The sequence below is a fragment of the Narcine bancroftii genome, chromosome 13 (assembly GCF_036971445.1).
Source record: "Narcine bancroftii isolate sNarBan1 chromosome 13, sNarBan1.hap1, whole genome shotgun sequence".
Classification (NCBI taxonomy): domain Eukaryota; kingdom Metazoa; phylum Chordata; class Chondrichthyes; order Torpediniformes; family Narcinidae; genus Narcine; species Narcine bancroftii.
The window spans coordinates 11,196,113-11,320,072 of record NC_091481.1 but is presented as its reverse complement, the minus strand read 5'-3'; the positions used below and the strand labels follow the sequence as shown (position 1 = coordinate 11,320,072).

The 123,960-nt window shown below is 40.3% G+C and overlaps 5 protein-coding genes and 1 long non-coding RNA gene across 17 annotated transcripts in view; 5 read left to right on the top strand and 1 right to left on the bottom strand.

The window, feature by feature from the left end:
• Positions 1–11,697: 11,697 nt before the first annotated feature.
• On the top strand, positions 11,698–21,945 carry gtf3c6 (general transcription factor IIIC, polypeptide 6, alpha). Its single transcript, XM_069907427.1, has 6 exons — positions 11,698–11,804; positions 13,916–13,996; positions 15,827–15,890; positions 16,507–16,551; positions 18,786–18,896; positions 20,301–21,945. The coding sequence occupies exons 1-6, from the start codon at positions 11,763–11,765 to the stop codon at positions 20,591–20,593; spliced, it is 636 nt and encodes a 211-aa protein (XP_069763528.1). The 5' UTR covers positions 11,698–11,762; the 3' UTR covers positions 20,594–21,945.
• An 8,453-nt stretch (positions 21,946–30,398) lies between these two features.
• On the bottom strand, positions 30,399–64,837 carry LOC138748657 (peroxisomal succinyl-coenzyme A thioesterase-like). 5 transcript variants are annotated; one of them, XM_069909207.1, is made up of 13 exons: positions 64,713–64,837; positions 63,008–63,124; positions 57,497–57,599; positions 51,899–52,105; positions 50,553–50,652; positions 46,331–46,521; positions 43,786–43,961; positions 43,265–43,384; positions 42,613–42,692; positions 42,268–42,361; positions 39,296–39,376; positions 39,069–39,210; positions 30,399–34,005 (listed from the first exon to the last, which is right to left on the bottom strand). In XM_069909207.1, exons 3-13 carry the CDS (start codon positions 57,585–57,587, stop codon positions 33,875–33,877), a joined length of 1,413 nt encoding a protein of 470 aa, XP_069765308.1. In that variant the 5' UTR covers positions 57,588–57,599; positions 63,008–63,124; positions 64,713–64,837; the 3' UTR covers positions 30,399–33,874. The 5 variants fall into 5 exon arrangements, with proteins under 5 accessions (XP_069765308.1, XP_069765309.1, XP_069765307.1 ...); XM_069909208.1 differs by having other exon boundaries at positions 63,008–63,035; XM_069909206.1 differs by lacking the exon at positions 63,008–63,124.
• LOC138748658 (uncharacterized) lies at positions 45,367–55,662 on the top strand. 2 transcript variants are annotated; one of them, XR_011348208.1, is made up of 4 exons: positions 45,367–45,537; positions 46,626–50,409; positions 52,659–52,758; positions 55,163–55,662. It is a non-coding gene; the product is annotated as an uncharacterized lncRNA (long non-coding RNA). The 2 variants fall into 2 exon arrangements; XR_011348209.1 differs by lacking the exon at positions 52,659–52,758.
• Positions 64,838–64,925: 88 nt separating the features above from the next.
• LOC138748818 (tyrosine-protein phosphatase non-receptor type substrate 1-like) lies at positions 64,926–96,309 on the top strand. Of its 3 annotated transcripts, XM_069909612.1 has the most exons (9): positions 64,926–64,981; positions 67,012–67,089; positions 77,102–77,229; positions 78,169–78,528; positions 80,855–81,169; positions 83,918–84,016; positions 84,681–84,745; positions 92,721–92,855; positions 94,122–96,309. In XM_069909612.1, exons 3-8 carry the CDS (start codon positions 77,181–77,183, stop codon positions 92,826–92,828), a joined length of 996 nt encoding a protein of 331 aa, XP_069765713.1. In that variant the 5' UTR covers positions 64,926–64,981; positions 67,012–67,089; positions 77,102–77,180; the 3' UTR covers positions 92,829–92,855; positions 94,122–96,309. The 3 variants fall into 3 exon arrangements, with proteins under 3 accessions (XP_069765713.1, XP_069765712.1, XP_069765714.1); XM_069909611.1 differs by having other exon boundaries at positions 92,721–96,303; XM_069909613.1 differs by lacking the exon at positions 94,122–96,309 and having other exon boundaries at positions 83,918–83,955; positions 92,721–92,736.
• Positions 96,310–99,832: 3,523 nt separating this feature from the next.
• LOC138748814 (NACHT, LRR and PYD domains-containing protein 1 homolog) lies at positions 99,833–118,525 on the top strand. Of its 3 annotated transcripts, XM_069909598.1 has the most exons (11): positions 99,833–99,903; positions 100,513–100,626; positions 101,014–101,131; positions 101,433–101,497; positions 103,261–103,608; positions 104,746–104,880; positions 105,652–105,681; positions 111,753–113,466; positions 114,475–114,561; positions 114,658–114,825; positions 116,275–118,525. In XM_069909598.1, the coding sequence occupies exons 3-11, from the start codon at positions 101,115–101,117 to the stop codon at positions 116,645–116,647; spliced, it is 2,937 nt and encodes a 978-aa protein (XP_069765699.1). In that variant the 5' UTR covers positions 99,833–99,903; positions 100,513–100,626; positions 101,014–101,114; the 3' UTR covers positions 116,648–118,525. The 3 variants fall into 3 exon arrangements, with proteins under 3 accessions (XP_069765699.1, XP_069765698.1, XP_069765700.1); XM_069909597.1 differs by lacking the exon at positions 99,833–99,903 and having other exon boundaries at positions 100,210–100,626; XM_069909599.1 differs by lacking the exons at positions 99,833–99,903; positions 101,433–101,497 and having other exon boundaries at positions 100,210–100,626.
• A 3,996-nt stretch (positions 118,526–122,521) lies between these two features.
• Positions 122,522–123,960, top strand: part of LOC138748821 (legumain-like) — a 14,458-nt gene continuing 13,019 nt past the window's right edge. For 2 of the 3 annotated variants that reach the window (XM_069909620.1, XM_069909619.1), the window contains exon 1: positions 122,522–122,629. Coding sequence is in view for 1 of the 3 variants with exons in the window: in XM_069909621.1 (XP_069765722.1) it covers positions 122,576–122,629 (54 nt within the window). In the remaining 2 variants the exon portion in view is untranslated. The remainder of the gene's footprint in view (positions 122,630–123,960) is intronic. The other variant, XM_069909621.1, reaches the window with a different exon arrangement.

The following is a 123,960-nucleotide window of genomic DNA, read 5'->3' as shown; positions in this document are numbered from 1 at the left end:
CCGATGAACTAATAACTCATTCAGTCAGACATCTGAGGTTAAAAACTGTTCCAACAAATTGCCAGGCCCTATGCCAACTTGGCATTGAATTCTGCATCTTAATTCCTAAATGCACTGAACTTTGCATTTCTCAAAAGTTGCTAAAGTCAATGATTCCAAAAGGTTTGTTGACACATTGGTTTACTTTCACATCCTAGAATTTATCTGGTTCTTTCTCCCAGGCTAAAGGCCGAGAATAATTTGGAAAAGTCATTGGTTGAATTGTCAACTATTGGCTGGATTTTAAGGGACAAATGAACTAACGGCCATATCCACTGATCTCAAGCAAGTGGCCCACAGAGACCATCCTATCTCTGTGGTTTGGTTTTACTCTACTAATATTGGTTTTCGTAGGACATCAATTAGAAAATGATCCCTGGTGTTCATAGTGGTCATCAAGAAGACTGAGAACAGTTTCACCAAAGAATGCCCATATAGTCAGTGAACCAGGATGTTAGAAGCACAATTTTAATTAAATATCCTAAAGAGCACAAAGTAAAGATTTCAAGGAAAAACTGAAATTTCACAAAGTGTTCAAATCATTATTTTAAAATATGTTAATAACATGTTAATTACAGTCAGAATGCCACTTTCCAGCAAAGTGTGTCTTTTTCAGAGACCAAGAATAATTCCCAAATACCTGAGGTTCTCTTGTCACTGAAGAAAATAATGAAAATCGTCCGAAAATAATCCACACTGCAAAGGAGCAAGGAATTACTAACAGCAGATTCCTGCCTACAGTAGTATGTGCATAGGTTGGAAATTGTTGCTGGGTTTCCTTTAATAATGAGCATGGAAAACTTCACATAATTTTAATCCAAAATTCCAAGGATTTGGGTCAGATCTCTTTCTTTGAATCTCATTCAACCTTAAATTATAAGTTAGGGGAAAGTGATCAGGCTGGTGTAATTGTTTTTAGTTCCAAGTAAGAGAATAAAGAATTTACAATGTTCTGACCTGATATCTGTGCCATAACACTAAAGTAATGTTATAGTTTCCATTTCTTGTCTCCATTTCTTGTCTTGTTACACTCCAAACACTGCTTCTCCCAGAAGCAGATCTTAGAGTTTGCTTCATAATCCTAATAGGTTAAATGAACCACTGTGTCATCATCGAAAACAAGGAATGTCAATGAGGCAGATTAAAAATAAATGTATTTATTAATATATATTTGTTAGATTGTTGTTCATTTTATCAAGATTGGATATAACCTACTATGGACTTTGAGCCAAAATTTCACAATTATGTTTTACTTGGAGTAATCCCTAAAACGGGACCAGACCTGATTTCAAATGACCTCATCAATCTTAGTCAATTTTTGAAATTTTCTGATCCAAATTGCCACTGTTTACTCGACATTGGAAAGTGTAAAGAATCTAAAATTCTTCAATTTCTTTCTATCCTGCTCTCTATGTGCGATAGAAATTGAAACTCAATCTGTACTAGTCTTCCCCCTCATTATCTTTTCTACAGGGCAATGCCTTTCGCTTGCTGGGAATTATTTTGAACATCCAAATGTGATGAAAAGTTGCTGTAGAAAATACACATTCTGTTTCTCCACTGTGACTTCTGTCACTCAATTAAGCTATAGTTCTCCAACTCCCAACATTTTCCACTTAATCCTATATCCCACTTTCTCCAAGTCAAACATAGGTCCTATCTATGCCTGCCTTTTTGTTGGCTATGAGGAGCAATCCATGGTACAAACTTTGGCTATGTGGAGCAATCCATGATACAAACTTTGGCTATGTGGAGTAATCCATGGTAAAAGCCTACACAAATAAAGTTCCTCAACTCTTTCTCCACTACATTGATGCTGCTTCATTCACCCATAATGAACTCGTCAACTTTATCCACTTTGCTGTGAACTTTCCCCCAATTTCAAAGCCTCAGCGACTCGAGTTCAAATCTGGCACTGTCTGTAAGGAGTTTGCATGTTCTGGGTGTTCCGGTTTCCTCCCACATTCCTTGTATGTTAATTTGGGTGAAATTGGGCAGAACAGGTTTAAGTGGCTGGAATTGGCTTCTACCATGCTGTAAATAAACGTAAAAATTTAAATTAAAAAATTCACAGTCCATCTCTGGCAACAACCTCTTCTTTCTCAATCTCCATTTCTCCATCTCAGGAGTCAAACTCTCTCCAGACATCTTCTACAAACCTACCAACTCTCACAACTGCCTCTACTACACGTCATCACAGCCTGTCCCTGTAAGGATTCTATTCCTCTAACTCCATCACATCTGCTCCAAGGATGAGGTCTTCCATTCAAGAACATCTGAGAGGTCCTCCTAATTAAAAAATGTAACTTCTCTATTGTGATCAAATCATCCCTTACCTGCCTCTCCTCTATTTCCCCACGTGGCATGGTTGATGTAGTGGTTAGCGCAACGCCTTTACAATGCTGGGGTTCGAGTCCTGCGCTGTCGGTAGAGTTTGCCCGTTCTCCTTATGTCTGTATGGGTTTTTTCAGGGGCTTCGGTTTCCTCCCAGTGCTCAAAATGCACCAAGGGGTGTAGGCTAATGGGGTGTAATTTGGACAGCATGGACTCGTGTGCTGAATTGGCCTGTTAACATGCTGTATGTCTAAATTTAATTTAAATCTACCCTGGCCCCCTCCGCTCCTAGACACTACAAGGACAGGATTCCTCTTGTCCTCACCTACCACCCCACCAGCCTCCACACCCAACATAATATACTCCACAATTTCCGTCCCCTACAACGTGATCTCACCTCCAGACATATCCCCTTTCTGCTTTCCACAGACTGCTGCCTCAGTCACTCCCTCATCCACATCCCTTCCCACTAATTCCCCCCCACCTCCCTTGGTACCTACCCCTGTGACCACAGGACCTGCTACACTTACTCCCACACCTCCTCCCTGACCACTATTCCAGGCTTCAAATAGTCCTTCAAAGTGAAGCAACATTTCATTTGTGCATCTGCAGGGGTCATCCACTGCATCCAGTACTCCCACTGTGGCCTCTACATCGCAAAGACTGGGCACAGACCTTTGCACTGTCTGCTGCAATAACTGGTTCCTCCCAGTGGCTAGCCCTTTCAATTCCACACCCCATTCCCATAGTGACATGAGTGTCCATGGCCTCATACACTTCTAAACTGAAGCCACATGCAAATATTCCATCTGGGCACTCTCCAACCAGATGGTGTGAATATCAACTACTTCGGCTTCTGCTAAGCTCCTCTTCCTCAGTCTCTCTTTCCTAACCCTCTATTGTTCGGGTTCTTGTGGGTCCCACAGTTTAAGAAGCAATCAAAGTTGAGGTACCAAGTACACATTTATTTCAGGGATACAAATGGGACAACAGGGTCAATATGTTAGGCAAATCTCTACACACATACAAACAATAGCAAGGGAACATAGGAACATAGGAAGTAGGAACAGGAGTAGGCCAAAAATGGGCCATCGAGCCTGCTCCGCCATTCAATACGATCATGGCTGATCTAATTTATCACCTAACTCCACCTACCTGCCTTCTCCCCATATCCCCTAATTCCACTATCATGTAAAAATTTATCTAACCAAATTTAAAATATGTTTAATGAGGCAGCCTCAACCACTTCCCTGGTTAGAGAATTCCAAACATTCACTACTCTCTGGGAAAAACTATTTTCCTTATCTCTGTCCTAAATCTACTCCCCCGAATCTTGAGACTGTGTCCTCTCGTTTTAGTTTCCCCAGCATTTTCGTGGGTAAATATACACTTCGGATAATGAGGGAGGAACCAACAGAGACTGGGGGAAATTACATGAACATACACATTCAACAATCAGGATCAAGTTGATACTATGTGACCCCACCCCTTGACCGGTACAGACATGGTTCTTGCTGCCTGACCTCAAGATTCACTCCAACCCAGTGTGAGAAGTACTACTTACATGCCATGAGAAGTCCAAAGAACCAGATCAAAGAGACACATGGTCCTTTATAGTTCTGCAGGCAGTACTGGGGGGCTAATCACTCAGGGCAGTCTGGGCCCCATTGGCTGCTATGGCCAATGGCTCAAAGTAAAGTGCAGAGGCTTAGCAGGAGTCAGCTGAGGTGATTCAGCTGGGCCAATTGGGTGAAGGTCAGGGCTGAGTCTGGGTGGGCTGCCTAAACTGCAGCACCTGGTGATTTAGGTGGGTCAATATGCAAGAGTCACCTTGATGGCTTGGGGTGAGTCTTTGACCTTGATTGGCAGGTAGTATGTTCTGTGAACAGGAGTGGAACAGCGCCACCAGGTGGTGAATGCTGCCTCTCCATTACAATCTACCCCTTTGGAAGACACTGCATGCCGATAACATATGATAACTAAGTGATAACTAAGTCTAATGGGGTAATGACGAGATGTGTATAATTTGACAAGCACAACAAATGGCCACCAATTAGCGGTGGAATGATTGACAGGGTCAGGGGCTGCAGTAGTTATGAGGTGTCCCACGAGTGCGCTGGTCAACCTCGTGTTCTCAATTAAACCTTGGTCGGTGGCCCTTCATAGATGCCATTGATCAGTGCCCACTCCCTGATGACTCGGGTGCCCTCACCTACTGTGCCCCAATGTGGTCTCCCATGGAGGTTCCATTCCAGTCGGGTGGGAAACCAGGTCTGTATGGCTGTGACCATGTGTTCCACAGGGATGACTCACTGCGGATCTCCTCCTGTGGTTCTTGCAGAATGTTATTAATGTCCTGAGACTTGGAGATGTTCCCCAGGGCAGTGGCCTTCTGATGGGAGAGGGCAGTATTAGAGCCCCCCTCATCCCACAGTCTGAGGAACCAAGCAGCAAGGTGCTCACCTGGCTGCTGGCGGTGTCGGTCCACCAGCTGGGTGAGCTCCTTAGGGAAGAAATCCCATGTCTCGGTGGTCTCTCTGGGTCCCCTGGTGCCCGCCCTGGCTGCCCCCTCCTCATTGACCCCTCTCCTCCGCGGAGGACCTAGGACCACATGGAGATGGGTTGGGCTTGTGAGGGCTCAGCAGTGGGGGGAATGGGACAGTTGTGGCGGGACCCTGGCTCCCCGGGCATCCTGTCCTCATCACTCCCTTCCAGATGTCCCCATCCTCCAGCCAAGCGTCTGGCGACTCACCCCATCAGACCAAGGCTCTAATTTTAATTGGGTCAGGCTGCCAGCCAGACCGATGGGCTGCCTGAACCTGCTGGAGCTGCACTAGTTGGCAAGCGACCTCGGTGCCTCTGGTCTCCAGGTTGTTCGGTCTGCCTTGGGCTGCAGGTCCATCACAGGGCTTCTGTTTCCCTGTCCTTTTGGTCAGAGACGGTTTGCAGCTTTTCCACCAGCTGATTGGTGATCCCTACCTGGCATCTCAGCAGTGACGCCAGCAGCCAGTAGGCATCCCTCTGACTGCCCCTTGCCTTGGGAAACCCCAATTCTTTAAGGAGGGCTACCACGTGGTGGCCCATTCACTTGCCATGAGGGTCTAGCTGCTCGGACCAATCCATGGGCTTACCAAAGTCGGCCAGCATGCTGGCCAGACTTCCAAATCCCTCACTATTGTCGGCCCATCTGGGAATTCTTTCCTTGGGGCCAATACTGTCTTTCCCCTGTTCCAAAACATCCCTCTGATCTATGATTGGCCAAAACCCTTGAGATCCTGTTCGCAGCGCCAAATGTTGTTCGGGTTCGTGTGGGTCCCACAGGTTAAGAACTAGACCAAGGTCAAGGAACAAAGCACACGTTTATTTCATGGCTGCAAACGGGACAACAGGGTCAATATGCTAGGTGAACCTCATCACTCACACACACACAATGTGCAAGGGGTAAATATACACTTTGCATAATGAGGGAGGAACCAACAGAGGACTGGGGGAAATTACATGGACATGCACATTCAACAGTCAGGATCAAGGTGATACTACGTGACCCCACTCCTTGACTGGTACAGACACGATTCTTGCTGCCTGACCTCAAGACTCACCCTAACATAGTGTGAGAGGTGCTGCTTCTGAGCCACGAGGAATCCAAAGAGCATATGGTCCTTTATAGTTCTGCAGGCAGTACTGGAAGGGGGGGGGGCAATCACTCGGGGCAGTCTGGGCCCCATTGGCTGCTGTGGCCAATGGCTCGAAGCCAAGTGCAGAGGCTCATCAGCAGGAGTCAGCTGAGGTGATTCACCTGGGCCAATTGGGTGAAAGTCAGTGAGGGCTGAGTCTGGGTGGGCTGCCTAAACTGCAGCACCTGGTGATTTAGGTGGGTCAATATGCAAGAGTCACCTTGATGGCTTGGGGTGAGTTTTTCACCTTGATTGGAAGATAGTGTGTTCTCTGAACAGTTACGCCACCAGGTGGTTGACACTGCCTGTCCATTACTCCCTCTATCCTTTTCTCCAGCTCCCCACCATTTCCCTCTTCACTCAGAGAGCTACCCCTCCTCCGCCATTACTACTTAGCATTTTTCTCTTCTGCCCTCCCATTCTTATCCACCTTTCTCCTCTGGCCTGCTAACCTGTCCTCCTCCCCTTGCGCCTACCCTCCTCTTCCTACCTTTTTATTCAAACATCTGCATACTTTATTTTCATACCTTGACAAAGGGCTCCAGTCCGAAACTTTGGTTATATCCCTTTGCTTCCTATAGAGACCATGTGACCTGTTGAGATTGTGAAACACAAAATCTACAGAATCTGAGATTGTAGTAAAATCACACCAAAATGCTGGAGAAACTCAGACGGTCTTGCGCCGTCCATATTACCCATGTTTTGGGCCTGAGCCTTTCTTCAAGGGTTAAGCAAAAGCAGGTAGGCATCTTAATGAAAGTCTAGATTACGGGAGGGGAAGGACTAAAAGTTAAAAGGTGTTAATTGGATATGAGAAGAGGAAAGGTGAGAATTGATTTTGGCAGAAATAATAGTATAAGGGCTAGTCAGCATGGATTCCTTAAGGGTAAGTCATGCTTGACTAACCTTCTGGAATTTTTCGAGGATGTGACAAAGAGGGTGGACTTGGGAGAGCCTGTGGATGTGGTGTATTTGGACTTCCAGAAGGCCTTTGATAAGGTACCGCATGGGAGACTAGTGGGCAAGATCAGGGAGCATGGTATTGGAGGTAAGGTGCTGACATGGATAGGAAATTGGTTAAGAAATAGGAAACAAAGGGTTGGGGTAAGCGGGTCTTTTTCAGGATGGCAGGATGTGATGAGTGGAGTGCCGCAGGGATCGGTATTGGGTCCTCAGTTGTTTGTAATTTATGTAAATGATTTGGATGAGGGGATTATTAATAACTTGAGCAAATTTGCAGATGATACGAAACTGGGTGGCGGTGTGGGGTGTGAGGAGGATGTCAGGAAAATGCAGAGGGACTTGGACAGGTTGGGGGAATGGGCTGCTGAATGGAAGATGACGTTCAATGTAAGCAAATGTGAGGTTATCCATTTTGGGGGCAATAATAGGAAAGCTGAGTATTATTTAAATGGAGACAAGCTAGGGAGTGGGGAAGAGCAAATGGATCTGGGAGTACTTGTTCACCGGTCACTGAAGACTAGCATGCAGGTTCAGAAAGCTGTGAAGAAGGCTAATAGCATGTTGGCTTTCATAAAGAGGGGATTGGAGTATAGGAACAGAGACGCCCTTCTGCAGTTGTACAGGGCCCTGGTGAGACCCCACCTGGAGTATTGCGTCCAGTTCTGTTCTCCAATTTTGAGGAAGGACATACTAGCTATAGAGGGTGTGCAGCGCAGATTTACAAGGTTAGTTCCAGGGATGGCGGGGTTGACATATGCTGAAAGGCTAGAAAAACTGGACTTGTATCCGATGGAGTTTAGAAGGATGAGGGGGGACATGATTGAGGTATACAAAATTATCAGGGGGATAGACAGAGTGAAGTCGGATTACTTGTTCCCAATGATGGGGGAGACGAGGACTAGAGGGCATAGTTTAAGAATACAGGGTAGGCCCTTTAGGACAGAGATGAGAAAACATTTTTTTACCCAGAGAAGTGTGAATCTGTGGAATGCTCTGGTAGAGGCAGATTCACTGATTATGTTCAAAAGAAAGTTAGATAAAACTCTAGTGGGCAAAGGAGTTAAGGGTTATGGGGATAAGGCTGGAAAGGGGTACTGATGGTAGTGATCAGCCATGATCTGTAAAATGGCGGTGCTGGCTCGACGGGCCGAAGGGCCTACTCCAGCTCCTATTGTCTATTGGCTCTGTGAATGGAGACAAAGGGAAAAGGAATGTGAGAGAGAGAGAACTAGAGGGAAGGAGACAGGGTTCTCCAACACATTTGTGTATTGCACCACAATTACAGCATCTGCAGACTTTCCTGCTTAATTCATGTCCTACATTCATCTCATTTTATTCTCCACACACTCATCAACTCAGCACCACCACTGCCCCTCAGATTCTATGAATCACCTCAAAACTCATATCAATTTACAGTGGCAAGCTAAAAAATGCTGCAAATATTGATCAGACCTGACAGCATCTCAGGGGGAGAGAAAAAGTTGATGTTTTAAGTTGATAGCTTTTCATCAGAACATTTTAATAAAAACAATGAAACATTAACGGTTTCTCTCTGCACAGATGTTGACTGACATACAGAATAATGGTATCAATTTCATTTAATCGATTTTACACCAAATGACTATGCTTCAGTTTCTGAAGAACTGAACACTGATTTCTAACTCAGTGCTGCCCACAGCTGAGCCATCGCTGACATTGAAGGTAAAACACATTTACTGTAGATGCCATTGTATAGGACAACACTGTAGAGGATGACCCAGGAATTTCCACCTAAAATGTTTCTTTGAGCGATACCCTTTGTATAAGATGACCCCAAATCTGTCACTTACTGCTGACCAGTGGATACTGTTAAAAGCAAGTCACAATACTTTAATAACAAATTATCATTTAAAAGTTTAATCCACCGTTGGCTCCTGTAACAAGCCGTTTAAAGTGTTTACAGAGCCAGCTGACAGCAGATGGACCAGGAGGATGGTGGTGATGTTGAGATTTCATCAAGGTAAGAATTTTACATGCTTTGTGTCGGATGATCTCTGATTTTTAAGGTGAAATTTTTAAGTTTGGATGATGCTCTCATTGTTCATACTGTATAACCATTAGGGAAGGACTGTCAGAAACACCTACTGTGCATCAATAATCAAAGACTTTCCAGCAAAATGAGCATGGGGTCATTATCAAATACAAAGGCAGCAAAACATTTTGCAGATTAATCTCCAGAAATTAGCCTTATTTTCATCACAGAAATACTGACAAGTGGAGATGAGAGACTTTTAAACCAATGGATAAAATATTTTGACTACATTCTGAATGGAATTAAAATTAATAATGTTGAAACATTAATGAGTCATGCAATATTGTGGAAAGAGAAAAAATACAATGTTTCCAGTCTGAGATCTGGCATCAAAACTGTCGTCTTTTCAGACACTGCCCAATATGCTGAATTCTCTCACAATTTTCAGTTTTTATTTCAGATTCCTGCATCTGCATTTTTTATTGTTTAATATTCTAATGGACACTTGCAGATGTGATTGTATATTGTAAAGGGTCAGAACAGCTGATATCTCAGCAGTATCTATCCTTCTTCCAATTGGAACATTGGCATGGGGTGGAAGGGGTCCTCACTGATTTTGGGTGTCCTCTTCAGACAACGATCCCGATTCCGGTAGATCACGTCAATGGTGGGGAGGGTAGGGTGCGGGAAGGGAGTCTCCAGTGATGCTCTCTGCCACTCTTATGATCTTATGGATTGACCTCCAATCCATTTCTCTGTAGCAACCATACCACACTGTGATACAATGGAGCAATTGGTCATTGCATTCTGGAACAGATTACCTCAGCGTCCCTGATAGCCAATCTTGCTGCAGCTCTTCAAAAGAGAGCAGGTAAAATTCTCAGGAGGTATAAAAAATGCAGACATTGGACATCTGACATTGCAATTCATTCAGACTATCTATCAGTTTGTTGCCTTACCTTTGAAAGGAAAGTCCCTCACCAACTGAGCTTCTTGGAATCATATGGTGATACATTGTTGTGTGATGACTTGGATTCCTTGTTTGACTTCCCTGTTTTGTTGTATTTGTTTAGACACTAGGTACATGATACCACCTCTGATCCACAGATTCAGATTTATTGTTAAAGTACAAACCTGAGATTTATTTTCCTGTGGATGGCCACAACAGCAACCCGCCCCCCCACCCCCTCTCCCCCCCCACCCCCTCTCCCCCCCCACCCCCTCTCCCCCCCCACCCCCTCTCCCCCCCCCACCCCCTCTCCCACTTATTGGAAGTGCAAATAAACTGTACACATCATACTCATGTCAGCAAATAAAGAAATGTAAACAAACTTTTTGTACAATAGAGAGAAAAAAATCAATAAAGTACAAAAGTAAGAGTCCTTACATGTGTACCTGACTGAGTTTGCTGTTCAGGAGTCTGATGGTGAAGGGGTAACAGCTGTTCCTGAACCTGGTGGTGCGAGTCTTGTAGTACCTGTACCTCTTTCCTGAAGGTAGCAGCAAGAATAGAGCATGTGCCGGGTGGTGTGGATCCTTAATGATTGCTACTGCTCTCTGATGGCAGCGTTCCCCGTAGATGTTCTCAACGGTGGGGAGGGTTTTGCTTGTGATGTTCTGGGCTGAGTCCACTACCTTTTGCAGGGCTTTATGCTCAGGAGTATTGGTGTCCCCATACCAGACTATGATGGACCTGGTCAGAACACTTTCCACCACACATTTTTAGAAATTTGCCAGGGTTGCCGATGTCATTCCAAACCTCCACGAACTCCTGAGGAAATAAAGGTGCTAACGTGCTTTCGTCATGATGCTATTAGTGTGTTGGTTCCAGGAAAAATCCTGTGAGATAGTAACTTCCAAGAACTTAAATTTGCTCACCCTCTTCAGCTCTGATCCCTCATACACATCTAGTTTTTTTCTTCCTGGAGTCAACAATTAACTCCTTAGTCTTGGTGCCACTGGTTGTTGTTGGTGCACCATTCGGCCAAGTTTTCATTCTCCCTCCTGTACACTGACTTATCGCCCTTATTTATACAACTCACTACCGTAGTATCATCAGCGGATTTGTAGATGGTGTTGATGTTGCACCGAGCCACACACTCATCGGTGTACAGCGAGTAGAGCAGAGGGCTAAGTGCTTTGGTACTGGTGGAGATTGTGGAGACGCTCTCACCAGTTTGTGGCCTCAGGTGAGGAAATCCAGGATCCAATGACACAGTGGGCTGTTGAATTCCCAGCTCTTGGAGTTTGCTGATCAATTTTAAGGGGATGATGGGTGTGGAAAGATCCACAAAAGGAAGTGGCCAATGAGGTCAAGAATGAAGTTCCACCAAAAAACTGCTGGACAAGTCATCCTCCAAGTTTGCTGAATGAAGATTAATTTAATGAGAAATAGAATACGGTGAGAGGCCCTTCTTGCTCACGAGCCTGTGCCGGTCAAATGCCCCAAACGCATACATTTTGGGTCTATTTTTCTTATATTTCATAACATTCCTCCTGAAGGAAATTGACCAGGCAAATCATGGGTACGTTGGAAAGTAATTTTCGGGGAATCAGATGGCTCGGTGTCCAATGCAATGTTTAACCACACAGCTGAAGGAAAGGATGGGCATTTGATCAGTCATCTGGAGCAGCTCGGGGTTCGATTGCAGGGCCTGGAGGTGCCGTTTGACGTTTGATTTACGTGACTGGGAGAGAGGAGGTCGGCGTTTGATTGGTGGCGCTGGAGGGATGGCGGCAAGATGGCGGCACAGCGGCCGGACGACGCGGACTGGGACGAGGAGGTGAGGCGTGTGCGGACGCTTGGACGTTAACGGGCGAATTGGTCGCGAGCGGCGGTCCCGGCCCGAGGGCAGGGATTGAGAGGGGGGGGGGGGGGTTGCTGTTATGGCCACTAGATGAGCAAAAAAAGAGTCTCTTCAGAAACATGGAGTGTCCGTAGATTTGCCTTCAGTTGTTCTGCAGCCTCTCAGACTCCAGTTCAAACCCTCAGCTCAACCCAAGCTCCAGATCCAAGCCTCTGACATGATCAGGAAGCCTTCAGTGCCCAAAACCTTTCTTGCCCTCAGCAGCACCCTCTTGATGCTGAGCCTCTCACTCGTCTGATACTGTGGTCACCGTCCTGTAGGGTCATTTTCTCTGCTTCTCAACGGAGGTTGTTCACCGTTTCTGGTTCCTAACATCAGTGTTAGTAGTGAGCATTTGGACCGTGTGGGCTAGTGCTGTGTCTCCACTGCACTCCAAGGTCTGCACCAGTGGCAGTGCTGCTAGTACAGCATTTCTGGCAGCACGGCCTTTTTTTTTGAGTTGTGCATCTTAATTGCAAGAAGTAACAAAAGGAGTCAGAAGGTGAGGTCTGAATCCTACTTCAAAGGCTTGAATGTGCTGCATTGGGCCATGTCTCAGTTACTTTTTGGAGCTATATGCATAGTAGAAAAAAAACTGCTGATGTCAGAAAACTGAAATAAAAACAGAAATGCTGGAAATACGCAAAAGGTCAAGCAGTAAATGTAGAGAAAAACACAGTTAATATTTAATGGAATTGATTACTTCCAATGTTTTCTGTCTGGTTAGCACATTACAGCGTTATCACAGGACCAGCGACCCAGGTTCGAGTCCGTTGTTGTTTGTAGGAGTTTTTATGTGCTCCCTGTGTCTTCATGGGTTTCCTACCACCTTTCAAATCATATGGGGGTTTTGGGGTATTTGGGGAGTGTAATGGAGAGGCAGCATCCACCACCTGGTGGCGGTGCTGCACTCCTGTTGGGAGGACACACTACCTGCCAATCAAGGTCAAAGACTCACCCCAAGCCATTAAGGTGACATTTACAATTGGCCGACCTAAAACACCAGGTGCTGCAGTCCAGGCAGCCCACTCGGACTCAGCCCTGACCTTCACCCAATTGGCCCAGCTGAATCACCTCAGCTGACCCCTGCACTTGGCTTCGATCCATTGGCCGCAGCAGCCATCAGGGCCCAGACTGCCCCAAGTGCTTGGCTCCCCAGTCGTGCCTGCAGAACTATAGGACCATGTGCCCATTTGTTCTGGCTCTTTGGACTCCTCATGGCATGTCTCACACTGGGTTGGAGTGAATCTTGAGGTCAGGCAGCAAGAACCAAGTCTGTACCAGTCAAGGGGTGGGGTCACATAGTATCACCTTGATCCTGATTGTTGAATGTGTATGTTCATGTAATTTCCCCCAGTCTCTGTTGGTTCCTCCCTCATTATCCGAAGTGTATATTTACTCACGAAAATGCTGGGGAAACTAAAACGAGAGGACACAGTCTCAAGATTCGGGGGAGTAGATTTAGGACAGAGATGAGGAAAAATAGTTTTTCCCAGAGAGTAGTGAATGTTTGGAATTCTCTAACCAGGGAAGTGGTTGAGGCTGCCTCATTAAACATATTTTAAATTTGGTTAGATAAATTTTTACATGATAGTGGAATTAGGGGATATGGGGAGAAGGCAGGTAGGTGGAGTTAGGTCATAAATTAGATCAGCCATGATCGTATTGAATGGCTAGGTAGCAAGAGCCGCGTCCGTCCCGGTCAAGGGGTGGGGGCATCACCTTGATCTTGATCGTTGAATGTGCATGTTCATGTAATTTCTTCCAGTCTCTGTTGGTTTCTCCCTCGTTATCCGAAGTGTGTGTGTAGTGGTTTGCCTAACACATCGACCCTGTTGTCCAGTTTCCATCCCTGAAATAAACTGCTTTGTACCTCAACTTTGGCCTGTTTCTTAACCTGTGGAATCCACACAAACCTGAACAGGGGGCATGGACTCATGGACCAGAAGGGCCTGTTATAATGCTGGATGTCTAAATTTTGAAATTTAAATTTATTGATGCTATTCTTCCAGTGTAAATGGCTGACTATTCTTTTCTGATATTCACAGGAACAATTAGTTGTAGTGGAGCTCTCCGGAATTATCGACCCAGATTTCCTGTTGAAGTGTAAGAATGAATGCAAAATTGTGGTAAGTGGATGATAAGGGCTGGTAATTTAAAAGCCTTGCTGGATGGGATTGTTTGCTGTTTAGCATTCCAGAAATTCCCAATCTGACCAAACTAGAGTTTCTGGTTCAGTTAGATGTTGAGCTCAACCCCAGATCATAAGATAAAGGAACAATACCTTTACTAATGAGATACCTATCCATTTCCTGTTTAAATACTCCCAGTGATCTGGCCTGCACTGTTTTGCATGGCAGTGAGTTCCACAGATCCACAGTTCTTCCTCCTCTCTGTTTTCATTTTTAAGACTATGACCCCTTGTCCTTGATTCACCCATCAAGGGAAACATCTTATCCGCATTCACTCTGTAAAAATTCAAAATGTCTCTATGAGATTCCCCCCCTCATTCTCCTATACTCCATCGAATACAACCCAAGAGCTACCAAACACTCCCCATATGCCAGGCCCTGCATTCCAGGAATCATCCGAGTAAATCTCCTCTGCACCCACTCCATCATCTTTTCTGAGAGGGGTCGGTGCCACGGGAAGGGAGAGAGGAGAGTGGTCGCTGCTGTGGGAGATAGAGAGGGGGGAGCCACAATCAGCGGGAGTGAGGTCACTGCAACGGTGGAGGGGGGGAGAGAGAGGGGTCACTGCTGCGGGGTTGTGGGGGATGCAAACTGTCGTTGCTGCAAACGCCACTCCGGTTGTGACAGCTCAACATTCGTGGCAGCGGGGCGTTGTTTGAGTGGGGGCACAATTGACGGGGTGGGTGTTGATTGATGGTGGGGTTCGCGAGTGATGGAGAAGGGTGACTGGGGAGGGTTTGTGATTGACAGTGAGTGGGACTGAGAAGAGTGAGATGACTGTCGGCCAGTAGTGAGTGATGCGTCACTTTCTGCGTCATTCCCCTCAAATCACAATTTAATGGGTCGATTCCCCCTGCAGCTTAAAAGGTGCTGGAAGCACCTTTGCCCCAGAAATCATACCTGGGTCCCAATAGGGCTCCCCAGGTGCTGCAGCTTAAAAGTGCCTACTGTTTGTCACTGACTGCACCAGGAACAGGAAAGAAGTCCAAGTGCAAATGCAGAAAACAAATTTTCAAAGACACGTTGCACTTCATTGGTTTTGTGTGCTTGAAACATGCCGTCAATCAGTTGGATGTAGTTTGGTGCTCTGTAGTTGCCAAGAAAATTCTCAACATCGTTAAATGCCTTCCAAGGATGCCCAGGCCTAAGACAACATTTGCATAGCACTTGCACTGAGTGCATGCCCATTGCTTGGACTGACCAAAACAGCTAGCTTTGTGGGCAATTTACTAGTAGACATAATATGACAGGAAATCACAAAATTAGGTTATATCTTCAAAAAAAGGCATGTGATAGGACATTTTAAGGTGATTTTTGTGATCAGGAGCCCAAAATTCATAAAATGCACCCAAAAAATGTCATGAAGCAAAATCTTTGTTGTCTATTGTTTTCTGCTTCTCAATGTACTGATCCATTGTTGAAGAGGTTGGCTCATTATATTTGTACTTGCAATGAAAGGAAATCTTCAGGGTCTGCGGGCAATAGTTCAATCTATACAATATCTATATATATTTGGTCCAGTGCTCCCAAAGCTCTAGGTTTTAAGATTTTCTCGTCATGTCTGCGTGTATTATGAACTAAATGATTATGATGCTTTCACTGGCTGATTGGGTCACTGCTGTTATGCCACCATGAGAGACAAGAAAGTTAACTGTAGAGTTTACCCTTTGAGTTTCTCGCGGACTATTAAGCAAACTCGAGTTTTATATTTGCTTACAGGGTTTGCTTGACCAATTTCTCATTCACTTCAACCTTTTCTCTCCCTAGGGTATAGATACTCAGCAACCTATCATGCAGGTGGACAGATGCGTGTTTGCAGGAGAGTATGAAGGCCAGTGTTTCATTATTTTGTCTTAATTGGTACCCTGTGAGAGGATATCTTCCATCATTTGGTGGTGTGAATGTTTATGGTGTTTGGGTTGGTTTCAGCTCGTGAAAACCAGAAAGGTCCCGAGTTTGGTCCTCAACAGTAGGTGGGTTGGAACATTGGGGTTGCCAATCCTACAGAAATGTGAGAATTGCTTCACAATTGGGTGCAGCAGTCAAGTGAAGGAAGAAGAATTATAAATACTGCTTTGTTAACACTTGTGAAGAGTTGAAGAATGGTCATTTTTTGCTGTCATTCAACTTTTTTGGGAGAGGTAAAATTCAAATGCATGGATTCCCATGAAATTGCTTTTATCTTTTATTATACTTTAGGGTAAATCATCAACAGGGTCTGCTTACCAGTAATTTAAATTTTGTACTGGAACAATGGATTATTGTAGAAACCGTGCACCAAGAAATAAAAGGACGAAGCGGCCGGCGACGACGCCAGACCCGTCAAGACGTACGGGCCGGGCCCGGCGACGAGGAAGCGGGGGCCGACGGAAAAAAAAAGAAATAAAAGGGTGGGGTTGACAGTGGCAAGTGCCAGCCACTAATTTTTGCTCTGTATTCGATTGCAGATGTTTTGGGAACATGTGTGATATTTGAGGAGACTTCTGATCCAGGTGTGTGGCTTTAAAAACATAACAACTGTGCTTAAAATTACCTGTGTTCAAGATCCACTCTGTGGTGGTCACATCAATGAGTAAAGCTGGTTTTAGGTGGGTGTAAGATTGCAGCATAAAACTATGGTTTTTCAAGTTCATTGATACAGGAAATAGAAATTTTACTTTGTAATAAATGGTACTGCTCTGTGCACTGAGGTATCAGGACACCACAAGTGAGGAAGAATATTCATTCTGTTTTTAACATCTGCAAGACCAGCCTCAGAGACAATGTTCAGGGAGTTCAAACCATGATCAATGTCACTTGCAAGGAGTTTATTGGACAACATACAGAAAGTGTGAGCTAATCAAACGACATTAGAATTAAATGTTTATACAGAGTATGTTGCCTTTCCCAGAAAAGGCAGACTTTATTAAGTTTCCTAATTGCCTTGGAGAAGACCTTGGGGCCTTTTGATGAGGAAGTGTGCAAGAAGCTTTATAGAATATTCTATGGGTATAATTAGCATTAGGATAACACCTTTTGATTCTCTAAGACCTAACCTTTTAGTATATTTCAAAAAATGGAGTATTTTTTGCCCACTTAACTTGTCTAGTGAATGATTCCAAATAAGATTTTTGGTCTTGTACAAAATTTGAAGGCTTATTTATGTTGAAAGGCAAAAGATCCAAGAAAAAAAAATGGGTAAATTTAATTGTTCATGCAAAACAGTGCAGGCCAGATCACTGGGAGTATTTAAACAGGAAATGGATAGGTGCTCTTTGGCTTGGCTTCGCGGACGAAGATTTATGGAGGGGGGTAAAAAGTCCACGTCAGCTGCAGGCTCGTTTGTGGCTGACAAGTCCGATGCGGGACAGGCAGACACGATTGCAGCGGTTGCAAGGGAAAATTGGTTGGTTGGGGTTGGGTTTTTCCTCCTTTGCCTTTTGTCAGTGAGGTGGGCTCTGCGGTCTTCTTCAAAGGAGGTTGCTGCCCGCCAAACTGTGAGGCGCCAAGATGCACGGTTTGAGGCGTTATCAGCCCACTGGCGGTGGTCAATGTGGCAGGCACCAAGAGATTTCTTTAGGCAGTCCTTGTACCTTTTCTTTGGTGCACCTCTGTCACGGTGGCCGGTGGAGAGCTCGCCATATAACACGATCTTGGGAAGGCGATGGTCCTCCATTCTGGAGACGTGACCCATCCAGCGCAGCTGGATCTTCAGCAGCGTGGACTCGATGCTGTCGACCTCTGCCATCTCGAGTACTTCAACGTTAGGGGTGTAAGCGCTCCAATGGATGTTGAGGATGGAGCGGAGACAACGCTGGTGGAAGCGTTCTAGGAGCCGTAGGTGGTGCCGGTAGAGGACCCATGATTCGGAGCCGAACAGGAGTGTGGGTATGACAACGGCTCTGTATACGCTTATCTTTGTGAGGTTTTTCAGTTGGTTGTTTTTCCAGACTCTTTTGTGTAGTCTTCCAAAGGCACTATTTGCCTTGGCGAGTCTGTTGTCTATCTCATTGCAACTGTTTTAAACTGCCAAAATGTTTGGCCTGGAAGTCAGCCTGAAGAAAACTGAGGTCCTCCATCAGCCAGCTCCCCACCATGACTACCAGCCCCCCCACATCTCCATCGGGCACACAAAACGGTCAACCAGTTTACCTATCTCGGCTGCACCATTTCATCAGATGCAAGGATCGACAATGAGATAGAAATGGATAGGTATCTCATTAGTAAAGGTATTGTTCCTTTATCTTATGATCTGGGGTTGAGCTCAACATCTAACTGAACCAGAAACTCTAGTTTGGTCAGATTTGGAATTTCTGGAATGCTAAACAGCAAACAATCCCATCCAGCAAGGTTTTTAAATTACCAGCCCTTATCATCCACTTACCACAATTTTGCATTCATTCTTACACTTCAACAGGAAATCTGGGTCGATAATTCCGGAGAGCTCCACTACAGCTAATTGTTCCTGTGAATATCAGAAAAGAATAGTCAGCCATTTACACTGGAAGAATAGCATCAATAAATTTAAATTTCAAAATTTAAAATTTGTTTTCTGCATTTGCACTTGGACTTCTTTGTACAAGTAACCCAACAGATGACTGATACCTTGTTATTAATGTTAAAAGATGTGGCAGATCACAGATTTCTGTTGTACTCAACCAGAAGAAGGAGCAGTATCAAGGAGATTGAGTCTCTGGTTGAGAGTTGGTAGCATGACAAGTTGTAATATCTCATGATTGTTTGGCAGATCCAGAGGTAGAGGATAAACTGTTGCTCAAGTACAAATGTCACACAGCAAAGAAGTTGCTGATGAAGCGAACCTTCTTGAATGAGAAGAAGGAAGGAGAAGAGAGCACAGGTTTGATGAATTTGTGTTTTTTTTATGCCCCTCCTTTGCAAGCCACAGCAAATAGTTTTGCAAATGAAATACATCTCTTGATAGTAATCTCTGCCTTTTCTGCAAGCATTCTATTTGAACCACAATTTTACTTCTTGCTAATGTGTTTTATCCTTCCCCATTCTCTCCATTCTATCAATCTGATGAATGGTCCTGACATCGCTCTTGCACCAAACTTTGCTTAGCTAGAGCTAAGGGTCCAGGGCTGAAATCAAAAGTGATGCATGAACTGGAATAGTATATTTCCCAAGAGTCCTGCATCGTTTAAATTTTTTCTTGTGTTTTAACTTGTATTCTACAACTTGGTTTTTCTCCTGTCCTTGTTTGATGTATTCCAAACATGGAATTGCTGGATTAGTATCGACCAGTGCACTGTGGCAGGGCCTATTGCAGATTTTACCATGTAGTTTCACTGTGGCCTTGCCCTGACTTATTACAAGTCTTCAAGTGCCTCTTGTTCCTCCAATTCTGGCCTCTTGCGCATTTTCATTCATCTGCCTGGGTCTTAAGCTTGCCCACCAGTCTTGATTTTCCCATGTGTTTTTGTGCTAGATCTTAGCAATTGCTCCTTCTGCCATTTGCCTTTTACCATGATAATCAGATCTGCTCATATTTATTGTCATGTAATAAAAAATGTCACAAAATTGCCTTTAGTCTGCCATAAGGAAGACAAAGATTCACCATTGGCATGGACTGGGACCCCAGTCAGAAAAAGAAGCAAAAGAGTATCCTCAGAGTCGCTGAGTGCCCGTGCATCCATCTCCAGCACTCCTCTGCAGCCGCTCAAGACTCCAGTTCAACCCAAGCCCAGATCCAAACCTCCAACATGATGAGGAAGCCTCCAGGGCCCTTTGGGAGCCCTATTGAATCCCAGGTCCGACACCTAATCTCCATGAGCCAGTCTCTAGCAGGCTGCAGCCTGGTGCGAGTCCCTTAATCTCGACGCCAACAGCTCACCCACCCATGTGTGTCCCTCAACTGCAGCACCCCTCACTGGTCTGCCACCATGGTCACTGTCCCTGTCTCCCCTGCTTCTCCCTCTCAACGGAGCATGTTCTGTCCACTTACTTGGTGCCCTGTGCAAAATCACTGATAACCACCCCCCACCCCTGGCCGCTGCTGATCAAAGACTCCATCCACACCTCACAGTTGCAGAATTTCAAATAAAAAACATCAACTCCTCCAATAGGCTGTTCAGATGCAAAAGCAGTGCAGTGTCTATGACTGGAAGTGAGGAATCTGGAGTTCTATTTTGGATGGTTTGATTTGGATAAGTTGAGTTTTCCTATTTCTATCTTTACCAGCTTGTATTTTGCAATTGGGTCAGAATGTTTAATAACAATTTGTTTTGGTATTTTTATCCAGGAAGGATAGAGTACTTGAAGATCAAGGAAAATGATTTCACGCGTCGAGCTGGTTTGATGTGCAGTTTTGCTCCACCCTGCAGCAGCACAGTTGACGCTGGGGACAGAGTGAGGTCTGAAGAAGATCTTGATTTGATGACAGTGCAGGAATCAGAGCCTAATATTAGCTCGGGCTCAGAGGATGAGGCTAGTGACCTGGAGAATGGAGATTCAAGCCAAGAAATGAATAGAATCATGGATGAAAATCCTGTTGAAAGGCATGCTATGACATCTGATGGAACTTGGGAAATCTGATCTCTGAGGGACTTGAAAAAAAGTGAGCAACTGCATTGTTGACTGAAATTCCACCGAGGGTACTGCTGATATCTGCTCTTCCTAGTACCCTGTCCAGTTGCAATACTGAAGGTTTTGAACATCAATGCGATTAAAAAGGCATTTTTTACATTTAAATTGAGACATTGCAGGAAAGTAGCAGGACCTTCTGGCCCACAAGCCCTTGCCTACCCAATTAACCTATAACCCCTGTATGTTTTGGGAAGAAATCGGAAACCCACAGACGGGAGAATATAAAAATTCTTCACAGACTGTATCGGATTCAAACCCTGTTGCTGGTACTGTAACTGCATCACATTACGTTAACTGCGATGTTGACCATGCTTCCCTCTTGTTGAATGCTATATTTTATTGCTAGAATTGAGTTTTTGGAGTTAACAGCAGCTTTTGTTTTCTGAACGATTCCAACAAAAGTGGTGCAAAATCCTGAGACCCATTTTCCTTCTTGGGAAAAGTGGTATGCATTAGACACTTCCTATTCCCAACATTTTTCTGTGGATCAGAGCCTTTGCTCATTTTCTGCTACCATTCACTAGTGTTGAAACAATGCTATAAATTAAGAGAGCAGGGCTAATTTTATTTCAAAATGTTGGGATGAGGGAAGACTAATTTGTTTTTCTGCAGCAAATTTTGTGGAATTTTTATATTCTTGATGGGCAGGAATTTTATCCAGTCCAGCATCTGGCTCTGGCTGAATATTGGGACTTGATTTCTTGGCAGCATTCCTGCAAAACAATTGAAGATTCTGCCACTGACAGTAAAGATATTAGTTTGAGAACTGAGGATATAATGAGACCAATGTGAGGTGGTGTTAAATGTTGAAATAAAGGCCAATCTCTGTGGAGAGAGGAAACGAATCACTTACAAACTTCAATTTCTTGCAGTCCCATTTGATATGAGACACCATTCAGACTCCCACAAATAGGTTAACAATAACATTTTTGACACCCGATTATTAGGAGGGTTGAGCACCTGGTTCCATCATTCAGTCCAGAATGTGCAGGCTAGCTGCTCAACCAGAGCTGAGGATCTGGAGTATAACTGCAATTGGTCTGAACTATGGGATGAGTGTGCAGCTGTGGTTGGAGGCCAGAGAACCAGAAACATGGGCAGGTTTGCAGCAGAAGCCTATATGCTTGTTCAAGTAATGTGACTTTAATTTTTAAATTATATGTTATTTTTCCAGTGGAATACATTTATTCATTTCTATGTACCATGGCTGTATTCTCAGGCTCTCTTCTGATTTCCAAGTTAACATTATACATTTTTTTGCTACAGCTAAGGCTATCATAATAAATCTTTTTTGCGTTTCATCCAGTTTGAGGCCTAATTCTTGACTACTTATATTACTTTGAAGAAAGATCTCTGGATTTTTTGGTATGTTTTTTGTGATTTTATTTAATACTTGATTTAGATCTTTCCAAAACATTTTCACTTTCTCACATGCCCAAATTGCATGTACTGTTGTTCCCATTTCATTCTTACAGCAAAAACATCTATCTGATAATGTTGGATCCCATTTTTTTTTAACTTTTGGGGCGTTATATATAACCTATGTAACCAATTATACTGTATCATGCGTAACCTTGTGTTTATTGTATTCTTAGTTCCAGAACATAACTTTTCCCATGTTTCATTTTTTATCTTTACGTTTAAATCCTTTTCCCACTTTTGTTTGGGTTTATAGCTTATTTCATCATTTTCCTTCTCTTGCAGCTTGATGTACATGTTTGTTATAAACCTTTTAATTATCATTGTGACTGTAATCACATATTCAAAGCTGCTTCCTTCTGGTAATCTCAGTCTGTTTCCCAATTTATCTTTTAAGTAAGCTTTCAGTTGATGGCATGCAAACATTGTACCATGAGTTATTCCATATTTGTACTTCAATTGTTCAAATGTTAATAAATTATTTCCCAAAAAACAATTTTCTATTCTTTTAATTCCTTTTCTCTCCCATTCTCTAAAGGAAAGGTTATCTATTGTAAAAGGGATTAGCTGATTTTGCATCAATAATAATTTTGGTATTTGGTCATTTGTTTTTTTCCTTTCTAAGTGAATCTTCTTCCATATATTGAGTAAATGATGCAATACTGGTGAGCTTCCCAGCTTTTCATCCCATTTATAAAGTATATGTTCCGGTACCTTCTCCCTATTTTATCTAGCTCTATCTTACTCCAATCTGGTTTTTCCCTTGTCTGATAAAAATCTGATAAATATCTTAATTGTGCTGCTCTATAATAATTTTTAAAGTTTGCTAACTGCAAACCACCTTGGTTGAACCTCTCTATTAATTTATCTAATGTTATTCTCGGTTTCCCCCCCTTTCCATAAAAAATTCCTTATTATTCTCTTTATTCGTTAAAGTACTTCTCTGTTAAGGGAATTGGTAACGAATGAAATAAGTATTATATTCTAGGGAAGACATTCATTTTAATGCAGTTTACCCTCCCTATCAAAGTTAGTGGTAATTCTTTCCAATGTTCTAAGTCTTCCTGCAATTTCTTTATTAGTGGCTGATAATTTAATTTGTACAAGTGGCTTAATTATTATCTAACCTAATACCTAAGTATCGGATTGCTTGTCCTTGCCATTTAAATGGTGATTCTTATTTAAATTCTGTATAATCCGCATTACTCATTGGCATCACTTCACTTTTATTGGCGTTGATCTTGTACCCCGATATTTCTCCATATTCCTTCAATTTCTTATGTAATTCTGTTAGTTATACTATGATGTCATCTGCAAATAAGCTGATTTTATACTCCTCCTTCATTTTTATCCCTTTTATTTTATTTTCTGTTCCTATCAGTTCTGCCAATGGTTCTATTGTACAGCGAACAGTGAGGGGGATAATGGACATCCCTGCCTAGTTGTTGTACTTAATTTAAATTGGTTCAATACATATCCATTTACTGTTACCTTTGCCAATGGTCCATTATATAATGCTTTCATCCAATTAATATATTTTTCTGGTAGATTGAACCTCTAATACTTTGAATAAATAATTCCATTCTACCCTGTCAAAGGCTTTTTCTGCGTCTAGAGCAAAACCCACTGTTGGTTTCTTATTTCCTTGAACTGCATGAATTAGATTAAGAAGTTCACAGCCATTGTCGGCTGTTCGTCTTTTCTTAATAAATCCAGTGTGATCTGTTTTACTATTTTAGGTCACAATCACCCAATCTGTTTGCTAATAATTTTGCTATTATCTTATAGTCTGAGTTAAGCAGAGATATTGGTCTATATGATGCTGGTGTTAGTGGATCCTTCCCCGTCTTTGGTATTACTGTAATTATTGCTGTCTTAGTTTTGTGTTTCTTCTATCTGGTTCATTACTTCCAGGAGAGGAGGAATTTATAACTCTTTTAATGTTTTATAGAATTCTATTGGGAATCCATCCTCTCCTGGTGTTTTATTGTTCGGCAGCTTTTTTAATATATCCTGTACTTCCTCTATTTCAAATGGTTTTATCAGATTGTTTTGTCCTCTTCTTGCAATTTTGGCAGTTCAATTTCAGCTAAAATTTCCTCTATTTTATCATCTTTGCCCTCGTTCTCAGTTTGGTATAATTGTTCATAAAATTCCTTAACGTTCTCATTAATCTTCATTAGATTATATGTAATTTGTTTGTCCATTTTCCTTAATGCCAATACAGTTCTTTTAGCTTGTTCTGTTTTAAGTTACCAGGTTAATATTTTGTGTATTTTCTCCTCATTCATAATACTTTTGCTTTATTTTCATTATGTTCTTCTCCACCTTGTATGTTTGTAATGTTTCGTATTTTATTTTTGTCCGCCCATTCTTTTTAGTTATGTCATCCCTTGTTGCTAGTTCCTTTTCTGTACTTACTATCTCCCTTTCCCACTGCTCTATTTCCCGATTGTAGTCCTTTTTCATCTTAATTACATAACTTATTATCTGCCTTCTAATGAAAGCTTTCATTGCATCCCATAATATAAATTTGTCTTTCACTGATTCCGTATTTATTTCAAAATACGTTTTAATTTGGCGTTCAATAAACTTTAAATTCCTGCCTTTTAAGTCGCATGGAGTTTAATCTCCATCTATATGTTCTTGGTGGGATGTCCTTCAGTTCTACTGCTATTAACAGGGGTGAGTGATCAGATAGCAATCTAGCTTTATATTCGGTTTTCCTAACTCTCCCTTGAATATGGGCTGACAACAAAAACACATCAATCCTTGATTATGTTTTATGCCTACTCGAATAATGAGTATTCCTTCTCCCTTGGGTGCTGTCTCCTCCATATATCCATAAATTTCATTTCCTGCATTGATTTAACCATAAATTTAGTCACTTTATTCTTTTTGCTTGTCTTTTCTCCAGTTTTATCCAACATTGGATCCAAATTAAGGTTAAAATCCCCTCCCAGCAATACATTTCCTTGTGTATCTACAATTTTCAAAAAAATATATTGGATAAACTTTTGATCCTCTTCATTAGGTGCATATATATTGATCAAATTCCAAAATTTTGAATATTTCTGACACTTTATCATTACATACCTCCCTGCTAGATCTATTATTTCCTCCTCTATTTTGATTGATACATTTTTATTTATTAATATAGCTATACCTCTAGCTTTTGAATTATATGATGCTGCCACTACATGCCCTACCCAGTCCCTCCTTAATTTATTATGTTCCGCTTCAGTTAGATGCGTTTCCTGCACAAATGTTATGTCTATTTTTTCTTTTTTCAATAAATTTAATAGCCTCTTCAGTTTAATTTGGTTATCTATTCCATTAATATTTATAGTCATATAATTCAACATGGCCATCTCATACCCTGTTTACACCTTATTTTCGCTTCTTCACCATCCCCCTTTTCCCCATTTTCATCTGTTTTCCCTTTTTAAACTCAATGTATGACAACACATTTAAAACATAAACTTCAACAACTCCCACATCAAATATTCCCTTAGCCCCAAATGTCACCCCCCCCCCCCCCGAGTTGCCCCTTATCCCTTGCCGTGCAACTCCAACTCCCCTCTTCGCATTTAGATTACGAACCTGCTCGCAAGCGTCAACTGATTTCGCAGTGACGGTTATTCTCTCCCACCCAACCCGCCCCCCAGAAAAGACTTTTTTTCCACATATAACAAAGCTCACCCTCTTTTTTTCCCCCTTTCTTCCCTTCTCTAGTTCTTATACATACATTATTTTTACATCTTTAAATGTATTTTATCACCATTCTTCATTCTTGTTCCATCTCTTCATCTCTCCTCCTGTCCTGCAGGTGTTCTGCAAATTCTTGTGCTTCCTCCGGATCCAAGAACAGTCTGTTTTGCTCCCCAGGGATAAATATTTTAAGCACAGTTGAATATCTTAACATATATTTATAACCTTTTTTCCAGAGGATCAATTTTGCTGTATTAAACTCCTTCCTCCTCTTTAAGAGTTCAAAACTTATGACTGGGTCAAAAAATATTTTTTGACCCTTGTATTCCAATGGTTTTTAGTCTTCTCTAATTTTATTCCTTGACCGCTCCAGTATATTTTCTATTGTCGTATATCTCAGAAATTTTACTAAAACGGATCTTGGTTTTTGATGTGTCTGTGGTTTCGGAGCTAGTGTTCTATGTGCCTTTTCTATTTCCATTCCTTCCTGAATTTCTGTCGTTCCCAGGACCTTTGGGATCCATCTATATATTCCTTCATATCTGTGCCTCCTTCATCTTCTTTTAGGCCCACTATTTTTATGTTGTTTCGCCTTCTATAATTTTCCAACATATCAATTTTCTGAGCTAACAACTCTTGTGACTCTTAACTTTTGTCACTTTCTTCCAATTTTCTTCTTAAGTCATTTACTTCCATTTCTCATTCTTACACATTTTCTAATCTTTTCCCTATTTCTGTCATGACCAGCTCTATTCTACTCACTTTTTTCTTCTGTACTTTTCATTTTTGTTTTTATTTCACTAAATTCTAGTGTCAACCATTCTTTTAATGCTCTTCTTTGTTCTTGGAAAAAAAACTATCTATATTCTGTCCATCTGTTTTACCTATTTCTCTGTGCAGATCTTTGTCATCTTCTTCCTCTTCTTCTGTGTCTTTACCTGTGTTTCTGTCCTTGTATCTGTCTCTTCTGACTTTCCTGATGAGTTGCTTGTCTCACTTTGTCTGGCTTCTTCTTGATTGGCTTCTTGCTGTTGGTCCTCTTCTGGGCTAGTCATCTGTTGGGCCTCCTGCTGCTGTTCTTTCCTTTAACTCCCTTTCCTGTCGCTTTCCTCTTCTTCCAGCTGAGAGCCCCGGTGTCGGGCATCCCTCAGCTGGTCATGTTGTGTTTGCCCGCCTCCCGTCCGTCTTCTCCTTATTAAGCACACTGCGCACTTTTGTTTGGCTCAGTTATTTTTGCAGTCCAGCGGTTGGGGGTTCGCGACTCTGTGGGGTTGTCACAAACCTTGGAGAATGGGCTCTTCTTCACGACGGCTCCTTGTTTCTTCATGCAGGTAAGGCCTTCTCCTTTCTCTTCCGGCGTCTTTTCCCCATTTTTAACTTTTTCCTTTTTTACATTTTCTTTCTTTTCTCGACAAAGTTATCTTTTATTTGTTATGTTTTGTATTTCTTGAACTTTGTATTTTATTCACTTTATTTCTTCTTTTCTGGAGAAGGCTGTTATTCCCCTGCCGGCCACTACTCAATCATGTGACTCCTCAACATATAATGTATTTTTAGGCTTTCTAAAGTAGCTGATATCACTGAAGGTAACAATTTGAATCTTTCAGTTCAAAATGTTCAGTCTTAAATATCTCCTGTCTCCTTTCCTCCAGTTCCCCACCCATCAGAGAGCTGCCCTTCTTAGCCCTCTCCCCATCACTTCCCAGCTTCTTTCTCTTCTATCCCTTCACCTGGATGCAGTTATTACCTCTTACCTGTTAGCCTGTGCTTTTCTCTTCTTTCCTCTCTCCCCTGCTTATTCAGGTATCTACCTGTTTTCCCAGATTTCCAATTATGATTTTTACACAGCTGCTGACTAACAGGAAATTTTCACAAAACTCTTTCCCGTTCTGAAATTTTTTGGTGTAGCAGCCCTAGATATACAGTAATTTAGACTGTCTGCAGTCTAAACTGAACAATGGGCTAAATGAATAGACGACATCGATGCTGTATGTCACATGTAGGGTCTACGTCATAGTCGATGTCAACCACTGTCCAGCCTTCAAAATGATCATGATTCAGATATTTTGGTGTAAACATCCTACCTATGTGAATGGCCACTACAAAGGGCAAGTGAGAAAATTATCGATGGGAAATTATTGCTATGGCTGTATAAAAACCATAAATGATTGCATTTTACTTCCTCTGGATGCTGTGTGAACAATTTCTCCAGCACTTATGTATTGGTCTTGCATTTCAGTTCATTTAGAACAGTGGTTCTCAACTTTTTTCTTTCCACTCACATGCCACTTTAAACAATCCCTATGCCATAGGTGCTCTGTGATTAGTAAGGGATTGCTTAAGGTGGTATGTGAGTGGGAAGGGAAGGTTGAGAACCATTGCACTTGACCCAATTGTTACTGAAATATTTTGCTTGAGAAAAATTGTCATTGGCCCATTTCCTTTAAAGTTATGAAACCGTGTACATAATGAGTCAAATAGGTACGATAAAAACAGTGGTTTTCAAACTTTTTCACCCACATACCACCTTAAGCAATCCATTACTCATCAGAGCACCTATGGCATAGGTACACGCGGAAAACAGTGGTTTCCACGACGGTCGGGGTCTGGTGGCGGTGCATAGAGTCGGAGAGCGGCAGGCTCGAGTGGAGCCAGCGTGAGTTCAGGGATTGCAAACTCCAACAAGGATTCGGAGGAGGTAGACCAGGACGGCGATCACAAGGGCCGTTGAGTTGGAGACGAAGGTTGGTGGGGTGAATGCAATGCCGGTGGTCGGGTGTGCAAGGGATCCGGTCAGAAGTTGGAAGGCTGGGCTGCAACACAAAAGGAAGGAGGAGAGGGACCTGGAATCCTTAAGAGACATTTTTACAGACTGACCAAAATGGAAAATAGGTTATAGAAGGACATGGACAGAAGAGCCAGGGAAACGTCAGAAAAATTAGGATGGAGGGGGCCCTGGTGAATATAACAGGCAGGGTGACAGGTAGAGAATATATTGCCACAATGGAGCAAGAAATTAAAGGTTTCCTTAAAGAAAAATGAGGTATGGAGGAAGCTGGACTTCCTGGAGAACTTCACAAAACCCTGTAAATTAAAATAGTGGGGTTAAAATAAGACTCTGGGGGTGGGGGGGGGGGGGAAGTCTTACAGAGTTCCTAACTAAATGGATCCCCAAAGCACTAGGAAAGGAGGTGCTGAAAACCCCCATTACAATAGATAAAGCCTTTAGAGCCCTAATCCCTAAGCCATGACTTGGGCAAAGACCCCGGTCAATCCTCATAAAGTTAAAATATTTTCAAGACCGTGAAAAATATTAGGGGCGGTGGCAAAAGGGGCAATTCAAAGAGGAGCTCCCTTGGAGTACAGGGGATCAAAAGTGTTCTTTTTATCCAGGTATTAGTGCAGCTCTGCTCAAGAGGTGGAAAGACCTTCCATTGGTCAAGCGATTGGCAAAGCAGTTGTGTTCCTATATCATCCCGCTACCCTGAAGATCATGTTGCCGCAGGGGGTGGGGGGAAAGGATTGTTTTTTTTTTTAAACAGAGAAGGAAAAAGTACGTCTGTTTATAAATACCCTGCTGGCAGTAAATGGAGGACCAAGTGGGAAAACTATAAAAGGGGCAATAAGACTTTAAAAACTTGTTAAAACTGATGGACTGGGAGGACTTGAATTTTGGTGTTATATAAAGAATTGGCTTTTGGCTGTTTTTTTTAAAAAAAGGATAAATGATGTTATATTTCAGGGTCTTGGTGGGGGGTTCTGAGACTGAATGGGTGGAGGGTGAGAATGGAGTCATGGTGACCTCATGGCAGTGAGAGGAGGGAGGGTGGCTGAGATTCATGTATGATGTGTTATGTGTTCCCTTTTATTATTTGGAGGGGTATGGTTATGAGTGGGTGTGTATGTTGTGGTGTAGTGGGCAAGTGGATTTGTGGAATTTTTTTAATCCCAGGGCCTGTTGCAGCTTGGGTGGAGTGGAGCAATGGGCAGATTGAATCTGCGGTTGTCTGGCAGTGGAGATGTAGCGAATACATTTAGAGAGGGTGTCCTAGTGTGATGGCCGAAAGATTAAAGTTTGCTACTCTCAATTTTAATGGCTTAAGCATAAAAGTGAAATGTAAAGGTCTTGGCACACATTAAAAAATGGGGATAGATCTGGCCTTCCTCCAAGAGATGCATTTAACTAAGCGGGAGCATCAGAAGCGAAAAAGGGGATGTGTGGGTCAGGTCATATCCTCATTTGGCTCAAAGGCAAGAGGGGGGGGGGGGGGGGAGAATAGCAATTCTAGTGGTGAAGAGTGTTCCAGTGCAGGTGCAAAGGGTGATTACAGACAAAATGGGAAGATTTGTTATGGTGCACTGTCAGAAATATTCAGAATCCTGGACCCGAGTTGAATGTCTATGCCCCCATTATGATGAAAATTTTATACAGGACATTTCCTACGATTGGCAGAGGAAAATGAAAAAAATTCTAATGGAGGGTGACTCTATGTCTGGATAAATCCACAAAATGAATAACTAGAACCAGAGTGGCGAAAGCCACCAATGACTGCATGAGAGAACTGAATTTGATAAATGTGTAGCAGAAAAAGCATCCAAGAGAAAGAGATTAATCAAAATCAAATCAAATCAAATAGCTTTTTATTGTCATTGTACACCTCACTGACAAAAGGCAAAGGAGGAAAAACCCAACACCCAACCCCAACCAACCAATTTTCCCCTGCAACCGCGTCTGCCTGTCCCGCATCGGACTTGTCAGCCACAAATGAGCCTGCAGCTGACGTGGACATTTACCCCCTCCATAAACCTTCATCCGCGAAGCCAAGCCAAAGAAAAGAAACAAGTTATATAACCAGATACTCAAGGCAATGGGATTCCTACTCTAGAATAGACTTTTTTCTGGCTTCATCCCATATAGAGGGTAGGGTTATGGAAGATTAGTATGGGGCAAGGCTGATCTCAGACCATTTCCCCCCCCACCCTGGATTTGACTATAGAAATGCCAGATAAACAGGTCATAGCAGACAGGTGGTGTCTTAACACTGTGGTTGAAAAAGCTGGAGTTCTGTAGTTCCATAAGAGCTGAAATTGCCCTGTTTTGTGAGTCCAACTGCCCCTCTACTACAGATAAATTCCTTCTGTGGGACACTCTTAAGGCATACTTGAGGGGCCAGATAATTGGGTACACAAAGACAGTCAAGAAAAATTGAGGGAGGTGGAGGAATTGGAAAAGGACATAACCCAATTAGAGAAGGATTTTCAGAAATTACGCTTAGAGGACCACTATAGAGTTCTTACAAGAAATTGGAAGACATATAGTATGGAAAAGGCCCGTATGAGGTCGATACAAAAGTATTATGTTGGGGGAAAGAGCTCACAAGGTCCTCGCCTGGCAGTTAAGGGTAGAACAAGTCTCTAGACCAATTAATGCAATACAAATAGGGAATAGCCAGATCTCAAATAAACCAAAGGAAATTAATGCAGTGCCATAGAGACCATGATTCAAAGGCGGAGTGGAAAGAAATTCATTTCTGCAATGTATTTCCTGCTCCAGTCAGATGGGCCCAAACTGGGCCTCCATAGGTTGAGAGAAAGATGGGAGTTGGACTTGAGTATTGTAATTGATGAGGATGCTGGTCCAACTTATGCCGGGACAGCATGACCACGGTCATCAATGCAAGGTACAGGTTGGTGCAATAATTTTTTTTGCACCAACTGTATCTAACACCGCAAAAAAATAAACAGGTCAAAACCAGAAGTCTCAGACCAATGCTTCAGATGCGGCATGGCGACTGGGACGTTTGTGCACGTAACCTGGTTATGTACCAAGGTGAGGCCCTTTGGGAAGAACTAGGCCAAGTCCTAGAGAAAATCATAGGTAAACAATTTACATAGACCTAGAGTAATTCCTGTTGGGAAACATAATGGGCATAAGGCTTACAATGAAGCTGTCCAAATTTCAAATCCAATTTGCGTTAATCACATTGATAGTGACCATGAAGTACGACTCTAGTCTTTGTATCGAAAGATGGAATGTGGAAATGCAGAGTTGTGTTCCCCTGGAGAAAATAAATTGCAACCTGAGAAACAAATAGGGTACCTTTCATAGGATCTGGCAGTCATACATGCACTACACAGGGACATGGAAGTGTTTCCCCGTTCCTTGCTGTGGCTTCCTCTCCCTTGCATTGATCCTGATCAAAGAAAGTCAGGAATGAGCATTAGCCCAGAAGCTGCCCATTGAGCTGCAAAAATCCCTGTCCCTTATTTATTTTCCAGCTGTTAAAGTTTTGTTGTTGTTGTTGGTTGAAGTGTGAGTCAGTAGTTTTGTTTTATATGTGGGGGGGAGGGGGTTTGGTAGAGACATGGGCTTGTACATATAGTCTATTTATATATGTATATTTGAATGTGAATTGCCATTGTTGGCATGACACTATATATGTCTCTACAAGCTTGTGTGAAAATATAAATATTTAAAAAAGGAATTAACTACCTATTTACCTCACAATTTGGACCAAAATTGCCACTTTCTCCTGGATCCTAAAGACGATACTTTACTGAGCAGCACACTCAGGATATTCTTTTAAGTGAAGTGAAGTATTTTTCTTACATGAAGATCGTGATAGATTATAAATATTTTGGAAAGATAAATTGGGGCAGGATTTTTTTTTAGTGTAGGTCACATACAAACACTTCAAAACAGATCTCATTTGAAATACCGGAGCTCTGCTCAAGCTAGACAGGCTGGCTCCAAGAGCCTTTGCAAAAGGTTTGGAGAGTGCCCAAGAGACTTCACGAATGGATTGTTGTTTTGAAAAGCAACAGATGAAAGAACTTAGAGGAGTAGGTTTGGAGCCGCAGGCTGTCTGGGAGTGCCGCTTGCTGTTCTAAGAGGGTCATGTGGTTTTTTGCAAGCAGAGAGGGAGTCAAACAGGCTTTTCTCACAGACAGAGAGAGAGAGAGAGAGAGAGAGAGATCACTTCTGCAGTTTTACAGTCAGCAGTAACAGCTGGGACTGGAACAGGACAAGCTGGAAAACTTTTGGAAAAACCTCATTTGGAAGACAGGTTGTGAGTGCTTAGTTCAGCCTAATTAAAGCCCTTGTAGTCATGCAAGAGGAGAGGACTAGCTGGTTAATGTTTCACTTGAAATAAGAGAAACAAAAAGGAACTGAAAGAAAGAGGTCATCATCTGGAAAACCATGATGGGGAAATTTTCTTCAGCAAGACATTAAAGTGGCTGATTAAAAGGAATCATTTGTGGATGTTCTGGAACAACAAATCTCTCTCTGAAAACCGACAAGAATCTTCCTGAGCGGTAACCATTTACCTTTCAAGCACCAAAGCCTGGTAAACTTCATAAATGTTAAATTCTGTGCACAGTATAAGAATTGCCTGTAACCAATAAACTTGGAGGAATGAGAAGTGAGATTGGACTTTGAATCAAAACTTACACATTAGAATTAGAAGGGGGTTAAGTTAGGTTAGTTAATAATGGTAAGTTAAAGTGTGATTCTGTTTTCATGTTGAAAGATAATTAAAAGTAACTTGTTTAACCATTTGTTTTGGTGAATATCTATTGCTGCTTGGTTTTGAGGTCCTTTGGGCTCGTAACTAGAGTGACGCATGCTTGGAATTCAATGTCAGGGGTGGCAGTAGAGGCTGATACAATAGTGATGTCTAAAAGACTTGAGAGATTGAAGATAAATGAAAAAGCAAGGATTTTTTTTCTTCCCGTTTCCAGTGACCGAGGGGGAGTGCAACCAGAAGGAACAAATTCAGAGACTAAACCAGCCAGAATATTTTTCATGTTGATGCTGAAAAGGTGATAGAAACATTTAAAATAAATTGTCCACATAAATGAAGAAAAAGTGCTTGGCTACAGAGAAAAAGTAGGGACCAAGACAAGATGGATGGATCTACCAAACAACCGATAGCCATAATTGGCTAAATAATACCAAATTCCATGCACATCTGCTGATAATTATAATTCAGCCAGAGTACAAATTGAGCTAAAAAAGTAGTGTTAATTACTCCAGAATGTACATAAAGTTCTTTCTACGGAAGACACAGTGGTAATTATAAACAACAAATTTTTTTTTTACAGTTTGGACTGGATTGCAGGAGGGTATTCAAGTCGTAGATGTTTATCTAGAAATGCAAGAATCTTTTTCCAAGAGTCCTCCTGAGCATCTGAGTGAGGTTTAGTTGTTCCTCCCCACAATATGTTAACTGCAAGAAAAGAGAGGGCAAGAATAATTTCCATGTCTAGATTATTGCTGAGATACCAATAGTGAATTCATGCAAGCATCACAAGCTGTACAAAAATAAATAGTCACTCATGAGCAGAGAAAAACAACTTCTTAAAGATAGGACTGCAACTACTATTTCTACAAGTTCCATCTGCAAAACTGTAGCTTTCACAGGAACGTGAGGAAATCAAAGATTTGGAATGCTATCCACACTATCCTATGAAATGGTTTATTCCGTCAACATTTTTATACATTTGAATTCTGTTTAAAGAATTAAATAACAATTTCTAGCACAAATCCTCTCCATCTGTCCTCAATTAAACAAACCATTCTGATTTTCTAGCTTTTCCTAAATGTCCCATGAAGCAACTGAGAGCAGCTCAATTGGTTCTGTCAAGGTGTACGGGCATGTTTTCAGTGCAGCAAAACTGCAAGAAAGCCACTTTAAAATTAACTTTCTGAATATGAAGGGCTGAAGTGTTCTCTGCACAACTCTAATTAGGAGTACAAAGACCTAAACACCCCCCCACCGGCACCTTCCTCTGTGGCTGCAGGAGGTGCCACGCTTGTGCCTACACATTCTCCCTCACCACAGTCTGGGGCCCCAAACAGGCCTTTTAAGTGAAGTGCAACACTTCACTTGTGTATCCGCAGGATTGATTTACTGCATTCAGTGCTCCCTTTCTCTACAGCAGAGAGACTGGGTACAGACTGGGAGATCACTTTGCTGAGCACCGTCACTCTGTCTTCTAGTGGCCAACCATTTCAGTTCTGCATCACACTCCCATATTCACATGTACTATCCCGCCAAGACCACCCATAAATTGGAGGAGCAGCAGCTGATTTTCCGGTTTCTGCTAACCTGCTCTCCTTTCCTCTTCTCTTTCCCTTCAGCTCTCCACCCCCTTCCCTCTCTATTCACCAAGCCATCCCTCCTCCTCTTGCTTGCTGCTGTGCCCTCCCTTCTCCACCTACTACCTTTGCGATCACGTCTTCGCCTTACCCTTTTATTCAGATGCCTGCAGGCATTTTTCCATACCTTGATGGGTTCAAGCCCAAAATGTCAGTTATGTAATTTTATCTTTGCTATATAATGACACTGTTTGATCTGCTGAGTTTCTCCAGCCTTGTGTTTTTACTTTTTTTAAAGCCCTAATTGAGTTTATGGTTGAGGAGTCTGATGGTGATGGGGTAGCAGCTGTACCCGAACCTGGTGGTGAGAGTCTTGTTCCTGATTGTGGCAGCAAGAACATAACGCGCTGGGTGACGTTATTGTCTCATCTAAACCACAGAAGCAGATAAACTGACATGTATTGTCTGTTAATACTAATAAGAGCAGGTTTTGTCACCAAATTTCCATTTAAAAGTACATTGCACAATGGGATAAGGTTGCACAAGTAGCTGCAAAGCTAACTGGAGATGCGTAATAAATGAGGATTTGCTGGTGAAATCAATACTCATAAAAACAAACTGATAATTGCACAGGCAAAAGTCGATCATCCAAAAAGCTGGACACACATTTAGGAAATATAGTTTTAAAGGTACACAAGATGATGTTCATTTTTCTGTGCCTTTCAAGTGGTAATGGAGGGAAGTACGTCAATGTAATAAAATCTGGAAGAGCAGGGACTCCACACAAGGACATTGTTGAAAGGTTTGCAAGGGAAAATATCGCCCAAAAACTGGGATTTTAAATTAGTGGGGCTTAAAGCTTCTCTTTTTGTCCTATCATTTTTTTTAATCCCAAAATGGTGAGCAAGTCATTGGTCAGTTTAATACTGAAATGACAGATGCTATGCAACTGGCAATTCTTGGCAACAAGATCTGGTTGGAATACAAGGCAAAACTAACAGCAGACTCTCCCAATTCCAAGTCAGAATGACTAAATTTTACATTCGGTTGGTCCAAGACAAATATTTTTAAGTATAAAATAGCAAAAATTAGGGTTTGAAAGCAGGATCAGCTTAAGTGACCTGGCAGGTTATATTGAAAGATAAGTCTGTTGAGATGCAGTGACACATATTTCAAAGGTTCTTTCAAAATGAGCAGATAGAAATATTCTTGTAGAATAAAAACAATTAAGGAAAGAATCCAACATTTGTAATTAATTTACAAAGTTGAAGTTCATGTTAAACAAAGCGAAAAAGCATACAGTTAAGCAGCAGGTCAGAAAATTGCACAGAATATTTAAAAAAACAAACCCCCAACCCCCAAAAGATTAACAAGGAAGGAACATTGAGTACAGGGTAAAATTCGCAACTAATTATAAGAACCAAGAAGAACAGTTTCTACTGTTACTGAAATAAAGAGATTGCAAGGTGAGGACAGGTCAAAAACAAAGCAAGTCTGGAAATTAATAAAATAATTAAGAAGATGACAAACAAAATTTGTACGTCTAAATCTAAAATAAATGTAAATATCTGATAAAGATAATAAAAAAAGCTCCTTGCGCAGTGAGTCAGATGGAAGATTAGTTGGCTAAAAGGAAAAAGAAAGTGGGGAATTAATTAAACATTTTCTTAGTGAAGTGGAAGGAATGGCGTGCCATAAGATTGGTGCTGGGGCTTGAATTGTTTGCAATTGGACTTCGATAACTTGGTATGGAAGACATGGTTGCCAAATTTGCTGAAGATTACAAAAAGATCAAGATTGGTAAAGTGAGTGTACAAAGGCTTGGCAAAGTATAATGTAGATAAAATGTGAAATTGCCCAATTTAGGAAAAATGGAAAAAGCAAATTTCTAAATAGTGAGAGATTACAGAGCTAAAGGGGTCAGGGGGGTTCCTGTATGTTTCCCAAAAGGCTAATATGCTGGCATTGCATCTTTTTTTTCTTTGGCTTGGCTTCGCGGACGAAGATTTATGGAGGGGCAATGTCCATGTCAGCTGCAGGCTCGTGTGTATGTTATTTATTTATTTGCTTGTAGCGAGATTATGTTTTAGTTATGCAATGCATTTGTGGGAACACCTCTATACACTTATATTGTAATAGCCTCCTTATTCACACAAGAATATTAATGTGTTGGAAGGAGTTCAGAAAAGGTTGATTAGACTGTGATAGGAATAGACTACCTGATGAGAATCTTGTATTCACTGGACATGAGAAGAGTATCTGGAGAGAATTTTACTCCAGTGAGAATGTAGAACTAGGTGTTAATGTTTAAACATAAGGAGTTGTCCATTTCAGAGTGGCTCCAGGTGACTTTTTTTTCCTCCATTTAGGTGGTCTCAAGCCTTTGTTATTTTAATAAGATAACAGAGCAAAGTCTTTGAATATTTTTAAGGTAGACTTCGAGAGATCTCTTCTCTGGCTTGGCTTAGCGGACAAAGATTTATGGAGGGGTATGTCCACGTCTGCTGCAGGCTCGTTGGTGACTGACAAGTCCGATGCGGGACAGGCAGGCACGGTTTCAGCGGTTGCAAGGGAAAAGTTGGGGGTTGGGTTTTTCCTCCTTTGTCTTTTGTCAGTGAGGTGGGCTCTGCGGTCTTCTTCAAAGGATGTTGCTGCCCGCCGAACTGTGAGGCGCCAAGGTGCACGGTTGGAGGCGATATCAGCCCACTGGCGGTGGTCAATGTGGCAGGCACCAAGAGATTTCTTTAAGCAGTCCTTGTACCTCTTCTTTGGTGCACCTCTGTCTCGGTGGCCAATGGAGAGCTCGCCATAGAACACGATCTTGGGAAGACGATGGTCCTCCATTCTGGAGACGTGACCCACCCAGCAAAGTTGGGTCTTCAGCAGCGTGGATTCGATGCTTGAGGACTCTGTCAGCTCGAGTACTTCGATGTTGGTGATGAAGTCATTCCAATTAATGTTGAGGATGGAGCGGAGACAGCGCTGATGGAAACGTTCTAGGAGCCGTAGGTGATGCCGGTAGAGGACCCATGATTCGGAGCCGAACAGAAGCGTGGGTATGACAACGGCTCTGTACACGCTGATCTTTGTGTGTTTCTTCAGGTGGTTGTTTTTCCAGACTCTTTTGTGTAGTCTTCCAAAGGCTCTAATTGCCTTGGCGAGTCTGTTGTCTATCTCTTTGTCAATCCTTGCATCAGATGAAATGGTGCAGCCGAGGTAGGTAAACTGGTTGACCGTTTTGAGTTCAGTGTGCTCGATGGAGATGTGGGGGAGCTGGTGGTCATGGTGGGAAGCTGGCTGATGGAGGACCTCAGTTTTCTTCAGGCTGACTTCCAGGCCAAACATTTTGGCAGTTTCCGCAAAACAGGACGTCATGCGCTGGAGAGCTGGCTCTGAATGGGCAACTAAAGCGGCATCGTCTGCAAAGAGTAGTTCACGGAGGTTGCTCTTGTGTCTTGGTGAAAGATACTTGATAAACAAAGGGATGTAGACTCGTGGTTGCAATCAGATCACCATGATCTTACTCAATGGAAATCCCAGGCTTGAGCATGCTAATGGCCTACTCCTATCGGTTTCATTTAGAAGTTATGATGTCCAAGAATACTGTATTCCAAAATTATGGAAATTTCAGGGGGAGGCAGTAGGGGGAATCCATTTTGATATCATACATTAATTCTAACCCCATTCCAATCAATGCCTAAATTCAAAACAGTTTCACGCATTCAACTGCTTATCTAGATAATATCACCGTTAAAGTGAAATGCAAGATACTGGCATCAAATAGCACACTGTGTATGCTACTAAAGAACAGGAAAATGAATATAATGGCTTTGAAGGCAAAAGCATAAATGCACTTATAAAACATGAAAACAGGCTCTTTGATCCACCATGAACCCACTTCCTCTTAATTGTATACCATTTCTCAGAACTACTCCATCTGTGCACCAGTGGCCAATTAATTTACCGACCTTAGGATGAAGGAGGAAACCACACAGTCACAGAGAAACATGCAAACTTCACTCGGATAACACTAGAAATCAGAATTGCTGCTATTAGACAGCAGTTCTACAAACTTGGCATTATGCCATTTTAAAGGAGTAGAAAACTATTTACCAAATTTACATTAAACAACTGTAATTTAATGGGCATTATCATTAATAAAATTTCACTTCAGGTAATATAACACCTTACCAGTTTTGTTTATTGAATGAATCTTAAACTTGGTTATCCTGAAATGAGGACTATATGGAGGCTCAATCAGATGTCCAGTCTGAGGGTAGAAGATAGTTGTGAGCAAGTGATCATTTCCTGCAGTCTTCATCAACTTCTTTATCTGAGAGAAAAAAGCAACTAAGTTTACACCTACAAATACTTTCGATCCAAAATCTCACTTGCAAGTGAGCAGTATCTGCATTTACCTCAACGGCAGATTCAGCTGTCGGCCAGTTCTGATCATCTTCACCACAGATAATCATCAAAGGGGATTGGATTTTATCAATCTTTCAATTAAAGACAAAGGAATATGTTGTGAACAAATGATTTAAAGCAAAGCTGTGAAGACAGGAGTTTAAAAATGGAAACAACAGAACAGCTGATTCAGGGTCTAAATGACGTAGCCTGCTGCAACCCAAATCCAGTGCAGTAGGAGACAGCAAATCTCCTCTCCCAGATAAACTCAACCTTAAGAACATCGCTTGATGATCCTCTCCATAACCCAGGATGACATGTGGGCTTTCTTCAGGAGAAGGAATCTGGTGAAAGTATCTGGTCTGGATGGAGTACCCAGCCAAGTATTAAAAGTCTGCTGACCAACTTGACAATGTATTCATGGATATCTTCAACATCACTGTTTCAAACAGTGCATTGTCCTTGCTTTGGCAGCACATATACTAAAAACAGGCATCTATCATACAAGAAGAATGTGGTAACACCTGCCTAAATGACAATCGACCAGTGGCACTCATATCAACAGTGAAGAAGTGTTTTGAAAGGCTGGTGTTGAAGCCTCTCAGCTCCTGTCTGAGTGGCAACATGAATTCATTCCAAATTGCCTATCATAGCAACAGATCTACAGCAGATCCACACAAAGCCCTAAACATAAATCAGGATGCTCATTCTTGACTAGAGTCAGCATTTAACACCATCATCCCCTCAAAATCGATCAGCCAAAGCCAAGACCACTTGGATCCTGGATTTCCTCATTTCCAGACCACAATCAGAGAGGATTGACAGGAACATCTCCTCCACAATCTCCATTATCTTTATTGCAGATATCAGCTGCAAATAAGGTATAGTAAAACATTGATATCTCCCATCCTGTTGTTTGGAAATCTGTTATCCTGCATTCCCTTGAAACTCACTCAATTCATTATAAACCTAAACAAAAGTGGGAGCAAGATTTAAACATAAAGATAAAAAATGAAATATGCGAAAAGTTAAGCTCTGGAACTATGAAAAATATAATAAACACAAGGTTACGCATGATACAATATAATTGGTTACAGAAGTTAAATAAATGGGATCCAACAGTATCAGATAGATGTTTTCGCTGTAAAAAGGAAATGGGAACAACTGTACATGCAATTTGGGCATGTGAGAAAGTGGAAAAGTTTTGGGAAGATCTAAATCAGGTATTAAATAAAATCCAGAGATCTTTCTTCTAAGTAATATAAGTAAAGAATTAGGCCTCAAACTGGATGAAGCGCAAAAAAGATTTATTATGATAGCCTTAGCTGTAGCAAAAGAATGTATAATGTCAACTTGGAAATCAAAAGAGAGCCTGAGAATACAGCCATGGTACATAGAAATGAATAAATGTATTCCATTGGAAAAAAATAACATAGAATTTAAAAAATAAAGTCACATTATTTGAAAAAATTTGGGAACCATACATGGAACACAACAGAGGGGGCCTACCGTGGACCTCCACCCCCTAAAATGATAAGAAGACAAAATGACCTGATCCAGTGTGTAAAAGTAGATGACACAATTTTCTTGTTTATTTTCATTGTGTGATGACATTGTTTAATAGTTTAATTGTATTGTATATGTTGAACATTTAATGGGTTTGGAGAGGGGTGGGAAGGAGGGAGGGAAGGGAGGGGGGGGAAAAAAGGGGGAGAAAATGCCACAGTGTATATTTAAGAGGGAAATGTTTGTACGTATTTTGATTGATATGGTTCATAGTGGGGGAAAAAATTTTAAAAATTAAAAAAATACATGCTCTGTTGTAGAAGCAATGCTAAAAGCAATCTGCAAAGGCAATCAGCAGCTGTCCATCACAGAGACTTGCCACCACTGATAATCATTGTTTATAAGTAGTCTTATAATGGTCTAAGTGCATCCCTCATCCTTCCCTGCTATGGCCTTGACTTGCCTAATTTCATGTGACCAACTCGCAATAAGTCCACAAGCAAAATATACTTTGGCTTGCTGCACAGATACTAATCTATAGTGGAGGTATTATGGACAGTGAAGAAGATTTTCAAAGGTTGCAGAGGGATCTGGATCAGATGGAAAAATGGACTGAAAAATGGCAGATGGAATTTAATGCAGACAAGAGTGAAATGTTGAATTTTGAAAGGTCAAAGCAAGAAAGGACATACACAGTAAATGGGGGGGCACTGAGGAGTGCAGTTCAACAGAGGGATCTGGGAATACAGATACATAATTCTCTGAAAGTGGCGTCACAGGTAGATAGGATTGTAAAGGGAGCTTCTGGCATATTGGCTTTCATAAATCAAAGTGTTCCATATAGGAGTTGGCATGTTTTGGTAAAGTTGTATAAGGCATTGGTGAGGCTAAATTTGGAGTATTATGTGCAGCTTTGGTCACCTAACTACAGGAAAGATATCAATAAGATTTACTTGGATGTTGTCAGGGCTTCAGGAATTGAATTACAGGGAAAGATTAAACCAGGTTAAGACTTTATTTCCTGGAATGTAGAAGAATGAGGGATATGTGATAGAGGTATTTGAAATGAGGGGGACAGACAGAGTAAATATACAGGTAGTTAGGCTTTTTCCACTAAGGATAGGTGAAATACAAATCAGAGGACATGGGTTAAGGGGGAAAGGGGAAAAGTTTTGGGGGTACACGAGGAAGAACTTATTCACACAGAGTGATGGGAGTGTGGAACAAGCTGCCAGCTGAAGTGGTGAATGCAGGCTCAATTTTAACTTTTAAGAAGAATTTGGACAGGCGAGGATGGGAAAGGTATGGAAGGCTATGGACTAGTGCAAGACCATCGGACGAGGCAGAAAAATGGTTTGGCACAGACTAGAAGGGGCAAAGGTGCCTGTTTCTGTGATGTAATATTCGATGGTTCCACTTCTTGACAAGAATTTTTTTTTTTTTATTCCCAGTCAGTAAAATCTTTTTTTTTTTTTACCTGCACCCTGGGCATCAAATTATCTGTAAATGGCAAGGGAATGTTTCTCCATATCATAGCACCTTCTTCAGAAAATTTAATTTTGTCTGTATAACTAGGTGAAAACACAAAAATAAACATTTTATTTGGTGTTGAGATTCAAGTCCATTAACCTATAACTTGTCAATTTCACAAGAGGATAAAGCAATTGTACAAATTTGCAGAAAACAACCCAGTTTCCTTGATATTTAATATATGCTTGGTAACTCGCGTCACTCGCGTCACTCGCGCATTATAGTCTAGATCACAAGTGAAGAACAGCAAAGACATTTAAAAAGAACATTCCAAGAAATTAGATCAACTTACTCATTGTCCTTGACAAATAGTTCAGTCCCTTCCTGAAAAGGTATAATATGACTTCCACTGATGCAGATTAAGCACTTGGGCTGAAAGAAATATGCAAAATATGCAGTGCTTGAACAATCAAGATCAACACAAGAATTTGTATTATTTGTAAAGAGGATCCAAGAAGACCAGTAACAGTTTAATCAATTTCCAACAAAAAAAAACATTCATCAATAATGCTAACCAGCCACAATTCTGATATGTTTTATAATATTGAGCATTGGTTCAGAACCACAAAAATTCCTCATTTACTTGGGATCTCTTAAGATTGTCCTGTCAAATACTTAATTGTTTTGCAAAAGGCAAAACCAAATGAATAAATCTATTTTAAAAACACACAGGTTTCTTTATAACTATCTGATAGAAAATTTATACAAATTCTCATCTTTACCCCTAACACTACGTTTTTGCAGTAGCCATTTCAAAAAATACTGTATTTGAAATAATATATTTCAAAAAATATATTAAAAACCCTATAGATTATAAAAATCTAACTGAATAGATATACAACCATCCTCAATCTTGTAATAACAGTATTACTCTGTCAAGATTCCATTTGATGCCAACTTTACATTCTTCTTTCACAAGTAATTTTCAAGATTGATCAACTTACATGAATATTTGGGATCTCTGTTGCCATCAGGAGTGCGACTGTGAATCCAAGTGAAAGGCCCACAAAGGCAGTCCTGTCTTTTGCAATCTTTGGATGGTTATTCAAGACATCAAAGGCCTCCTGTGTATCATTGAACAACAATGCTGCAGTAACTTGTTATTTAATGGCCACATACATCACTGTAACTAACAAGTGCAAACATCAATTATCTTTGATTCTGGTATTTAGACAGGACATGACCTCTGACATCCTTTGCTTGTGCCTGGTTTTTTTGGCCCACTTATATTCTGATAGAATCAATTGTAGCGATGTTCTTTTCACACCACTGAGTCATCTAGTTGTGAGTACAATGAAGAGACATACTATTCCCATGCTCCCATTTTTTCCATCGAAACAGAAAAACATTCAGGTCTTCAATTTAATAATTTATGAAATCAAATATTTAGAGGAAACTGGCCAACTATCCAACTTTCAAATGAATTCATTAAGTTCAAATATGTTTTCAATGAAATATTCTTTACCTCAAAGTAAGAAAGTTTTGAATCAAAAACTTCCTCTGGTGGTGGAACATCCTTATATTCTTTATACGCCAAGGCAAGGGCTGCATATCCTCTGGATGCAAGAAGAGCCGCTCTGTATTCAACCAGACCCCCTCCACCACCCCACATGTCTAGAACTGCAGGAAATGGTCCAGGGCCTAATAAATATATCAGGAAGCACAGTTATAAAATGTAAACAACAGATTGCTAGAATACAATAAGACATTAGGCACTTATCTGAATCAAAATTACGACACATGTGGAAAGTATATCATCCATACATCATCCTCAAAAATATCAAGCTAAAGGATCTCAGATTCTATTCAACTTTCTGCAACTAGCTTCTCACTTCCCCTTTGGCAGACCCCAGTCGGTGTTGTTACGAGCCCAGAGCACCCCAAAACCCAGCAGCAATAGATAATCACCAAGACAAATGATTACTTAAACAAAAGTTGCTTTTAATTATTTTTAAACATGAAAACAGGATCAAACTTTAACCTATTACTTTTAATTTAACCCCCTTCTAATTCTAAGCACACGTGTATGTACTATGTGTGTAAGTTCAGAAAAGTTATTTGATTCACAGTCCAATCTCATGTCTCATTCCTCCAAGTTTACTGGTTGCAGGCAATTCTTATACTGTGCACAGTTAACATTTATGAAGTTAATCAGGGTTTGGTGCTTGTAAAAGGTAAATGGTTACTGCTCACGAAGGTTCTTGTCGGTTTTCAGAGAGTGATTTGTGTTCACTGGACACCCACAACTGATTCCTTGTAACCAGCCACTTCAGTGTCTTGCTGAAGAAACTTGCCCCATCAGGGTTTTCCAGATGATAACCTTTTTCTTTCAGGTCACCACAGACTTCCTTTTTTGTTTCTCTTATTTCAAGTGAAACATTTGGCAGCCAGTCCTCTCCTCTTGTGTGAGCCACAAGGGCTCTGACCAGGCTGATCCAAGCGGTCACAACCCATCTTCCAAATGGGTTTTTCCACAAGCTTGCCAGCTTGTCCTGTTCCATTCCCAGCTGCTGCTGCTGTCTGTAAAACTGCAGAACTGAATTTTCTCTCTCTCTCTCTCTCTCTCTCTCTCTCTGGGAAAAAACCTGCTTTCTCTCTCTGCTTGCAAAACAACATGGCCCTCTTAGAACAGCAAGTTCCCCTTCAGACTGTCTGTGGCTCTGACAAGCTCCTTCATCTGTTGCCTTTTTGTAAACAACAATCTATTAGTGAAGTCTCTTGGGCACTCTCCAAAGCTTTTGCAAAGGCTCTGAGACCTCGACATGTCTAGCATGAGCAGAGCTCCAGCATTTTAAAAAAGATCGGTTTTAAAGTGTTTGTATGTGACCTACACTAAAAAATCTGCCCCAATTTATCTCCCCAAAACATAGCTATAATCTGTCACAGTGTGCATCAGCAGTATCAGCTTCTCCTCACTGACCAACCACAAAGAGGCAATACAAGGCTATGTGCCTAGTCCCCTGTACACTCATGACTGCATAGTCATAAAGGGATATGATGAGTCACAATGCAGAATGGAGAGCCATTCTGTTTGGGTGGTGCCAGAACAACAATCATGTTCTCAACATTAACGAGTCTATTAAGGGGAGCCCAAGGTACAATGCATATATCAGTACTGATGGGACAGCGGTGGAGAGGGTTGGTAGCTTCACGTTCCTGAGAGTCCACAAATCAGAGGACTTCACTTGGACTTCACATAAAGGCAACCATGAAAAAGGTACACCAATGGCTCTACTTTCTCAGGTGACATGTTATTAAATACTCTATCAAGCTTCCATACCCAGGTTTGAAATGCCCAGGAATGCAGAAATACAGAAAGGCCAGGTCCATCATCGGCTCCAACCTCCCAATCCATCAAAGAGATCCATAAGGTGCTGCCTCAAGAAGGCAACCAACATGGTGAGGGGGGGTGGGAAGAGCGAGCTTGTGGGCCAGATGGGTTTGCTGCATTTCTAAAGTTAAATTTATCATCATAAATGACTCAATTCACCCTAATCACATCTTCTTCTTGCTGTTACCTTCAAGAAAAAGTACATTAGATTCTTGAACCTCTTACTTGCCTAACCATTAGTTACTCTGGGACCATCAAAAAGATCTGTCTGCGCTAATGAAACAACTTTTTTTTCTTGAACTAACTGTAACTGTGAATATTTATTTATCTATTCTTTATAGATTATCCTTCTCGGGGAAATTTAATGTATACTATCATACTGGTGTGTCATACTGTTTGGCTGCAGCAAGAATTTCAAGCATGTTACGTTGACAGTGAACTCAAACATCCTTCAATGTAATTCACTGAAATCAAGCCAACTTAGTACACAAAGATGCACAATAAGTACGATGTAAAACTATTTTCTTCTGTCTCTTTCATGGTTAAGAAATTAGAGAGAAAGGAAAGCAAATGAAATAGAAGGAATTGACATAATGCCGTGCAAGTCCATGGCATGCTATGTTGCAAAACAAAGAAAGGCTTTGGTATATTATTGATTTGAAGCACAGTTTTTCCTTACCTGGTGGCAAGAACAGTGTTCCAATAACACGACCCTCTTTGATCTGTAACCTAACAGTGCCTGGGGCCATATAAAAGCGTTCAAATACCACCAATGCCAGTACTGCTTCCTTGTCAAAATTATTTGAAATCCACCCATCATATACAGATAAGGTTACTGAAAATGGGATGGTTATATCCTTCTTCCTCAACCTAAAAATAAATTAGCATACATAAGAGATATCATCTATTGCTGAAAAATCATAGAAGTTTAGAAATGGGATTTAATTGCATATTTTTTTTAATATAAATTGCAGATGCTGTAAACCTCCAATAATAGAAAATGATGAAAACACTGATGAAGCCAGACAGCATCTGAGGAAGGAGAAAGAGTTTGCACTTCAGGTTGAAGATCCAGATAGATTGCGCCCTCATTTTCTGAAAGAAATCGTGGTAGAGATTGTGAAGACATTGATAATGATCTGGCATTGTCCCTGAGGACTGGAAAAATCGCAAATGTCACCCTACTAGTCAAGAAAGGATGAAGGCAACAGAAAGGATATTATAACCCAGTTCACCTGACATCAATGTTAGGGAAGATTGTGAAGGATACAGAGTTCTTGGGAGACATGACAAAAAAAAGGCAAAAACCAGCATGATTTCCTCAAGGGAAAATCTTGCTTGACAAATGTTATTGGAATTCTTTGAAGAAGACAAGCAAGATGGATAATGGAGATGCAGTCGATGTTGTGTATTTGGGTTTTCAGAAGGCCTCTGACAAGTGCCGTACTTGAGGCTACTTAACAAGAGCCCATGGTGTAAAAAGAAACATTCTACCGTGGGTCGAGATTATCTGATTGGCTGGAAGCAGTCAGAAGATAAGGATCATATTTTGGTTGGCTGCTAGTTGCAGGTTATGTTCCACAAGGATTAGTGTTGGGGCCACTTTTTTTTTTTTTAAATGTTGTATTTCCATGATTTAGATTATGTAGTAAATAGTTTTGTGGCCAAATTTGCAGATGATTTGAAGGTAGGTGCAGGAACAGGTTGTGTTGAGGAAACAGAGAGGCTGCAGAATGACTTAGGTTGATTCGGAGAATGGGCATAGAAGTGGCAAATGAAATACCACATCGGAAAGTGTACAGAACGTTCGAAAGCTCTTGGCATTGACATTTCAAATAGTGAAAAGCATGGACAGTGTAGATGTAAAAAAGTTGTTTCCCATAGTGGGAATCTAGGACAAGAGGACACAACTTCAGGATTGAAGAGTGTCTACTTCGGAGGAGGAAATTTGGGTGGCACTGTTAGCGCAATGCTGTTACAGCACCAGTGATTGAGAGAGGAGCTTGAATCCTCCGCTGTCAGGAGTTGGTACATTTTCCTCGTGTCTGCAGGGGTTTTCCCTGGATGCTCCAGTTTGAGACATACTAGCTCAATTGGGTGTAAGTGGGCCAGAATGGCCCCTTACTGTGCTGTAGGTCTACTTTAAAAATTAAAACAAAGCTCTTTAGCCAGAGGGTGGTGAATCTGAGGAATTTGTTGCCACATGCGGTTGTCGTTGGGTGTATTTAAGGGAGATTGACAAGTTCTTAATTATCTAGGACATCAAGATTATGAGGAGAATGCTGGGCAGTAGGGCGGAATTGGAAATATGGTGAATAAATGGTGGGATAGGCTTGATGGGCTGAATGGCCTATTTCTCATCCCATGTCTTATGGTTTTAACTGGGAAAGAGCAAAGTTAATTGTAATTTGCAAGAGAGGGAGGGAGTGAGGTCAAAGAAAATATTTCTGTTTGGGCAAGACTTCTCTAGATTTGAGATGTTGAGATCACAAGCTGTTAGGAGCAGAGTTAGTATATTGATTCTGCACTGCCATTTGAATCGTAATTTATGTATTTTCCCTCTCAACCCCATTCACCTGCCTTCTCTCGATACTTCCGTGACTGGAAACATCTTCTCTACGTCCACTTTATCACGCCTTTTCAATGAGACCCCACCCCCCTCATCCTTACAAACCTCCAACATGTTCATGCCCAAAGCCTTCAAATACATCTTGTAAACTTCCTCTGGACCCTCTCTAACATCAACACATCCCTCCTTAGATACAAGGCCTAAATTTTAATTTAGGCAGCGAGCACAGTAACAGGCCATTTCAGCAACAAGCCCGTGCCACCCAATTTACACCCCATTAACCTACAACCCCGGTACGTTTCGAACAGTGGAAGGATACTGGAGCCCCTGGGGAAAACCCACGCAGACACAGGGAGAACATACAAACTTCTTACAGACAGTGTGAGATTTGAACTCCAGTCCCAATCGCTGGCACTGTAAAAGCGTTCCGCTAACTACTACGCCAACTGTGCCGCCCTAATCTGCTCTCAATATTGCAAAGGAGAGACAATGACGAAAATCAGACACAGGAATGCAAGAGGTGCATATTTGCAGATATGCCAAGCTGCTGTACAATTATAGGCCAGTGATCACTGGGATTCAGAGGTGGAGAGGGTGAGCAAATTTAAGTTCTTGGGAGTCACTATCTTGGAGGATCTTTCCTGGACCCAACGCACCAATGGTGTCATGAAGAAAGCACATTAGTGCTTCTATTTCCTCAAGGGTTTGCGGAGGTTTGGTATGACATCAGGAACCCTGGCAAATTTCTAAAGAGGTGCGATGGAAAGGGTGCTGACCAGCTGCGTCATGGTCTGGTATGGGAACAACATTACCTTTGGGCATAAAGCCCTCCAAAAGGTAGCGGACACAGCCAGGACATGTCAAAACCCTCCCCACTATTGAGTACATTGACAGGGAATGCTGCCGTTGGAGAGCAGCAGCGATCATCAAAGACCCACACCACCCAGCACACGTTCTGTTCTCACTGCTGCCATCAGGAAAGAGGTATAGGTGCTGCAAGACTCACACCAGCAGGTTCAGGAACAGCTGCTACCCCTTCACCATCAGACTCCTTAATGACAAACTCAATGAGAGACTCATTTAAGCACTCTTACTTGTGTAATTTATTGACTTTCTTTTTGTTCTCTCTGTATTGCAGTTTGTTTGCATTCATTATCTGTTTACAGTTCTTTGTGTATTTACATGCATTATGCTGTGTACAGTTTATTTTTGCACTACCAATTAGTGGTAATTCTGCCACACCCGCAGGAAAAAGGAATCTCAGTTGTATGTGTCATGCATGTCGTCTGACAATAAATTTGAAATCAAATCTGGTCAGCAAAACAGGTGAAGATAGCAATATTGAGCCAATATCAGATTGAAATCCTTGCCTGTTCTGATAGAGACAGAAAGCAAAGTTAACTGAAGTTCTAGAATTTGATATTGTGTTCTGAAGGTTGAAATTTGGCCAGGAAGCGATATTCTTTCTAAAGTTTATATTGGGCCTCATTATAACATACAGTTGAAGCACAAAGAGAAGGAGAAGTAAAGAGGCAGATACCAGGAAACTCATGGTCACCCCAGAGGAATTAACATAAATGCTCAACAAAGCAGACAGTCAATCTGCTTTTGATTTCTCCAATGTAGAGCATACAGTACCACATTGTGAATGTGGAATGCAATTCACAGGACTGGAAGAAGGGCAGCCAAATAGCTGCTTCTCTTGGAAGGACTGTGACTCCTTGGTAGGTCACAAGCTAAAAGATTAAAAAGAATACTGCATCTCCTGCAGTTGAATGGTAGTGGCTTGAATGGGAAGAGCCAACAAGGAGGTTGTAGAAAAATAGGGAAGGGGAGGAGAGGGAAGATTCATTTAGTGGTGGAAACTGCAAAAGATTGAAAAGGGTTGAAGGTCGACTATATGTATTCCATCCTGTTTCATCTAAGAGGAGAGAAAGTAGCAGTGCAGGAAAAAGATGCACTCTTATCAATAGTGCAGGGCATGTATTCCTTTTTCCTGAACCACGGCATCTCAAGACAATCACATGGAAAATTTTGTCATTTTAGCAAATACGATGGAGATGGAGGAACTGAGAAAATGGAATCCTTACAGGAAGCAGGATGGAAAGTGCAGTCACACTAATTATGGATCCCATAGAAGAGTCAGTGGGCTGAAGGAAAAGGGAGATGGCTCCCACATTTCCTCAGAGGTATGTAATTCTTGGGCCTGAAGATATACAGGAGATGTTATACATCAAATTTGCCAGGTACATTGGGAATGGTAACCAGAGACTCGTCAGACCCTCCATAGACAAAGTTAGTAGAATTTGGGGAAAGTAGTCAAAAATTGTACCTCATTGCTTGACGACCACCAGGTGCAAGCTTCATGCTCCAGATTAAGCCCATTGGTTCTTGACCAGTGTAGGTGCCTCCCATTGATTTATCATGGCTAACTATGAAAAGTAAGATGAAAAACAAAATTATCCAGAGTTTCTACTTGCATCAATTCCATTCTAATAAAAAGATACTCAATAGATGAACATGAACATATATTGCCATCGTTTTTTTTCTAAAAACGACTAATATTAACAAGTTTAAAGAAATTTAAAGATACTTAATTAAAAGGGTCAGATGATCTTTTTTAAATTGGCTTGGAAGCAGACAAAATAAAAAGTTTTATTTTTCCCTCTCTTCAGATTGTTTCATTATAAAACCTACAACTCTCTCTTTTTATGTGGCAGCCAGAGCTGCCTACAGTTCTTTAGCTAAGGACTAATCAATGTTTTATAAACCTGCACCATAATCTTACATTTTGTGCCTTGGTTAATAAAGGCAAGTATTTTGCTTGTCTTATTCCCAAACTTATCTACCTGGGCTGTCACCTCAAATTCCTTTATCTTGGTATGCCAGGTCCCTTGAATTTTCAATACTCCTCGGGATCTTGCAATTCATTATTAATTCCCTTCCTTTATCAGTCCTCCCAAAGTGCATCACTGCTCACTTATCAGGATTAATCTCTATCTTACTAAAAGATAGAGCTACATTTTAAATCTTTTGTGCTAGTATGAAAAAAAAAACCGACAGGTGTTTCTCTGAAAACAAAAATTCAACACTTCCCAGTTTGAACGATTCTTGCATGTTTCTGAGAAGATTACATATAATGTCAACCAGTGAAAAAATGGGTTTATTCCCTTCTGGTTGTGCTTGGTGATCACAGTACCACAAAAGGCTGAAAATAATTTCATGCAAAGCCTTCTCACCTCTAACCATCTCCATCTGCAGAATTATTGTTGAGAAATTAACCAGCTTTTATTGAGAAAGAAAACTGTATCTTTGTTTTCTCAGCTCTTAAACTAACTTTATTTGCTGTAGAGTAGACTGATATTTGTGAACCAAACAGCTCACTCCACATCCAAATCATTGATTGTCCACTGAATCCTTTGTTCAGCAAGTTGTGCTCATTAGCATGTCTCATGGAGGGTCAAACTATTTGTGGATACAATGTCCCTTTATAAGGTTTTTTTTTAATTACTGACCTGCCCTCTGTTACCTGTTTAAAAATTGAAGAATTTATGAAAATTATTTCCCACACGTGCTCAAAACATCTGCCTTAAAGGCTGACACTCTACTGCAAGTTAAAGTGACACAAAATTCCTGTGAAATAGTGAAAAATACATAGTGTTACACAGTGGCACACACCTCGAACAGTTCCCTCCGAATCACTGACATAGTGGGCATATGCCATCCACCAATCGTCATCCTCAGACAAAATCTGTGAGTGCAATGTAACCTGTTGGTTTGGGGTTAAATGTGCAATCTCAATCTTGATTGATTCATCCACCAGTCCTCTTAATGGTTCTGCTTTGATCAGGGGGGCCACTCTTTGACCATAATTTATTGCTCTACCTGGATTTAATGAAACAGTCAACACATTTAATGGAAATAAATCCTTTAAAATTATGCACAATATAAATATCAAAAAACCATTCCCAACCAAACTTATCATGAGCCACATAATCCAAGGCTCAAATATATTTTCTATGTTAAACAATGCTTTATTTATTTACTTTCAAGTTGTTCCTTTACTTGTCCATTATCACCATCTTTCACATTACATTGTCACTCCTTTTGATGCAAAATCTATCTTTCCTTCCAAAATTACTTTTTTCCTCTCCTCCCCTCCCACTTTGTACAAAATAGGAGACTCTGTACCAGTTAATAAAGAATTATCCAACCAAATACTATCTTCTTGCACTAGGCCCATGACCTCGTGGGTCATAGTTCAAGGCCTGTTTTCATATGTATGCATTTTGTGTAATTTATTTTTAGGGAAGTGCAACAAGACAAAGAAATACATAGTGAGAGGTAGATCACTCAGATATAGTTAAATAGAGGGACCTTAGAGTATCTTTCTCAATGGGTCTAATGCATGCTAATCTCTCCATTTAAAAAAATACAGTAAAGTCCCCTGGAATCCAGCACCTAAGAGGATTGGTAGATGCTGGATAAGTGTATTTCCTGTTGCCTGAGATGCATGTGGCATGACTGATGAACTAAAGGTGAGGCGCGCCAATTTTAACCTTTCATATTTTTTAACTGTTTATTTTCCTCAGTTTTTTTTTGCCATTGTTTGAAGCTGCCAGTTGCTTGTATTCCAAATAACAGGGGTTTTACTGTATGCACTAAAGCTCCTACTGTTTGTTTTAATATTGCTTTCCAGCTCATTCTTATTATCAATTTCTTCCCTCCTTATAAATTTGTAATCCTCCTCTGCTGGTTACTGAAGAATTACCAGACCCCTGATGCCCCCATTAGTCTTCACCACTTTGTATGGTCTATTGTTATATTTATTTTTATCCTCTACTTCCTTCATCAATTATCTCATGGTGCCCCTCATTTTTTTTTGTTGTTGTAAATTTTATTTTTTGTTTGCATCAATACAAATACAGTATTTATCATATTATACAGATTTTAAAATATGCAAAAATACATATTTCCCTATTTTCTACCCCTCCATCCCCAAAAAGTAGGAAAAATAGAAAAGAAAGCCAGATAATCATATATCCATCATTAATTAGTTAAATTTCAAATTTACATAATGACCTTGAACCTTGAATTAACTAAGGTGAGTTGGAGCTGGAGTGGCGGATGCTGTAGATGAAGCCATAAAATCCATACAAGGTTTCCAAATCTTATCAAATTTTTCTGGTTGATTCCGTAAATTATACATTATTTTCTCTAATGGTATACAAATTAGTCATTCTATTTACCATTTATGCAACTCCACATTATCTAATTTCCAAGTTACAGCTATACATTTCTTTGCTACACTTAAAAACTTCTGATAAATATCTAAGTTCAACTGAAAAATAACTCCCAATAAAAATATTTTGGGATCTTTCAAAACTTGCATCCTCATAACTCATCCCAATAAAATAATAATATCTTCCAAAAAATTTTCTACTTTTTCACATTGCCAAACTGCATGCAAGAAAGTTCCTACTTCTTTACTACATTTGAAACATTGATCAGAAAAATTAGAATTAATTCCCATGTAATTTATATGGAATTGTGACAGCCCTCAACTGCAGAGATCGGGCCGGCACAACGCACGGTAATAAACAGTGGCATAACTCATAAACATGACCCCTAGCAATAGCGAACCTGCACGGTTGGAAGCTGGGGCCGTACAAGACCAGCAGCTCCAAAATGGTGCTGGCCAGGCTGCTGAGCTAACAGAACAACACCAGGCTGGGGAAGAAGGGTATTCATATGCAAGAATATTCCCGTGGGCGGGAATCCCATTTTTGTTATTCATGCTGTTGATGTCAGCCAATCAACCAAACAGCAGGAACTCCAACTGTACAAAAGGACCATTTCCAGCCTCAATAAAGTCAGAGTTTAACCTCCCAGACTGCGAGTGTGTGTGTTTCTTCGTAGGAAACGGCTACAGAGTATCATTGATGTAAAAAATTGAATTGTATCATTTGGTATCTAACATTAATTGTATTAGTTACACTTTCACAACATAATTTTTTACCATACTTGAATTTGTATCTTTAAATCTCTTTCCCAATTCACTTCAGTTTCAAATATATCCTTTTTCTGCATAGTCTCTTGCAATTTTATATACACATTAGTAATAAATCTTTTGATAACTGTATCAGTTATTAAATATTCAAATTGACTTTGTTCAGGTATTCTAAAATTCATCCCTAGCTTTATTTTTAAATATGATTTAAGCTGATAATAAGAAAAAATAGTATTACTTGGTATGTTATACTTATCTTTCAATTGGTCAAAAGTAAAAAAAAATACAGAATCCAAAAAACAATCCTTTATTGTTTTTATTCCACAATTGTACCAAATGTCAAAATAAACATTATTAACCGTGAAAGGAATCAAAGGATTTTGCTTTAATAACATTCTAGCCAATTGATCATTTTTCTTTCCTCTTTCTACATGTATCCATTCCAACATTAAATATATGCTTCAAGATTGGTGTATTTTTTGCCCTCTCAACAATCCTTCATGCTATTTATACAAAATATGCTCAGAATTATTTTCTCCTAATTTACTCATTTCAATTTGTACCCACACTGCCTTTTCATCAGTCTGATAACAAGACAAAAATCTAAGTTGAGCTGCTTTATGGTAATTTTTTTAATTAGGCATTCGTAATTCCACCATCTCCCCCGCCCCCCCCCCCCCCCACCCCGGTCATACTTCCATGTTAATTTATCCAATGCAATCCTCAGCATTTTGTCTTGCCAAATAAATCTTCTTACACTTTTATTTAAATCTTGGAAAAAAAAACATTGTTGGTAAAAAAATTGGTAATGATTGAAATAGGGATTGTTTTCTCGGATAAATATTCATATTCACACAATTTATCCTTCCTATTAAATAAATTGGCAAATCCTTTCATCTTATTAAATCTTCTTTAATTTTCTTTAATAAAAGGTACATATGTAGCGGTACGCTTGGAGGGAGTGGGCAGAACCAACGTTAACAGCCTCCCATCTACTGGCAACTAGCCACTTCCCACTTCAGCCACAAGGCATAGTAACTCAACAGCACCCGAAGGTCACTTTTTCTGAGCCTTTGTAAAAAATCTAAGACATTTCATTCACAGCTTTCCCTTTCCCTATAAAATCCATCATTCGTTCAAACATAGCATTTGTGTTTATTAGGGAACATGCAATCATTAATTGATTTAGGTTTAGAGGATTATCAGATTTCCTTTAACTATTTAGCTTTAGTCGTGGCTAAGAAATGTATAGCACTTACTTGGAAAGATAAAAATATATTAACTTTAGATAAGTGGTATTTGGAGATGAAATTTTGTTTGACTATGGAAAGGATATCTTTTTCAATTCAGGATAAGATGTCTTTTTATAAGTTAAAGTGGACTCCGTTTGCTAATTATATGCATTTAAGTTTGATTTAAATATATGTTTAAGCGTGATATTTTAGTATTGATAAAAAAAATTTTTGTTGTTAGAATTTTTTTTTAGGTTAAGTTTTATCTCTTTTTTGTAAGTGGGTATTTTTTTTCCATATATAATATTGTTAATTTTATTAACTCTTCACTCTTTATTTGGGGGGGGGAGGGCTGGACTAATTTTAAGTTAGATTACTAATATTATGCTACAATTAATGGGGGGGTTATTTTGTGTAGTTTTCTGATGTAATATTGTAATCATACCATTTTAATTTTTTAAAATTTTTCTTTAAATGTAATTCTCTATTGTATTCATGTTATAAAATTTTAAATAAAGTCTTCAAAAAAAAACATAGCATTTGTGCAATTCCGATGATATTACTTTGTTACCCAATTTGAATTCAATTATGCACCTACAGTGTGTTCTACTTTCCCCAAGGGTTCTAGAATTATGGCTAGAATCTCACTATCTTCCTAATAAATTTCTCAGATTAACATCCTTGATATATTTATACTTCTGCCAAGCTACTTTCATATGTGGTTTTATTTAAATTACCTCTCAGGCTTCATGCAAACACATTTAAAAATCCCACAAGATGGTTCCAATTCAAAATTAAATGTGGAAGTGGAAAATCAATTCATTCTAAGCCACTGCCAAAGTCAAAAATTACAGCCACTTGATCAATACACAAGGAAAATTATAGCATCTGAGGAAAGCATTAATCAAAACATTATATCCTAATAACAGCTGTTGAAAATCATGAATCACTTTTGCAAAACTCTTCAATGTCACAGTGGCACGAAATCTGTGGAGAACATTACAGGGTTTTCTCATTCTCTTGAGTATATTTATTAATTTAATTTCAATGACAGTCGAATCCCCACTACCTGATACCTACGGGGATCGCAGATGTCGAATATGTGAATTTTCCTGTTGACTGAGACTCACTCTTCCAATGCCTAATATATCTGGATTAAGAATATACCCTTTAAAAGACAAAAGACAGTTCAAATTGTAAAGTAATATGAAAAAAAAAAATCAGTATTGTAGTCTTTAATTATGTAAGGTTCACTTTTATTAGGTGATTCTGGTAACTTACAAAATTTTAATTCGAATCTGGGTCACTGGCGCTGTAATAGTGTTATGCCAGCTTCTATGTTATGCTAACTAAGCCACCATCATAATTAACCTCCTCTTCCAAGTTTACAGATAAAGCCTTACTAATATACCTAATACTAATAAAGATTCCTATTAGGCAGGGATAGGAAGACACTTTGGGAAAGTTGCCCCAATGGTAAGCAGCATTGGCCGACCCTTCAACCTGGGCACCACCCATCCCAGCTCCGACTCAAGTGTTCCAGTGAGGCCCTCGGCACACTTCCTTGCGCTGACAACCCAACTCACCTCCACGCAAGTGGTGACAGCGAAAAGAATGCGCGAACATTTGAGGGGCATTGCTGTGTGTGCCCAACAAAGTCTCAGAGCTCTTACGCAGGGTCCATCCACCCAGTCTTATCTATTCACATCTATTCATCTATTCATGTATTTATTTATTCGGTTTTTTTTTCCCCCCTTTTTTTGCCAGTTGTTTGAGTTGATGGAATTCTGGATAACGGGGATTTTACTGAACATTGAAATATGTGGTTAAACAGCAACCCCTCAACTTTCTTTGATAATGTTAAAACCTCAGCACTACAATTCCATCAAACTGAAATTCTAACAAATTACTTAGTAAAAACAGTATGATAATAAAGCATTTGTCTTATAAAATAACTGTTGGGCAGAAAAATAATTTAATAAACCATCCATAGTATTTCCATTTAATTTGAAAAGTTGCAAATTTATACTGTACCTGAACTGAGCATTCTTCGAACAAATATTGTTTTGAGCAGGCTATTAGAAGAGCTGCCTTTTATGAATCGTAGCATCCAAAAATATTTCATAACCTAGTGAAGCTAAAAATAATGCCAATAAGAAAATGTGCCAAACAAGTCAAATAAGTGTTAATTATGATTGAAATTACAAATGTTTCAGCTCCACAAGTGTTGACTTTCTGCAAGTGTTGTAATTTTTTTTTTTACAATCTGAAATTAGTACATTGTGGCAAACCGTGCCATTCCATTATCAAACCAGCGTCCATAGTTGTGGGCCTCCACAGGATCAGGAGTACCTAGTGGTGGGGTCACAAAGAACTCTGGGAGGCATGTGACTTCAGGTCGTGTGATTATGATAGTGGACCAACTGTAATTATTTAAACTTCTGTGAAGATTCCATTAAACAGTTCTGTTGGTTCAGCTCACAAACAACTTCTCTTGTGCTTTATTCACTGCACCACTCGCTACACTGGAGACCCCAACGGTCCAAATGACATTTTGGACCTCACTATGGTCACACCAAAAGCCAGTGCACTCAAACTTCCAGTAGTTTGGACCTCGCAGCCACAGGTCTGGTTCAAGCAGGCTGAGGCCCAGTTCCATCTATGCCAGATTACCGCTGATGAAACGAAGTACTACTATATCGTTGCATCACTGGACCAAGACACTGCGGGACATTTTGTCAATTTCTTATCCTAGTCTCCAGCCAATGACAGGCATGTCGCCATCTAAATCCTCCTCATACGTATTTTCAGCCTTTCCCGTGGCATGACTTCTCCATATGAAGGCCTGGGCAACCATATTCCTTCCGAACTAATGAATGAGATACTGGAGCTCATGGACACACACAAGCCCTGTTTGTTTTTCAAGCAACGTTTTCCTCAAGCAAATGCCAGAAGTCATCAGTTTACTGCTTGCAGACGAAGACTTTAACAACCCCTGTTGCTTAGCGGCCTGTGCTGATGTGTTGTGGTATGCTAATCAGCACAGACAAAAAGCAGAGGTGCTATTATCATCAGTGATGGGGAGCTGCAGCCCACCTCTACCGTCCTCCCTGCACGCATCCAAGAAATGCCAAGACTGGCCGTCAGTAGTGGCAGGAGAGCTGGCCAAAAGAACAACCTCCTTCTCCTCTGGGATCGACACTCAGGCTGTCAGTTCTTGGTCGACATTTGAGCGGAGGTTAGTCTGTTTTCCTCCTCTGGCCTAGACACACATTAAGGAAATACAGGTCTTCCTCTCGCATCAGCAGCATCCAGACGTACAGGTCACGGACAATTCTACTCAATTTTGGCTCGTGTTTCAGCTGGTCCTTCACCATTGCTGATGTATCACAGCCACTCCTGGGGGCTGATTTTTTGCGAGCACACACCCTTCTAGTAGACCTCAAAGTCGGCGCTTAGTTAATTTGAAGACTTTCAAGTCCCTAGTCTTGCACCCCACGGCATTGCCCGCACCTCATCTCAACTCTGTGACACTCTCGAACAATGAATACACCAGAATCCTCAGAGAATTCCCCAGCGTTATTACTCCGCAGTTCTCAAAAACCCAACTGAAATGTTGAGTACAGCGCCACATTCCAACTCATGCACGTCCCCTGCAGGCTCAAGCACACAGGCTACCTCTGGATAAATTACGATTGGCTAAAAATTAATTCGAAAATATGGAAGAAATGGGGATTGTTTGCTACTCCGAAAGCCCTTGGACATCACTACTGCATATGGTACCCAAGGCATCTGGAGAGTGGAGACCTTGTGGGGGCTATCTGTGACTGAATGACATCACTGCAGCAGATCCCTACCCAGTTCCCCATATACAGGATTTCTCTGCGATCCTTCACGGCGTTAAGATTTTCTCCAAAATCGACCTGGTGCGAGTTGACCATCAGATCCCAGTTCACCTAAATGTCATTCCTAAGACTGCCTAGAATACCCCTTTTGGGCTATTTGAATTCCTCCGTGTGCTTTTCGGTTTAAAAAAAAACAGCCCAGACATTTCAATGTCTAATGGACACAGTTAGCCGGGATCTGGATTTCGTATTTGTTTATTTAGACGACATCCTATCACCAGCCACTAGCAGCAGCGAACCAAGCCCATCTCCGTCAATTATGTCAGCAGCGAGATGACCACAGGGTAGCGATCAACCTGGCCAAATGCCAGTTTGGCCTCACATCAATCAATTTCCTCAGCCACTGCAGTGACCACGGAGCAGTTCCACTACCTTCCAAGATCAAGGCCATTTGCAAATTTCCAAGACCCTCAACCATTAAAGACCTCCATGAGTTTGTTGGCATGATGAACTTTTACCATCGTTTCGTGGTAATGCAGCTGCAGCCAAAGTTATACACCCACTTTTCAAACACCTTCCCACACTTCCCAAGGAACTGAAATGGAATGACGAGGCCAAGGCTGGATTCAAGACTACCAAAGGAGTGCTAACGAGAGCCACTAAGCTTGTGCATCCGAGGTGTGAAGTGCCAAAAGCTCAGACGGTGGATGCATCAGACACTGCGTAGGTGGGGTCCTGGAGCAGCTCGTCGATGGCATTTGGAAACCCCTAGCTTTCTTTAGTCATCATTTGAGACCACTGGAGCAAAAGTACAATGCTTTTGACAGGGAGCTCCTTGCCCTCTACTTGGCCATATGGCATTTCCACTACTTCCTAGAGGGCAGAGGGTTCATGCTCTACATGGATCACAAGCCATTGAATTTCGCCTTTGCCAAGATGTCAGATCCATGATCAGCACAACAACAACTCTTACATTTCACAGTTTATGACTACGATGAAACACATTGCACCACCATTGCTTCCCTCCTTTCGTCTGTTCCCAGTATAGACAACACAGCTTTGACAGCAGCTCAGCAGGAAGATGAAGAGATGGCTACGTATTGTGCTGCCATATCAGGACTGAAATTGGAGGACATAAATTTTGGTCCAGCAACTGCCTCTCTACTTTGTGACATATCCACCGGTCAACCGAGGCCCATTGTACCTTCTGCGTGGCGACTTCAGGTGTTTGACGCCACACAGTTTGGCTCTCCCTTCTATTAGGACAACAACAAGGCTCGTGACAACTAAATTCATGTTCCATGTCTTGCACATGCAAGGTGGCACTTGGACCAGGACATGCATCCAGTGCCAGACTTCAAAAGTTCAGCGCCACACCAAAGCCCACTACAGGTTTTTGCACCCTCATGTTGCTGATATCATCGGCCCGTTACCCCATTCAAGGGTGCTACTTACCTCTTCACAATAGTAGACAGGTTCATGAGATGGCCAGAGGTTGTCCTGCTCTCCAACACCTCCACCTCAGCTTGTGCAAGAGCCCTCTTTGCCAATTGGATAGTGTGTTTCAGACTAGCTGTGCATATTTACTCTTACAGAGGAGCTCAGTTTATACCTGGGTTATGGTCCACAATCGGACAGTTGTTGGGAACACAATTTTTTCAGTCGATGGCCTATCATCCCCAGTCCAATGGCTTAATGGAAAAGTTTTCACTGTCATATGAAAATGGTTCCCATAGCATGTCTTAAGGGACTGGATTGGATAGATGAACTGTCTTGGGTACTTTTAGGTACTGTTACAAGTCCAAAGGACCCATAAACCTAGCAGCAATAGATATTCTCCAAGACAAATGGTTACTTAAACAAAAGTTGCTTTTAATTATCTTTAAACATGAAAATAGAATCAAACTTTAACATCATTATTGACTTACTTAACCTAACTTCACCCCCTTCTAATTCTAAGTGCACGTGTATGTAATGTGTATATAAGTTCAGAAAAGTTCTTTGGTTCATAGTCCAATCTCACTTCTCATTTCTCCAAGTTTACTGGTTGCAGGCAATTCTTATACAGTGCACAGAATTTAACATTTATAAAGTTCACCAGGCTTTGGTGCTTAAAAGGTAAATGGTTACTGCTCAGTTTTCAGAGAGAGATTCATTGTACGTTGACACCCACAACTGATTCCTTTTATATATATATGAAATTTTTTTTTTAAATTTTTTAAATCAGCCATTTCAGTGTCTTACTGACACATCTTTCCCCCTCAGGGTTCTCCAGATGATAACCTCTTTCTTCAGGTCACCACAGAGTGCTTTTTTGTTTCTCTTATTCCAAGTAAAACATTAGACAGCCAGTCCTCTCCTCTTGCATGACCCACAAGGGCTTTTACCAGGCTGAACAAAGCACTTACAAACTCATCTTCCAAATAGGGCTTTCCATAAGCTTGCCAGCTTGTACTGTTCCAGTCCTAGCTGCTGTTACTGGCTGTAATACTGTAGAAGTGATCTCTGTGTGTCTCTCTCTCCCTCTCTCACACAGAGAGAAAGCCAGTTTTACTCTCTCTGCTTGCAAAGCCACATGATCCTCTTAAAACAGCAAGTTCCCCTTCAGACTGTCTGTGGCTCTGACAAGCTCTTTCATCTGTTGCCTTTTTGTAAACAACAATCCATTAGTCAAGTCTCTTGGACACTCTCCAAAGCTCTTGCAAAGACTGTTGGCCCCGACAGGTCTAGCATGGGGCAGAGCTCCAATATTTTAAATAAGATCTGTTTTAAAGTGTTTGTATGTGACCTACACTAACAAACCTTTCCCAATTTATCTCCCCAAAACATATCTATATACTCTTGTCACAGTACCAACAAAGTCATTCTTTGGTTCACCCTCACACTGTGTGGATGTCTCTTTACTCAGTTGCACTGCCGCAGCAGTCGCTACAATATGATCAGAATGTGGAAAATGAATGTATAGGAACAAAAGTAAGGATATTAATGGAAGCACCACTGTATAGAATATTAAATTCGTGGGATGACAAAGGTACAAGATATATTAACTGCCACACAGAAGGAACTCTTATGTCCTTTGAATAATTAAAACATAAATACAGAGTGGCCAATGGAGCTTCTGTTTTCTCCAGCTTTGATTGTTCTTTAGAGAATTATGAGGACCAATGCTGACCCCACCTGAAATTAGTGAAACTGAACAGATGGTCTGGCACTCTCCAGCCAGACGGCATTAACATCAACTTTTCCAGTCTCTTCTAACCTCCTCTCCTCTTCTTCCCCCCTTCCCTTTTCCAGATCTCCTCCCCTTTCCCTCTCTATTCACCTAGCCATCCCTCCTCCCCTTGTTCATTGCTGTCACCTTCCTCCCTTCTCTATCACTGCCTGCCTTTGTGACCACACCTCCTACCCACTCTTTTGTTTAGATGCCTGCGGACATTTTTCTATACTTTGATGACAGGCTCAAGCCCAAAATGTCAGTTAAAATGTCTCCACCTATCATACTCTGAAAATGTTGTGTCTAAAAAGATTGCAGCCATTCAGCGCAGAAACGAAGTAACACCCAAGTGGTGAATTTGTCAGCTTCCAAGAGCGTGGAGCAAAAGGCAGTCATCAAATAGTATAGGTGATACAAACTATTGTTATCCTCGTATGAGCTTAAGCATCCAGGGTTAAAGAGTAATCACTTGAAACAATTATTTACCTGAAAAGTGCTGGAGAAACTCAGCAGTCTGAAAAATTAATTGGAAGCAATGATACATCATCAACACTTCAGGTCGGGACCCTTTGTCCAAGTACAAGCAAAAAAAAGGACAGGAGCCTGAAAAAAAAAGGTGGGGGGGGCGGGGAATGAAAGAGGGAAATGGGAAGGAATACAGGCAAGATATCACAGATGGATATGGGTTGGAGGGCAGAAGAGAAAAAACACTTAGAAGTGACAAGGAGAGGAGATAGCTCCCTGAATGGAGGGAAGTGGATGGGGGACTGGAAGGGAGAGAGCACCCTCAAGAGGGAGAGGGGGGATGGGAGGGACCTAATGGAAACCAGAGAAGTCAATGTTAATGCCATCTGGTTGCAGAGTGCCCAGATGAAATATTAGGTGTGGTTTTTCCAATTTGCAAATTGCAAATTCATGGGGCCATGAGCAGGCATGTTCATGTGGGGATGAAGCACAGTACTGAAATAGTTAGCCACAGGGAGGTTCCCACTATTGCAGCAGACAGCAAAGGTGTTCAACAAAACAATCTCCCAATCTGCATCCAGTCTCTCTGATGTGGAGGAGGCCACAATGTGATCACCAAATGCAGTTGATAAGTCCTACAGATTCTTTTTCTTTTATAAATAGAAAAATCCTATGTACAAAATGTTCTAAATGATCACATAAAACAGATCACATCTTGTACATATCATCAATACATTGTAAATCAAAAGCATAATAGAAGATATAATAAAAGATATGATTACTGGTTGGTGTGTGTGTGTAAAAGAATATATATATGTAAGTGTTGGTTCATTTGGAGGGACTGTTTGAGGCCCTGAATGGTGGCGAAGGAGGAGATGTGGACACAAGTCTAGAATTTGCTGCAGTCACAGGGGTAGGTACCAAGGGTACAATTAGTGGGAAGGGATGAGGGAGTTGCTCAGTCCACATGGAAGGCAGAGAGGGGTCTCCAGTGGAATACATTGTCGGTGGCCGATATGGTGGAGGCTGGTGTGATGGTAGGTGAGGATGTGGGTAATCCTGTCCTCGCTGTATCTAAAGGTTATGGGAAACCAGGGAAAATAGAGGAAATGCAGGTAAGGGCTGAGTTAATGGCAGTCGTGGGGAAGCCACGTTTTTTGAAGGAGTTGGACATCTCAGATGACATGGAAGACCTCATCCTGGGACCAGATGTGACAGAGAAACTGAGACAAAAGAACAGAATTCTTATAGGAAACATGGTGTGAAGAGGTGTAGTTGAGGTAACTGTGGTGTAGGCAGCTATTGTTAAGGCTGTTCTACTGCTGCAATCACTGCAGCCTCTGTATTTACAGTGGTGTTCGACAGGGTACCTACCTGGTTGGTCAGTAGCCAGAAGGCTGCGGACGCAAGGTGCAAGATCTCTCCCCCCACCACCTCCCCAGTCATGTAAATCTTGCTCAGTAAAGCATTTTGTTGGGGTTCACTGCATCTACCGACTCTACTCATTATTTTTAAGCATGGTGGGTTTGGAGAAAAAGACTGCAGAGAGTGAGTCTCCCAAGGAGAGAGAATTGGCGGAGAGGGATCAGAATTTTAGGTCAGGGTGAGCAGCAAAACCTGAGAACATTCACTCGCTCGCTCATCATGGGTGCACGAGTGTGAGGGGAAGAGTTGGAGGGGAGGGGAGGGCCAGTCGGAGTGTGGGTTGCTCCTGGTTTAACTTTACCTCAACGCCAAATCCCTAACCGATGCGCAGACCAGGCTCGCCTCAGCTCGTTGGAAGTGCGAGGTTTCATCGGATTTTATCCACTGCCACACTGACCCACGGCCAGACTCCGCCCTTTGACCCGCGGCGCCAGTCACATGACCCAGATCCTCCGCTGAGGGACGTCGTCGCTGGAGAAACGCGCAGGTCCTGGTCCCACCTTCTTGTGGCCGTGGTCCCCCCCCCCCCCCCCAGGTCTTCGTGCAGGAGGTTGGACTTTCCTGTCAGAGGTGATTTCCCCCAAAGCTTTTCTACCATCTGGAACGCATCTTGGGAGTGTGTGAAGGAATACTTTCCACTTGCTGAGATGAGCTTCGCTCCAAAAATATAGTTAAATAAATAGCAGAATCTCAGAGGTTTTGTATGAGCAGTTCATCAGTCATTCAGGATTCTCATTGGCCTGGTGCTGCTATCACTTTCCAGACAGGAGTAGCTGGAAGTTGCTGTGTGCAGGGTGGTAGGGGGTCCTCAAAAATTTTGCGAGCCATTTTCAGACAAAGATCCTGGTAAATTATGTGGATGGGGAGAGGGGGGGGGGGGGGGGGGGATTCCAGTGATCCTCTCTTATGGTCCTGTGAATTGACCTCTGATCCAATGCTCTCTGGCAACCGTACCCCATGGTGATGCAGCCAGCCAGTAGAAAGTTGATAGGATGGTGGCCAGTAGCCTTGACTGCTTCACTCTTCCCAGGAAGTGCAATTCCTTATGCACCTCCCTGACAATTGAGGAGATGTGTGCCCAGGATAGGTCACTACTTAAGTGGTCTCCGAGGAACTACTCTCTTCACAATCTTGACCAGAAAGACTGCAGCAGCTCCAGGCAGTAACTAAGCACCAAGGAGAATTAGTCACAGACACAAAGTATTTGTTTAATTCCTTTTCATTTTCTTTATTCCCCATTATAATTTCCTTAGCTCCATGTGTAGGTTGCAGATATTTTTTTTATTTCAATCATGGGATCTACCCCAGAATCATTCACCTATGGATGACTCAGCAATACTTGTCAGTTAATTCACCTCCTTCCTCTGCTAGTTGCAGTACTTTTCCAAACTTGTGCCTTCAATGTTATGATGAGTGTTTACAATTTAACAGAATATTTTTAAAGACTAACAAAAGTTAATTTGTGACAGTTGATCATTTGAAATTAACTAATTTTCAGAAATTCTAGTAAAATCAATAATGTCTATCCATATTGCCCAAGGGTAACATCTTCTCTTCCAGACCCTGGAATGCTTGGTTGTTGCAACCTTTTAGCTGAAATCCACATTTTTTTCTTTCATCTATCTTCAAATATTTTTGAGTTAAAATAGAAAGTATTGATGAGGTGATGTAAGATAATTGCTGTGTTCTGTTGAAACATTTAATTGAAATATTAAACTAACGTACCCTTAGTTTAGTGATGTTAAATTAAATATCTCACACTACCAAAATTGAATGCCAGTAAAAATATAATGTGACAAGATACAAAAAGTTTTCTGTTTGGAATTCAATGAAAATATGTATGTATGCAAGGGAAACGTTTTGTTTGCAACAGAACATAATAGAAATATTCAGCAGGTCAAGCTGCATCATGAGAAGAGAAATGGAGTTAAAATTTCAAATTGAAGATTGTTCATCAGACCTTTGCTTAATTTGACCTGATCATCTAGTAGCGAAGACTGCTCACCTGTTTACCATTTTTCCTTATTTAATGGGGGAAAATCTGATGAATTACCATATTTGACAGGATATAAGACCCACGAGCTATAACACCCCCCCTCCCCCCATTTCAGCAGGGGAAGAACTTTTTTTAGTGTATTTATGGTATGTTGGCGAATGGGTTATTTCTGTACCTTCTGCACTGCTGGCAGAGTCCACAGTGGTTGGCCTTCTCACCAGGGGAAGAGAGTAGCAGCAGTGGCTCTGGAAAGCATGGTCTTGTGCTACCGGTGGTGGCCACCATGGTCAGTCTTTTGACATAGGGAAGTGAGCAGCAGCAGTGGCTCCAGAAAGCACGGGCCATCCAAAGGAAGGTGCCCGCAAAGCTGCAGGCCTGCTTCTTGGACAACCACAGCACCTACATGGGCTTCTTGAAGCTGGTCAAGTAGCCAGCGCCCTGCTCAATTTCAACCTCGGGGGATATTTTTGAGCTGATTTTTTGGGGGAAAAAAGTGGGTCTTATGTGCCATCAAATATCATACTTCTAGTCAAACATTTAACTCATTACAATGCAGCATACTTAAGTGCCAAACCAAAAAATTCTTCTCTGCCATTCTCTGTAGGTTGGAGAGTTATGACTGACTTTAGTTTACAGACAGAAGAAAAGGGGAACCTGGCCGAGAGTGCATGAGGCTATTCAGGTAAATGTAAGTTTTAGTTGCAGATGAGTTGAGGCAGGAGCAGAGTCAGAGATGTTATGAGGAAAGTCTAGAAGTTCATGGTTATGGAACCACTTCTGCCCTAAAGCTCATTTTGGCATCCAGGTAAGAGGTTAAAAAAGTTGAAGGGAAGAAAGCTTATATCCAATTTATGGATATGTTAATCTTGATAAGCGAGCTAGTTGTGCATTGAAAGATGTTGGCTATATCATCCCAAATAATTCCAACAGGCAATAGCTAATTGATATTTCCCAGGATGCAGCTCTCTGCACCAACAGGGATGTCTCGAAAACAGCCGTTCTCAACTTTTTTTTCAACTATGGTCTTCCAAGTACTCTGCTCAGTCTATGAGCCACTTTCCCTATGTGATGTATTCTGATAAGAAATTGAACTGGTAATTGAGCTGAGGTATTTCTTGTCAACACATTCATCAAGGCATTTTTGTTATTGCCATCTCATCACACCTTTCCCTCCCCTGCAAATTGGGAACGGATATACCTTCACCACATTCAGATTATGGAACATGTAGCAGATGACAATGAAGCCAATAATACCAGACTTTGCCACCACATGGCTTTTGATTTTAAATATTTTTAAAAATCTCAGCGTCTGAACATCTTTATCAAATGGAACACCATTTCCACTTGATATTCAAGGGTGTAACTAAAATCCATTCTGTGCCTGGCAAACGGTTTAAAGATGAATTGTGATCAGGAAGTAGTATCAGTTATTCATGTTTTTTGCATTAAAAGTGACATTCAGGTCAGTATAGATCTGATGAGTGAAGATCACTGTCTCACTGAATCATTTCAGAAGTGATTTATTTCTCAGGATTTGGCACTGAGTTATAGCAGCATGTAGAAATTGGTGACAAGAAGGTATTTCTTTCCAGCCTCATCATCTCTCCATCAACCTGACTGTAGAGAATTGTAAAAGTCAGGCCACACTGCAAGAAAACACACAGCAGAAAACAGCAAAACCACTTACATTTATAGCAGTATGTTTATTCAGTTTCAGTTACACCTATTAAAAAAATGTAAAAGTGTATAAACCAAATCAGGTAATATTCAAAAAATTTCTAACTTGGAAATATCTAAAAAAATGTGACTTGGGTGTATTATATTTTGAAAATATATCAAAAAACAGGACACTTTGTTTTGAGGTTAAAAACACAATGCTGGAAAAACTCAGCGAAGATGCAGATACTGCGACGGGCCCAGAGGACTCCAAAACCCAGCAGCAATAGAAATTCACCAAAACAAATGGTTACTTAAACAAAAGTCACTTTTAATTTTAATTAAACATAAAAGAAGGGTCAAACTTTAATTTATTACTATTAACAACCCCTCCTAATTCTAAGCGCATGTGTATGTAATGTGTATGCAAGTTCAGAAAACTTCTTTGATTCACGGTCCAATCTTACCTCCAAGTTTACTGGTATCAGGCAATTCTTATACTATGCACAGAATTTAACATTTATGAATCTTCACCAGGCTTTGGTGCTTGAAAGGTAAATTGTTACCGGTTAGGAAGGTTCATGTTGGTTTTCAGAGGGAAATTTGTTGCTCGCTGGACACACACAAGCTTTAAATTAGCATGGAAAAACCAATTAACTAATAAATCACAAAACCTCCAAAAGTTTACAATCCCAAAACTCTAATTTTCAATCCAAAATGCGATAGGCCCAGAGGGCCCCAAAACCCAGCAGCAATAGAAATTCTCCAAGACAAATGGTTACTTAAAAGTTATTTTTAATTTTCTTTAAACAAAAACAGGATCAAACCTTAACTTATTACTATTAACAACCCTTCCTACATTTTTCAGTTTCAGGACTCATTTTCATTCTCAGCACACTGCTGCCTGAGTGCAATGGCAAATATCCATCTCATTCATTTCTTTTTGGAGAAGTATGCTCCCTCCAAACAGTTAACAATTAAATATGGGGGCATCTGCACTTTGTCCTTCATATCCTTTTCCAAAAAACTGAGGTGATCGTTACTTACACAAACCAATTACTAAACTGCCAAACCTTACTGAGTTGTCTGTTCACCCTTGGACCATAAAGTTCTTGGGTTTCAGAATCTTGACATTCTCACCTAATACTGCCAATTACACCAAAAATGTAACAGTATAAACAGGATTTGAGGATTTGGATCAATAATGAAAAAAAATCTTTACAAAACAAAATAACAAACAATGACATTATTAAAACTACAATAAAATGAGAACTGCAAGTGCCACACTTGCACCCACACCTCCTCCCTTTCAAGTGAAGCAGCTCTTCACATGTGTTCACGAGAGTTAGCTACTGCATTTGGTGCTCCTTTTGTGGCCTTCTCTACATCGGAGAGACTGGGCACAGACTGAGAGATCACTTCTTTTTTTTTAAATTTTTTATTTTTCACACCATAAATCACAATAGCCATGATATACACTTTTTCTTTTCCACACATTTACAGTGACTTTTTCTCCCTCCCCCCTCCCTCCTCCCAAGCCACCCCCCCACCCCCCCCCCCTCTCATCCATTTTAGGTATACAATCTAGGTTGCATTAATTCAGTTAGACAATGTTGTCATTCAACAAAAATACACCAGAAATTCTACTGAGTCCATTCTTTTCTTTTCTTCTCCTTCCATCAATTTAGGTAATGTTTGTTCCCGGTAGGTTTTCGCTATTGTATTTAATGTAAGGCTCCCATACTTGTTCGAATATTTCAATATTATTTCTTAAACTATATGTTATTTTTTCTAATGGAATACATTTATTCATTTCTATATACCATTGTTGTATTTTCAAATTATCTTCCAATTTCCAGGTTGACATAATACATTTTTTTGCTACGGCTAGGGCTATCTTGACAAATCTTTTTTGTGCATCTTCCAAGTCAATTCCAAATTCTTTATTTTTTATGTTACTTAGGAGAAAGATCTCTGGATTCTTTGGTATATTGTTTTCTGTTATTTTATTTAATATCTGATTGAGATCATCCCAAAATTTTTCTACTCTCTCACATGTCCAGATTGCATGAATTGTTGTTCCCCTTTCTTTTTTACATCGAAAACATCTATCAGATACTGTTGGGTCCCATTTATTTAACTTTTGCAGTGTAATGTATAGTCTGTGTAACCAATTATATTGTATCATACGCAGCCTCGTATTTATTGTATTTCTCATCGTTCCAGAGCATAACTTCTCCCATGTTTCCTTTTTTATCTTTATATTTAAATCTTGTTCCCATTTTTGTTTAGTTTTACCATTTGTTTCCTCATTTTCCTTTTCTTGCAGTTTAATATACATATTTTTTATAAATCTTTTGATTAACATTGTATCTGTAATCACATATTCAAGGTTACTTCCCTCTGGTAAACTCAAGTTGCTTCCTAATTTATCTTTCAAGTAGGATCTCAGTTGGTAATATGCCAGCGCTGTATCTCCAGTTATATTGTACTTATCTCTCATTTGTTCAAAGGATAAGAATCTACTTCCTGAAAAACAATTTTCTATTCTTTTAATCCCTTTTTTTTCCCATTTTCTAAAGGCAAGGTTGTCTATTGTAAAAGGGAGTAGCTTATTTTGCGTCAATATTAGTTTTGGTATTTGGTAATTTATTTTATTTCTTTCTACATGAATCTTCTTCCATATATTGAGGAGATGGTGTAATACTGGAGAAGTTCTATGTTGTACCAATTTTTTGTCCCATTTATATAATATGTGTTCAGGTATCTTTTCCCCTATTTTATCTAATTCTAGTCTCGTCCAGTCTGGTTTTTCCCTTGTTTGATAAAAATCTGATAGGTACCTTAATTGTGCGGCTCTATAATAATTTTTGAAGTTTGGCAATTGTAAGCCTCCTTGTTTATACCATTCTGTTAATTTATCTAGTGCTATCCTCGGTTTCCCCCCTCTCCATAAAAATCTCCTTATTATTTTCTTTAACTCTTTGAAGAATTTTTCTGTCAGTTGTATTGGCAATGCCTGAAATAAGTATAGTATCCTTGGAAAAATGTTCATTTTAATACAGTTTATCCTTCCTATCAGTGTTAGTGGTAGCTCTTTCCAATGCTCTAAATCGTCCTGTAATTTTTTCATTAGTGGATTGTAATTGAGTTTATATAATTGGCCTAGATTTTTGTTTATTTGCACACCTAGGTATCTTATTGCCTGCGTTTGCCATCTGAATGGGGATTCCTCCTTAAATTTTGAGAAATCCGCGTTATTCATAGGCATTGCTTCACTTTTATTTACGTTTATCTTGTATCCCGACACTTCTCCATATTCCTTCAATTTCTTATATAGTTCTTTTATTGATAGTTCTGGTTCTGTTAAGTACACTATCACATCATCCGCAAACAGACTGATTTTATATTCCCTGTCTTTTATTTTTATTCCTTTTATATTATTATCTCTTCTTATCGATTCTGCTAGTGGTTCTATAGCTAGCGCAAACAATAATGGTGATAGTGGGCATCCCTGCCGCATTGACCTGCTTAAGTTAAATTGCTTTGATACATGTCCATTTACTGTCACTTTCGCTAATGGTCCCTTATATAATGCTTTAATCCAATTAATATACTTCTCCGGTAAACTGAATTTTTGCAATACTTTGAACAAGTAATTCCATTCTACTCTGTCGAAGGCCTTCTCTGCGTCTAATGCAACTGCTACTGCCGGTGCTTTATTTCCTTCTACTGCATGAATTAAGTTAATAAATTTACAAATATTGTCTGTTGTGCGTCTTTTTTTGATAAATCCAGTTTGGTCTAAATTTACCATTTTCGGTACCTGTTCTGCTAATCTGTTTGCTAATAGTTTAGCTATTATCTTATAATCTGTGTTTAGCAGAGATATTGGTCTATATGACGCTGGTGAGAGTGGATCTTTCCCTTGTTTTAGTATCACTGTAATTATTGCTGTTTTACATGAATCTGGTAAGTTTTGTGTCTCATCAATCTGGTTGATTACATCCAGGAGGGGCGGTATTATTAGGTCTTTAAATGTTTTGTAGAATTCTATTGGGAGTCCATCCTCTCCTGGTGTCTTATTATTTGGTAAATTTTTTATTATCTCTTGTATTTCTACTGTTCCAAATGGTTCTGTTAATTTATTTTGTTCCTCTATTTGTAGTTTTGGTAGTTCAATTTTAGTCAAAAATTCATCTATTTTCCCTTCTTTCCCTTCGTTTTCGGTTCGGTATAATTGTTCATAGAATTCTCTGAAGTTTTCCTTAATTTCTTTTGGATTATATGTAATTTGTTTGTCTTTTTTCCTTGTTGCCAATACCATTTTCTTAGTTTGCTCTGTCTTAAGCTGCCATGCTAGGATTTTGTGTGTTTTTTCCCCTAGTTCATAATATTTCTGTTTTGTCTTCATTATATTCTTCTCCACCTTATATGTTTGTAATGTTTCATATTTTATTTTTTTATCCGCCAATTCTCTTCTTTTGGTTGTATCTTCCTTTATTGCTAATTTTTTTTCTATGTTTATTATTTCCCTTTCCAACTGCTCTGTTTCCTGATTATAGTCCTTCTTCATCTTGGTTGCATAACTTATTATTTGCCCTCTAATGAATGCTTTCATTGCGTCCCATAGTATAAACTTATCTTCCACTGATTCCGTATTTACTTCAAAGTACATTTTTAATTGTTTTTCAATAAATTCTCTAAAATCCTGTCTTTTAAGTAGCATGGGGTTTAATCTCCATCTGTACATTCTTGGAGGGATGTCCTCTAGCTCTATTGCCAATAACAGGGGTGAGTGGTCCGATAATAGTCTAGCTTTATATTCCATTTTCCTAACTCTCCCTTGAATGTGGGCTGATAACAGGAATAGGTCTATCCTTGAGTATGTTTTATGTCTAGTCGAGTAGTATGAGTATTCCTTTTCTTTTGGGTTTTGTTTCCTCCATATGTCCACAAGTTTCATTTCTTGCATTGATTTAATTATAAATTTGGTTACTTTGTTCTTCCTGTTAATTTTTTTCCCCGTTTTATCCATATTTGGATCCAAATTCAGATTGAAATCCCCTCCTATTAGTATGTTCCCTTGCGTATTAGCTACCTTCAAAAAGATATCTTGCATAAACTTTTGATCTTCTTCGTTAGGTGAATATATATTAAGTAGATTCCAAAGCTCTGAATATATCTGACATTTTATCATAACATATCTCCCTGCTGGATCTATTATTTCCTCTTCTATTTTAAATGGCACATTTTTGCTAATTAATATAGCCACTCCTCTTGCTTTTGAATTATACGATGCTGCTGTTACATGTCCTACCCAATCTCTCTTTAATTTCTTGTGCTCCAATTCAGTTAAGTGTGTTTCTTGGACAAATGCTATATCTATTTTTTCCTTTTTCAGTAAATTTAGTAGTTTCTTCCTTTTAATTTGGTTATGTATTCCATTAATATTTAGAGTCATATAGTTCAGCGTAGCCATTTTATATTTTGTTTATCTTCTCTTTCCATTTTTCCATCATTACCTTTCCTCCTTTTCCATTTCTGTTTTCTTATTTTCAACTCTTTACCAGACAACATTCCTACAACATCCAACATTTTCCTTATTCTCCTATTTCTATCTTCTTTATCCCCAATCTCCCCTTCCCCTCCTGAGTTGCCCTTTATCCCTTGTCGGACAACCACATCTCCCCTCTCCATTTGGATTTGCGAATCCACTCGCAAGCGTCAACTGATTTTGCAGTGACCGCTCTTTTCCCCCACCCAGCCCCCCCCAGAAAAGATTTCGCTTTTTATATGTCACAAAGGTCACTCTTTTAATTCCCTCCTTATTCTCTCTATTCCATTACCTTCCCTTATTGATTCTTGTCTATACTCTCTATGTTTTCCTCTAATTACAGATACTTTCACATATGCCCATTGTCTCTATTCACTCTTATACCTATTTACCCGCATACATATCAATCGTGGTCATTTTTACCCTCCTTACCCGTCTTCATCCCTCAGTCTATTTTTGTCTTTACCCACATACATATCAATCGTGATAATTTTTGCTCTCATTACCCGTCTTCCTCCCTCAGTCTATTTTTGTAATTGTTCTGCAAATTTTCGTGCTTCTTCTGGATCCGAGAATAGTCTGTTTTGTTGTCCTGGAATAAATATTTTCAATACCGCAGGATGCTTCAGTGTAAATTTATATCCTTTCTTCCATAAAATCGCTTTTGCTGCATTGAACTCTTTTCTCTTCTTTAGGAGTTCAAAGCTTATATCTGGATAAATGAAGATTTTTTGCCCTTTATACTCCAGTGGTTTGTTGCCCTCTCTTACTTTTTCCATTGTCTTCTCCAGTACCTTTTCTCTTGTAGTATATCTTAGGAATTTTACTACAATAGATCTTGGTTTTTGTTGTGGTTGTGGTTTAGGGGCCAATGCTCTATGTGCCCTTTCTATTTCCATTTCTTGCTGTAGTTCTGGACATCCTAGGGCCTTAGGGATCCATTCTTTTATAAACTCCCTCATATTCTTGCCTTCTTCATCTTCCTTAAGGCCCACTATCTTTATGTTATTTCTTCTGTTATAATTTTCCATTATATCTATTTTTTGGGCTAGTAATTCTTGTGTCTCTTTAGTTTTTTTATTAGATTCCTCCAATTTCTTTTTTAAGTCTTCTACCTCCATTTCTGCTGCTACTGCCCGTTCTTCCATCTTGTCCATTTTTTTCCCCATTTCTGTTAAGGTCATATCCATTTTATTTATTTTCTTTTCTGTGTTGTTTATTCTTCTTCTTAAATCATTGAATTCCTGTGTTTGCCATTCTTTAAATGACTCCATGTATCCTCTAACAAGAGCAAGTATATCCTTTACCTTGCCTTTCCCTTTATCTATTTCACTGTATTCTTCCTCTTCTTCTTCCTCTGGGTTGACCATCTGTTGTTTCTTTGCTGCCCTTTCCTCCTCTTCTTTCTTGTTTCCATTGTCTTCTGTGGTCTCTTCTTGCTGCAGGTGTTCTGCAGCTGTCGTTGCCGGCTGTGGAGATCGACTCCCCAGCTGGTCCCCCCTCCCGTCGGTATGTTTTTTTTCATGCGCATGCGCGGTTGCGCACTTTTGCTCGGCTCTGTGAGCCATTGTTGTAGTTCTCTTTCTACCGACCTGAGGTAGTGGGGTCTTCTCTCCACAGCGGGCCTCTTCGGACAGGTAAGGCCTTCACCTTTTTCCTCCGTTGTCTTCTCTTCCTCTCTTCTTTCCGTTGATTTTGATTTTTCTCCTTTTGTCTCCATCTTCTTTCCACCTTTATACTCACTTTTCTTTAACTTGTATTTCTGTGCCTTTGTATTTTCTCTTGTTTTTCCCGACTTTTCTGGAGAGGGCTGGAGTTCACCGTCCGGCCACTACTCCATCACGTGACTCCTCCCAGAGATCACTTCATTGAGCACCTTCTCTCTGTCCACATCAGTGAGCACCTTCTCTCTGTCCACATCAGTGACCAACCACTTCAATTCCACGCCCCGCTCACATGCTCCAATATTTGTCTATGGCCTCAATTACTATTCCACCAAGGCCATTGGAAGAAAACACTTGATTTTCCATATGGACACTCTCCAACTGGATGGCATTAACATCCTCTTCTCTGGTACCTGCTAGCCTACTCCCTTCCCTTTCTATTTCCTCCAGCTTTTCACCTGCTTCCCATTCCATTCACAGAGCCATGCCTCCTCCCTTTGCTTGCTGTGTATGCCCTCCCTCCCTTAGCCACCTATTACCTTCTGCCTTTGCCCCTCCCCACTACCATTTTGTTTGGGCACCTGCCAACATTTTGTCCATACCTTGATGAAGGGCTCAAGCCTGAAACATTGGTTATATGTCTTTATCTTTGCTACATCAAGTACACTATTTGACCAGCTGAGTTTCTCCAACTTTGTGTTTTTAGTAAAACTACAAGTGCACTAATAACATCCATACCGGTTAATATTCCCTAGTGGTCATCCTCCATTATTGTAATTGAGGCAAATGATCACACTAACTCAGTGAGAGATGATCAATATAATTAATACTGAAATGTCAGGGATTGCAACACCTCGACCTATATATCAACCTAACAAAGCAACAAGTACACTGACAAAGCAACGAGTCTCACTTGCTGTTCTATGGGGACTCTACACAAACAGCTCGTCCCAAGAACTCAAAGGCTCCTTGGCACCAATCACATTCAGGTCTGAGGAGAAGTCAGACAAACTAGTTTATACATCTAAAAACTTGTGCTTCTTTCCTCATCTACAGCTAGATATTAGTTAAAATTCAAAGCAAAGACAAGTTATCAAGTGCAGAGCTGTTTCATCCCCTTCTCATCGGGCTTGTCTTCAACATTTCACCAAATCTTGTGAATTACTTTTTCCCAAACAAGCCTATTGTTGGGGCTTGGGTCCACTTTAATTGCTTTTATCTCTTAAATTCACCACAGTTTTTTGGGTAAAATAGACAATCTATTAACACTAGTTTAAATAGGGTGATTTTTTTTTAATTAAAAATTTTTTTTAGACATACAGCATGGTAATAGGCCCTTTCGGCCCACAAGCCCATGCCGCCCAAGTATACCAATTGCCCTACAACCCCCAATACGTTTTTGAATGGTGGGAGGAAACCAGAGCCCCCGGGGAAAACTCTTACAGACAGCTTGGGATTCGTACCCCAGTCCTGATCACTAGAGCTGTAACAGTGTTGTACTAACCACTATGTTAACCGTGCTCCTCCCTTTTCGTCTGAACAAAAAAATATATACTTATAAAGATCGACTCATAAGCTGGCAAGCATGAATGATTGAATCCCCAGCATTCATCATTATGTTTAAATATTACATGTTCAATTATCATGCAACATTGAAATGTCCAAGTTTGTAATAAAAAACATGACCACTTCAGCTGCACTAAAAGTTTCTTTGGCATATTCGTGATAAGTATCTAAATCCAAGATAACAACTTACACACCTCCACCCCTTTGCATGAGGAATGCATTTGCAGCCTTTTTTTGTTGTTTGTATGTAGATTATGAAATGATTGACAAGAGGCTGAGCTGCACTGCAGTTGTTGGGAGCTTCACAGTTCAGCTGGTGATTACTACAACATGAGGATATCATTTTATCTTTTCCTCCAGATACAGATACCGTTTGCAGGTATGAGGATAATCAGGGTTTGATATTAACAAGTCAAAAGAGACTGCAGATACAAAAATCTAAAAAACAATGTAGAACTCAGTAGGTCAAGCAGCAGTGTATGTTAGCCATAAATGTCTTCTAAACATTCTTTTTACTGGAGTTTAATTCCTTCTATTTTATTGCAATTTTTATATTTTATTCTGTAACATTCCACAGATGTTTGTGAAAAATTAATTGAACCTTTCCAAAACTTGCAATGTAATTCAGTAAATTTTTGATTTACAGTAGGTGTTGAGATATTTTGTGCCAGTGTTGTTTGTATCTCATAATTCTCATGGGGCTTTGCTGATTTGTTTCTATGTAGTGCCCTCTCAAAGTACCTTCAGTTCATAAACTGGCTACTGCTAATTCCATGTTACATTTGAACCTAATACAGTATATCTATTTTATTATCTTCTTGCAGCAATAATGTGTTATATTCTGTGCAGCTTTAAAATTATACTCAAATTATAGCTGAAAATATGATGTATTATTATGAACTTCCAATTTTTGCTCTAACTGAATCAAGAAATTTAATGTGTTAACTACTTAAATTGAAATAGTGGAGGGGATTCAAGCAAAGACTCGTATTCTTTGAAATGCAGTACAGGTACACGATCCTTTATCCGGACATCTAAAATCTGGAAAGCTTCAAAATCCAGCAAGTGAGGACTGGTGGCCGGGGGTGGCAGCCGACGGACTGGCGGTCGGGGGAGATGGCCGGGCGGCCGAGAGACCGGCGGTCGGGGGAGATGGCCAGGTGACTGGAAAGGGGTGGGGGTGGATACGGCAGCACAATTTGGGTGGGCTTTCCGAAATCCAGAAAAATCTGAAATTCGGAACGCACTGTCCCCCAAGGGTTCCAGATAAAGGATCGTGGACTTGTACGTTATTTACATTTTCTGAATCTCTTCTTAGCTGGACACAGGATAAATTATGATTTACAGCAGCCCGACACTCTGACCACCACAAAAGGAGACTCAATCTTATTAAATTGTTCCTATTCCAACTCTAAACTTTTGAAATTTCAACTAAAGTGGACTTTCCGTGAAAGTGGAACGCATTCTGAAAAGATCATTGCAAATCTGTCAAATATTAAACAATGGGTGTCTCATTTTCGATACTGTGTAAAGCACATTTTAACACTGAAAGTTTTCACCTTAATAATTACTGATGTTCAAGTCCGTGACAATGGCATCTACAACTGTGAGATGATTTGGATGGCTCCAGCACCAATTTTTAAAGCACGTGGAAACAGTACCCAACTGAATGTAACTGGTAAGTATTTTAAAATTATTTTAAAATAATTTTGCAGGCATTAATGGGAAAATTAATACAAACCTTTGCAGATAATAATATTATACAGCTGTTTCAGTTAATGAGAGATGTGTCATTTGATCATCACACTGTGGTGAGTTAGCTGACCTGAGTCAGCATGCCATCAAGAGGTCTCTGATAATCCTCACTTTTCCTAGAGTAGGAAGGGGCAGAATCTCAAAACACACTTTTGATGAGATAACAGTAATAAAATCAGAAGTTGCTAAAAATAACAGGTCAGACAGAATCTGTGCTAAAAGAAACAGAATCAAGTCAAAGTCCTTTTGTCAGAACTGGAAATAATTAGAAATCAAATACTTTGTAAGTTTGCAGAGATGGGGAGGACTACAACATTTGAATAAAACTGAGAAAAGTACAGCTAATAAATAATATTACTGATCAATGCCGATTACTTAGCACAGATGCTTAAAATTAAGAGAAATTGGATCAAAATATTGCTCGACTATTCAGCTTTTTCACTTGTACGCAACCTGCATTTCTCACTTTGTGCTATTGAAGTTGTGTGGTTCATGAGCGTGAAATTAACTCGTGCATATTAAATCAGTATGTACAATAATATTTTGAAATGCTCTTATTAATTGCCTGTTGAATTTAGTTCCACATGGCACAATATTATTATATTTTTATTATTGCAATGTTTTAATATTTGGATCAATAAGCTGCAATATCAGTGAGTATAATTTTTGTGTAAATTACTTTTACATATCTATTTATGTCAAAATGGAAGAGAGTATAATTATCAATTTTATTGAGAATTGGCTTTCTATATTTCCAAATTATATCTATCTCTTTTATTTTATTCATAGTTGTTAATGTTTTGAAAAATAAAGCATGTTTAAATTAGACTGAATCAAATGGCATAAAGATCAGATTAATAACAGTCATACTTGTTCAAATGACAGTAGAGGAATGCTCTGAATATCACATGGAGTCACACCACGGCTCAAGTAGACAGTGTTGTTGTGCATGGTCCAGGTTAAAAGTGAGGAATGTTCACATTAATTGATCTGCAAAGAGAGGAAGCATGTCAAGATCAAGCATAGTTCAAACTCATTGCCTTATCAGGCCAGAATCCTGATTTATAATGTAAAATATGAAAGTCTCCAAGTCAAGAGCAAATGTATCACTCTTGGCTTATGACAATGTTAGAGAAGAGACAACTTTTGAATTTACTGCCCCTCTTTTTATGAAAACGATGACTATTGATCTATGATGGGCAATTTGCACAAATCCTCATCAGTATCAACATTTTCTGTTTTTGTATGTGGAATTTGGGCCTTTGTTTAATTGGCACTTCATTGTCTTAATGATGGTATCTGCTTATTCTATTTTTTTATATGTATTGTGGAGCAAATTTGAATATAATGGAATAAAAAACAGGGAAATCATGAAAAAGACCACTTTCATTTATTTATTTGGATTTTAAAAAAGTACAGGATGCAAGTAGCTAATTTGTGGTCTCCAGATGGAAAAAAATGAAAATTAATTTGCATTTTTCAAGATGCACAAACCCATCTATTTTACCATTACAGATAGACAAAGAATGCACTTTGATTTAATTCATCCCTGTTTAACATTAGAATGCTAGATGTAGTGAGAATAATTATGGAATGTTGCATGAAATTACATCTTTTATAGGGGGTGATGTAACATTTACAATTCATTTGTGGGCGGTAGGAGAAAATAATGTTTCACTTACTGATTTGCTTCATTTTGATGGAAGAAGAAAGAGCAAATTTTAAAAGTTTGATACAGTCAAAGGAAAAAAAATAGCAAGAGAATAGGAGTGGTTGAGTCAACAAGATTAAGGCCAAAGACACAGGAGGCCAATTAAAATAAGGTGGATAAATGAAACAAAAATTAAGCAGATGACTATACAGAGTTATGCTGGAAATGCATGAAAGTGGGCAAATATAAGGCTAAATCTACGTGACTGTACAGTCGTAAAGATACAATGGCTAAGATCAGGATGAGTGGATTATGAAGGAGAACTGAGAGAAAACATGACATTTAACTTGTAAATGTATTACACTGCAAAAAAAAAGCTCCCAAACATTTGTAACCTTATCAAAAATGAAATTATTCAAGTCTTCAGAACTGTACATAAAGATCAGAACTGATGTTAAGAAATCTACATTAATAATTAAGTTCATGTAAAAATATGGATGTTTTTAATACCTGAAAAATCTTGTCATCTTCAATGAATGATGTGACACATCAGAATGATTCCATTATTAATCTATCTCTCTCTTATTTTTATAACCAGCTTCTCCTTCTATCCAGCTCCTGGAATCTTCAAATGAGATTGCTTCTTTACCTTCCATTGTTATCACATGCTCAGCATATGGATTTTATCCAAATAATATTACATTGAGGATTCAACCAACCTGTCTCACCAACAGGCTCATCAGTATAAGCAATCCATCAAATCCCGATGGAACCTATAACAACACAAGGACTTATAGAATTTCCACTAAAAGCTGTACTAAGTCCACTGAATTCACTTGTTTAGTTCAACATCCAGCATCGCGAACCGAGATAAATGGTACTCTTCTCATTGCCATACATACAGATGCTCAAGGTAGGATGGAATCATAGAATCAATTCAGCATGAGGTCAATTAAGACCCTGCTTATGCAATACAATATGTTGTAGAATAAATGTTTTACTAAATATGGATAAAATACATACAGATAAAGAAGATCAATTTAATTTTTTCCAATCATATTGTTTTTTTATAATGTTACTTTGTTACCAGGCACACCTTATTTTTCTGAGAAGGTACTTGTTCCATTCCCATTTGAATTGCTTCCTTGTCAGCATAATCTCCACTCTTATTAGTGCTTTCTAGCATCAATAGATATAGCCAGTAAAATTCTCAGGCCCAAAGCTCTTCATTATGATAAGCAATCCCTAACTCTATGACTGCAAAATACCACCATGAGAGTCCTTTGTTTAACAAGTACACATACAAACATGTTTTCACTTTGGCATTTAATGCACTGCATGAGCTGCTGTGCCTATTGACGGCTTCATGCGGACAAATTTAAATATAAGCTGAATTCCTTTCAGGCTGGAACTGGAAATATCCATATTATCTCCTATTTTGATGACTATTTTTGTTGGGGGGAAGTCATGGTCACATCTAGCAGATTACATATTTGATCTGCGATCGGCAAGTAGAGTGAGTGTCCACACTTCAATGGTACAGAATGTCATTGACTGTGCCGGCATTGCATTGAATGCTTTGTATATCAATACATAGATGAACCACAACCGGAAGAAAATCCACTCCCTCAATTTTCACCACATCTATAACCATACAAACAAAAAATGAAGTTCAACAGATAAAAGGAATGTGCCACCAAAGTTTATCAAACTACAAAAAGTGACCAATTTAAGCACAAAACCAATGTTACTTAGCACCCTGAAAGAAGGCAGGAAATTTGCGACAAATATTCAGTTTGATTCACTTGGGAACAATTTGCAAATCTGCAGATTGAAATCAAATTGTCTGAAAGCCATGTAAACAATATCCAGCAAACATTCCAATGCAGTATTGAGAGTGCGCATTAAAGCTAAATCTAGTTTGCTGTTAATGGTGAATTTAATAGATCTCATGACAGTTATGAAAGAAAGCAGATGTTTCAACTTCATTTCCTTCACCAATCAAAGATAAATTATGTGGTTATAGATCTTGTTATCTTTCAAAAATCATTGTGTATGAATCAGCTACCATGTTTGCCTCTTACACAATGTTTCCATGTCGGAAAATAAAATTCAACTGTCATTTCAGTCATTGCTTTGTGACAGTCATTTCAAATGTCACATTTCTGACATGATTTCACACCAATGACTAAAATAACTTGAGACATCCTGACAAAATGAAGAGACTAGTTCTGGTCACTGCATTGCAGGAATATTAAAAAAGCACTTAAAAAATTTCAGTAAACATCCAACGATATCATTATAATTCTAAAAAATATGGAAATTATCCTTAAAGCCAAGACCGAGAAGCTGGATTGATGAATAACAACAGTATTTAATTTCAATGGTCTTAAAATTGATCAAATTTTCCCCACAAACAAATTTTCATTTCTGCTGTTCATGATAAGATAGGTTTTGTGGTTTCTGGTATCGTGCTCTATTCAAGGTCAGTAATATAAATTCAGTTTATGTCAGACTGGACCTAATCTAGTCAAATAACTTTATGCACTAGGGTTTTTAAGAAAGGTGAAAAACATACAAGACTACATGGAATGTGGATATACTGATTGAATTATTCAAATCTTTGAAAGCAAACAAAAACACAACTTTAAACAAATAATTTTAAATATTGAAATTAAAGATGGAAGGTCTCTCTATCAAATTAACTCACCAGCAGCTAGAAAGAAAAGGAATTAAAAAAGAAAAAGAAAAAACCCAAAGATGAATGTATTATGTGTGCAGAAGGGTCAGGTGGATTCAGGTTTTAAATGTGGTGAAAGTTAAAATAAAATGCCTAACCAAATAATAAATCTGGTTCCAAAAACTGTGGACTTCCAGCAATTTTTTGAAGTTTTGACATCTAGACAATTGGACCTGTTACAGAGTTCTGTGTTGTGTATTTGCCTATATGTTGTGTGGTTTTATGTTAAAAAGTGAGAGTTTGCCTTAGAGAGCCAAGGTGAAGGTGGACTGCTGAGAAAGTGGAAGATGGACTGAGCATGTGCAGAATATGATCTAAAAATTTCTGGACTTGGATGATAAACTGGGGGTGTTATGGAGTGGAAGAAGGCCCAGAGCTGAGTCATGGTCTAGAGGACAGTTTAGAATGTTGGGATTTCAAAAAGGATGGACATTCCAAAGGCAGCCAGAAGAATCCAGACCAAGCCGTTGTGCCTCTCTCTGCAAGCAACACAAGACAACTTCAAATTTTGTGCTCTCTCTCTCTCAAAGATCTTTTGGCTTCAGTTTACCAAACAAACTGAATTTTGTTTATGATCTTTGCGTCAGTTGAGATCGAAGTCTTGTGTGTTTTGTGTTTGTTTGGTGTCTAAGTTTTTCTGAGGGCTGGTTGGAAGTGTAGCTTAGACTTTGATTACGTATGTAATGTTTAGGCTGGGGAATTTATTAGTTTTACACTGTTTTAGAGATTTGCATAGTTTTAGAGATTTGCAGTGGGCATTGTTATAAAAGAGGGGGAGTTTGAAGGTGAATTTTTTGTTAATAAGTTGTTTCAAGAAATTCCTTTGGAGAAGGTAATTGAATATATTGACCTTGAAAATGTTTTGGAGAATTCTTTAAATATTCATGGATAAAGTGATTTAAAAATTCCAATTTTCCATAGATCATAAATGGAGTATCTGGATTTCAATTTTGCTTTCCGTAAGTGGAGGAACAGCTTGTGTTATCCTTCTTTTGCTCTTCCTTATAAAATATATTTACGGTAAGTCATTTCACAAACAACTTTATAGGCCACTCCCAAGCCATTTGCAGATTCTACCCTGACTCAAGATTCCTTTTATTGTCAAGTAATAAAAACAGTATAATATTACATGAAATTGCCTTTAGTCTGCTATAAGGGTTAGCAGAAATTGCCAGGTGCCTCACAGTCAGAGAAAGAGAAGCAAAAGAGAGCCCCCCAGAGTCACAGAGTGTCTGGATTCGCCTCCACCACTCCTGCAGCCTCCGCAGCTACACAGACTCCAGTCCAAACCATCCGCAAATTGAACTCCAGATCCAAACCTCCGACACGATTAGGAATCCTTCACACTCCCATATTCCGGTTCCGATACCTGGTCAAGGCAATCCGGCAGTCGACAGTCTGGAGTGAGTCCTTTGACCACAGTTACCAGCAGCCTGCAAGTGTTCCTCACCTTGAGTCATCAACAGCTTGCTGCATATGTGATCATGGACTCTGCACAATGATCCTTGCTCCATTTATCCTGAGTTTGCAGCTATTGTCCTATTTTGTAATTAACGAAAAAATATTAAGCAAAATGTTAGATGAAACTCTGTTTCAAGATATTGAAGTTCATTGTATATCTTCTTAACACTACTATGACTTAAAAACTCTTCTTTACACTAATTATTCTCAATTTTTTATAAAGGAATTCAAGAACAAAAGAGAATTCAAGCTGGTAATCAACCATTGAACCTGGAACAGAATAACATGGTAAATGTAAAATTAATTTTTAATTGTGAATGCAAGTTTAGGCCTCCCTAGTTACTAATTCAAAGGAAATGTTGGTTAGACTCTGCCCAGAATTGTCTCACATTCCCACTTAGACTGACAAGGTGAAAGATGTTCAACTGAGTTTAAATTTGGAATGGGCAACGTATTGAATCCCAATGTGGACCTTGGATTATTCCTGATGCACTGCCAAGTATAGATAAAGACTGCAGAGCCACCAAACCAAACACAGCAAACAACTCACCAGAAATGGTGACACTGCTATGTATCAGATCATGTATTTATGTTGTTGGTCCATTAAATTGTTGGTCCGAAGAAATATGCAGGAAATTTTTGAAAATTTTATTTTTCCAAAACAAACATAATATCACATCTGAAAAAAACCAATCCTTTTTAACATATTTACACTTTTTTTAGTATAATTCACGTCTCAGATACAAATACTATGCCAATTTACTTGTGATTTTATGCAAGAAGTTTCATCAAAGGTAATGCCATTAAATGTCGAATCAACTGTGTATGGAGCCAGGAGAGATGGGGAGATCTTAAATGTTATTTTTGCATCTGTACCTAATTAGGAATTTGGAACAGAGTCTAGGGAAGTAATGCAAACAAGCTGTGAGGTCATGGAATCTATACAGATTAAAGAGGATGATTTGCTTGCTCTTAAAGTAAACAAGAGTAGATAAATCACCAAGGCCTGACAAGGTATTCCCTCGGACTTTGTGGGAGGCTAGAGTAGAAATTGTTGGGGCCCTGACAGATTTGTCCTCATCCATGGGTCAGGTGCTGAGGATTGTTTAAAAAAGGCTCCAAATATAACCTGGGTGAACCTGAAGTCAATAGTAGGTACGTTATTGAAAGGTGTTCTCAGAGATCAGATATACAAGTATTTGAATAGGCAGGGACTGATTAGGCATAGTCAACATAGCTTTGTGCATAGTAGATTATGATTAACCAATCTTATAGAGTTTTTCAAGTAGATTACCAGGAAAGTTGATGAAGAAAATGCTGTGGACATTGTCTACAGGGACTTTAGAAAAGGCTTTTGACAAGGTCCCACATTGGAAATTGGTTAGGAAGGTTCAGCCACTCCATATTCATGGTGAGATAGTAAACTGGGTTTGACAATGGCTAAACAGGAGAAAGCAGAGATTGGTAATAGATGATTGCCTCTCAGACTGGAAAGGCCAGTGATGTGCCTCAGGGATCAGTGCTGGGTTGGTTGTTGTTTGTCATCCATATCAATGATTTGGATGTTAATGTGGTAAATTGGATCAGCAACTTTGTAGATGACACAAAGATTGGACGTGTAGTGGACAGTGTGGAAGGCTCTCAAAGCTTGACCAATATCTTTGTTTCATACAGATTACAAACTTATTGCAAAATTGTTATCAAATATACTAACAAATTATTTACCAAAATTAGTGAAATCAGATCAGACCAGATTTGTTAAAAATAGATGATCAACTGACAATGTGCGTAAATTTATCTACTTGATTCATACAGCACAAATGAGGAAAGAACAAACCATTGCAGTAGCATTAGAAAATGCTGAAAATGCCTTTGAAAGGCTTGAATGGAGTTTCTTGTTTAAAGTATTACAGAAAGTTAAAGTGCCAGAACAATTCATTAACTGGATTATGTCTTATATAACAATCCTAAAGCAAGAGTATTGACTAACGGGCATATCTCAGATTCTTTCTCATTAAATAGGTCAACGAGACAGGACTGTCCTCTAGCACCTTCCCTTTTTGTTTTAGGTCTAGAACCATTAGCAGAATTGATAAGATCAGATAAAACAATAAATGATGAAGAATTTAAAATGAGCCTATTTGCTGACGATATTATTGTGTACTTAACACAACCTGAAAAGTCAATAAAGATGTTACATACTAAATTGAAAGGATACGGTGCAGTGTCAGGATATAAAGTTAACACTGATAAAAATGAAGTAATGCCAATGAACACAGCTGTAAACAGGAATCTCCATTTAAATGGCATTAGAATAGACAATAATTTAAATTAAACTATCAATCACTATTAAAAAAGATCCAAGATGACCTAGAAAAATGGAAAGACTTATCTATAACTCTGATAGGGAGGGTAAACTGTATAAAAATTAACGTATTTCAGAGATTACAATATTTTTTTCCAATTGTTACCTATTCCTTTATCAGGAAAATTTTTCCAAAAACTGAATAAATTAAGTAGGAACATTTCTATGGAAGGGTAAGCTTTGGACAAGTTAACATGGTCATATAAACAAGGAGGTTTGAAGCTACCAAATTTTAAAAACTACTAAAAGGCATCTCAATTAAAATTTTTGTCAAAATTCTATCAACAAGGGGAAAAATTGGCTTGGCTCAGGATAGAGTTATATAAATTAGAAGATAATGTTTTTTAACATTTAATTTATAAATGGAACAAGAAATAAGTAAGGTATAAAAATACACCAATATTACATCATATATTAAAAAAATGGAATAATATACATTCAGAAAATGGGATGGTAAACTATCAATTACCAAATATGTTGCTGAAGCAAAATCAATTAATTATTTTTACAATGAATAATACACTTTTAATGAATGGACAAAAAAATGAATTAAAAGAATAAAAATATCATTTTTTGGGTAATATTTTAATGACATTTGATCAATTGAATTATAAATATGAAATATTTAATGACACAATCTTTTCTTATTATAAATTAAAAACATATTTAAAGGAGAAAATAAGAACAAGTTTAAGCTACCTGAGTCAAGCTGTTTTGAATATATAATTACAGACATATCAATAGTTTAAAAACCATTACAAATATGTATTTTAGATTACAAAATAACAAAAATGATTTAAAAATGTACAAATCAAAACAACATTGGGAAGAGGATTTAAATATACAGATAAAAAACAAAACTCGGTCTGAACTATGTAATGGTATTATGATAAATACAATAAATACTTAGTATCATATGATACAATATAATTTGTTACATAGATTATATATTACACCTCAAAAATTAAAAGAATGGAATCCCACATTATCAGATAAATGCTTCGATTGTAATCAAGAAATTGGTACAATACTGCATTCAACTTGGACGTGAGAAAGTTAAATTTTTCTGGGATAAATTGAATCTAATATTAAATACTTAAAGATAAAATACCTAAAGATCCAAATATTTTTCTATTAAGTAATATAAATGATAAAGACTTACAGTTAAAATTGTAGGAGGAGCACTCAGTTCCATAGCACTTTGCTATGAGAAATATACATACTTCATTAAATGTTGCCAGAAGATTACCCTTCCTAAATGAGTCTGATAACACTGAACTTAATTGAGGTGAAAGTAGTGGAGAAAAAGATTTTGAAAACTCAACAGGAAACCTGTCAGGTCCCAGAGATCTTCCAGACTGTAGTAAAGAAATAGCAGCAATTTCCTCATACAATATAGGCTCATCTAGTTTCATTTGGTCATCCAGGAAAGTGTGGAATGTTTAAACAAATACTATCATTTGTGAATTCGGAATTGTAAAGTCAGGAGAAAAATTTCCTGAGTGTATCATTTATCTCAGAATGCTCTGTAGTCATGTTACCATCCTCTTTTCGAATCTTTGTAATTTGCCTCTTGGCTTCAAAACCTCTCAGCTGGTTAGCTAAAAGCTTGTCTGATTTAGCACCATGGATATAAAACTGACTGTTACTCTTCAACAATTAGCTTTGACATAAGTTGAAAGAAGATCAAATTTAGTTTGAAATTCAACTCATTTTTTATATAACTCAGGTTTTTTTTAGTTTGAGCATATTTTTGATCTATTTGTTTAATTTGATTAATTAATTCTAGTCTTTATTGATCTTCCTTTTTATATTCACACTGTAAGAAATAATTTGCTCCCTCAAAAAAGCTTTCATTGCATCCAAATCTGATTAGAAATTTCTGATGAATTGTTTGAATCAAAGAAGAAAGTTACCTGCTTCAACATAAATTTCACAAAGTCATTATCTGACAATAAACTCAAATTAAAACACCAATGCCTTTTTATTTGAGAAAGGCCAGGAAGAGTCATAGATAACACAATAGGGGCATGATCTGATATTACAGGAATTAATCGTGGGATCAGTTGATTATCAAAAAGAAAATAATCAATTCACGAATAAGTTAATTGAACATGTGAAAATAAAGAATACTCTCTACGATTTGGATAAAGAAAATGCCAAACATCAGAAATACGATCATCTGATAAAAAAAATAATTAATGAAGTAGATTTACTCAAGGCAGGTTTAAGAGATGGACAATCCAAAGCAAGGTCGAACCAACGGTTAAAATCCCCACCAAATACTATAGAGTATGAATTCAAGTCTGGTAAGGAAGAAAAAATGTTTTTAAAAATCCACATTATCTGCATTAGGGGCATAAATATCAGCAAAAACCACCATTTTATCATTTAGTTTCCCTGAAACAATGATACACTGACCATTTATATCTAATATGACTTTGTGATGGACAAAAGGAATATTTTGATTAATAAAAATTGAAACCCCACCCCCCGGCTTTAGCCTGGAAGGAGGAATGAAAATGCTGTCCCCTCCAGTTTGTCATACGGTGGGAATTATCATAACTATTGATGTGTTTATTGTAAAAATACAATAGCTTTAAACTGTTTAATATGTGAAAATATTTTGTTCCTCTTAACTGGATGGATCAATCCTTTTACATTCCAACTAAGGATATTAATATAATTATTCATAATTTCCATAATTAATGTAGATTGATTAGTTCAACTAATATATGGCACTAGGTGGCAGTTTTGAGGCAGAAATATGAAACTGGTGATAAATTGTAAAAAATTGTTACCCAGCCAGAGTTTAAACAAATTCCTAAAGCCAATACAACCTTGAAGAAAAAAACCATACCCTCTCCCCACCTCTCCCTCCCCAAACCCAGACAGCTTCTAAAGATAATGCAGCAGGCTTGCCAAAACAATCCATTTCCCACTCAATTAATTCTCCCTGCTGGATCTGTTGATATTATCTCCATTGCTGCCAATGTAGATATATGCAGCTCTTCCAACCTATGATTAATTTATTATGACTACAATCAAAATAATGATTTATTTTAAAATTTCTCATGAATTTCTTCTTATAAAGATTTTTTAAATGCAATAAATTTAATATAAAAATACTAAAGTAAAATTTGGACCAATATTACTGAAAAATAAATTAATATGTATTTCTTAATATTCTCATAAAAATAATAATTCAATGAAGAGAGAAGGAGAAAATATATATGAATACAACCCTAGTAATTTTATCATCCCGGTAAAAATAAAGAGAAAAATTGCCCAGATAAAAGGAACCAACCAGTCCTTGATTGTTATGTAATAAATGTTGAAAACCTTAAAACTAATCATAATCAATCATCAAGGTGATCAAGTAGAAGTTACCACTGGGCACAATGTAGTAGTGATATCTTCTTGGTAGCTCCAAGCCTTTTCAACAGAGTGCAGCATCTTTTTCTGACCATGAGGAAGTACAGTGCAGAAACGCGCAGAATACAGCAGGAAAGGCTTTAAACCACATTTGTACAGCTCCGTCATAACTTCTCTGTATTTGCCGCACTGGTTCATGACTTTGGGACAGTAATCTTCCACAATTCTGATTTGCTGGCTATGATATTAAAGTGTCCTGGTTCGATGGGCATCACAAATCAAAGACTCCTTATTTGATAATGATGTAGCCAACTAATAACTGAACATAGTCTCTGATTGGTGGAAGGCTTAGCTATTAAAGAATGGTTAGCTCTAGCAATCACTAGGGGAGATTAAAAAAAACTCTTTCTCAAAAACCTCATAAAGCAACTCCAAAAAGAATTTTGTGAATTGCCCACTTTCTGTAGGTTTAGCCAAACCCAGAATATGTCAGTTCTGTCGTCTGCTCCTGCCTTCCAGATCAATGACTTTCGCCTTAAGTTTCAAATTACTGTCACTTAATCTAAAGCATGTATTTTCCACTTCATCAACACGGTCAATTCAGATGGTCAATTCCTGCTCGACAGATGTCAAACGTTCACCCTGTTCTTTCGTTAGATTTTGGACTTGGTCAAGTTTAGTATTAATCTGACCCAAGGCTTGTTTAAGATCTTTGGTTAACATCTGTCTATGTTGATTCAGTACCTCAGTAATAGCCTCCATAGTCAGATTCATTGGCATATCTTTTTTCTTCACAAATTTACTTCTTGTAGCAATTTCAATGCGAGTATAAGTAGAAGAAAGAAAAGGAGAATAATGTGGAGCGCTTTAGTTGTAGAATAAAGAAATGAGTAGATGGAAGATCTGTCAAGCAAGCAGGAGCATTAGATTGTTACAGCCAGCTGGAAGTCAATCCCAAAAGTGTCATCAAGTTTGCAGATGACACAACAGTAGTTGGCCTCATCAGCAACAATGATGAGTCACACTATAGAGAAGAGATGAAAAACTCTTGTGGTGCAAAAGTGGATAAGACTAAGGAGATGATGGTGGACTTCAGGAGGACCAGGATTGATCACCCTCCACTAAACATCAATAACTCAGTAGTGGAGAGCACCAAGTTCCTTGAAGTTCATTTAACTAGTGACCTATTGTGGACACTCAACATTTCCTTACATCAGGAAGGAGCAAAGCAACTGTGCTTCCTGAGAAAACTGGGCAAGGGAACTGGCCCCCATTATGTCAACTTTCTATAGGAGCTCTATCAAGAGTATCCTGGCCAGCTGCATCACAGGTTGTAGCAGAGAAATGATTAGAAATCAATCCACAGGACCATAAAAGTGGCAGAGAGAATCCCTAGATCCCTCCCCCCACCCCTTTGATGGGATCAACCAAGATCATTGTCTAAAGATGTCACGTAGAATCATTGAGGAATCCTTCCACCCTGCACACAGCTTCTTTCAGCAGCTTGCATCGGGAAAGTGATATAGGAGAAACAGAGCCAGCACCACCAGGCTGAGGAACAACTTCTTCCCACGGGCAATGAGAACGCCAAACAAGCAAAGGAACAGCTCACACTAATCATCTGAGACTCTCACATTTATGAAACAATATTTATTTTATTTTGTATAATATATATTTTACTTGTCCTGCATATGTATTGTTTATCTGTATGTGTGTTATGTCTGGTTGTGTGTCAGTGTGCTTTGTATCGAAAACCAGAGAATGCTGTTTTTCGGCTTGTACTTGTGCAGCCAGATGACAATAAACTTCACTTGACTTTTAGAAATCTCAGGATTGTCCATCTATCAGTTACCCACATGTTAAATCTTCAAAGAGTTCCAATAAAACACATTTCCTCTTTCACAAAGCCATATCAACATTGCTTGATTATCTTGAATGAGTGCCCTTCTACAATGTCATTGACAATAGCTTATTTTTTCTTATGACAGACATTCAGCTCTTGGTTTCTAATTCCTTCCTCTCTGTCTTCCTCCTTCATGTACATTTCTTATCCAGGGGACACTTAGAATAATTATTTGTACCATTTTAAACATGCTTTTTTATCTGACCGTTTTAAACTTTCAGTCATGGGATAACTGTAAAACTTCATTTGGACATATCCACAAGTTAATCCTTCCAAAATGTGGGTTAGAACTACATCTTGACGAGTCACCTGAACAATCTTATTGACTATCATCAGAAAATCCTCATTGACAAGCTGCTATTTATATTTGTCCTTCTGCCGAGTGATTTCACTATATTGATCTGTACCTGCAATGGCTTCCCATTAATTAGACTATAACCTTAAAAGTTATTTCCTCTTATTACATTGTTGCTTGCAGTGCATTTGCTAATATGAAGTAAATTCTGTGTCATCTGTGTAATTGGACATTAGGCTTGGTTTAAATCTCCACACCAAAAGACTCAAGGATGGTTAAAAGAGAGACAGAAATAAATCCATTTGTCTGCTTTCCTATTTTATAGAATGAAAGTGATGAGAATGAGATCTGCTATGTCGAACTGCAATGGGGAAACGCAGAGAGTAAGAAGGTGAAGGAGGAGGAAGTTGTGTACAGCCCAGTTCTTCACTGAAAGACAAACAGAAGAAGGCACCTTGAAGTAGATTATTACAAAGATTCCTTTTATTGTCATATTATAATACAAAAAATGTAATATACACAATATTCTGTTCTTCAACCTTTGCCTGCTGTAAAGGCCATCAGCATTTCCCAGTGCCTGCAATAATGAGAAAAAGAAGCAAAAGAGAGTTCCTTCAGAGATACTGAGTGTCCTCCAGCACTCCCGCAGCTTCTGCAGCCTCAGACTACTGTTCAGTCCAATGGCCCTTTGTGAGCCCTTCTCGCCCTCAGCGACCTTTCAAATCCCAGTTCTGATCCCTGATTCCCATGAGCCAGTTGCCAGCAGTCCAGTCTGGTGTGAGTCCTAAGACCACAAGTTGCCAGCTGCCCGCACCATGTACAGGTCTTTCAGCCGCCAGGCCCCTTGCTGGTCCACTGCCATGGCCACCTTCCTTAAGGTCATCTCCTCAATGGGAAGCAGGGGGAGTTCTCCCTGTTTTTGATGTCTTACACCTCTACTCCCTTGGAGTCTGCAACCCCTTGTGGTACCTGCCTAGCAAAGCGCTGCCATCTTGGGCCCAGACCTCCATGGTTACAAGATATTAAAAAAAACACCATTGCTCCTCTAACAAACAGTGGAATCTACTGTCTGGGCCCATTGTCATCAGGTCCAGGCAGTAGGATCCTGAAGCAGCACTGTGTCTTCACTCCCCCTCTCCAGATCACAGCAGCTATCATTTTTTCAAATCAAATTCTTCCATTTGCAATTTGTTCATCTTATCTGTTTTTCTGTGTATATTGTTTGCATCTTGTTTCTATGTGTATCTTTGTGCCCTGTTTCGGTGAATATGTTGTCTGTTCTGATGAACATCGCTATCCTCTCTGGCTCTATCAAAATTATATCTCTCCTTATTTCTTTATTTTTATTCACTTCATTTATTCATGGGAAGTTAGAAAAGTGCATATTTTAGCCATTGTGTAAGTCCATATATTTGAAACATCTTTAAAATAAAACATTAAATTCTACTGCTAGAATTTATTGTAAATTATTGACCAAATTCTATCAAGGACCAGTTTTCTTCTAGTTTTATCCTGCCCACACAAGCACATTCTCACCTGAATCAGATCCACAGCTGCAAACCCCCACAAATCATAATGGCTATAATGAGCTGAAGGGTGCAGCAAGTATGCCTCGTTTAGTTTCTATTTTGTATTTTCTTCGAATCAGAATTCACTTCCTTTCCTGCAAATAACAATGCATTACCAATGTCCATTTATTTAACCAGTAAACTATCCAATCTCACAGGATTGTGCTATTCAACTGGAATTTTTAAATAAACACTGTGGAAGAGCAGACCAGCGGTTGGATGTCCTGCAGAGAATGACATACGAAAGCCTTTCCACCATCTACAAGACACAGTTCAGGAGCGTAATAAAGATTGCTCCATTTGACAGGCCAGGGCCACTCTAAAATGCGGTTGAACAGGAAGTAAAAATACAAAAATGCTGGAGGAGCAGGTAAAGATATATAACCAATGTTTCAGGCCTGAGCCTTTTGTAAATTTATAGGAGCAAAACCAAACCAAATGAATTGCTTGAATAACGCACCATCAACCATATGATACATCAATTGCTTCCACCATTGGCACAGCATAGCTTCAGCTTGGCTCTCCTATAAAATGTGCTGTTGATGCATACCAGGGCTACTCCAACTGCACCTTTCAAGGCCTAAGCATTTACTGCCAAGAATATCACAGCACACACCATCTTGGCATGAAAGCATGTATCACCCTTCATTATTACTAGGTGTAATTTAAAAAAAAAATTCTATCTAACAATAGTGTGGGAATACTTTCTGCAGAAAGACTGCAGTGATTCAAGAAGGCAGTTTAGCACTACCTTCTTAAGGCCAATAAGTCCTGGCCTCATGACATTCATATCCTGATGTATGAAGAAGATGGTGCTGCTATTGTATTGCCCCATCATGCATGGCATCGCTTTTCTCATATTTCATTTTTTTTTATCTTTATGTTTAAATCCTTTTCCCACTTTTGTTTGGGTTTATAGCTTCTTTCATCCTTTTCCTTATCTTGGAGATTAATGTACATGTTTGTTATAAACCTTTTAATTATCATTGTGTCTGTAATCACATATTCAAAGCTGCTTCCTTCTGGTAATCTCAGTCTGTTTCCCAATTTATCTTTTAAGTAAGCTTTCAGTTGATGGCATGCAAACATTGTACCATGAGTTATTCCATATTTGTACTTCAATTGTTCAATAAATTATTTCCCAAAAAACAATTTTCTATTCTTTTAATTCCTTTTCTCTCCCATTCTCTAAAGGAAAGGTTATCTATTGTAAAAGGGATTAGCTGATTTTGCATCAATAATAATTTTGGTATTTGGTCATTTGTTTTTTTCCTTTCTAAGTGAATCTTCTTCCATATATTGAGTAAATGATGCAATACTGGTGAGCTTCCCAGCTTTTCATCCCATTTATAAAGTATATGTTCCGGTACCTTCTCCCTATTTTATCTAGCTCTATCTTACTCCAATCTGGTTTTTCCCTTGTCTGATAAAAATCTGATAAATATCTTAATTGTGCTGCTCTATAATAATTTTTAAAGTTTGCTAACTGCAAACCACCTTGGTTGAACCTCTCTATTAATTTATCTAATGTTATTCTCGGTTTCCCCCCCTTTCCATAAAAAATTCCTTATTATTCTCTTTATTCGTTAAAGTACTTCTCTGTTAAGGGAATTGGTAACGAATGAAATAAGTATTATATTCTAGGGAAGACATTCATTTTAATGCAGTTTACCCTCCCTATCAACATTAGTGGTAATTCTTTCCAATGTTCTAAGACTTCCTGCAATTTCTTTATTAGTGGCTGATAATTTAATTTGTACAGGTGGCTTAAGTTATTATCTAACCTAATACCTAGGTATCGGATTGCTTGTGTTTGCCATTTAAATGGTGATTCTTTTTTAAATCCTGTATAATCCTCATTACTCATTGGCATCACTTCACTTTTATTTGCGTTGATCTTGTACCCCGATATTTCTCCATACTCCTTCAATTTCTTATGTAATTTTTAAATTGATATTTCTGGTTCTGTTAAGTATACTATGATGTCATCTACAAATAAACTGATTTTATACTCCTTTTCCTTTATATTTATCCCTTTTGTTTTATTTTTTGCCAATGGTTATATTGCTAAAGCGAACAGTAAGGGAGATAGTGGACATCCTTACCTAGTTGACCTACTTAATTTAAATTGGTTTGATACATATCCATTTACTGTTACTTTGCCAATGGTCCATTATATAATGCTTTAATCCAATTAATATATTTTTCTGGTAGATTGAACCTCTGTAATACTTTGAATAAATAATTCCATTCTACTCTGTCAAAGGCTTTTTTCTGCATCTAAAGCAACATCATTGCTGGTATCTTATTTTCTTGAACTGCATGAATTAAATTAATAAATTTACAGACATTATCCGCTGTTCTTCTTTTCTTAATAAATCCAGATTGATCTTGTTTTAATATTTTTGGTACACAGTCGGCCAATCTGTTTGTGAATAATTTTGCTATTATCTTATAATCTGAATTAAGTCGAGATATTGGTCAATATGATGCTGGTATTAGTGGATCCTTCCCCATCTTTGGTATTACTGTAATTATTGCTGTCTTAGTTTTGTGTTTCTTCTATCTGGTTCATTACTTCCAGGAGAGGAGGAATTAATAACTCTTTAAATGTTTTATAGAATTATATTGGGAATCCATCCTCTCCAGGCGTTTTATTGTTCGACAGCTTTTTTAATATCTCCTGTACTTCCTCTATTTCAAATGGTTTTATCAGATTGTTTTGTTCCTCTTCTTGCAATTTCGGCAGTTCAATTTTAGCTAAAAACTCTTCTACTTTATCATCTTTCCCCTCATTCTCAGTTTGGTATAATTGTTCATAAAATTCCTTAAAGTTCTCATTAATCTCCTTTGGATTATATGTAATTTGTTTGTCCTTTTTCCTTGATGCCAATACAGTTCTTTTAGCTTGTTCTGTTTTAAGTTGTCAGGCTAATATTTTGTGTGTTTTTTCTCCTAGTTCATAATACTTTTGCTTTATTTTCATTATGTTCTTCTCCACCTTATACGTTTGTAATGTTTCGTGTTTTATTTTTTTGTCCGCCAAATCTCTTTTTGTTATATCATCCTTTGTTGCTAGTTCCTTTTCTGTGCTTACTATCTCCCTTTCCAACTATTCTATTTCCCGATTATAGTCCTTTTTCATCTTAGTTACATAACTTATTATCTGCCCTCTAATGAAAACTTTCATTGCATCCCATAATATAAATTTGTCTTTCACTGATTCCGTATTTATTTCAATGTACATTTTAATTTGGCGTTCAATAAACTCTCTAAATTTCTGCCTTTTAAGTGAATGATCTGATAGCAATCTTGCTTTATTTTCAGTTTATCTTACTCTCCCTTGAATATGGGTTGACAACAAAAACATATCAATCCTTGAGTATGTTTTATGCCTACTCGAGTAATATGAGTATTCCTTCTCCCTTGGGTGCTGCCTCCTCCATATATCCATAAGTTTCATTTCCTGCATTGATTTAACCATAAATTTGGCTACTTTATTCTTTTTGCTAGTCTTTTGTTCAGTTTTATCCAAATGAAGGTTAAAATCCCCTCCTATCAATATATTCCTCTGTGTATCTACAATCTTAAAAAAAACTTGCATAAAATTTTGATCCTCTTCATTAGGTGCATATATATTGAGCAAATTCCAAAATTCTGAGTATACCTGACACTTTATCATTACATACCTCCCTGTTGGATCTATTATTTCCTTCTCTATTTTGATTGGTACATTTTTATTTATTAATATGGCTACACCTCTAGCTTTTGAATTATATGATGCTGCCGCTACGTGTCCTACCCAGTCTCTCCTTAATTTATTATGTTCCACTTCAGTTGGATGCATTTCCTGCACAAATGCTATGTCTATTTTTTTTATCTTTTCAGCTTCTTCCGTTTAATTTGGTTATGTATTCAATTAATATTTATAGTCATATAGTCATATAGTTCAATATGGCCATCTCATATCCTGTTTACACCTTATTTCCACTTCTTCACCACCACCCCTTTTCCCCATTTTCATCTCTCAGTCTTCCCTTTTCAAACTCAATGTATGACAACACATTTAATACATAAAATACTTCAACAACTCCCACATCCAATATTCCCTTAGCCCCAAATGTTCCCCCCACCCCCCTCTCTGAGTTGCCACTTATCCCTTGCCGGGCAACCACAACTCCCCTCTCCATTTGGATTGCGAACCTGCTCGCAAGCGTCAACTGATTTCGCAGTGACGGTTATTCTCTCGCACCCAATCCCCCCCACAAAAATACTTTTTTTTACACATATAACAAAGTTCACCCTCTTTTTTCCCCTCCCTTTCTTCCCTTCTTTAGTTCTTACATATACATTATTTTTACATCTTTATATATATTTTATCACCATTCTTCATTCTTGTTACAACTCTTCATCTCTCCTCCTGTCCTGCAGGTGTTCTGCAAATTCTCATGCTTCCTCAGGATCCGAGAACAGTCTGTTTTGCTCCCCACGTATAAATATTTTAACCACAGCTGGATGTCTTAACATAAATTTATAACCTTTTTTCCATAGGATCGATTTTGCTGTATTAAACTCCTTTCTCTTCTTTAAGAGTTCAAAACTTATGTCTGGGTAAAAAAAATACTTTTTGACCCTTGTATTCCAATGGTTTATTGCCTTCTCTAATTTTATTCTTTGCCCGCTCCAGTATATTTTCTCTTGTCGTTTTCTCAAAAATTTTACTAAAACGGATCTTGGTTTTTGATGTGTCTGTGGTTTCGGGGCTAGTGTTCTGTGTGCACTTTCTATTTTCATTCCTTCCTGTATTTCTGTCATTCCCAGGACCTTTGGGATCCATTCTTTTATAAATTCCTTCATACCTGTGCCTTCTTCATCTTCTTTTAGGCCCACTATTTTTATGTTGTTTCCAACAATTTTAAAAACATATCAATTTTCTGAGCTAACAACTCTTGTGACACTTTATCTTTTTTGTCACTTTCTTCCATTTTTCTTCTTAAGTCATTCACTTCCATTTCTACAACAGTTTCTCATTCTTCCACATTTTCTAAACTTTTCCCTATTTCTGTCATGACCAGCTTTAACCTATTCTGTACTTTTCATTTTTCTTTTCATTTCACTAAATTCTAATGTCAACCATTCTTTTAATGCTCTCATTTGTTCTTGAAAATTTTTTAAATCTCTATTCTGTCCATCTATTTTACCTTCTATTTCTCTGTGCAGATCTTGGTCTTCTTCTTCCTCTTCTTCTGTGTCTGTACCTGTGTTTGTGTCTTCTTCTTCTCTGCCTTGTATCTGTGTCTCTTCTGACTTTCCTGATGAGTTGCTTGCCTCACTTTGCTGGGCTTCTTGCTTGGCCTCTTCTGGGCTACTCACCTGTTGGGCCTCCTGCTGCTGCTCTTTTTTCCTTTCACTCCCTTTCCTGTCGCTTTCCTCTTCTTCTAGCTGAGACCCCTGGTGACGAGCATCCCTCGGCCGAGTTGTGTTTGCCCACTCCTCGGCTGAGCCTCCCCTCCCGTCGGTGTTCTCCTTAGTCAGTGCACTGCGCACTTTTGTTTGGGTCAGAGAGCCATTTTTGCAGTCCAGCAGTCGGGGGGGGGGGGGGGGTCGCGACTCTGCAGGGTCATCACCCACCTCGGAGAACGGGCTCTCTTCTCCTTTCTCTTCCGGCGTCTTTTCTTCCCGTTGTTTTTACTTTTTCCTTCTTGGGTGCCATTTTTTTGTTCTCTACAACTTTATCTTTTATTTGTTGTGTTTGATATTGAACTTTGTATTTTCTTCACTTTATTACTTCTTTTCTGGAGAGGCTTGGTATTCCACAACTGGCCACGACTCCATCACGTGACTCCTCTCATTGTCCAATCTTGATGGGGAGCCCAAGTGTTTATTTTCTGCCCTCTTGGACTTGACAACACTCCCTTCTGAGGCCACTCCCTTGGATGGGTAGGAAGTCTGGCCTGTCAACAGGGAGAATGTGGTGGTGTGGGAGGAGGGAAGGTGTGGGAGGAGGGAAGGTGTGGGAGGAGGGAAGGTGTGGGAGGAGGGAAGGTGTGGGAGGAGGGAAGGTGTGGGAGGAGGGAAGGTGTGGGAGGAGGGAAGGTGTGGGAGGAGGGAAGGTGTGGGAGGAGGGAAGGTGTGGGAGGAGGGAAGGTGTGGGAGGAGGGAAGGTGTGGGAGGAGGGAAGGTGTGGGAGGAGGGAAGGTGTGGGAGGAGGGAAGGTGTGGGGGGGGGGAGAGAAAGTGGGGGTGGGTAGGTGCAGCTCTTTGGTGACCGTGTTGGGTAAATGCAGCTGCAGGTGGATGAATTGCAGATGATATGAGAACTGCTGGTTCTTCAACGCCCATTGACAAGGAACTGGAGCAGAATGAGACCTTGAACCAGGTCGGCGGGAACGCAGCCTGAGACCTGCACTGGCTCAAAGGCTTTGCCAACTGCTGCAGGAACGATCGGGAGTTGCGCTGCTTCAACTGAGGCCAGGGCCGCCTCACATTCCGAGCTTCGCCGTTGCAGACACCTCCTGATCAGCCTGATTATCTGCTTTCACTTTCGCAGTTTCTTGTCAACAACTCGGTGACAAGGGCTGAGGGGGAACAGCCCGATCCAGCTGCCGTCCGGTGTCCAGACAAAAGAAGGGGAGAAGATCATTCTTGTGAACTCAAATAAACCGTGAGTTTGTGCAGAAATCGTCGTCGATATGACATGACGGTTCTTTGTTGCACTCCCCAGATCTCTGGTGCATTCCGGAAGAAGGTGAAAGAGTGGGGTGTTGGGGGGGGGGGGAGAGAGAGAGAGGAGAGAGGGTAGGGTGGTGGGGAGAGTGGGGGGTGGGGAGAGTGGGGGGTGGGGTGGTGGGGAGGGTGGGGAGAGAGGAGGGGGTGGGGTGGTGGGGAGAGAGGAGAGGGTGGGGTGGTGGGGAGAGAGGAGAGGGTGGGGTGTAAAATCTTAATTCAGGACATTTAAGGCATCCTGATAAAGTCAAAACCATTAAGTACAGGGCATGCCCTGTACATGTACAAGGTCACCTGGCAAACCTGAGCTTGTTTCCCTTTGCAGTTTCTTGTCAAGAACAAGAAACCCATTTAAAAGTGCTGAGATGGAACTGTTTGATCGAGTTGCAATCCAGTGTCCAGACAAAAGAGTGGGATTGGAAGAATATGACAAAAAATAAATCGTGAGTTTGTGCAGAAATCATTGTTGCTAGAAGCTGATTGTTCTTTGTTTCACTTCCTACACCTCCACTGCACTCCAGAAGGTGGCGGAGTGGAGGGGAGGGTGGTGGGAGAGTGGGTGGTGGGGGAGAGGGATGGTGGAGGAGAGGGATGGTGGAGGAGGGAGGTGGGGGTCGATGTGGGAGAAAGTGGTGGCAGGGGAGAGCGGGGAGAAGATTGGTGGGGAGAGCAGTGGCTGGGTGGGGGGAGAAGGGAGCAGGGAAGATGCTCAAAGATGCCACTTGTTTAATTTTTGCTTATTAGGGCCATGGGTCATCATTTGGACAAGCTGCTGTGGGCATTTTTTCTCTTCAGGGAGTTTAAATTGGGTGAGTGTTCATTTCTGGGGAGTATTTGCCGGGTTTTTTATCTACAGGTTGTACAGCACCTGGAATAACGGAAGTGAGTGGAAAGTGGCTGACAGGTTCAGTGTTGTTTTTCATCTTTTCAGATGAAGTACAGTAGAGATGTCAATCAGGGCAGGGATTTGCTTATCCTGCAAGATGTGGGATATCATTGTGAATTCCAGTGTCTCTATTGTCTGCAAGTGGAGGGGGTGGTGGGACAGGGTCGTGGTGAGAAATGGTCAGTGATGGGGTGGGGTGGGGTGGGGGGGAGAGAATGTGGTGGGGTGGGGGTGATAAAAGGTGGCAGGGTTGGGAGAGGGAAGGTGCTGGGGTTGGGGAGGGAAGGTGTTGGGTGGGGAAAGGGAGGGAAGGTGGCGGGTTGGAGAGAAGGGGAAAAGGGAGGGAAGGTGGCGGGGTGGGGGGGAGAAGAGGTGGAGGGAGGGAAGTTGGCGGGGTGGGGAGGAGGGAGGGAAGTTGGCGGGGTGGGGGAAGAAGGGGTGGAGGGAGGGAAGGTGGCAGGGTGGGGGAAAGGGAGAAGGTGGTGGTGTGGGAGGAGGGAAGGTGGGGGAGAGAAAGTGGGGGTGGGAAGGTGGCATGGTGCAGCTCTTTGCTGACCATGTTGGGTAAATGCAGCTGCAGGTGGATGAATTGCAGATGATATGAGAAGATAATAGATCACCTTTAGAGTGAGGTGATCATACCCAAGGCTCAGGGTGCAGATAGTTGGATGACCACTGAAGTAAGAATATAGTGGTTGGTTCCCTGTGGCCATTCTCCTCACTACCAGCCTCCAGCACATTATCCTCTGTAATTTCCACTACCTTCAACATGATCCGACTACCAGACACATCTTCACTTCTTCTCATCTCTCCGCCTTCCTCACCTCTCCCTCTGACTCCCTTGTCAGCTTATTCCTTCCTATGAATCACCCCCTTGACACCTTTCCCCACGGCCTCAGAAAGTGCCTCACCTGCGCCCATACCTCCTCCCTCACCACTGTTCAGGGCCCTTAAACAATCCTTCCAAGTGAAGCAGCACTTTGCTTGTATATCCACGAGAGTCATCTACTGAATCCTGTGCTCCTGTTGTGACCTTTTCTACATTGGAGAGACTGGACACAGACTGGGAGATTGCTTCGCTGACCATCTTTGCTCTGTCCGCTTCAGAGACAGGGATCACCCAGTGGTCAACCATTTCAATTCTATGTCCCACTCCTGCGCTGACAACATGGTCTCATAGTACATTGGCCTCCCGTAAATTGGAAGAGCAACACCTGATTTTCTGTCTTGGCATTCTCCAATCAGATGGTATTAATGTCGATTTCTCCAGTTTCCTCTCTTCTCCATCCTTCTGTCTTCTTTTCTCCAGCTCTCCACCCCTTTCCTCTTATTCACAGAGCCATCCCCCATCCCCCCTCCCCCTGTTTGCAGGTTTGCCTTCCCACCCTTATCCACCACTACCTTCTGCCTGTGGGACTGTGCTCCCTCTGCCCCTCTAATTTTTCTGCAATTTTGCTCATACCCTAGTGAAGGGCTCAAGCCCATAACATTGGTTATGTATCTTCAGGGTCGGCGTCAGAACAAATCTAATTAGGGTTACACGGATGGCACAATCTGATGTTTGAAAACTGGCTTAGATGAGGGGGGTGGTGCCTATCTGCCATGAACCTCCACCATGCTCCACTGTCACACTTCCCCCTCCCTCCAATGTAACATGCACTTTTTAACTATCTATATTTTCGCTAGGTGCATCATCTTTCTCGATCTCCTATGGGATATTGAATGAAGATGTCATCATGCCCTGCACCTTCCCTAGTGCAGCCTGGGTCAATCTGAACAATCTGGTCATTTCGTGGCAGCGGACATACAGTCAGGCTGTGGTTCACAGTTTCTACTCTGGTTTGGATCACTCAGAAGACCAAAACCCAACTTATAGAGGCCGCAGTCAGCTGTTTCTGATGGAATTACCCAAAGGGAATGCGAGCATAAAGTTAAATGCAATGTCGTTATCTGATGTGGGTAACTACACTTGCTATGTTGTTGATGAAGAAGGAATATTCCAGGTAGAGAACACAGTGGAACTGAAATTATTTGGTGAGTGCATGACATCTTGTGACTGAAAATAAAATGACTGCTCAAAGATTTGTTGAGTTCCATATTTTACTTTGGAGAAGGTGGCCATAACCCTATAGCATTTTTACAACATTGCTTAAATATAACACTTTGGCTTATACTAATTTTACTTAACTGCATTCCAGATTTTAGCAATCCTATTTCTAAATACAGTGAAACCTTGTTAGAATGCAATTCGTTAATCCGCAGAATCGCTTATAGTGCAAGTGTCTGTGGAGCCCAAACTTTATAAATGAAAGTGCTTGACCTGCTCATTTTCACCAACTTTGTGTTTTTACTTCAACCACAATATCTGCACTTTTACTACATGGAGGCTCGACTGGGTATGAATGGTTCCTGAACTGAGGAGGCAGTAAAGATGGTAACCGCTTTGGTGGGTTTCCAGCCACATATATGCATCTATTCCACGACTCGGTTGTAATGGGGTATGAAATCTTGGACCCCAACAACCGCATTCTAACAAGGTTTCACTGTACTAACTATATCGTGTACACATTACTATAACTACCAGGAGCTCTATGGAGAGCATCCTGGCTGGCTACATCACAGTGTGGCATGGTTGCTGCAGAGAAATAGATTGGAGGTCAATCCACAAGACTATAAGAGCGACAGAGAGGATCACTAAAGTTTCCCCCCCTGCCCCCCACCCACCCAGTATCATGTAGCAGGATTGTTGTCTGAAGAGGGTGCAGAAAATCATTAAGGACCCCTTCAACCCTGCACATAGATTGGGAAAGAGATATAGGAGTATCAGAGGCAAAACCACCAGGCTGAGAAACAGCAGTGAGAACGCCAAATGACCAAAGGAACTGCTCACACCAACTATTCAAGACTCTCATATTTCTGAAGCAATATTTATTTATTTATTTGTATATATGAATACCTGTCCTGCATATGTATTGCTTGTATGTGGGTTATGTCGGTTTTTCACCGAGGACCGGAGAACACTGTTTCGTCAGGTTGTACTTGTACAATCAGATGACAATAAAGTTTGACTTAACTAGATCTGTTTGAATGGACGGTCTTGTGATTATGTTTTAGCTCCATTCCTTTGGGGTCACTTTCATCATTTGGTCTTTCTTGATCCAACCATCCTAGATATCACACAGCAAAATGGAATCAATGGCAATGGCCTAATTTATGTCGTTGGACCTGCAGGGCTGATTGTTCTAATTGCAGGTGGATTTTTACATTGGAAAATAAAAAACAAGAAGCGACCAGCTCTTGAAGAGGGTGAGTAAAATGCTCAAGAAAATTGGGAGGTCGCCACACAAACTACATGATGGTTAGGTACAAATCGAATGTTTGGGAAGAATCTTCTCCAAAAACATGAATCTGAAAATCATTACTTGTGCTTCTCACACAAATTTAGAACTTGATAGCTAAAAAGTGGTGAATATTAAAAGTGTAAAATACAGACTGATTCAGTGACGTTAGTTGATCAACCAAGAAAATTGTCTTTAGCAAGATATATGTGTATATATTTGACATACGTTATAGTTATGATTTCATTCTGCATTCCTATTGCCAAAGTAATTTTCCCATTACCAATACAAGCATTTGGCGTTCCACAATTCTTTTTATATCTTCTCTGAAGGTTGAGTTGAAATCCAAGAGTTAATATGGCTGTGGACGTAAGCCTCCTAAAAGCAGATCTAAGTTCAGCACCTGACTAATCATTTGAGAGAAAGGAAGCAAGAACCATTAATACTGAGATACTTAAGTAAATGGAACATCAAACTACTGCAGACTCTGACCCAGGCTATTAGGTCCACATAATAATGTTATTTCTTTTTCTTTTGTCAGTGTATCTTGAGTGTTGTGGTGGACTGGTCAATAATATCAATATTGTTACTTACCGTACATGGTCATGTAGAATCTGCTGCTGCTATTACTGAACGTATATGGCACTCCCCACCAAGGAAGTAGTCTGAGACCATTCCACCTACACCATGTGCCATTCCTTGAGAGGAACAGACTCTAATTTGTGCTTTTTCTTTCCAGAGATTTGTTTATTGAGAGATGGTGTAAAAGGTAAAGAGCTGATCTTTATTGAGTATTTTCTTTTATTAAGCTTGTCTATGCAATAGTTTCTACCAACAACAGTAAAAATGGCCTCCTTTTCCACTTCTGGAATCAGCCATCAAATTAATCTTCAGTAAGGATGAAATAGTAATAGTTTTTAGAATATGGTCATAATGAATATAAATTTTAAGAATGAGGAATTTTGAAAGAAAGAAGATACAAAATATCAATTAAATCCTGTAATGTTTAAACCAGTCATTCTCAACCTTTTTTGGTCTAAGACCCACCTGGCTTCTGGCCTAACATGCCATGGCCCAGAAATGGCAATGACTGACCAATATTTTTCAAGGTAAATGCAGTTCCATAATGTAGTAATAGATTGCTAGTCATCCTTCTGACCACTAGAGGGAGTTGGAGACTAGTTGGTTACAGTTTAGGATGATTCAAAATGGATGCCTCCACATGGTCCTGAGTGAGATTTTTAGTTAATATAGTTTTTAAAGAACCTAAGTTTCATTAAAAGAAACATCACATGGTACCAGGAGTAGAAGAAACACCAGGAATGTGCAGAGTGAGAATCAGTCAATTGCAGCAGAAAAACGGAAAATATGAGTGCTCCTGATGGTGTAAATTGAACTGGAAATGTCAACCACGAGTGGAGGTTGTTTAAACAAAGATTCATGCCTTTCCTACGAACCATTGGACTCGATAGCAAACATGATGCATGGAAGATTGAAATGCTACTTACCATGGTGGGAGCTCAAGCTAGAGGTTTTCAATACATTTGTTTTTGCTGAGGCAGAAGATCAGGGCAAGTTTGACATGGTTATCAAGATGTTTGATGAACACTGTTCAAAGGAAAATGAAACGTTTGAGAGGTACATGTTTTGCTTGCACACGCAGCTGCAGGGAGAGAGCTTTGACACTTTTTTAACAGACTTGAAATTAAAAGCAAGAACGTAATTTTGGACCACTGCAAGATTCAATGATCTGTATTCAAATTGTGTTCAGGATTATTGTTAGGTAAGTAAGAGAGAGGTTGCTGTGAGAAACAGAGCTTACCTTAGCTGGAGCTGTGAAGATATGCCACACCAGTGAATTAGCTCTGCAATATGCAAAATGTTTCGGTGAGAGTGTAAAAGCCAGTGAAAACAAAGGCATAGCCATAGCCACAGTATATGTCCACCCACACATACAAAAAAATGAGACATACGAAACAACAAAAAAGAGAGACATTCATTTGTAAGAGAACATACGCCAAAACAATGCCCTGCCTATGAAAAGGTCTGTAATAAATTCAAAGGGCAGAATCATTATGCAAAGTGATGTTTTTCAAAAGGGAAACAAAACAGAAGTGGAACCGTGCACATTGTACGCTCTATAGAAGAAACTTCTCTCAGTGACACAATTTGTGGGCATGGTAGTGTAGAAAGACTGAAAGAGCCAAGTGTGAACAGAATCGAACAGGACGAGTGGATTCCATACAAATGAAACATATTCCTTTCAAGATGGACACAGGCAAAGGTCAATTTGATCTATGAGCACAACATCAGGGCAATTAAGATAAAGCTATACATCCATGCAAATCTTGTACAGCTCAAAAGCCTAGAATGGACAGAGCCTCGACACGAAAAGTACACATAAACTCAAGGTGAAAGTTAAAGATAAAGAGCACAACCTCAGGTTCACAATAGTCCCAGATGGACATGAATCGCTGCTTGGTGACAAAGCATGTGAAAACTTTAGCCCAGTCAAGAGGGTGTACGCATTAACAGGGCCAATGCACGGAATAATGTACAGGAAATACTGGATAAATTTCCAGACATCTTCAAGGGATTTGGTGTTCTACCATTCACCTATAAGATACAGTTAAAGGAGAATGTGCAGCCAGTAGAGCATGCCCCAAGACAGGTTCCTTAAGCAGGAACCTGACCAAATGGCATCACTAGGGGACATAAAGAAAGTGGAGGAGCCCTCAGAATGGGTGAATTCAATGGTGTGTGTCAAAAAGAAGAATGGTGACCTACATGGACTCAAAAGACTTGAATGCCAATACTCAGATTCCAACCAGGGATGAAATTACAAGCGAGATGGCCAGTGCAAAGTTTTTCACCAAATTGAATGCATCCAGGGCTTCTGGTAAATAAAACTGCACTAAGATAGCACAAAATACTGTACATTTAATACACTGTTTGTCTGAAATTCCTGTATGAAAATGCCTTTTGGAATTTCCTCAGCTCCGGAAATGTTCTACAGGACAGTGGAGGACATCATAGAAGACATAAATAGGGTACATGTGTACATGGATGACATGATCCTATAGGGATCCACACAGGAACAACACAACGAGAGGCTCATCAAAGTGCTACAACGCATCCAGAAGTTTGGATTTGTGGCGGCTCACCACAAGGCAGGCGAACCAGCCCCGCTTGTAAGCCACACGGCGGGGCAGCCGGCCAAATTGTCGCCGTTGGGGATTTCCCTTCCTTCCAACTCAGGGCTTAGAAACCCGAGCTTGAGGACCACATGATGCCCGGATGACCTCCAGCACGGTTCTCAGCCAGGTCCGGGCTGGGAGTATAAGTCCAGCCCAGCAGCCTGCAATAAACTAGTCTGCTCACTGAGCTCAACCCATCTGGTTGCGTGTGTTATTGTGGGAGCAGTGTAGCCACTGCTACAATTGGTGACCCCGACTTATTCAAATGTCTTTGAACCCATCATGAGTGAGCCTGGGATCAGCGCTATATCTGTGAAACTGCCTGAATTCTGGGTACAGGAGCCAGAGACCTGGATTGTCCACACGGAGGCCCAGTTTCACCTCCACCAGATTTCATCCAACATGACCAAATTCTACCATGTGGTCACTGCCCTGGTAGCGAAGGAGGAGTTTTCGCACCTGTTGGAGCTGTGGATCATTCGGCGGACCGACAGCCCATGGGCCTCGCCACTCCACCTGGTCCCGAAAGCCTCCGGCGGCTGGCATCCCTGTGGAGACTATCAATGGCTCAACGAGGCAACTGTTCCTGACCGTTACCCCATCCCTCACATCAAAGACTTTACAGCCAACCTGCACGGCGCGAGGGTCTTCTCCAAGGTTGACCTGGTGCGCAGATATCATCAGATCCCGGTGCACCCTGAGGACATATCCAAGACGGCCATCATTACCCCCTTTGGCCTGTTCGAATTCCTGCGCATGCCATTCGGGCTCAAGAACGCTGCTCAGACCTTCCAGCGCCTCACAGACTCTGTGGGCTTGGATTTCATCTTTATTTATTTGGACGACATCCTTGTCGCCAGCAAGGACTGGGCGCAACACAAGGCCCACCTACGTGGCCTTTCCTCCCAGCTGGCCAACTTCGGCCTTACCATCAACCCGGCCAAGTGCCAGTTTGAGAAAGAGTCCATGCAGTTCCTGGGCCATAACATGACGGCCGAAGGAGGCACGCCCGCCGCTGCGAAGGTTGCCACCATCAGGGAGTTCCCACGCCAGAACAACCTCAAGGGGCTGCAGGTGTTCGTGGATATGGTCAACTTTTACAACCGCTTCATCCCGGGAGCTGCGTGCATCATGCGCCACTGTTCACCCTCATCGCAGCCAAGCACAAGATGCTCGTTTGGAACCCAGAAGCCTGCACCGCATTCAAGGCCACCAAGGATGCCCTCATGAAGGCCGTCATGCTTGCCCACCTGCACACTGACCTGCATATGGCACTCTCTATCGATGCCTCTGCCACAGCCGTCGGTGCCGACCTGGAGCAGCAGGTGAATGGGCATTGGAAGCCACTGGCATTCTTCAGCCGTCTGCTCCGCCTGCTGGAACGCAAGAATAGTGCCTTCGATCGCAAGTTACTGGGTGGTGCGGCATTTCCGCTATTTTTTGGAGGGGAGGACTTTTACCATCTTCACCGGACCACAAACCCCTCACCCAGGCGCTCGTGATGGCAAACGATCCCTGGTCGGCCCGCCAGCAGCGTCACCTCTCCTTCGTGTCAGAGTTTCCCACCGACATTCGGCACAAGGCAGGGAAGGACAATGTGGTTGCCGATGCACTCTCGCAACCGGCCATCTGCGCGCTGACGGCTGGCCTCGACTTCAACCAGCTCGCCCGGGACCAGGAAGCTGATGAGGAGACGAGGGCGTTCAAGACCGCCATCACCGGCCTGCAGTTCCGAGACCTCCCGACTCCGAGCGGCAAAGGCACCATCCTGTGTGATATCTCCTTGGGCACCCCGTGGCCAGTGGTTCCGCAGCAGTGACGCAGGCAGGTCACATCCACAACCTTAAACATCCGTCCATCAGGTCCACGGTCTGGATGGTGGCAGAACGGTTCATATGGCATGGACTGCAGAAGCAGATCGCGGGCTGGGCCACAACATGTGAAAATGGTGCCATCGGGGATTTCCCTTCCTTCCAGCTCAGGGCTCAGAAACCTGCACTGGGGACCACATGATGCCCAGACGACGTCAGCGCCCTCCAGCGCAGTTCTCAGCCAGGTCTGGGCTGAGACTATAAGTGCAGCCCAGCAGCCTGTAATAAACTAGTCTGCTCACTGACCTCAACCCGTCTAGTTGCATGTGTTATTGCAGGAGCAGTGTAGCTGCTGCTACAGATTAAAGTTAAACAGAGTTTGATGTGAAGGAAATCACCTTTCTGGGAGATAAACTGTCAAAGGCAGGTGTGGTGCCAGACAGGAGTAAGGTGAAAGCAATTTTAGAGATGCTCAGACCCACTGACAAAAAAAGGCATATTGAAAGTGCTGGGAATGATCAATTTCCCAGTTAAATTCTTGCAAGACATAGAATTCCTCAAATTGTCCACAGTGATAATGGACCATGCTATAGCTGTAGAGAATTCTAGAACTTTGCAGAAGAGCATAATTTTTTACATGCTATGTATGTCCTCTGCTTCCACAGTCAAACGGTAAAGCAGAGAAAGGAGTTTACGTAGTTAAACAGTTGCTCAAGTAAGCATTAGACAGTTGCTCAGATCCTTACCTAGCTCGATTGAGTCACATTGCAGTTAGCTTCTGATGGGACGTAGACACACACCACACTGCCATACTCTGCAGGCGCAAACAAGAACAGAGGTGTCGAAGATGTCAAATGGAAACAAAAGCATCTGCAATGGAGACAAAAAGCAAACTATGACAAATCAGCAAGAAGCTTAGGGCCACTGGCATTACATGACACAGTGAGACTCACAGATTCCAACACATGGGTCAAAAAGGCTACTGTCTGGAGGAAGTATCTCCAAGATCCTACACTGTCAGAACAGAGGATGGTCAAATACTTAGAAGGAATTGAAAGAGCTTGCTGAAAACACAAGAGGCACTGCAGGAACAGACAAATGCAGAAGATGCAGCCTACGCAGTGACAGAGGAAACACTACCAGTGCTAGACTAGCAGAGCCAACACAAGCCCTTGTGTTAAGATGATCCACAGGCATTATCAAGGCACCTGACAGGGTGAATCTTTAAAACTAAAGAACTGTACACTTAAAAAGTTTATGCTGCTGATGTTTGTTTATATTTTTATTGAATTTTAAATTGAAATGAATACTGAATTAGTGTGTCATGTTGTTAGATTAAACATCTCCAGGAAAAGGGATGTAGTGATAGAGTGCTAGTGATCCTCCTGACCACTAGAAGGAGCCAGAGACTAGTTGGTTACAGCTAAGGATGATTTAAGATGGATGCCTCCATACGGTCTTGAGTGAGTTGTTTTAAAATAACCCAAGTTTATTTATTACAATAAAAGAAACATCACATGTAAGAAACACATCATTATCTAATTTTAAATATTTTATTGAACATTTTTAAAGACCCACATCCAAACAAGATATGGCCCACTGGTTGAGAATGACTGTATTTTGACAAGAAATTAAAGGCCATTACTGATTATAGTTACTCCTTTCAGAAACCATATCCAGCCTCAATAGGACTCTATGATCATTAAAATGTAGGGTTTCTTAGGGTAACTTAGCAACTTGATGCTCATATCTGATTTCTGCATTTCTTACACTTCATTCATCCAAGATAATAAAACACATAATCATTCTGAGAAATGTATCTTTCTTTTCAGCTGCCATTCAGAATTACAAACAATACATCTTGAAAGACCAAGCACATTCATGTTATGCATCAATGCAAGGGAACTTCAGCAGCTCCTCATTTGCCAGATCCATTAATGTCATCTCCCCAAAGCTACAGGACCCAGACTATGACCTTATCCAGAAAGGAAACTTGAATATTGAGAGTGAAATGAAAGCTTCACAACTGCTGTCCATGCTCCAGAAAGCCACGTACACAAAGAGAGTCCTGCTGCTAGGTGATCCAGGGATCGGGAAGAGCTGGACTGTGGACAGTATAGAGCAAGAGTGGGCGTCTCATCCATTGCACCTGATGAGCTGTGTCATCGTTCTCAGGTTCTCTGACTTGAACAGAGTCAAAGGAAAGACCACTCTCCGGGAACTGCTAACGAAGCAGTGCCCGCCTTTGTCCTCAGTCCTAATGGAGCTTCTCCAAAATTGTCAGGATGTGTTGATCATTTTGGATGGTCTCGATGAGTTCAACCATCAGCTGCAATGGCATCCATCAGATTTTGATTTTAACCTGGACAGTGAAGCTGAAGTAAGTGTCCTTGTGGCCAAACTAATATCCGGGAATCTCCTCCGAGAAGCATTCGTGTTGGTTACGACACGGTGGAATACCAAGCAGATAGAATTTAACAAGTCTCATTTTGATTACTATTTTGTTATCTCTAGTTTTACCAATGATCAATTGAGAAGATATTGTGAAGTGTTCTGTGGGGAAAAGCAAAAAGCGGAAGAAATGTATCTGTCCATTACGGAGAATGAGAGCATCAAGTGCATGGCTTATAATCCCCTTAACAGTTACATTCTGTGCAATATTTTGAAGAGTTTGGGCAGTTGTTTCTGCAGTCAGGAAGTGACAGGAAATGCACCAATGACAAGTACCAAAGTTTTTTCACTGTTACTTCACAGTCTGTTTAACTGCAGCACAGTTACTGACAAGACTGAACTGGAGAGAAAACTGTTTAAACACACCATCCTGAAAGTTGGGGAACACTCCTTCATCACTCTGCTGTCAGGCAAGCTAGAAATTAGTGCAGCTGATCTGAAGACCTATGAAATAGACCAAAGCATGCTTTCAAAGCAATTCTCACATCTGATCCTGGAAAATCTGTGTAAAGATCAAGGATCCTTTGCATTCTGCCACACCATGCTAAAGGAACAATTTGCAGCATTGTATTGTGCAAATTCACTCAATGATGACACTGATGAGTTGGTCAAATGTTTGAACCTTTGGTGTTTTGGGAAAAAGCCTAAAAATCAAATGAGCCAATTTTATCTGCAATCATTTCAACCGAAACATACAGAGAAACTGTACAATTTTACCAAGTTTCTCATGGGCTTTTTAACAACAAGAAGAGATGGCAAGTTGTGGGATTTTACAAGTCCTCTCACTCCTTCGACAGCCAGAGGTCTCATCACTTGGTTCAAGAACAGCCTTGAGCAAGACTTGAAGCAGGCAGAGTTGCTGAATTTGATCCATTGCCTGTTTGAACTGCATGATCCAATTGTCACAACTGAAGTATCTCCATGCATCAAACGTATAGAGTTTCACAATGTTCCTCTGAGCCCACTAGATGTGTCTGCTTTATGCTATTGTCTCAGTCAGTCCACAGTGGAAGTGTTGGATTTGAGACTCTGCAGGCTCAGAGATGAAGGAATAAAACAGCTCAAAGATGTACTATTCAAATGCAGAACTCTTTTGTGAGTAATGATTTTCATTAAAATATTAAGCTTTAGTTTCAGTCATTTATATACCCTATGTTTGTTCTCCTTTGTGATTTATTCTACATTTTGACATTTTTTTGTCCTACCTTTCCTGATTCTTTTCTGTCTTGACTAATGTCGGCATCTGCACATCACAATGCTACTTTTCAAGGCTCTTTGGAAATTATTTGTGCAATTAACTGCATCTGTTACTCTGTTCTCTCATGTGCCTATCCTTGTCCATTCTTGGTGGCATAACCATGCTGTGTGTGAAGGGGATTGATTCTATTTGCTGTTGCTTGTAGAGATTTTTATTTATCGCTGTAAAGATACTTTGCTTGCTGCAAGCGCAGGTAGCAGGTACAGTCTATTTGTAAATCTTGCACCACCTCATTTCAAGCACAACAGAGACAATGGGTAGTCTCATTTTTTTCTTCCCAAATCAAATCAAGTCCCAATGGCCACTTGCTGTGCTCATTGACTGTGGGATTACCTTCAAACACCACAAAAGTAACCATTAGTTGGGAAATATGAATACATGGAAAGTACTATTTGATCTGAATTATTCTTTTCCATATTCCTCTTTGTAAGAGGGCAGGGAAAGGCAGAACCCACAGAATAAATATCTAAAAGAAGAACAATTGGAGTTCTGCCATCGTTTTACCTTTGTTCAAGTGCATGTCACAATTTCCCTGCATCTTAATGGATCACTTTTACATATTGTAAGCAATTGTTGAATTCAAATTGATTTTGTGTGTTCCACGTTGCAGTAACAGAGTGGAACCATTTGAAGGTGGTTTCACATCAACCTCAGGTGCCCTCTCTTCATAAAAATCATAAATAATATAGAAATGTTCCTTGTTAGACAGGGGTTAGAAACCTTGCTCTCCTGGAAGAACCAGTGTTTACTTTTAAGGCAGTCCCCTCCATCAGCAGTTTGTGAGACTGGAGTTCTTCTCCACGCAGATACTCAACTCTAATTCTTCTCATTGTCTTGTGTTCTAGGGTAAGCTCCAACAAACTGACAGAGGACTCAGCAAAGATTTTGAGTAATATCCTTCAAAACCCAGAATGCAGGATTGAGACATTATCGTGAGAATTTTTATCACATACATCTTCGTATAAAACTGTTCAAATTTCAATAGGAAATCTAATCCCTGACATTTGACATTTGATTCTGCTTTTCAGGTGTGGAACAAACTCTTTTGGTTCCACAGGAGCTCAGTATTTTTGGGAAGCTCTGGCGAATAACCAAAGTCTCAAAGTCCTTCGTTTATATGACAATAAAATCATGGATGAAGGCACAAAAAATATGAATCGGTACCTGACTTGCAACAAAACTCTCCAGAAACTCTAGTAAGTAACTGGATGGACCTATGCATATGCAGTTTGTTTGAAACATCCCTTCAATGATGTATTTGTGTACAAATGATTGACTTTACTGAGTCTGAGACACAATCCAGTAAAATCCCCATTATCTGGAATTCAAGTAACTGGCAGCCTCGAGCAACCAGCAAAAATATCACGGAAAATAAATACCCGTTGGTAAAAAATATAAACGTTTAAAATTGGCGCCCCCAGCAATTAGTTTGCAAATCCACGCAACATGCAATCTCAAGCAACCAGCAAATTCACTTATCGGGCATCTACCAATTCCCATAGGTGCCAAATACAGGGGGTTTCACTGCAAACGTGACTCTCTTCTCCTTTCCCAGTCATAAAATGCAAAGAACAAATGGTATTACAGACCAGTCCATAAGTGTTCTGTGCTTTCACTGTGAGGAGCAGAAAGGAGCAAGAATTGAGAAAGTATTCTTGTTGAGCTGATTCAGTGTCACTATTAGTGGCTGACAAGATAAAGGTTCCATTATTGTCACCTAATACTACATGAAATACTTTAACTTTGTCTACTGTAAGGAAGACAGAGAGTTGCCACTTTGTCAAGCACCCCTCACAGAAATGAGGCCCCAGCAAGGAATGAACTCACAACCCCTGGTTTAAAAATGCCAGTGCTCTAACCACTTATCTATCAAAGCCTCTTGATGCATTTTAAAGGAATTGGGTATATTCTTGATTTAATATAATGAAAATGGATGGAGGTTTGGAAATTGGAACAATAAAATGAGCATTTGGAGGAACTCATTGGGTCGGGCAGCATCCAAGGAGGGAAATAGCAGATCTGTGGGACAGGACCCTTTTAGACTGCTCTCCTCTGGTTTGGTAATTGGTTGAGCATAAAGGACAAAATTGTTTCTATTGGCAGGAAGGTTGGTATTCAGAGAGTACAGATTTCAGATGGTTTACAAAAAATGGAAGGAAATTAGGGAAATTTATATTGAACATGCTGTGGATTCCAAATTTATTTTCAAAAGGGAGTCATAAATATAGTAAAACCCCTAGTGTCTGCCGCCTCTGGGGATCGGTAGATGCTGGATAAGTGAATTTTTCGGTTGCTTGAGAATGTGTGTTCGTCACTGGTGAACCAATGGTGAGGTGCGTCAATTTTAAACTTGCGTATTTTTTACCTATTTTCCGCAATGATTTTTTCCAGTTGCTTGAATTCCGGATAACAGTTTTAAAAAAAATTGTACTTGAACATAAAATATCTACATGTGCATGCACAGGAGAGAGCAACAAGAGTGAGCAGTTAGAAATTTTTCCAAACATCTGCATGAGCAGTGACCATGATCTCCCTTTAGAATTTTAGGCGTGGGCCATAAAGAGAATTTGGTGGTCAGAAAATAATTTTTGGGGGCTATATATGCATGACGCATTTGCTGAAGATCATTGCTTTGATGTTTACAGTTTGTGTGCAAATGAACTTGGTGACCTTGGACAAAGAAACATTCAACAAGTTGAAGAAATCCGTACTGATCTGAAGATCATCATTAAAATCACAGACGATGAAGAACTTTTACTCAGAGTTGAAACACAGGTGAAAGAGCTGTTGTCTTTCAGGCAGAAATATGACAAAGAATTTCTTCAGAAAATTATGAATACCATTCTAAAAGACCTGGGAGATGAGAGCTGCATCCCCAACCTGGGAATGAGAGTTAGGGTTGGAAATCTCAAAGCAAATATTCTCCAACTGATTCCAAAAAACAAAGACATGATGATTGATATTCCAAGCCATAAGAGTTGGGTGAAGCTCCATTCCCCTACACTACTTCCTGTGTGACATCTTCCCAAACTATCCCTCCTACTCCCACTAGGAGGATGCAGACTGCACCAGGTGACACATTCAGAGGGGGTTACACCAAAATGGCCCTCTCACCTTCCCCCACCCAATGCTGCCGCAACCCCCCCCCCACCACCACCGTGGGATTTGAACCCCGATCCCGATCTCTGGCGCTAAAACACCATTGTGTTAACCACCACACTAACTGTGCTGACCAACTATGTGGCAGATTCCTACTTATCTGCTGATGACCAAATTGCCCTGGTCTAGCAGGAAGTGCTCTAATTGAATCTGATTTGCTTCTTATTGCTGAACTGATATCAACCCAGTCTTGATTAATCCTGTTGCTTTTAAACCACAATATGTCAGAGCAGAATCAGGCCTGCTGTGCCATCCAAATCATTGCTGTTACTTATTTTTTTCTTTCACCCTATTCTCCTTTAACAAGCTTCTATTCATTGATGGTTAATTGGGCTGAAATGGCCTGTTCCCATGCTGAATATTATATTTTTTTAAAAAACATTTAATTTTAAAAAAATATAAATTTAATCATACTCAATGACTTGGCCTCTATAGCTATCTATATCAACAAATTCCACATATTTGCCACCCTCTGGCTGAAGAAATTTCTTCTCTGTTCTAAAGTGATGTTCTTTTATTCTGAGGCTGTTCCTTCTGGTCGTACACTCTCCCACTTTGATTTTACCAGATGCTTTTCTGTGAATTTTTACATTTAAAATGGCGTCAGAGTTTGTTTAACTTTGATGCCTTTCCAAAGATTCTTTAGGATGCGTTAAATAAATTAACGCATCATCCGCAAACAAATTAATCTTGTATTCCTCATTACCAATTTTAATTCCCTGAATAATATTATCCTGTCTAATAGCTTGGCCCAGTGGATCAATAATCAAAGCAAATAAGGCCGACGACAATGGACAACCTTGCCTCGTTGACCAAGTCAAATTGAATGAGGATTAAATTTGTCCATTAGTCACCACCCTAGCCGACGGATTTTTATATAAAGCCTTCACCCAACCAGTAAAGAGTGGTCCAAATTTAAATCTTTCCAACACTTTAAATAAAAAATTCCACTCTACCTGATCAAAAGTCTTTTCAGCATTTAATGCTACTATCATTGGTTGGTTGGGTTGCTTCTTTAATGTGTTAATTAATTTAACAATATTATTGGCAGAATATTGATTTTTAATAAAACCTGCTTGATCAACATGAATTAACTGTGGTAAAAACTTAGCAGGTGTATTAGATAACATCTTAGCTACAATTTTATAATCAACATTCAATAAAGAAATTGTCTATATGAAGCCACTTTCAAAGGATCTCTATCCTTCTTAGGAATAACACTAATCAATGCTCTTGAAGAAGACTCCGGAAACACACCAGTTTCTGTAGCTTGTTTTAATACTTCCATAAATACCGGAAGTAATAAATCATGAAATTCTTTATAAAATTCTAAAGTAAACCCATCCTCTCCTGGAGATTTCCTGCCCGGCATAGTTTGTAAAACTTCCTTAATCTCCAAATCAAAAAAACTCATCTTACTCCTGTACATCTTTTTCCTTTAAATGTGTTAAATCTAAATTAGTCAAAAATGACTCAATCTGATTATCATCTTGAATCCCTCCAGAAGTATATAGTTCTTGATTAAAAAATATGAAAATCTTCATTAATTTCTTGAGGTTTATATGTAACTGCTGATTTTTTCCTTACCGCGTTTATTGCCCTAGATGCCTGCTCTGTCTTCAATTGCCAAGCTAATACCTTCTGTTCACGTTCCCCCAATTTATAATAGTGTACTTATATGTTTGTATTGTATCACAATTTCAATTTCATTAAATGAGAGCTTTTTTTAATCTTCAATCGAGTTTCGTTGTAACTTTTTTAATGTGTTGATCTCCTTTTCCAAATTAAGAGTTTCTGTAGCATATTGTTTTTTTAACTTTAGTAGAGTAACTGATAATCTGCCCTCTTTAATAAGCCTTTAAAGTGTCCAACAAAGTAAATTTACTTTGTACTGATTTTTCATTTATTTGTAAAAATGTAATATGTTCCCTAATATATTCAATAAACTCCAGTTGTTTTAATAGCATCGTGTTAAATCTCCAATAATAAATTGTTTGAACTATTTCGGGACTAAGACAAGAAATTAATAGTAAGGAAGTCGGACAAAATCCTACTTTTATAATCGGCCTGAGTAATCCTACCTTGTAATTGCTGATATTAAAAATAAATCAATTCGATTAAAGGAATCATGTCTTGCTGAATAAATCGAAAAATCTTTCTCAGTAGGATTTAACCTCCTCCAAATCTCAACTAAATTTAAATCCTTCATCATTTCTGACAAATGTTTTGCCATTTTAAGTAGTAACAGCAAAAGTAGTTTTTTAATGATTTTTTAATTGCTGTTAAGATATAATACACTCCACAGCAGTACATAATTTTTTTTAGCTCCTTAGGTTTTGGGAGGGATTGGGGTGGGAGGGGGGAAGGAGGGTTAAAATGTATTAGTAGTATTTTAGTGTACCTTTTGTAAATTTTAGTTACTGGTTTAGGGTTGGACAAGTTTCAGATGGCGTTTGTTTGTTTGGCATTGGTGATCAACCACCCCAGACATACAAGAAACACAGACCTGTTTCTTCTGTGCTCTGTAGACTTAGTCCATAGGTGATACCAACCCTAGTGGAGCTCTATTAGAATATGACAATGGATTTAACCTCAGAAGATGGATCAACTTGTACATGAAGATCAAAAAGCTAGCATGAGGCAGCACAGAATGATGAGTGCATCCTAGGGTCATAGATACAGCAAAGAAACTGGCCCTTTTCCTCCCTCCCCCACCCCAGTCTATGCCGGACATCACTACTCATTTATGTTACCCTATTTCTTATTCTCAAATGCTACCACTCACCTGCACACTCGAGGCAATTAACAGTGACAAACTTACCAAACTTAGTGCCTTTGTGATGCAGGACAAAACTCACTTGGACAATGGGAAAAAGTGCAATAGTGCTTTCAGAGGTCAGGCTTGAAGCTGGGTTTCTAGCGCTGAGAGACAGCTGCACTGCACTGTACCATCCTTTTGTATATAATAACACTGAACAAAGAATATTTTGCTTCCTGAACTCTTTTGGATTTTGGGCTGCTGATCATAAAAATCACCTTAAAAATTTCTAGTCGTGTACCTTTTTAGACGTAACCTATTTTTGTGATTTCCTGTCATATTTAGATCATGGTGAGCAAAATTAAACCAACATTGAGTAAAGATTTACCAGAATTTCCTATTCCAGCATATGTTGAGCAAACTTTTAAAGAAACATTTGAAAATGACTGTTAGACTTCTGTATGGGTCCATAAATTATTAGCAGAATTGAAGGGCATAGTATAAATCAGGACCGATGAAGGGTTTATTGCCCAATCCAATCTGAAACTCGATCCTTGACTTCCTCTTTGAAAGACCAGTCAGTATGAATTGGAAACAATGTCTTCTCCTCACTATCAACACAGGCACACCTCAAGGATGCATGCTTATCCCATTACTCACCCATGACTGTGTCGCCAGGCACAATTCCAATGCTACCTACAAGTTTGCCGATGGCATCACGGTTGTCGGCAGAATCACAAGCAGCACTGAGGAGGGAGAGAGATCAGCTCATTGAGTGGTTGTCACACCAACAACCCAGCACTAAATGTTAGCAAATCTAAGGTGACAGTTGTGGACTTCAGGAGAAAGTCAGAAGAACATGACCCAGTCCTCAACGAGGGCTCAGTCGTGGAGAGAGGGTCAAGAACTTCAAATTCCTGGATGTCAACATCTTTGAGGATCTGTCCTGGAGCCTGCACGTCGATGCAATCAGTGAAGAAGCTATACTTTGTAAGGTGTTTGAGGAGATTTGGTATGTCACTGAAGAACTTCGAAAACACCTTCAAATGTACCATAGAGAAGATCCTGGCTGGTTGCAACGCTCCCTGGTACAGAGGCGCCAATTCTCAGGACAAGAAAAAGCTCTTGGCCTGCGACATCACAGGCACCAGACTCCACTCCATCGAGGACATCCATGTGAGGCGATGTCTTAAAAAAGCAGCCTCAAAGACCCCCACCACACAGGCCACTCTCTCTTCACTCTACTACCATCGGGACAAAGGTACAGGAGCCTAAAAACGAGCACTCAGTGGCACAAGAACAGTTTCTTCCCCTCTGCCATCAGATTCCTGAAAGGACAATGAACCAGACACTGCCTTACTTTGACTTTTCACGCACTTCATTTATTTATTTGTTTTTGTAAGGTGGTTTATACTTTGAAGCTGGCACAAACCAACAAATTTTGTGACAATAAACTCTGTTTCTTCTTCTGAATATAATGATTATTATTTTTCTCCCACTGATGCTGCTTATCTTACTGAGGTCCTCCAGTAAAATGCATGTTGCTCGAGATACCAGCATTTCCAGTCTCTTACACATCTCCAAAATAGCCATGCATTTTTAAAACCCAAGATCTTGATAAAAATTAGCAAAAATACAAGGGAGGATAAATTTGTGAGGGGTACTAGAAATGGTTTTCTGGATCTGTTTGTTGAGGTGGTTAGTGCCACGCCTTTTCAGTGCCAGTGATCGCTACTGGATTGGGGATCGAATGCCGTGCTGTCTGTACTTTCTCCCTGACTCTATGTGTGTTTTCTCCCGGTGGGGGGGGGGGGGGCACTCTGGTTTCCTCCCACCATTCAAAACATACCAGGGTGTAGGTTAATGGGGTGTAAATTGGGCTGAAATGGCCTTTTACTGTACTGTATGTCTAAATTTAAAAACAGGGAACAAGCTCATTTTTAAAAATTGATTTAAATTTACAGGCGCTGCCCAATTTTAGATTTGGTACACTGTAATGAGGAAGAATAATAATCCACTCTTTAAGGGGCCAATAGAGAAGAATGATCAAAGGAGCAGAAATAGGCCATTCAGCCCATCGAGTCTGTCCCACCGTTCAATCATGAGCTGATCCACACCGCCCAGCCTTCTCCCTGTGACCTTTGAAGCCCTGGCTTATCAAAAACCTTTCAATCTCTGCTCGAAAAGATCTAACTTTATTTAAAGCTTAAAATTAATATAAATGAAACAGAATCCCACAAGGAATGGGTTCACCTGGAGAACAACATGAAAAAGATTGACGGTAAACAAGCAATGCCTAACGTGAAAAGAATTTACATGTCGTTTATAGGGGATAACAATCTCTTCAAGGAGAAAAACGTACATAACAGCAAAGGCTTGGCAAAGAAAGCACATTCCAAGAAAACCCGAGTTTTGGGAACATCTCCGAATGCACCAAAGACCAAGATAATGATCATAGAAAGGAAGAGTCGTGCAGACAAGCCATTCTCGACCTTTTTAGTGTGGCTTTGGGCTCCACGCAGTTTCTGGACTCCCTTGCTGGTGAAGCAGCCGGGAGTTGGTCTCTTCCACCCACCACATGAACAAGAAACATTCAAAGAACGATGATTTCAGTCCCCCTCCAAATGGGGTGCGTGGCCCTGGAGAGAAGGCTCCTCCGGGCGAGGCAAGAGGCAACAACAAAGGTCTGTCAGCGGCCTCAGAACTGGCAAGGAGAGAGCTGATGACGGGCTGAAGGGCGAAACGCCGGCTGTGCCTCTTTATCTCGGCTGGGTTTCTGCAGCGTGGTGTATCGTCCCACCGCGGTGTCTGCAGACCTGCCTCCTTCTCTTCGCCGCTGAACGTTCCCGGCTTTGAATATGGAGTGAACCCCCCCCCCCCAGCCAAATCCAGCAGGGGGACACAGGACGCGTTGCTCACCATCAAGGAGGTGGGTTGAATCCAGACTGCGCGAACCCGGGGCCGGTTGACGGCATTGGCCGAACCGGTTGATTGACGGCTGTGGCCGAACCCGGAAAAAGGGAGATGTGATGCGGGCAGGTCGTCTCTGGATCCAGGAAGGGCGGGGTGTGCGCGGAGCCGCGGTGAGTTTCATTTCCCCCCCCCCCCCCCCTATTAAGTTAATGGCGTGGAAAGTGGGTTCTTCGGGACCATTCGGGGGATTGGGGAAGGGAGCCCGCTGGGATGGACAGGAGAAGGAGAGTGGAGCCACGCTGGCAGATTCCGGCGGGGCGGGCGGTGGAGTCACGGAGCGAGTTTGCATCCGCGTGATCATTTTGGAAACCCCTCTGTGTTCCGACGTCCTTTGCCCGTGGGCTTTCTGTCATGGTCACCTTCTGTGTGGTGGCGATGAACATTGTGAACGGCTGGTTCTCTGTCCAACAGTGCATGAGACCATGGACTATCAGCCGAGGAATGGGATGGGGAATTGAAATGGTTGGCCACTGGGAGATCCATGTGATTATGGTGGACAGAGCTGAGGAGCTCAACAAAGCGATCTCCCAGTCTGTATCCAGTGTCTCCAGTGTAGATGATAATAATGCTGTTGAATTTTAAGAGGAGATGGTTAAACTCTTGTTGGAGTTGGTCATGCCCATCTCCTTCTTGTATGTTGTGAACGTGATCCATACAGATCAGATCTTTGCAGATGAATGTCAAGCATTATGTTCATCTTCTGCACATTGTTATACTGAGTGAATACCCTGGACTATGAAGATTTTGCCTCCTGAACACTTTTGGGTGTATTTATGGATTTTTGGCTGATCACAAAAATCACCTTAACATTTTCCTATCACATACCATTTTTTTAAAATATAACCTGCTTTTGTGATTTTATGTCATTTTTAACATGCTTCAAGCATACAAACCATGAAGTGCAACATGTCATTAAAAATTCATTTTCTGCATTCGCGCTGGGACATCTTCCCTGCTGATCTTGGTGCAGTAAGTGACGAACATGGTGAAAGGTTTCATCAGGACCTTGACAACATGAAAAAGTGGTACCAGGGCAACTGGTACCAGTGCTGGCTGACTATTGTTGGACACTGACATGAGAGGGATCAGATGCTGAGTACAAATAAATATTAGCGGCAAAACATTTTTAGGTCATTTGAACTAACGTAATGTGTCGGCATCATAATGCAATTAAATATGCTAAATTCAATAAAAGTTAAATTAACGTTTCTCCAACTTCCTACGTGACACAGCAAATCTGAAATTATCTTTGTGTTCATCTTGAATTTGTCTATCATAATCCCTAATTTTTTTTTCAGGAGGTAAACCTTTTGGAAAAAAAATTATTGTCCAGTGAGCAAATTTACTGCTACGTTCCCAATATTACAATACTTCACAAAATGGTCCAGTACTTGGAGTCATGAAAGCATATGCATCAGACGAACTGGAAAAGCCCCTCAGC

What these genes read in the sequence shown, in the direction of transcription:
- LOC138748818 (XM_069909612.1), top strand. Translation starts at nt 77,181, where the DNA reads ATGAGGATATCATTTTATCTTTTCCTCCAGATACAGATACCGTTTGCA. An exon ending in GATACAGATACCGTTTGCAG is followed by an intron (nt 77,230 to 78,168) that starts GTATGAGGATAA and finishes ATCTCTTCTTAG; the next exon opens with CTGGACACAGGATAAATTAT. An exon ending in CCTTATAAAATATATTTACG is followed by an intron (nt 84,017 to 84,680) that starts GTAAGTCATTTC and finishes TTTTTTATAAAG; the next exon opens with GAATTCAAGAACAAAAGAGA.
- LOC138748814 (XM_069909598.1), top strand. An exon ending in GCGACCAGCTCTTGAAGAGG is followed by an intron (nt 104,881 to 105,651) that starts GTGAGTAAAATG and finishes TTTTCTTTCCAG; the next exon opens with AGATTTGTTTATTGAGAGAT. An exon ending in ATTGAGAGATGGTGTAAAAG is followed by an intron (nt 105,682 to 111,752) that starts GTAAAGAGCTGA and finishes CTTTCTTTTCAG; the next exon opens with CTGCCATTCAGAATTACAAA.
- LOC138748657 (XM_069909207.1), bottom strand. Translation starts at nt 57,587, where the DNA reads ATGAAATATTTTTGGATGCTACGATTCATAAAAGGCAGCTCTTCTAAT. An exon ending in GGTGGTCGTCAAGCAATGAG is followed by an intron (nt 46,522 to 50,552) that starts GTACAATTTTTG and finishes ATTTATTTTTAG; the next exon opens with GTTGAGGAAGAAGGATATAA. An exon ending in ATTTGATGCCCAGGGTGCAG is followed by an intron (nt 39,377 to 42,267) that starts GTAAAAAAAAAA and finishes TTTAATTGAAAG; the next exon opens with ATTGATAAAATCCAATCCCC.
- gtf3c6 (XM_069907427.1), top strand. Translation starts at nt 11,763, where the DNA reads ATGGCGGCACAGCGGCCGGACGACGCGGACTGGGACGAGGAG. An exon ending in ACGCGGACTGGGACGAGGAG is followed by an intron (nt 11,805 to 13,915) that starts GTGAGGCGTGTG and finishes TGATATTCACAG; the next exon opens with GAACAATTAGTTGTAGTGGA. An exon ending in TGAGGAGACTTCTGATCCAG is followed by an intron (nt 16,552 to 18,785) that starts GTGTGTGGCTTT and finishes ATTGTTTGGCAG; the next exon opens with ATCCAGAGGTAGAGGATAAA.